General features: G+C 40.0%; 8 protein-coding genes and 3 pseudogenes across 18 annotated transcripts; 4 read left to right on the top strand and 7 right to left on the bottom strand.

Moving 5' to 3' along the window:
- The first annotated feature begins 4,494 nt into the window (after nt 1-4,494).
- Nucleotides 4,495-14,986, top strand: rec114 (REC114 meiotic recombination protein). Its single transcript, XM_078162829.1, has 6 exons — nt 4,495-4,572; nt 9,663-9,752; nt 12,787-12,870; nt 13,239-13,412; nt 14,518-14,595; nt 14,822-14,986. Exons 1-6 carry the CDS (start codon nt 4,495-4,497, stop codon nt 14,984-14,986), a joined length of 669 nt encoding a protein of 222 aa, XP_078018955.1.
- On the bottom strand, nt 13,941-45,906 carry nptnb (neuroplastin b). 3 transcript variants are annotated; one of them, XM_078161232.1, is made up of 10 exons: nt 45,281-45,906; nt 31,913-32,260; nt 27,067-27,241; nt 25,887-25,981; nt 22,508-22,641; nt 22,039-22,312; nt 20,260-20,309; nt 16,733-16,754; nt 16,548-16,621; nt 13,941-16,455 (listed from the first exon to the last, which is right to left on the bottom strand). In XM_078161232.1, coding segments are annotated over exons 1-9 (1,176 nt in total). In that variant the 5' UTR covers nt 45,357-45,906; the 3' UTR covers nt 13,941-16,455; nt 16,548-16,619. The 3 variants fall into 3 exon arrangements, with proteins under 3 accessions (XP_078017358.1, XP_033477899.1, XP_078017360.1); XM_033622008.2 differs by lacking the exon at nt 20,260-20,309 and having other exon boundaries at nt 45,281-45,904; XM_078161234.1 differs by lacking the exons at nt 20,260-20,309; nt 31,913-32,260 and having other exon boundaries at nt 45,281-45,903.
- A 1,179-nt stretch (nt 45,907-47,085) lies between these two features.
- On the top strand, nt 47,086-50,215 carry LOC117258450 (calcium homeostasis modulator protein 6). The gene is made up of 2 exons (XM_033629380.2): nt 47,086-47,645; nt 47,870-50,215. The coding sequence occupies exons 1-2, from the start codon at nt 47,181-47,183 to the stop codon at nt 48,020-48,022; spliced, it is 618 nt and encodes a 205-aa protein (XP_033485271.1). The 5' UTR covers nt 47,086-47,180; the 3' UTR covers nt 48,023-50,215.
- A 2,013-nt stretch (nt 50,216-52,228) lies between these two features.
- Nucleotides 52,229-55,222, bottom strand: LOC117269988 (UDP-glucuronosyltransferase 2A1 pseudogene; annotated as a pseudogene). Its single transcript, XR_013487980.1, has 2 exons — nt 55,079-55,222; nt 52,229-54,029 (listed from the first exon to the last, which is right to left on the bottom strand). The product of XR_013487980.1 is annotated as a UDP-glucuronosyltransferase 2A1 pseudogene (transcript).
- A 383-nt stretch (nt 55,223-55,605) lies between these two features.
- Nucleotides 55,606-59,691, bottom strand: LOC117267118 (UDP-glucuronosyltransferase 2A2 pseudogene; annotated as a pseudogene). Of its 4 annotated transcripts, none has more exons than XR_013487978.1 (2): nt 59,538-59,691; nt 55,606-57,659 (listed from the first exon to the last, which is right to left on the bottom strand). The product of XR_013487978.1 is annotated as a UDP-glucuronosyltransferase 2A2 pseudogene, transcript variant X3 (transcript). The 4 variants fall into 4 exon arrangements; XR_013487977.1 differs by lacking the exon at nt 59,538-59,691 and adding an exon at nt 58,188-58,316; XR_013487979.1 differs by lacking the exon at nt 59,538-59,691 and adding an exon at nt 58,126-58,302.
- A 106-nt stretch (nt 59,692-59,797) lies between these two features.
- On the bottom strand, nt 59,798-64,117 carry LOC117253768 (UDP-glucuronosyltransferase 2C1-like). 2 transcript variants are annotated; one of them, XM_033621452.2, is made up of 2 exons: nt 63,991-64,117; nt 59,798-61,922 (listed from the first exon to the last, which is right to left on the bottom strand). In XM_033621452.2, the coding sequence occupies exon 2, from the start codon at nt 61,920-61,922 to the stop codon at nt 60,339-60,341; it is 1,584 nt and encodes a 527-aa protein (XP_033477343.2). In that variant the 5' UTR covers nt 63,991-64,117; the 3' UTR covers nt 59,798-60,338. The 2 variants fall into 2 exon arrangements, with proteins under 2 accessions (XP_033477343.2, XP_078017325.1); XM_078161199.1 differs by lacking the exon at nt 63,991-64,117 and adding an exon at nt 63,084-63,182.
- A 1,456-nt stretch (nt 64,118-65,573) lies between these two features.
- On the top strand, nt 65,574-75,655 carry chrna5 (cholinergic receptor, nicotinic, alpha 5). Its single transcript, XM_033621473.2, has 8 exons — nt 65,574-65,805; nt 66,179-66,319; nt 69,661-69,812; nt 69,994-70,038; nt 72,399-72,508; nt 72,737-72,914; nt 72,992-73,678; nt 73,830-75,655. Exons 2-8 carry the CDS (start codon nt 66,229-66,231, stop codon nt 73,986-73,988), a joined length of 1,422 nt encoding a protein of 473 aa, XP_033477364.1. The 5' UTR covers nt 65,574-65,805; nt 66,179-66,228; the 3' UTR covers nt 73,989-75,655.
- An 810-nt stretch (nt 75,656-76,465) lies between these two features.
- On the top strand, nt 76,466-78,818 carry LOC117253776 (UDP-glucuronosyltransferase 2C1 pseudogene; annotated as a pseudogene). The gene is made up of 2 exons (XR_013487975.1): nt 76,466-77,054; nt 77,223-78,818. The product of XR_013487975.1 is annotated as a UDP-glucuronosyltransferase 2C1 pseudogene (transcript).
- An 8,533-nt stretch (nt 78,819-87,351) lies between these two features.
- Nucleotides 87,352-91,863, bottom strand: LOC144458587 (uncharacterized). 2 transcript variants are annotated; one of them, XM_078161188.1, is made up of 10 exons: nt 91,812-91,863; nt 91,660-91,695; nt 91,254-91,553; nt 90,856-91,176; nt 90,611-90,706; nt 90,339-90,366; nt 89,298-89,380; nt 88,824-88,851; nt 88,483-88,547; nt 87,352-87,915 (listed from the first exon to the last, which is right to left on the bottom strand). In XM_078161188.1, the coding sequence occupies exons 1-10, from the start codon at nt 91,834-91,836 to the stop codon at nt 87,815-87,817; spliced, it is 1,083 nt and encodes a 360-aa protein (XP_078017314.1). In that variant the 5' UTR covers nt 91,837-91,863; the 3' UTR covers nt 87,352-87,814. The 2 variants fall into 2 exon arrangements, with proteins under 2 accessions (XP_078017314.1, XP_078017317.1); XM_078161191.1 differs by having other exon boundaries at nt 90,339-90,363.
- A 1,045-nt stretch (nt 91,864-92,908) lies between these two features.
- On the bottom strand, nt 92,909-102,154 carry chrna3 (cholinergic receptor, nicotinic, alpha 3). Its single transcript, XM_033614325.2, has 6 exons — nt 102,022-102,154; nt 101,380-101,519; nt 98,715-98,759; nt 95,669-95,778; nt 94,156-95,356; nt 92,909-94,033 (listed from the first exon to the last, which is right to left on the bottom strand). The coding sequence occupies exons 1-6, from the start codon at nt 102,080-102,082 to the stop codon at nt 93,905-93,907; spliced, it is 1,686 nt and encodes a 561-aa protein (XP_033470216.1). The 5' UTR covers nt 102,083-102,154; the 3' UTR covers nt 92,909-93,904.
- A 2,718-nt stretch (nt 102,155-104,872) lies between these two features.
- chrnb4 (cholinergic receptor, nicotinic, beta 4 (neuronal)) lies at nt 104,873-116,683 on the bottom strand. The gene is given in 7 exon segments (XM_033617288.2): nt 104,873-105,967; nt 107,770-108,823; nt 110,025-110,134; nt 110,380-110,424; nt 112,852-112,997; nt 116,357-116,434; nt 116,437-116,683. Coding segments are annotated over 7 exon segments (1,719 nt in total). The 5' UTR covers nt 116,558-116,683; the 3' UTR covers nt 104,873-105,802.
- Nucleotides 116,684-124,441: the final 7,758 nt, after the last annotated feature.

The following is a 124,441-nucleotide window of genomic DNA, read 5'->3' as shown; positions in this document are numbered from 1 at the left end:
CTGGGAGAGTCTATATTGTGGCAAACAAGCTTCTACACAGAACTGTTGGTATAAGACTGGCCTCTCAAGTGGCTATTAATATAAGTAAGTATAGGTTACATGCACACATTGCAATTTTATTTTATTTTATCATAATTTTACTTTATAATTTGTTGGCACAACACATTGCCCCTGCTGTTATAATAAATAAATATACTTTAGAAATTTTAAATAATTTCTTTTTGTCAAGGCTGACAAACAAAAAGCAATGAATAGTGTCATTAGAATACTAAAATTAAGACTTATGATCATATGAGTGAACTTTTTGTGCAAATATTTTGTTTATGTGTCCTTGTTATTCCAGATAATCTCATGGCTCAATTTCACAGCTCTGTAATACCAACAGTAATGAGGTATAATGGTCATTAACGCCCCTAACATTCTCCTCATATGAAAAAGGAAACACCTTCAGGTAGTTTACCTGACAGATTGCCTTAATTCCTTGTGTTTATGACATTAAATCACAACACCCAATGCAATGGTGTATTTTTGCATAAGGTCATTTTGGCCCCCCATTAAAATGATAATGAACTGAATTGAACTGAGTCCCAGGCACAATTACTGTACATATATTGTACCCAGTGAAAGCCTTTCCAGTTGTTTAATTTCAATTAATATATATATTATAAGTACCCCCATTCCAGAGCTTGATTAAGTAACCCACTTATTAGCTAGTTGCCATTCAAGGGTGAGAGAGCAAGGTACACATAAAACTACAGCTGGATTGCAACACACAGCTTAAAGCAATTAAAACCACAGCAGGTGCCTTTTAGAAGATGTGTTCAGGTACCTTGGTAACACTGAAGACACCAAGCTGGCATAAAGAAGCTTGTGGTCAGCAAAATCAGGTTGGCTTATATTAGCTTATTCCAGAAATTTCCATGGAAATTAAATTGCAGAAATGCCAAATATGTGTAAAACTCAGGAATCACACTGTTGTGGTATCAGCCTCAAAATTCCAATGGCAGGAGATACAGTGTGAAAGTGTCAAAGTGGAACACTATGGTGTTTGATTAAGGTCATACCAACCATCCAACACTTGGTGCTCAAATACTTCATATGTACTGTATTATCTAAGAAGATTTTGAAGACACAGGATCATACAATTTTGACAGAGATGTTAAGGGATAATGCTAAGGGTACCTTGAGTGATCACTAATTCATTTTTTATTTAGTTTTTTGTGAAATTCTTTGAGGGACATCATCTCTTTTCTTACTGTCTTCTGTTTTATGTCCTACCTCTGCTGTGCCTCTCTGGTTGGACAAGTTAACAGCTGAATCTGAGAAGAAAAAAATCACATGAGGAGATCAGACAGGATGCAACAACATTGTCCAGGCGGACATATCTGCTGGTAGTAACTTGTTGGAGATATATATTTATAATAATAATACCAACAACAACAACAAGATTGTTAACAATATTAGTAAAAACAGTAATAATAGTAAGAAAGTGTATTTATACAGCTCTTTTCAAAACCAAATTACAATACTTTGGTTGAACCGGGATCAAAACTTTAATGAAATACAATCAGACAATTACAACAATGCAACAACAATAAATGGAAATCAAAAAATTTAAAATATAAGATATAGACACTGGTGTATATGTCAGATGGAAAGGTAGCAAAAATTGCAGAAATGAAATGCCAAATTGAGTTAGAGGTTAATGTAAGTGACAGTGTCACCTTCACGTAGTTTGTTCATATGATTAAACTGGACTTGTGTGCTTTTTATTAAATGTATTCATATTTGTACATTTAAGACTTTTCATTCACAACTAGCCTACATTAGAGTCGCAGAGCAACACATCTGCAGTTCTCAAACATTAAGTCACAATAAACTCTGAAAAGCTACAGGTTGTTTGACAGAACTTAACACTCAAAGTTATCTCTATCAAGTTAGAAACAAACAAACAAAAATATACAGTTGTTTACCCAAGTTCTAAAAACCACACAAAAATGGTAGCTGGTTGCTTGTTTTGTACAAACGCAAGAAAATCTTTGATGTATAATATATAAAAAAGACAAAATGAACCTGGTAGTCTACAAAAAAAAACAAAATACTAAAATAAGGTGATGCGTCATACAAGGTGATCTCTATATGTCTACTGTAAGGGGAACAAACTGGGACTAGTTACCATCGAGGTGGTATGGCCATATATGCCTGAGTCACAACAGGTCATTTTTATTTATGGAAGCAAAAGAAGAGAACCCCCCAGCGGTAACCATTGTCATCCCTATTAGTGTTGTCAAAAATATATATTGATACATATTGATTCTAAAAATTATATAAAACGTTCATTTCCACATATCAATACACCGATATCAGTGGCACTTCCTCACTCTCTCTTATTGTATAGTTATTCTGCTGTTCTGTGCTGCTAACCACAAAACTTATTGTCATATTATAGCCTTGTTTTATTTATCTTTTAATAAAATGTTTAAATGGTATGACATCCATGTCCAATTTTTCTTGTGGTATCAAAAATGGTATCAAATCAAATCTTGGTATTTTTCAAGGTATTGTATCAAAGTTAGAAATTCCAGTATGGTGACAACACGTGGTGCTGTCATGTGTTCCACAGGTAGCAGGTCACATGCTGAGACATGAGGCAGCTCTATTTTCTAAAAACTCCAATGTGATGCTGTGGAAAGCTCAAAAGCTCAAGAAACTAGTGATTAGGCCTTTTGTTACAAAGCTATGAGATGTTTCAAAACTGCTCCTGCATTACCAAATTGTCTTACCACTGTTACATATTATACTGTAAACATATATATATATATATACACTATATATTTATATAGTGAGTGCAAGTTTATGTCCGCAATAACTAGCTTGTACTGTTAAATGTATTTCAAGAGGCTGCATGTGCATTCTTTCCCACATAAAACTACTTCTGTATAAAAAGTCAAAGGGCTACATATTGAATTATGAATAGAATATGTTTTTGTTTTTGGTAGCAGTTTGTTGACAGTACTTTATTCTATTTCTTTCCGAGAGTAATTCACCCTTTGCTAAGGCCCACCCCTCTTAGTTACTGTTGCTAAGTCCGACAAACTTTCGGTTTCAGAGCTAGACTGGCATGGCGCTCCCACTGTCGCTAACTGCAATAACTGGAGAAATACTCTCACATTTTTGGTAAAACAAAAAAGCATTTGCATTTGAAGGATATATTCAGGATGTCAGACTGACACAGCAACAAAATCAAGGTAACAAAATAAAGATTGAAGCTAAAGCCTACAGATCACAATGTAAAAGTGAACCACCACATCACTGCTGATCGCCACAGAAGACAATAAATATAAAGGGAAACTTTGCTGATATTGAACCAGCTGTGTGGCATCACAGTGTGTGCAGATGAACAGTGTTTAGCTTCACCCCCATGCCGCTCCCACCACCCAGACTGGCAGCTGTACTGTCGGGGGCTGCAGAAGAAGTCAAACAATGTTCATCTGCGCACAATGCGTTGACACACAGCTGGTTCAATATCAGCAAAGTTTCCCTGCTTCCCTTCACTGGTTCCTGTACAGAAGGGTTGGGCTTTTTTTCACTGTTATAATCATTAAAAAACAAAAGCAGCATGTGCATACATTCAGTAGGCTATATCTTCGGTAGCTAGCTAGCTTAGCTAACCCTACACTTTTCTAGGTGGCATTCTCTTCTGCAAATTCTGATTTAATTCATTTCCGCTATGTCTCGTGAAATTCTTGTGGTTTTATTTCTCATATCAATGGTACCTTTGACAACAGGAACAATCCCTTTTTGTTCTGGTTACATGTTCAACACACACTTTGCTGAAGACAAACATTTAGCTGAGACTGGTTGCACTGTCATTACAGACAGTGCAACAGGTACCAGAGCTCCGCAAAGACAATTTAGAAAATGCTGAGTTAACATTAGTTAAATATTTGTTAAAAAATAAATCAGTATTCGTCAAACTGAAGGTAAATTACTTTTGAAAAGAACCAGCGTTGGCAGTTAGCCACCAAGAGTAGCCACTGGGACTAACCACAGTGTATGTAATGGGACTAACTAGCTTACTGCTATTTCCACTGTCTCGCTGGAAGTCACACACATAATCATTTCTACAGTAGTGCTCTCAGGAATAAGGTGGATATAACTTACCAAGCTATCTTCTTGTCTTTATTTAGCAAAGAAAAAAACAAATGTCAGCCCCGTGAATTATTAAATTACAGCGCACAGATATGCAGTCTCTCTGTCTGTCAATCTATCCACTGTTATATTCATAATCCATCAATCTATTGCTATATAAAGAATTTAGTATTATTATTGATTTTGTATTATTGATTTTTTATGGATTTTCTGGGTCAAACTGACGCGTGCTCGCGCCGCGCGCCAACACGTAACCAGACCCGCCCACTGACGGTGTTTGTTAGCAAGGTGCTGTTGTTACATTAGCTGGAAAAAATATCCACAGAGAACTTGTCTCCTAAAATGGACACAAGTCAGTCATGGAAATTAAAACGCTATGGACGTTACGCTCCTGGCTCTACAAGCGGAAAACCGTGGAAGGTAACGAAAGTTTACCGAAAATGTATTGAATTTATTGAACTAACTTTAGCTAGGTAAGGGCTAGTTAGCTAGTTTAACGTCGCCTAAGCTAACGTTAGCATGTTGTTGCAGAGTCTGACATTAGCTTCCCTTAGTCCCGTTTAACTATAGTTCAGCAGCTACTCTGCATTTGATTATTATAAGTTACTGTGTGCATACATATGAATTTAAGCTCATATAGCTGTCATTGTTACGGTTAAAAAGTTTTTACCAAAGAGGTAACTTACCTTCTGCAGGATACCCGCCCCAGTTTGTGTCTCAGTGACATATGGTTACACCCCAGTTTCAGAGCTGAGTTTTGTTTTATTGTTTTCCTTAAATCATGGTGTCATTACAAAGCTTAATGTGACACACCTTGTGTTCTGCAGAAGTTTACTGTTAAATGTGCATCTACGTATGTAGTTCCTGTTGATGTAATGATGATTTTTATTGATCTTGTCTTGTATTCCCTAATGCATAGACACTGTAAACGCTGCAAGCATGATATGTAAGACTTGCTGGTGAAGTCCACCAAAGACTGAAATGAATTTTATCAATAACAATCAGTAAATTTGTTTTAAACATAACCACAGTCAGACAGCATCAATTTTAAAGAAGCCTCCAATTGTAATACAATGTAGGGATGCACAATAATGTCGGTACATTATTGGTATTGGCAGATATTGGCTTTAAAGGCGCTGTATGTAAGAATGTGGCCAAAACGGTTACTGCACTCAAATTCAAAATACTGCCGCGAGTCTTGTCCACCCCCCCTACAGATTCGCGGTTGCTGGACAGCGGCACGCTGGAGACTGATTTGTTTGCCCACAGGCGGCTGCCGTGACGGGGCCGCGTCGCCGCGTCCTTGATCTTCGGTTTTCCGTGGGACCGTTCGAGCAAGTCCGGCTTCTCTGCTGCTAACGCTGCTGCCAGGATACAGCTGAGGAGGAGCTGGCTGCTAATGCTATGTACCGGGACACTGCTAACGCTGCTTGCTGTGCTGCTGTAGCTCAGTCGTAACTGTAACTGGTGCTGAGACTCTACTGACTGCGTGACTGGTAGACGGCGGTGGGTGGCGCAACAGGCCAAAACACAAATTCAAAACATAAACTTGATTTGCGGACTGTAAAAATGTCTTTTAAATGCGAATATTCTGGCTGTACTATTGTTGTCGGTGAGATCAGTATGTTATATGAACATTATTCCTTAGTCTCTGTGACATATTAGGATGATTTTACGACTGTTTGCTTTAGATTACTTACATATACGTAGCTCCTTTAAAATAAACTGTGAGAATTGTCCAACATGCTTTTTTCTTATTTTGCACAATGAATAGATATTACATTCATTAAAAAGCATTGTATTTCGTGTCTCCATCTGTTGGTGAGCCATCACAGTAAGAGTATGCATGCATAATATGATGTTAATTCCACTACAGAGGAGACTTGATGTTCACTAAAATAGGTTGGGAAAAAGTGGATATATCGATTGATATATTGGGTTTGCTACCCCAGATAATGTCTGGTTAGGTACAAAAGTGAACAACATTGACTGATGTAGGATGTTGACACATAGATGTACATGTTGCAATTTTAAATAGTCTATTAGTTAAGGAGTAACATGGGTATTTTTTAAGCCTGGACCCTGTTTACCCATGTTTTTAGGTCCAAGTTCCCAATTAAGACGTCATTTTAGAAAGCGGTCCAGTATTGAGTGAGAGCATTGCAGCTAGCAGCAGCAAAACAGGCCGCAATGTAAAAAACCCACACTTCATTCAAAGATGACTGAAAGTAAAACTAACAAAAACAGTCACAGTTCATCTTTCCTCCAACAATCACTTACTCTGGTTTGGTTGAAATAAATAAGTCACCCAGTGAGATGTGAAAATATGCTGGTTCCATACATGGTAAAATTATTATGTAAAGGAAGTCTGGTGAGTTTGCTGATAGCTAATTTGGGTCTGTTTCTGGTAAAACAAAATATCTTACCCTTTAACAAGAAGGTGTATCTGTGTAGGAATCCTTTCTATATGGTGTCAGACATTTAGAATAATCACCAGAGCATGTCAATTGCAACAACAAGCACTTTTAGTAAAGTGATGGTGCACAAATGACCTGAGTGGTTACATTACAAGCTATTTCGTGGCTGCCTGCTGCAATGGTCTCACTCAATACTGGACCAGTTTCAGAAATTGTTGTTCCCATTAGTCACCTAGACACAGAATCATGGGGAAATAGGGTCCAGGTTAAAAAATACAGATGTTAGTTAATGATTAAGTGTATAAAATAAAAAACACCACCCCCACCATATTGTTTGGGCTCAAATTGAAAATGCTTGTTCTGCCTGGGCAACAGATAAAAAACTTAAAGTAATTCAGTTAAATATGATGAAAATGAGAAAAGCAGCTTTTTCTTCATACAGCTTTCATTTGGAAAGCTGTAAAAAAAAAAAAAGATTTAGAGCCTTTCCACTTTATGTTGGAGAGAATTCATGTCGACTGATAAGACCTTTGTTTGAAGCAGTTCTGCAGTGATTCCCAGCCCTGTTTTAAATTCAGTTTTGGTACTCACATGGCGGTTGATACTATAACAAAAAACTCACATGCACTTCAAGACACAAAAACAGATCTCCAGAAATAGGCTAGATTGAAAATACAACAATAGCTTAATCAAAAATAATGTAAAAGGGATATTATCAGTAGCAGCACAGCCCTTTTTTACACAAGACATTTTTATTTGTCAAAGTAGAAAAAGCACAGGTGTAACTAACAAAGTTAAGGATCGCTCTGTTCTATTCAAGTGTCCCAATTTAGCAATGGCACTGTCACACTGTCATTGCTTAGTGTCCCATCAAGCAATGGCAGTGTGACAGTGACGCATGCACGAGGCACTAAAAAATCCAAAACAACCAAATGGAATTCAGCCATCATTGATTTTATTATTTAGGCTACATGTGCTTTTCCTGCTCTGACATGTCAAAATGTCTTACGAAAAGGCCTGCTGAAATGCTAAATGAGATACCTTCATGCCTTTTGGCTGTGGTCCAGGATAAGTGAGTAAGTTTTGATGGTCATTCTGTCATTATTTATGGTATTTTTGATGTCTAGACTTTAATAAAAAATGGTCTGGTTAATAATTTCTTGCTTGTGCAGCATCTCCTCTTGGTCAGACCACATGGAAAATTTCACGTTTCAAATAAAACTCGCTTATTGTACTGTAAGTTGCTCTGGATAAAAGCGTTAGCTTAATGAATGTAATGCAAAAGAATTTTTAGATGAACACATTCATAAATAAAATGTCACAATGAACAAACACATTGTAAATCTATGACCATGGCCTTAGGGTGCTTTCACACCTCTAATTAGGTTCATTTTGTCCAGACCAAGGGGAGAAAATAACACATTTATTGTCATATACATTGTCCGGTTCCTGTTCACACTGACTTTTTTTTTGGTTAACAAACAAAGGAGTAAACATGAAATTATATAAACTGACAGGTGACTCGTTAATAGGACACTTTTGGCAGTTGTCATTCTGCATCATCAGTGTGTCATCAAGCATATGTGAAAATGAAATCTCTGGTGACTGCCAGACATTTATGCAGCACTTTATTGCCTCTGATGTGTATATTTATGTTCTTTGGTTTCACAAAGAGCTCACAAAGAAATCATTTCATTAGTATTATTAGACTGTAAATCAGCGGTGTGTTATAAATAATGACTAACAGGTACAGACATGACAAAAAGGAGGCATCTTGTACAGTAATGATTCAAGGCTTATTACTGTGGGATCACTGTCACACGCTCTTTTAATGGACTTAATGAACTGACAAAGTACAGAGTCAGATACAAGCACGACAGATTTAACAGCTTTTGCCCTATTAATCAGGGAAAATACTCTAAAGGATGTGCTTATTTGTTACCATGGTTACAAACAATTTGCGTAAATAGATTACCAGTATATATAGCCATGGCCTTATAATACTTCTTAAACAGATTCTTAAACAGATTTCACAATCAGCAGATGGATTTATTAGTAGTTTAGCTTTTAAAATCATGCTAAAATCACATATCTGTTTGCTTTCACACCACAAACCAATCACACCAGATGTTAGCAGACAGAGACCTACCTTTTCAAATGTTGTGTGTTTGTTTGTGTGGCCCGCGTCAGGGTTTCAGCGACAGCTTTCTCACCTGCCCAAATGAACCGTACTAACCAGGCAAACAGACCTGAGTTCATTTTAACCGAGCCAAACAGGTAAGGTGTGAAAACACCTCAAGTGAGTGGTTATTGTTTTCATAGATAAAAGCAAGAGAGATAAGAGCAATAAAAAAATTTGGTGACCACTGTGTGGAAGCCTTGTGGAAGTCTGTATTGTCTGTTAATTTAACACATAATCAGTTGTCCTAATTTTTACAGCTGTCAATTTTTTCGTCACTTTGGTATTCACCTTCACTTGCCATCTATCTATGTTGTATTTCAGCCATGAGCTGGGAATATGGAAATTTGGGAATATTGTTGTGTGTTTGAACACATTTAGGAAATGTAACTTTAAGGATTGTGGTTCTGTTTTTCATTAACTGCATCTGACTCTAGAGGGCAAGCTGGAGCTGTATGTTTAGTCTGAAAACAGGAATGGATGGATGTGGAACCAAAATCTATCTACATTATACATTATTGTGTGTGATAACCTGAGAGAGAGTAGAACTGCAATAGTAGATGAGTTAGATGAGTCCAGATGAGTTTAGGTGCATTTACAGTCCGCCCATATGACTCAGCTATATTGTAGGGAGTAGTATACAGTTCAAGGCAATTTGTGAGTGTTGGATTACACATTTATCTGACTGATTTTATAATAAAACGTAGGTGTAATTATTCTAGACACTCATGATCTAATAGAACATATCAGAACAGACAGAACTGTATAGATAAATGCTCACATACTATTTCATTGGAAAATTCTATACATCCTTTTTTAACCAAATGCCTTATGAAATTTATAGATAACATGATCGGGGAATCTAATTAGTCACCATAACTTTGCACTGCCTAATATTCTCTTCTCTTCACCAGGTATTTGAGGCAAATGGCAATAAACCAGAAATCTTCCTCACCATTGTGGAATCTGGATACTTGCTGGTAGTGCAAGGACAGGAAAGCTTGGTAAGAAGACTGTGGTGAGATTTACTGTGTTTGTGTTTCATCGTTTTGGTTTCCATGCATTGTCTCTCATGATATGCACACAACACATGAAGGTAAGCCTTGTTTTCCAGGTCTTGGTACACTGTAGATTTAGATCCAGCCTTGTGAGTGTGCTTGTTGATGCTGAGAAAGCTGTTTGAAGTGTGACTCTTTCCCGTCATTGGATTCCCATATAATATGTGTTTATTAATTTAAAAGCTTGTGGCTTAAAATATCATGAGCATAGGTTATTGAAATGTTGACAAAAATGAACATATAGTCTCCTTAAAGATAAACTTAAGTCTGATGAATACAGAGAAATCCTTTTTAACTGGTGTAGCAGTTCTGTAGTGTACATCACTTCATTTTGATGTTCATATACAGACTCCTAGCTCATAAGAACTTCATATTTCATCTCTGGACTGCGGCAGGTGTCAGTGCATGAAACACTGTGTTGCAAAGGTGTTGCAGTGTACCTGTACTTGAAGCTCTGTAATTCAAAAAAACAGAAATTGTGGCCATAGGGAAAATTGGTTGAAATCATTTAAGGCTGCAGCTGCGATTGTCATGCTCTGACACTGGCAATCTGTAGAACGTCACGGTTGTTATTACTGGTTGTCCTCCCCCATATGGAGGGAACACTGCATATGAATTCTATTAATTATTAGTAATGCTGCTCCAAAATGACATTCCTGGATGGCTGCTCCGCCACTCTCTTCAAAGAGTCGGACTTTGGACATGCCTGACCTAAGCAGAAGCATTTTTCAATTACACCTTTCACAAAATGTCTAAAGAAAAACTGCACTATTCTCTTAGGAGATTTTCTGGCATCGACTGTGAATCTATACCAGAAATCTGCTTTCCAGATAAACAGCTTTTATGATACTGTAGAGCTTGACATTTCTGCTCAAATCTGATGACATTTGACCGGATAGATTTGGTTTGGTCACACCAAATGTACCTCAGAACTTTTTGGGCACAGGTTCAAAATCAGTTTAATTTTACTGTCAGAGAAATTATTAGGTTTAGCTCGCATACAGCAACACCCACTGCAGGCTTAGTTCAGATTTTGATATAAATATTTTATGTGGTAGTCAGGCTGGCTGTGAATATACATGCCTTAATTCAATTCTTATTTTGTATGCCTCACAAAACATAGACTTGACATTTACAGTCCCATTTGAACACTGGTTAGTTGCCAACCTTGGCACAGCAGAGTGACATGTACATCATAATTTCGCAAGCACTGTAGGCCAAAACCAGTTACAGACAATCAGGGTGGAAAATGTCCGCCACAGATAATGGTAAATACTGTGGGTTAAGACAACTTTTTTAACAGGTAACCCTTATTTATACTTGTGGTACTCTATAGAAGTCTGGGTAAGTATATCAAACAGTAAAAGTAGAACATACATCTGGGGCTTTCACCAGTTATTGTGGTCATTAGACATAAAAAGTTACTTCTTCCCGCAGACAACAGAAATTTGAGGGCTACTCAATGTCTCATTAATGGCGCTCTGGCAGGTAACACAGCTATCTTGCTGTGCCAGGGTGCTGAGGTGGACAGATACAGGTCATACTGCAGAGAGCTTTCACTGAGGATGATAGACTGGTCTATAAAAGACTGGTGCAGTGAATGCTCAGAAACATTCAGCACAGAGAGCTTAGGCTTAGCTAGGCTACATGATAGGGTCTGAAGGAGATTTTTGGAATTGTTAAACACAACTGAAATTTGCTGCATTTGAGAGAATCAATGGGTTCTAATAGAGCTACAGTGCTCTCTTAAAAATCTAGATACTCCTGACGCCAAAGGCATCACCCAACAAAGTAAAACAAGTCATCTGTAAATGCATATGTATCAGACATTTATTCACAAAGAGCATGCAACACATGGTGATGAAAGTGTTTCAGTGAACTGTCTGACCACTTTTAGGCACCAGAGATTCAGCAATCCTTGTCATAGTTTTTGGAACACTACTGGAGGTATGAAACACCATTCTTCCAAAAGTAATGCTCTCATTTCATGTTTTGATGGTCATGGTCATGGGCACTGTCTCATGTCCGGGTCTAAAATCTCCCATAGGTCTTGTCTGGTGACTGTGGAGGGGATTAAATGTGATTCAAATCATTTCCATACTCATGAAAGCATTTAGTGACCCCATGTGCCTTCTATGTGCAACCAGCATCTATGTGGAAACATCTACATTTTTTAGATGTCTACACACATTTATTCAGTTTTTTTCCTTTAACTAATTGCAAATTGTACAGTTATTCAGCCTAAGTTTGCATTTGAATGAAAATTCAAATCCAATAATGTGTTTCCCTAATTGGTTTGTAATAAATCATTTGAATATCCCACAGACACAACGTCTGTCTTAATTACATATTATGTTATTTACGTAATTACAATAATTTTTTCCCCAGCAATTGATTTTTTTGCACTGTAACCAGAGACACTTGAGTGAGCTTACTGTTACCAAATGGCTAAGCATGATAGTGCTATCATTTCAGAAGTGTTTATGCTGAACTTCAGATAGGGCACCTGCTCCCCAGTGCAGTGTCGTTGTTACAGGGAACCCTGGTTGATATGCCTACATTGTTTAAATGTAAGTCGAAACAAATGTATTTGTAAAGCACATTTGACATAATAGACTGATCACGGTATTAGGCTATTGTTGTATACATCTGCTTGTTTGATTCCCTGTGTGAAAAAGCTTATCATAAGCCTCAAAGCTGAAGCTCGGAGGTTATTGAGTAAATAGAGACCCCTGCAGACAGTTTAAGGTAACTATTTTTTCTCCAAAATATAAAACTTTATTTTGTCAGTTAAGTTCACCCTTTATTTATTTTTTATTTTTTTTGAGTGAACGAGTAGAAATCAGGCTGCTTTTACATGGGGTAGTACAAAAGAAGACAAATTTACGTTCTTAAAATCGATTTGGGTTAATGTAGTCTATGGATAAAACAGTTTTAGTCCTGGCTGCTGAAGACACTTTTTCTCACTTTTTTTCCTTAGGATACAGTCCCTTTGCTCTGTGGATCCAGTTCGCTGAAAGTACACCAGAAATCTGACGAACTGATGTTTCGACTTATTGTGAAGGTGAGTCTTTAGATGCATTGCAACCCCACAATGAGCAGTATTTTTTCAAGGTTTGTCCTAGTCCTTGTAAAGGACTGTAAAAATTTAAAAGGGAAAACTAAAAGTAATCTAGCTTTGAATTGAATTATTGTTATGCTGGTTATTCAGGTGCTATGATGAACGGCCTCTTGGCACTGAGATTATGACCCAGATAATTGGTGAAATCTGAGTTGCCTGAACATTAGATTTTGAAGTTTCCTTGTGTACATAACCCTTTTTAAACTTAAATGCTGATCTAACAGAAGCAACATGCAAACTACAGTGTGTGTTTTCTCTGACACAGTTTAAAGTGACAAATCCGATTTGAAAGTATTTGTGAATTTCTGCAGGGGGAGAGCCGCATGATGAGGATGCAGTTTGATGGAAGTAACAGGGCAGAGGCAATAAAGGAGTGTTCAAGAGCTGTAGAAAAACTGATGGAGCACATTCCTGTCACCGCTCAGGATGACGCCCCATTGCCCCCTAATCAGTCGCCCGCTGAGGTCCCTGCACCAGTGACACAGGTTGCTAACTTTACAATTTTGTCAATGTAATTTCTATATTGTGACCAGCACTGTCGTCCAGATCAGATGTTTGTACGTTTTTACAAATGTGTGGCCCATCGAAATCCGCCAAATAGGACTATTACATTCTGTAATGCAATTTGAAGCTGAGTTTGATTTGTGGCTGCACAGTATCAAAGAGCTTCTGCTTTTTGTTTTTGTTTGTTGATCTCCTATGTGACAGTTTATTGCACAGTATTTTGTAAATTTAAAAAAGTATTTAAAGTGCCATAATTGACTTTTTAATAGTCACTACTGATTGCTAAATCAACAGTATTGTGCTACAACGCTGTGGTCAGCTTCCTCAAACAGTTGCCGTATTATTCTCACTAGGTGGTGCTATTTACAATACCGTCTATTCTCAGAGCTACAGCAGGTGGACTGAGATAGAGAATGTACTGCACATGAAGTATCAGCCAGTCACAATACAATATATGGTGTGTAGAATACAGTATGTCCCACCCCAAACACACACGCACAGACAGGAAAGTAGAACAATAATATAATTGATTTATAAATACAAGCATCAGAGTGGCCTATCCTTTGAGCCACTGAAGAAATGCGTTCTTGATATTGCCGTTAACAGTCAAATTGTTGACCATGAAAACAAACATTTTTGTGCCAAAGCTAAAAACCACCAACAACAATAAGACATGCCATCAAAGCATTTAACCAGTTGAAGTTCACACTCTAGGAATGACATACTAGAGGAATGAAATTGATGGCGCTCTGTTACACCATTCTGCTTTATTACAGTAGTGACCTATATTTACTTCTCAGATTTAAAAACACTCAGAGCATTGGGTGTATTAGTGATCAGATTCTAAGTCAAACTTAGCTCCAGCCATCTGGCTCACAGCATTTAACATGAAGGACAGAGAAAGGAGTGGACTGTGGCATGAGTGTGACCTTTAGTGAACAGACACACTGAAGGAGTTCACAGTGAAGATGAAAGGGCTTTGAGGGGTGGGTATGTTTCAATTAGTAATGAAGCCATTGATTGGCCTCTTAACCCTGTGGAGTCGTGCTGTGCTCGTCAAATCTTTTTTCTTCTTTTGTGTGTCAGCAGACTTGGCAGGAAAAGGCTGGGAGAGCTGAGCCTGAGGTTGTCCAAGGATCATTGTCCATCGAGCACCTCGCTCAGGTAGTGATCGTTAGTTAAAAGTGAGAGCTAACAAAACTGAACATCCACCGTGCAATATATATATTGTAATTTTGTGTTAACTTTAACTGAGGAGCACTGAGGAGATTTAATGAGGTGCAGGGTGCTCAGTTTATTTACTTCCTTAAATTGTAAACACCAATATAAGCCTCTCAATTATTTGTTCTTCTTTTTAATTTCGCTTAAGTAATTATTGGCCCTTCCACAGCACTTCTTGGGAGAGACTGCTTTGACTCTGCCTCAAGTATATCGCCACAGTTTTTTGGAACAAGGGGACTTGGAGCCCATCCTGCGTGTTTGTCTGCTGGATCCCAGCTTTCCTGCATTTGTGGAGAAGGTGGAGGGGGAGCTGAGGAAACTGCTTCCAGAGTGAAGAATCTCAACAAGAGCTAAAGGCAGAAAGGTCAAGTCAGTGCAATGTGTTTTTTCATATACACTTTGTGTGGGCGGTGCCTGGTGGTGGTGGTGGTGGTGGTGGTGTTTCTTGCTGCGCTGCCGATGTTATTTGAAATGTTACACATTAGTTGTTATTGTATACGGCTTGAAGAGGATGCTCTGGATGGTGTTGGATTTAGGTGGTTAAAGGAAGAACTTGCAAAATAAAATAAAAAAATCTAGATTCATTTGTAATTTTTTTATTCAGAAAAAAAATATTGGTCTCACTCATATGTTTGATCGTGGCTATATACTCTGGTCCCTCAGTTTCCACCTTAACGCAGGCCCGTTTCCACCGCAACACACATGGATACATTGTATTGAAAGAGGAGTCATGCAGCTACAGCAGTGAATTTTGCTATGCCAGCTTCCAAGTGATCCCACAATATTAAAGCTTCACTGAGTAAAACAAACTGCCCTCCATATATCTATTTAAGAATACATATTGCATAGGATTATAGCCATGCTATACAGTTAAAGAGAGAAAAAATAAAATACAAAATAAAAATCAATCAATGAAATCGGGAAATATAAAAAAAATATTATTTTTTTTTTACAGATTTCCTATCATTTGAACACTCATACTTAAACATATACAAGACACCTAAGTTACTCTGGAAAGAAAAAAAACATAATACACTTATCATTTTTCTTTAGATAGTTAAACACACAGTAGTCATTTTCTATAATCACTCTCAGTTAAATTTGAATACTGCCAGTCACTGAAGCCCTTGCTTCACAATAAAAGTTCTGTTAAAAGTGGACTCATTGTCACAAAATCAAATATAGTTAAATGACCATGATATGCTGTACAAATTTTCAAGAATAAAACTAACTATATACTGTATATATATATATATATACATATATATATATATATATATATATGTATATATATATATATGTATATACATATACATGTATATATATATATATATATATATATATATATATATATATATATATATATTTATAATAAGGATGACTCCATAAAAAACATAGGTCATTTTAGATGCAAAAAACGCCACACGAGGGATAACAACAGAAAATGTCTATTCTGAGTATCCTATTGCGTAATTACCTTGCATGCATTGTACATGATATGTAATACAAAAAGGATCACCTCATCTGAGGATATGATAAAATGAATAAAGGAGACATCAACAGCACATTAAAAATGTGTACACCTTTGTGGTGGTTTTCGTCATTATTCGTCATCCTGAAATCTCCACGTAAGACTGAATAAGGCATGCTTAAGACAGCCATTATGTTCTTTTTGTTGCCAGTGTTATGCTGATATTGTTTCTCATAAAATGAGACAAGATATGCTTTTTTCAAAACTGCCCGGAGCTCTTTCCACCTCTGATACCTTCATGTAGTCAAAAAAATGCAGTTTAGCCATCTCATCTGTGAAGAGAAAATCAAGAGAAGGCGTGACTATGGATAATCCTCACAGTGAGTTCTATATTTAGCCCCCATCCCCTACAACAGTGTCTTACTTGAGTAAATTGCTTATTTTGTATTCCTCTGGCGAATGTTTTTGTCCTTGTGGTTGTTTGTTGAATTTGTTTTCCTGGGAAAAAAGAAGCTATGATTTAGTGACCTACAGGTAATGGCAATTCAAATTACAGCACCCAGCATTTCTGTATGAATTATATGTGCAGCAATAGGAATATTTACTTACATTTGTCCAACTGGTTCGTCATCTTTGACACAAGAAGAAAACGGGGGAAAAGAAGGGAAACAGAAGTCAAATATAATGCAAAGACAAAAGCAAAATATTCGTGCTGCATGTTTCAGCGCATTTACTGCAAATAATATGTGCTTTACTTTGCTGACATTTTTCACAGTTTTCCCTTTTTTTGTTGTGAAAATAAACTTTTAGAAACCTGAAATTTGCTAGAGATATGTTATCAAATCATTCAGTGAACATAAATATTGTGGGATGATGCAGCTGAAAGCACAGATTGCTTTGAATACTTGAATACTGGTGTGGCAGAGTCGTGCACTAGTGGGAAGCGCTGACATCACAGACATGGGAGTCAGCTGCCGAACAGCTTTGTATGCACAAGCGTCGTGTTTGATAAACAGAGTCAGAGGGAAAGCACTAAACATACACAGAATTTAGGAGCTTCTTGCATTATTATTATTTTTTTTTTCAGAGCCTAAAAGCTGTTAAAGGCTGCAGCATATTTGTAATAGAAGGGCTGAAATGTGAAAAAAACAGTGGCTGGTCTCTTAAAAAACCACATCTTTAATGCCAAACACTCTAAACTTAACCTCGCATGCTATCTCAATCTCATGGGGCTCCTGTTCATTTCAGCCTGAGCATATGTGTAGGAGGGTTACAGATGGCTCACTTAAAGCCATCTTTTAATTACACTCAGCAATTTCATAGTGATTTTTAAAGAGCCTGGTACATGGGTGTGACATTGTGACTGACTTGGCATAAAAACATGAATCCCTTCAAAGCTTTCTCTCAGCATCAATTCCCTGCAGCACACAGTGGTTAATATCTCTCTATACCGTGATAATTTCTATTCAGATTATCTACATGAAGTTAATAAAAATACACATTTTTTGAGCAGTAATTTTCTCAGAGGGACCAAGATATAAAATTGACATACTCTGTCACCATACAGCAGTGCAATGAATAGCATACATTATGATGTAACACTAGCAGAAACTGGTGAATAATAGTGAATATTGTTGCATTGAGTGACAGGTTCAAAAATCCACAGCCTTGGGGTTGACAGGGTGGTTGGTGTTTGGCATACAGATGAAAATGTGTAAACAGGTAAGTAACCAGTCATGGTGAGATATTTTCCATGCAGTTATAAGTCGGAGATAAGCAGCATTAGCAGCATTCCATGGTATTAATATGGACCGGATTATGGCAGTTATAATGTTAGACAAAAAAACATGGTTCAGTGATCACTTGGAGGAGGAACATCTGTCGGTACATCCCCCTGTTTTCACACCTTATATGTATACACCACAAAAGCTGTGTTTACTATAATGGCCTTGCAAGCACATAATGAATAACAGATTTTTGCTGTGTGAGATTGATAGTTGAGTATTGATAATAATCATTGTAGCGCATCAAGTCTGATTGCATCGGTTCTACTTTTTCTGCAGAGATACTGTAAGTTTTTTAGCTTTAAGTTTTCCTTAATACACAAAGTGATTAGCAAATCATCACCCAGCAAAATCTGTAATTTTAGCAACTGGTTTTGAAACACAGGATAGAAATGTCAGCCTTTGCCTCAGAGCCCTTGGCTCTGGAGTATAAAAGTGTTCAAACACAGCTAAGCCATCAAGAGACCAGAATTCATAATGCACACAGACAGGGGCCAAAACCTCCGGGAATACGGGATGCTAAAAGGAGATTTTAGAGAGGCTGTGCATCGTGAGCAGGGAGTCCTCATTCCTGATTTGAATGGCATAAACATGGCAAATATAATCCACCTTAATCGCTTCATTTTTCCGGTAGATGAAACCAAACTAGAGGCCATACACGGAGCTTACTTTAGCAGTGTAGTTTGTGTATGTCTGTGAGTGTGTGTGCATGTATTTTAAGCTGGTATTGTTTTTTTCTGATGATAAAGTAATTATTTTAACAGGTCACAAACAAATAATGATTTATGATTTAGTGATGTAAATCGAATAAAGATAACATGATTAGAAACACAGTTTACCAGCATAGTGTTAAATGTATAATAAATTATACATTAAATAATGTTGAGTAACTGATAACATATTTTCATCTTTAGAAATGTGCACTGATAAATATTATAAATGGGTATCTATACTACTTGTAAAACTGAAAGAAATCATTTGTATTGTCAGTCAATATGTTCATATTATGTAATTGCAACTGATGTTAATACTCATTAAATGGTTAATCACTGGATAATGACGCATCAGTAAACACTATTTTCAACCCAATTAAATGATTAATACATTTTAAGTCTGTCGCTCTAAGCCTTAGTTTGTGATTGCCTGAAGTGTGGGTAAAGTGTATATGTGGATTAAAAGGAAAGAAAATGAAAAAGAGAAACCCCCACACATTTGATGAAAACTTTAAGACAGGTTTATCTACTTAATATTCCTTACACAATTGACTGAGGAAATCTTATTTTGTTTGGACCGCGGTTGCAATTTCAGACGGCTCCCACGGTCAGTAAATGAAAAGCAGGATGTACCCTGAAGCTCTGTTTGTTTAGTCTGTATTAGAGTGTAGAGTACAACTGTTGCCCAGTTGGAGTGATTCATATTAGTGGTTGCAGTTCTGTATTGTGCTTGTGTTCATGTTTTATTCCAAAAAGAAAATAAGGCAAAGCCACATGAGTAGAGGTCAGACTGAACCTGTGGTGACTGGAGACGCCCTTGGGCTTTCTAGACATTTTCATCTTGTCACATTCTTATCGTGCAGTTTTGTCTGCCTCCTAAAGCACGGGCCATTTCTTTTGTTAAATGGAAAAGCTGGTCTTATGTAGGGGATACCAGACAAAACTTCAAATGAAAATAAGTTACAGTAAATGTATAGGTTGGTTATGTATATATGCATGAGTAAATGGATACAGAATGAATTATTCATTTCTGTTTTTTCATTCCTGTTTTTACTATTTCTCTGCCCACATTGGTGGTTTGATATTTTGGCGTAATGTTCATACCCACGCTGCAGATGCTTCAGTGTAACCTCAATTGGCCACTAAAGTAGGGGCTCTTGAAGCTTTCCTGTACTCCTAACAGTCAAGTAGCTCTGTAATGTTACAACTACGTTGGTCGTGATACGGTATGTTTTTTTATTCTTTGGATTACATTGAAAAACAGGGCTCATCCTGTGTTTGAGGACTGAACAGTGAAGTATTCATAACAGTAGATGTTTTTATTGAATGGAGAAAATACCAGTGTGTTTCAAAGTAGTCCTATTAGTAAAGGAAAGTATTACAGGTGGTTTACAGCATTAATATTGCAAGGCTGGATGGGTCTGCCTTCCTTGAGGGTGTTAACATCTTTGTTTTATATTGTATTTCAGTTAACAGAAAAAAATAGAACAGGGTATATCCACAGCTACCCAAAAATCTATAAAACTGAATCAAGGCATGCATTGGTTTGCCAGTGTGTTTGCCAATATAGTCAATGTAGATAACTTTACTCCCAAATCTTAAAGTTTGGGCGTAATTGTTTTTCACTTCTTTCACTCACATGGTTAGGTTGGGCTGTCACACTGGAACTACTAACATACTGGTACAGGTCTGCATTGAGAAACACAAAATATCTTGATTGGGCTTTTAATATCACAAATATTACGGCTCTTTGGAGATTTACGCAAATTAATCCAACTTTTCACTATTGATCATAGGGGAACATGTCCTTATGAAAAAGGAAATGAATGAAGACAAGTGCTGATTTCACCCAAACTGGTATAAACATAATTTACTGTGTTAATATCTCGGCAAAGATCAAAAGGTTTTGGATGGACTGTAGGCTCGTAAAAACATACAAATCGACATAAAGAAATAAAATCTCCGAAACCATGCAGGATTTCTCACTTACCACCCATTTAGATTATGTTGCCATTTGGAAAGAGGGGGGAAGGGGGAAAGAATAGTAACCAATTAAGTTACATAGTCGGACGGATATATTTTATAGCTACAGGCTGATAACCCCACATGTTTCTGAACACTTATTCTGCTATCAACATGGATCCAAATGTGCTGTTACCATTGCCATTAGCACAGCACACAACTCAGAAAGGTTAGCTGTAGTATATGTGACAATGTTCTTCCTTTCTCCTTTCACCACACCAGTCGAGAGGCAAGGAGGCAAGTCCCTTGACAGTCAGTTGGCCACTACAGATCTCCTCTGAGAGCAGATGCAACCTTGTGGTAGCTTAAAGGGACAGTTCACCCCAAAATAAAAAGTACATATTTTTCGTCTTTCTTGTGCTGTTTATCAACCTAGATTGTTTTGGAGTGATTTGTCAAGTGTTGGAGACATCGGCCATAGAGATGTCTATCTTATCTTGAATATAATGGAACTAGATGGCACTCGGCTTGTGGTGCTCAAAGTGCCAAAAAATACATCTGAAAAACTCAACAGCAATGTCTCTTTCCATAAATCATGTCCCAATTACTCAAGATAATCTTCAGACCTTGTTGTGAGCAGTTTCATGTTTTTCAACTGTTTCTACTGAACTACATCTAACAACGGTAACACTGCACAGAAGGAAGCATGCCTTGCTGCTAGCTCATTTAGCACCATTGAGCTAGCTAACATCACACCTTAGCTAAGGAGGAAGCCATTAATGTTTACATCTGCCATGATTCTGAGCCCTTGTCCATGAGTAGATGCATGCTTCCTTCTGTGTGAAAATAGCTCCTGTATGAAACTGCTCACTACAAGATCTGTGGGTTATTTTGAGTAAACGGATCATGATTTCTGGAAAGCGACATTGCTGTTGAATTTTTCAAATATGTATGTTTTGGTGCTTTTAGCACCACAAGCCGAGTGCCATCAAGTTTGATTATATCTGAGAGAAGGCAGACATCTCTACAGCAGATATGCCCAAAACTATGCAATATTTATTTTTGATTTTGGGGTTAACTGTCCCTTTAAGATCTGATTAATCTTCTTTTGATGACATTTGTTCCTACAGTCATTGCCGGTTTGGAAAACAGTCACTGGGTAGTTTCTGTTCATACTTAAATTTCTTATCTGACAGTTGAAAGCAAACCTCTAATGATCAACCATGTTAAAACCTTAGCCTCAGTTTCATGGCAGTGTGTACAGTACATAGTTAATATATTTGTAAACTATTACAATACATTCATAGCGGACATCAGACACCAGACAAAAGAAAACATCTCAAACCTTCCAAAGTGCAATGTTGTAATTTGAACATAAATAATATCATATCTACTTTCATAGTTTTTTAAAATGTATTCGTGCCTCCTACTAGTAACAGAGAAGAGGTTTTCTTACCATCAATAATGTCGTCTGGCCTCTTGCGTTTCTCATACACAACGATGATGACTACTAGGATTATAATTTCTGCGAGCACACCCAGGAAAGGCCAAAGCGGTGCAAGGTGGCTGCGCACTCGTAGTATAGTGGTCTGAGCAGTGTTTCCAATCACGTTACTGGCATTGCATTGGTATATTCCAGGATCTGTGCTTATATCCAGGTTTAGTATGTTCAGCTCGGTGTAGTTGTCTCTGTTAGTGATGAAGAAGCGTCCGGTGGAGTTATCAATGTCCTGGAACACAAAGTTTATTACAATGAAAACAATAACAATGCTTAATTTGGAATAGATATGCAGCATGCTTTCTAACAGGTCTACCCACTGCACCTATACAGTATAACTGTCTGTTTCTCTCTCTGTCCTTCAGTTTTTATACTTATATAAACAGTATATAGTATACAGTTTACAGTATATAATATGTACACATACAGTGTAGGATGTTCCGTCCATTTTACGCCATGTCCAGGTGGGATGTGGGTAGCCAACAGACTTGCAGTACAGCATTGCATTTTCCCCCTCGTTTTTATTTTCACTTCGCTTGTGGCCGGTGACATCAGGTTTTGCTGGAAAGGTAAAATAAATAAATAAAGCTGATCAATAGCTGAGTTGGCAGAAGTAAGACATTCAAAGGCACGTTTTAACTCCACCAGATGGCATGAATAAGGAAAGCATGATTGGCTGTTGAGGCTATGGCTAAGAGAGAGGAGTGTAATTAAGAGTCTCTATAGTGGGGTAAACACACTGAAGCGGCCCTTTTTCCTTTGAAAATTTCACAACTTCAAGCTACTGCAGTCAAGAAGAAGCACAGTTAGTGGGCTCCTGTCAGATATTTTCAAAAATCATATGCATCACGTTGCATCATTTTGTTAATTAAAGTCACGTCATTACTTCTTACTTACTTCACAGTATCTCACTCAGTGGGTACTGAATATGTGTTGTATCATATTTCCTACATTTCAAGGCTTTCCTCTTTTCCACTTGACTCCTGAATCTACTCATAGGTTTTCTTAGCATTATTTCTAAAAAATCTAGCTAAAGCTAAGCTAAGCTAAAGCTAAAGATGATATGGAGGTATTGATGGTAAAGGAGTATCTACTATTGTACTTGCTAATATAGTTTCAGCACCCTATCATTTAAACATTTACTGTAGCACTAGTAATATTCTAATTATAAATACCTCTCTCTTTGACATAGGTGTGCAGTCAAACTCTCATTAGAGCTGTATTTAAGGAGTGCTTCTAAAAGAATTTGATCATTGCTGATGTAATGAGGTTTTGTTTCTTAGTAGATTCTAATAGTTTTTAGTAGTACATCGCTTAAAATATATGGACAAAATATCCCAGTATGACTTTTCAGCATATGATAAAAATACATGAAAGAAACCCTTTTCGGAAAACCTCATTGAGTCTAGTAAAACAGAGTCTTGCCCAGGAGTACAACTCTTAATAAAAAGTACAGATTCGGGTGTGCAATTATTCTTTGAGCACATAAACCCCCACCACCGAACCCCAGCAATGGGGAATATCACTCTGGAAGAGATAAAAGCATTTCAGTGCAATTTATAATGAGGTCAGGGAAGAAGGGGATCGGTATGATATGAGAGTTTCCAGATGTTCCCATTCAAAACAGTTCTACAGTGAATTCCACAAAAGAGATATTGAGCCAAAGGAAACTGTGTGAATTGTCCCTGATTAATGAATATACTGATAATGAAAATACAACACAAAGGTTCAGGATGTAATAAATTTTGGCATATGTCATAAAGCACCACAACAGATGCCAAGTCAAAGTCATCCATCAATAGAACAGAGTCTCTCCCAAAGGTGAGACACAGACTCTCCATGTAACGCTGCACAGCATCAGGAAGATAACTGTTCCTGCTTTTCCACTAATCCTCAAAATTACAATAATTCCTTCCATGCAATTAAGCAGGATAAGGGGAGAGGCCTGGAGTGAGCATTTTTCAGCTGCGCATGGATAATGGAGCAGGAGGGGTCTGAGCTCTTTGGTGACATCACCCCACTCTAATTATGGTGCACACGTGCTCCCTGAGCAGGGGAGTGGCCAAGCTCATTTGTGCCTTGTCCTGACTGTATTATGTAGTGACAGACAGCACAGAGACAGCCCTCAGAGTGGCGCTAAAACAGGCAGAAACCTCCATTTCACACCCCTGAGTACAATTACTGTGATTATTAATCTGTGTGAGCCAGACAGAGGTAATGTGACGTAGGAGTGTGACAAGGATGTGTGAGGAGGAGCAAGGTCAAAGCTGTCAGAAAAGAAACAGAAAAAAAAGATGACAGCACAAGTTAAAGAGCCATTTAATAAAATCCTTCATTAGGTACTCCCCTTATTTTACGTTTAAGTGGTGACATGTTTTGATTTTGAGAATTTGCGTAAAATTGTATAAACTTGGACAATCAACATTTGTTTGCTTGAGGGAAATGTGAAATTATGAGTATATGTGTTCATAGAAAAATGTGCCTGACATTTACCAAAATTTGAGAAATATAAGGTACCAAATATGTATCTGTGGTAAGCTTAGTATCACAGACAATAAACTCCACTGCTGCCACAGAGATGGCTGGGACCGGATTCAGAGCCTTAATCCTACAACATCACAGAACCCTCCATCTGTTGCCTCTGAGCTGAGTCCTGCAAGGATGAGTGTGCCAAGGACACTGTAGGCGAGGGATCTCAGTGAACTGCTGCCAGAAGCGCAGTGCAAAGCTGGCTAGCATAACAGTGGGCTTGCTACCTGGGTCACAAAAGATCTCAAACACCTCTAGAAAATCACAAGAGCATTTAAGAACTGAAGAAATGCTTTGTTTAGACCCAGCAACAGTACCTACTCTTAACGTCAAAACACACGTTATTTCATTTTTTTAGACATGGAATGTAGGCCCCTTTAAAGGGCATGCATCGTCAGTTTAGTCAAAAGACTGACTTTTTCTCCAGGGGACAGATAGCAAGCCTCAACAGTCACAGGCCTGCAGTCTAGTGATGGCTAGGATACTTCAGTTTGAATGGCGACGAGTCCCATCATCTCACAATCCAGTGAAAGCAGAACACACACGGTCATCACCCATGTTATGCAATCAAGCAGCGCTTTAAGACAGCCGCGGAATAAGAGGCAGGGCATGCTCAGTATGCTCCATAGCCATGCCACAGCAAATTGGCTTAAGCACTACACACAGCCAAGCTTCTCTTGAACAGGGTTTCACTTGCCCTTTCTCAGAGAAGATTCCTTATTCAAGTTGATGGCTTTGCTGTCAGCTTGAATGAAACCAACACAGTAAGGTTATTTGCTGTTACTGTCCTAGTTAACCTTTTCTACTTAAACCATTATTAAAATATAAAATGAATGTACAATCCTCATATCATCCATTTTCTTCAGCATATAACTGCTCTTAATGATGCCTCCTAGTGGGCTTTGTGGTTGCAGGTCTTAGTGAGCCTGTGCAGTGCCTGTCCATTTTGCTAGACTGTTGTATCAGTGCAGGCCAAGAATGACAAAAGCCTCAGGATTGCCCCCTGTCATCACCACTGCACTCGATGAATTCAAACATCTTTGTCAACAAGGACCCTCTTCACACAGCTTTGGGTGGTTCACTTTTGTAGGACGGCTCTATCTCTCTATCTCTTAGTAGTAGAACAAAAAGGCTGAAACTAAAGCCAGGGCTTTCTCAGAAGCTGAATACATTATGGAGGAAATCAATTGTCAGACACTGGCATTTTTTAATAAGCTGTATTTGTGTCATGCATGCAGCAAAGGTTCAGGTGTTAATATGTCACAGAGAAATCTTACCTTTTACTTCAATAGTAGCATTTGCATTCGGTGCCATGTCAAATGTGTAAACACACATGTATTCCCCGGAGTCATCTGCCCGTGGTTTAGCGATTCTACAACAAAACACAAAGCAAACCAACTTATTCCACAACTTTAATTTGCCAGTCAAGTAAATAAAGTCAACTAATTTCAGTTTAACTCCAGTAATTAGTTTGGACTACAGCGGTGAAAGATTGAGGGGTTTATAAGGCCACAGGAGACAAAATGTTGGCATTATGCTGTTATATTACGGAGCAGCAGCTCTGGATTCTGCAGGGAAGGGCACCACGGGCATTTTAGCTGTAATCCTCAGAGTATCACTGATGTAATGTGACAAGGAAGTGACCAATTGGTCTTATCTTGTGGCTAGGGAGAGTCTGTGGTATGTCTACGGGGGCGACAGTAGCTTTGTGCTCCAATGGTTATACTGTGTGACAGCAGGAACTAACAACTAGTTGGTACTTCAGGGTATGATAGTTTTTTTGTATGTTGTTAAATTCATAGGTACAGTTCAATATTTGGCTTAAGGCAGTGATATGCTTTTTTTTGAAAATCAAATGTGTGAGAAAGTCAGGAGTTGCCTCATCTTTGATCTCAATCAATGCTGGTTTGAAGACATTTAAACCCTTGAGTAAACTACCTCCTATCAACATTTAGAAAACCTGTGTTTACTAACTGCCTCAGCCGTTGCTTGAGGTCGACTGTACAATCTAGCTTTGATGATTTCTCTGCCGTGCCGTGTCTATTCAAAACATGCACACTGACAACTTGTAGAGGACCACATGCATCAATGTGATCTGTGGTCTGACCCATTTACAAGCAACTGTTGACAGTTAGCTGTCCAAGCAGAAAACAAACCCAAGGTACCATTCCTGAAAATGTGAGCAGCACGACTATTTTGAATGTAGAGCCACTGGGTACACAGCCTTTGTCTCAGCAAGGTCCTGCTCTGTGATATTTTCAGGCAAGAATTTCTCCAGACCCCCACTGTTTGAGAGCTAGATGTGACTATGCAAAATCACCTCAGCATTGTTTTTTTTTAGCTGGCAGAGCCACATTTAGATAACTTGTAGATAAATCCGCTTTCTATTCCTAGGAGCAATTTCCTCTCTCCCAAACTTTGTCCTACTTACTACACAGAGGCAAAGCCGTTTGTCACCTGTATACTGTGTTCCTCTGCTCTGTCCGCGTGTTTGCGATTTCCTGTCCATTCTTCACCCAGAAGCTTTCCCTGTGGGGAGTGTGGGCAGTGGTGAGGTTACACTGCAGGGTAACGGGTTTGAGAGGAGTGTCCGCTGACAGGATGGTCTGATCAGAGGCATTGATCTTTGGTTCTGGAAGACAGAGACAGTCAAACCTTATCACAGAAGTGGGGCTCAACGCCGTTTTAACGCTTCCTCCCATGCTGTAGTAGCTGTAGGCTGTGTGCTGTTTTTATACGATCTGTGTAGGAGGAGGGTGTCTATGAAGCGAAAACAAAAGTGCACACAACAAACAAACAGAAGACATAATAAGTACATGAAACAGCTGTGAAGCCTTGTATCAACCATTTATCTTTAGAGTAAAAAAGTAGTACTTAAGTAGTATTTCTGCATGGATCAACATTAGGAGAATAAGAGAGATTGAGACAAACAAAATATTACTCAAATATTAATTAATGACTGATTATATCTATCTCTTCTCAGAGCACTGCATTTATCAGTGATTTTCTGAATACTTTAAGTCACAGTCTCCAGGAGGATATATGACCGATAGGCCTGGAAGATATACTGTGGCTGATAACTGCAGACATTTTAATGCTTCATTTTAACAGGGGAAACTGGATGGACTCTCAAAGATGGCCCACCCTAAAGCTTGCATGTAAATGTCATCAGAATATAGAGGTAAAAAAATATACTTGGAGATCTGGGCTGAAGATTTATACAACACTGAGCAGTCCCTTGACATTTTTACATTATAGCTGAATGACTACCTAAATTACTTCACCCTCCAAATGGCTAAGCACACTGGTTACTACACAATACCAGGGTCCATTTCTCAAGGACGTTCAGGGAAGCAGGAGGTGTCATCGGAGAGCGAGGCGTCCTTTGCTCTGCCATGAGTAGTGAGCAGGAAGCCTCCTCCGCCCTGCCCCTCCTCCTCTTCCTCCTCCTCCTCCCACTCCAGGGCGGGCCAACCATGGCAACGATGGAGCCCCCAAGGGGAGGAGCAGAGAGGAGAAGCATCATAATCCTACTACTGGCTGCTGCTGCAAGGCCACTAGCAAGGGGAAAGAAGAGCTACTAAGACCTGCAAGTGACTTCTATTAGCATGCATGACACCTTCTTCTTGCCATTCTGTATAGTCAATAGCTGAGAGGATATCTCATCCCTCCCCCCTTACAGCTCTCTCTCCCCCACCAAGCAGAACCACATGTACTATTAATAGTATCTTGGAGACATGCATACACACACATTATGAGGTACATAAATTAACATTTAGCAAACACGGCACAGTGGTCCACAGGCAGTTTAACCGGAAGGTTGTTTGTAGGACACCACGACTTAAAATGTGGTAACTGTTGGATAATGATCGCCACATCAGAATGTGACTATAGTGAAACCTGATCTCCCCCTTTCCTCTCACTGCTGCTATAATACAGAGCTGCATTTAGATTGATATTGTATCCAATTATCTGACAGATATTATATGAGGGGGTGATACCTTTTTAAATGATTACATCATCAACATGTTTTTTCGACCTCATCGGATACTTAATTAAACTACCAGTTTTGATTGAATGTCAGCTGGAGCTGTTACATTTTCCCAAGATATATTCAATCTTTTAATCTAAATAGCTTGGCAAGGTCTGTGTTTGGGGGCCGCATTATATCATTGTAAAAGGCAAGGCAGGCCTCAAATCATAACATTGTAGTACACTGCAATACAAAAAGTGCAACACCGGAGAGATGTCCAACTAACTGTACTGGCACAGGGAGAAAAGTGGGCCTCCTGAGCACATGGTTGAGCTAAATGGTTTGAACCACTCATTCTTAATAAGGATATGCAATTTTCAATACATCCTTGTGTCTATTTCAAAACAACACACATTTGTGATACTTTGTGATACAAACAGTAGATCTTCACATACCATTATGACTGTTCTAAAAAGCAAAGTCTCACAAATGTGCTTACTGTAAAATAGCTATCTTTCCACTGAGATCTGTTTTTAGTTAAAGTGATACTATATACAAAAGCTATCTGTACGTATTTTGGTATGAAACACTCACTCTTGCTGGCTTTAAAAGTGGCTGTAAAAGGTTTGAGGTTTACTTTTCCCCAGAGACACCAGCTGTGTTCAGCTTGGATTCCAAAGGTGAAAAGCTCTTCACGCAAGAAACAAAAATGGAAAATCATTTACAGAAATCTTGCAAACCACTCCTGCACCATCATCACTTCCCCTAATGTGTATTTGTATCTTCAGAGAATTCCTCCAAAATACAACTAAATAAAGTACTTTCATGGAAATTTCAGGGTTGCAAGAAGAGTGATAAAAAGGAAGTGTGACATGAAGCCATGTCTTTTGCCATATTTTGGTGTAACATCGGACGATGATGCAAGAGAAGTTTCTACAGACATTTTGAAACCTTGTCACCATTGGAATCAGATGTATTTGACATGAAGTCAAAGCTGAACCCAGCTGATGTTTCTGTCAAAGCGATAGTGCGACATTTTGGGAAATAGGCTTCGATTCAAGACTTAGATATGAGGAACGATCCTCTCATTTCTAGAGAGTGGTATTGATTTCCTCCCAAAAAAAGCAAAACTTTGGCAAAGTAGCACATTTTCCAAAATGTCCAGGTATTCCTGTGAAGGTCCAGTGTGTAAGGTTGAGGGGATTTAGTGGTATCTAGCAGCAAGGATTGCAGATTACTGCCAGCTTCTACTGGCAAGAATTTCGTCAGCATTTATAGTTCAGGAGGTTTTTAGCGGGAGGCAAATTATCCACAAAATAAAACTAATTATATATTAAACAAATGGACCCAGTGATTGCCCACCCTCATTGCAAAGGGGCTGCCAACTACAGTGGCCAGTGTGAAACCACGAATGGCCCTATCTAGAGCCAGCCATTTAGAAACATGACAGTGCAATGTAGCATAGACAAGGACCTGCTCCCTATGTGGATTTAAACGGCTCATTCAAAGGTAATGAAAACACAGTGATTCCTTTTTCAGGTTATTATACACAAAAGAAAACAGATTATATTATATTATATTCTATTTCTGCCAATATATACCCCTAAATCCTACACACTTGACCTTTAATAGGAAAAATACAATTTCTTTAAGAGTTTCATACTCAAAAGATAGATTTGGGGAGAGTATCACTTTAAACACATGTAGAAAGTACATGTTAAAAGATGTATCTTCAGTCGATATTATCCACGCATGCATATTTTTGTTTTGTTTTGTTTTTTAATTGAATATTAAACAGTCTAGTAATGGTAATCAATTACTCCGTAAATATCATGGTTCTGAGTATAGTGATTTAGAGTGATTCACATTCACAAGCTAAATTAAACAAAAGGCCAAAACAAGACAGTAAGACTTTGGCATGTTTCCCCAACTACAGACAATACATCCATATTAGTGGGCTATTATGTATAGCCTGTTATATACATGTAATAACTTGGATATTACATGTATATATGAAGAACATTTACTCCTCAGTAATGACAGAATATATTTAGCGAGGGCTTGAATTGCAGGTCAGACAAGTTACACTGTGGCAGGAATGTAGCAAACGAGTAAATGTGAACAGCTTCTGTCCTTTGCACTTCTTTTAACAGTTTAAATTGCCTCAGCCCTACAGCTAATCAAATAGTGCTCACACAGAAATCAAAATTTGTCAGTCCAATCAGAAGAGCCAGCAAGGATCAAACTCCTCTAAGCTTCTCAGAGAGCTTCACTATGACTAACAACATTCCACATCTCCGTGTGCTCCAGTGGGCAGAGCACTGAAGCATGTACAGATTAGGAGGGTCCAGTTGAAATTCAGTTTGTTTGAATGTTTGTGTGCATAGCGCAGAGGGTTAAAGGATATAATGTCATTACTGATTCACAGTCACACGCTTAATGGCTGAGAAGGCACAAGGTTACACAGTGCACAGGCGAGTCCAGAGAGACTGTTTAGTAAAAGTGAAATCTCTGCCTCATCTGAACGAGAAACGAGACACTCAAGGCCCTCGTGTGGTCGTATCCTTTATTGGATTACCACACATGAATTTGAAAGCAGAAAATGTTTGCTTTTATCAGGGAAAGAGTTGACAACAGGAATCACTCTTTTACACCTTAACGGATCCCTCCTTGTGTCTTCTTACAGTCCCATTTACACTGTGCCCAGAGTGAGAAAGCCAAATCAAAAGCACCATTACTTCAAAGCACCACTAGGTTTCTGCTACATTTAGCAGGCAGGGCTTTGAAGTAAATAAAACAATCCACATAACGCAAGAGACACAACATAATGTTAAGGGAATAAGTATCACAAATAAGTCCAGGAATAGGAAATGGGTGAAATTAGGATACAGAGAAAAAGATAATGATCAGAATATTGTAAAAGGACACATGAGACAGTAAGAACGAAGGTCTGGTGTGGGAGGAAAGAAGGAAATGTAGATAGAGACTGGGTAAAGTTCCTGGGTTTGTGGTCATTTACAACAAGATGCTCAAGGGATTTGGGGAGAGGCTGGGAGTTTACTGAGTTCAGTAACTAAATTGAGGAACAAAATTGAATATTTATGAAAACAAAACTCAAAGGCAACCATTGGCATTAACATTACTATTAATACTTGTGGGAAAAAACCTTTAAAAATGAATAAATAACATGATTAGTGATTGTTTTATTTCTGTCTGGCCAGTGAACGCTGTGGTGGGGTAGGCTCTTGAGAGGTTTTTACGGGCTGGAGTGGTTAGGACAGGGGAATAGTTCGTTCATCATCTAGGTACTACAGCACATAGACCACTCACTCTGTAGCACCGAAATGGTGGCCTGGGCGCGGATCCAGGTGATGGCAGGGTTTTGTCGGAGGTCATTGCGCTTGGGGTCGTTGCTGGCCCGGCACTCATAGGTCCCAGAGTCCTCCAGTGTGAGACGCGTGATGCCAAGCACACTGACCCCATTGGTGCCGTAGGCCGTGTTGATGGATACCCGACGCTTGCGGGCTCCGTCCCACAGCTGCTTGAAGGAGTCAGCTCGGTTGATCTCAGCATACCACCACTGGATCTCCGGAGTTGGGTTACCAACCACGTCGCAGTACAGCTCAAAGGTGTCCCCCGTAAGCTTAGTCTCAGACATTGGCGACTTCACAAACCCAGCTGGAGAGGAAAAGTGTATCAGGATGGCAGGGAAGGAAAGGGTAGAAGAGGGTTAGAGCAGTAGGAAGGTGTGATAAGGTTAAGGGATGGAGAAGGAAATTAAATAGGATCAGAGTACATACAAACAAAAGAGCGGATGATTAAAGGCAAATGATAACGAAGCAAGGCTCAAATCATCGATAGGTGGAAAAAGAAAAGGCTAATGATTCACCTAAATCCAGTCCATTCAACGTCAGGGTTCCTTGGCCCACTAAGGCCATTAAACTGTCAGACAGAGTCATAGTCAACCAGTCTCAAGTCCATGCCAGCAAGTAGTGCTGGTATAATTTCTCACTCTGTTTTCTTTTTCCTTTCTCCATGTCTTTTTCTCTGTCACATTTAACCGTATAAAGATGAGTGCAACAAGACTGAAGGGTAGAACTATTTCTGCATTCTCACTGAGTTTAATCAGTCTCCTTAAAGGTTTGCTTGTCAGAGAGCCTTGACAAGTAGGTGAACAATCACTCAAGGCTTTTCTACACTCACTCTGTGGCAACAATCAGTGGTACCACTCCTACTTGACCCCACTGACATGAAAACTTCTCATAAGAGTGCCACACATTTGTCAGTGCTGGAAAAAAACATTGCGCAGACAATCACATGATTTGTCAAAATCATTGGCTTGGAAATGTTCCCCTTGAGATTAAGCCTTGCTGACACCACTCTGTCACAGGAATTAATGTCACTTAAGAGTTATATGACCTGCTGGAATGAAAGGTTATTGCATCCATTAAATGTGTTAGTAAGTTTGTTAGTTAGAATACCTCATCAATAAGAACTTGAAAGTTTGGCAAAGTAACACATTTTTCGCACTGAGGCACAGAGGCACCCTTTAGCGTTGTTATAAGACGCACAGGGTGGCTGCATTTTTCGACATTCCAAGCAACTGCCATAGTATAGAAAGTGAGAAAGTCCACATAAGTCCGGTGGGTGGAAAGGGAGAAGGGGAGGTGGACTTTCACCTGGGAGACAGCTGTTCATTTCCTGTGTGAAACCAAAAGAAATTTTTATAACAGTGTAGTGTGCTAGTATGTGTAGCATGCTATGGTAGTGACAGATGTTACGTGACGTTATATCATGTTTTTAACAAACACAGTTATTCAAATGGCATTATCTCGCTTATACCATGGTCACTTGTCAAACAAACAAACAAAAAAACTTCCTTTACATTTTCATGTGTTTTGCAATCAAAATCTTGTTTTTTTACAAGCCTGAGTGTTTGACCTATACCTGGGACAATCATTACCATGAGTGCAATGGGAACATTGTTCAGTCCGCCAGTAAATAGGCCAAACCTCAGATATGACTCCACACAGCTCACAGAACCCTTTGGCTCAGCTATGAGCCAGAAAGCTAACGTTATGCTAGCAAGATTCAAAGTCAATACCATTGCATATGGTTGACGAACAGTTAATATAATTTGACAGTATATTTTACTACAAGACTAATAATACGTTGTTAGCTTGTTAACTTGTTGCAATAAATTGTAAACAGAGGCACTGACTACGTCCCAGTTACTCAATTTCGATGCCTGTGTTGTTATTTAGACAATGAACAGACAATTTTACTGGGACTACTGGGAATTATCAGAAATGAATGAACACCCTGCTGCCAATTAAAATCAAGTATTCACCCAGACTATGGTATAACATACTGTATATAAACTTGTATGATTTTTTCACTAATTTGTTGATACCCTTCACCAGTTTCCTATAATCCATTAATCCATTTTCTACATCCACCTGTTCTGTTCAGGGTCACAGGGTGCTGGAGTCTATCCCAGCTCATACGGGTAGGTAGGGTACACCCTGGACATGTCGCCAGTCTGTCACAAGGCTAACACATACAGCCGGACAAACACATTCACAGTTGTATTCACACCTTTAGGCAATTTACAGTCATTGGTTCACATAACATGCATGTCACTGGACTGTGGGAGGAAACTGGAGATCCTGAGGGAAGCCCATGCAATTCTTGCACATGATATTGTAGAAGGTTAAATGGGTCTGTTTTTGTTTTGTTGTTTTTTGTGATTTTTTAACACACTGAAAGAAAATCTTCACATTGATTTTAAAAGGATGCATTCTGTGATGTCATACAGATATTTTGCCTACTCAATAATTAATACGTTCATACACTGATGCCAATTCTCATGGCTTATCTTTTTTCTCAGAGCTTGAAAAGCCTTTTAAAAACAATTCACAGAATCTTCACAAATAGATGTTACTGTATGTATGTATGTAAACCTAATCTCTTCATCCATATCAGCTCTTGCTAGTAACACCAGAAATTAGGTCAGCCAGCTTTCATTTTGGATAAGATGGACTTTAAGAGCAGGTTCTCAAAATTCACATATGGTCACAGTGGAATAGGATCGTTAGATGGAATCACACACAGTTGATGTGTGCTTTTAAAGCAAAATTAACTTTATTTAAGAAACACGTGGAACCTGAATATGCAGTCATGTCCCCAATACATCTCGCTGCTGGCATTTAATCTGAGGGAGCTGTACAAACAACCCCTATTTTTTCTCCCCACCTTACCTCCATGTGATGAAACACAGTGAAATTTATAGGATCTATAAGCATTATTACCACGACTGTGAGTGCACCATGCTGTGTCTGCGCCTGATTCATGACCCGGTTTCACATCAGTAGTTAGCCCAACAATGCACTGCCAGCCTTAATGAAGCTCATCTAATGACAAATCACCTGGACCACAGACACTGTTCTCTGCCGCCCCTGCAGCCTGTCAGCTGTAAACCACATGTGCTTAAATAAATCAGAAAAAAAACATTGCCTTAACTCTGCCCTGGATTGTTGTAGAGGAAATGGGAACAAAGAGCCTGTGGTCTCTTGAGTGTTAGACTGTGTGCTGTGTCTAAATACAACAGCTTACAGGCCCTCCCAGATCTGTCTGCCCTGCTCAAAGTAATGTCTCATAAGCACATGAACAGATAAGCCCATGGAAGCCTGAGGAGGGAGTGTAAACAGCTACATTCAGCTCATCCCCACAATGAAGCCATTTCATTTAAATAATTTTATTGAAAGTTTAACTGCCAGGTGAAAATAAATACCATTCACAAGGCTTACAGTACATTATTCTCTGCACAGTGGACTCAAAAAAGGCTGTCAAAGTACAGCCAAAATATTTCACATACCTAACAATACATGGATTTTTGTTAGTACAATGGTAACGTGTCTGTTGCTTAACACTAGTTTGTGACTCACAGCCATATGAAAATTAATTAGATGATAGGAATGAGAAAAAGTGAGGAGAATTTAGCAAATTAATAAAATAATATTTGAGGTATTCATGTGTGAGGATATTTGGTGCTTACAACTTGTGTTGCTATGTGCAATTCCTAGAGATATGCCGAGTAATTAGCATTTGTTTCTTTTCTCTGGAAACATCTGGGCCCATCAAGCTCACCACATAATCCCAGAGGGTAAATCCAAGCCTAGCCGCCTACACTGCTAAAGCAATATTTCAATTTGACAGAACATTCACTATGGCGTTCTTTACTGTGATTATGGGTATGACAGTAAATTGGCTCAGCACATGGCACAGATAACCGTTGTCAGCCATGCGTAAGTGCTCATAATCACAGTATAGTATCTTCTTAAAATAAAAAAAGAAAATAATGCCCTCCAAGGTGATGGCAAATTAAATCAGAAAAAGGAACAGATGACTTAATTTAAATTCAGGCTCAGGGAGGCTCTGCGGAGAAATACCCACAGAACAAACTACAGACAGCACTCGGCCAATGAGCAGGCCAATTTTTGTGTTGTTTAAACAAGGAGCTTATACTGGCAGTGAAAACAAAACACAAAGTAGCCAGCCGGTACTCATTCATTTCAAAGGCGTGCGGGGAGACAAGAAGTGACAATGAATGGTGGTCAGATCTCAGCTACTTGGTGACAGAGGAAAGATGAACGCAGACGATGATAACACTTTTATTGTTGGATTGTTTTTCTATAAGCATAGTAGGCTCCTCCTGCTGTTTATCGTACATGGACATCAATGGACATGGACATGTTTTTGCTGCAACCTACATAAAGTTTCAAATAGAAAGTCATCTGATGATTATTGTTCCAATAATCAATATATTATTTCATACAGTAAACTTTATAATATGCCCTACCATTTCACAAAGCCTAAGATGATAACTTAAAATTGATATTTCTGTCCAACCAACAACTGTCTAAAGTCAAAGATATTCAACTTAAACAATATATACTGTAACAGCAGCAATACTTGGTGAACTTCGCAACTTTAACAATCTCTTATCAAAATAATTGCCAATTAATTTCCTAAACTTATCAACTCATAATAAATTGACTAATTGCATGGCAAAAAATGCATGGTTAAAAATATTAATATAAATTCATGTTTCAATGCATGTTTTTTTTTTAACAGTAGTGTATCTGTGTTTTGTGTTATTCTTCAAAATCCACAGTATGGACAATGCCTGCAAGCAAGAGACTTGGTGGACTTGCAGCACATCACAAAGCCACTGTTGATGTTAGTGCACAGTTAGTGTACATTTGTAAGGGCAAATAAAAACAGTACACAACAAGCTCTCTAACACATGAATTGTTGACCAATAAAACAATAAAGTAAGTGAGTCAAACAAGAAATAGACTTGTCTAGTATACCTGGGGGCCTAAATGAAACTATAATCATAAAGCTCTGTAGAGCCTTAACAATGTAGGTCAGACTTTACCGTCACCTAACGTCAATCAAATCAAATACTTGCTCTCTGTAGACTTTAAAGGTTAGCTCTAAAAAGTTATACTTAGTGATGTAGAGGAGGTAATATGGAGTTATACAGGGTTTACCCACTGCTTTTTCTGGCAGTTTATGGTGTACCAACCTATCAACTAAAATGCCACTGACATATATAGAGGTGTATACCCACTTCCTTCTCTGTAACCTACCCATCTATCTAGAAGTACACCCACCTCATCAGCTACCACTACACCCCAGGTATTCCCCTTTGTTTAGCTGCTAAAGGTGGCTAATTGCTAATGCCTGTGGAGCTAACATGGGGATGTTCTGTTTCTAATCCTCCCCAGTGGATGCTCTACTTGTATATTGTGATGCTACATGTTGTCTTTGCACATTTGCCAGACCAACATATTGTACTGACACAAATTAATACAAACCAAAATATTAGCCAAACACACTGAGCTGTGGTGGGTTGGTTTTCTCTGGTCAGTGTCACAGTAAATTGGGGGGTGTCGCAACACTAAATGTAGCATTCTCAAAAGAATATTATAGGTTAGTTGTAACAAATGAGAGCTTCAGCGCAAGAGGAGGCATGGTGTTTTTTTTCTGTAGCTGAATGCACAATAAGACAAACATCTACGACTGAATGTGTGCAGAAGTGTGGTTGCTATGGTGGCTTGTTTGTAATCTAACTAAAATAAGGTCAAACATTTATATGAGTAGATGATTCAAGAGAAATTAGGCTGTTGAACACAAAATAATGATGTCCCTCACAGTGCCATGTCTGACTTGCATGCTTTAGCTCACTTCATTCCCTTATGACATGTGCACAATAGGACCACAAAATAACCTGTAGTTTTCTGTGACAAGCTCTGTCTCAGGCTGTGTGAAAATCACAGTCATTACAGCCTACATACTCCACTGATGTAGGTAGAGAAGAGAGCTCCCCCGAGGACTGACAGCAAGCCACACACCACCACCATGCAGCATGAGAGTGAGTCAGCTGCCGTCCTACAACCAGAGAAAGCAGCGAGTAGAAAACCCCCCAGGGCTGCTGAACTGGTGATGTGCTAGGCAGTGTGTGTGTGTGTGTTTGAGTTTGTGGTTGTGGGTGCATCTTTGTTGTACCTGCATGGTACTCTGACATATGTATGCCTTTACAGGTCATTTGTATGACACAGTGAACCATGGTTGTGACGATGGTTTGCAGTTTGATATCTTTCACTCACTGTTGTTAGATGAGGACACAGGTAGCAGTTGCGGTATATGTTAGAATATTACCCACAGCACTGTAAGTCGCATAGTAAAAAGTCAAACTCATGTTTGTCCCAGTTATGTTTCCTTTCTTGTTGTTTTTACTCAAATAAAATCAAGCAATTTAGATCTAACCTAGTGGCAGATTTTAGTGATTCACTCAAGTGTTTTCAGTTATTTTAAATGATTTAGATCTACTTTTGGGGTGAAGTTAGGCAAAGCTATCCCAGGAGTGTTCAAGGTCACCTATCTCCAAAAACCCAAAAGAATCAGAAAGCTGTAACTTGTCCTGCCTTAAAGAGTCAGTGTGTAGGATACAGGGGAATAAATTTGGAGTAATGTAAAACAATATAAAATGATTACGTTTCTTTACCTGTGTTTTTGTTACCTTAGAATGAACTGTTTATATCTACATAGGGAACAGGTCCTTACTCATGGAGATCACCATGTTGCACTGCCATGTTTCTACAGTAGCCCAGGACAGACAAACCAAACACTGGCTCTAGATAGGGCCTTTCACATTTTCACATTGGCCATCGTAGTTAGCAGCCCCATAGTGATAAGTTGCATTTAAAAAACAGAGATTTTTTTAAAACACGAAACAGCTTTATTCAGTGCTTTTACTGGTTCAAATAACCAGGGGCATTTGTTTTGGAGAGCAAGAGACCAATTCGGCTCCTGGTAAAAACCTCCTGAATGTTTGGATCTTAAGTTATCAGGAAAAAAAGGTGAGCAGGGGCCACAAAACAAATATGGTGTCAGCCAAGAACAGTTTTGAGCTGGTATTAAGCATAAGTGAAAACACCTGTGTGAGTTTACAATGGGTAACCAGATCAGCCATAGTTTCATAATACAGATATTGTGGTCTGCCTTATTTTGTTTTTCTTTTCTTTTCCCTCAACACTTTCTCTACTTTTTATCTACCTAAGGGTAGTTAACACTTTTTGAAACTGCCTTAAGGTTAATTACACCTTTATATCCTCCTCATACCCTGCTCGCAAGTGAATTAGGACAACCACTTTGTCATAAATTAATAAATAAATAATGTAACGTCTGCAGTAATGTGCAGTAAATGTCATAGTCTTTGTTAAAAAGCTAATACCTGCAACACACCCAGTGTAAGTCCTAGAAGGCCATTTCTGCTCCTGCAAATGCAGTGATATTTAGATTGCCATATTACACAGGAGCAATTCGATGTGTAGAAGTCATGTCATATGATGTTTAAAGCTTCATTTAGGTTAAATACTGATCTGCCTTTATAAGAATCATTTGAAAAGATTTGGTAAGAACTTGTACTATACTTGGAATACACTTTGTTGATGTGATATTTAGTGTGCAGGTAAATTTGTGTCACACTTCAGAAAGAGTGGTTTAAGTTTTCAGTGCTGCCCTTGTCACAGCACTGATACCTTATTTTAAACTACTGTGATGGAGCAATGTGACAAAATACTGCCATTATTTGCAAAGCTGAATTTCCAGAGAAAGCAGCCGTTGGGCCGACCATTTCCATTTTGCTGGTAATACTTGAGTCTGTCATTCAGATCACAGAAGAGAGGCAACAGTTTAATGAGATTTAAATCCCAATAACCCCTGTGCTGGGTTGAAATGCTCTAATCCCATCCCGTAATCACAACCAGTGAGCACTTCTATTTCTCTTTCAGAGGTCAAAACAAGGGAATTCAAATGATTTGGTGTAAAATCCCAAGAAGCACGGCGACAGATGCGTCATGCGACACTGAATCTCATCATCAAAACAGCACAAAATAATCTAAAATTTAAAGAACCACACCTTCAGAGGAGTATGTTTTACTGCTTATTGTTCTCTGACAGGGTGTCAAATGCTATTCCTTAACCTCCTCCACACTTCCAAGTATTATTATTTGTCAACTTCAATAACCCTGGTATGCTAAATATCAGCAGGCATGAGCCTCTTGGTAGAAAATCAACCTTGTATCTGCTAGATCACTAGTTAAAATGCCCAGGCTGTGATGAAAATCTGGCCAGGTATAAATGAAAGTAACCTCTTTGAGTATCCTGTCTGTGAGCTGCCCTTGTGCAGCACACTTAACCTGAGCTGTTCCGGTAGAACAGCCAGTAGTACAGGGCTGTGGCTAAATTGGGGAACTTCCAGCTGTGAATGTGTGTAACTGTGTGAATGCGAAGCAGGGTGGTGCTGAAAGAAACAGCATGCATGCTCAGCAAAAACCTTCCCTGGACAAATCACTATTAAAAAAAAACCATTGCTCATCTTACAGTTGTGCATCAGTATATAACTACAGTGTGTTTTAGACTGTGTGATGCTGCTCCCAATCAGTGCAGTCCATATCAGATTTCACAGTGGGCAAGCGTGACTCAGTGTAAGAGCTGGCTTGAGTCCTACAGCATATTTTCCAGACTTACAAATGCCTTTGTCCAGAGCTTGGACAGAAACATGATAATGGACAAAGCTGCTGCATTATATAGTAGGGTCTATTGATTTAATGGCATGTAGCTGTAAGATGCTCATCTTAAAGGCACAGTTCAAAAATACATATTTTTCCTCTTCTCTTGTTGTGAGCAGTTTAATGAAGAAACTATTTTCTTTCTACTTAACAACTGCAAACTGTATCGCAGCATAGAAAGAAGCATGCATCTACTGCTAGCTTACTTAGCATAACACTAGGCCCGTTTCCACCGCAGGAACTTCGGGGTAATTTTACGGGGCCTGGGCCGTTGGCGTGTGTCTCCACCGCAGGAACCACCCCCGAAGGACAGAGTTCCGGAACTTTTACAGGGGCTAAACAAGTCCCTGCCTCGGAGTAGGTACTCAGAACAGCCCCAAGAGACTCCTGGCTGGGGCTTGGGGATTACTTGGTGCTGATTGGATATACTCAAGGTGGGATGTGACGTTTTGTAATTACTATGGTTATCGTAGATTAGCTGGGCTAACCGTTAGTTGTTAGCCGTTAGCGGTGTCTGTAATAACTCAGTAACTCAATATACAGTCCGTGAAAATAATCTTTTTCCAGCAGATATCTTAGTTACAATATGATTGAGCTAGCAAAGCAGTTTTGTGTTGCTATGTGTGGTATTTATTCAGTTTTGGGAAATCACAATGTCTAGAAAGCATCAGTGGCTGCAGCTGACAGGGACAGCTAACAGCAGCAGCAAAGCTAACATCAGGACGTCATCTGTTAAAAGCCTCCCGTTGTCGGATACCACATGAAACTACTCCAGTTAGGTCAGTCATGTTGTAAGTAAGACATCCGCTGGGAAAAAAAAATTTCACAGCCGTTTATTGAGTTATTGAGTTAATACAGACACCGCTAACGGCTAACAGCTAACTACGTCCCTACGTTGCCCCGGTCAAAATGGTCGCGCAACGATTACGTCACATCCAGAGCCCCGTAACTTTACAGAAACCTTCCTCCTACTCTGCTCTCTCAGTGGAGACACGGCGGTTGAGAGGGCCGAGCGAGAGGATGTTCATGTAGTAGTTCCTGCCCCCCAAATAGTACCAGGAACTTCTTCAGTGGAAACGGGCCTATTGAGCTAGCTAATGTTACACCTCAGCCAAGGAGGACACCATTAATCTTTACATCTCACGCTGTCACAAGCGTGAGCCTCTCGTCAATGAGTAGATGCATGCTTCCTTCTCGTAGTGTTGCAGTTGGCAGGCGTGGAAAGAAAATGGTTCCTACATGAAATTGCTCACAACAACATCTGTGGATTACCTTGAGTAACTGGGTCGTGATTTCTGGAAAGAGACAATGCTGTTGAGTTTTTCAAATGTATTTTTTGGCACATTGAGCTCCACAAGCAGAGTGCCATCTAGTTCCATTATGTTCAGTAGAAGGCAGATAGCTGATAGGCTGATAGCTCCAGTGCTCTGCAACTCACACCAAAACAATCCAGACTGACAAATAGCACCAAAGGTAAGAGGAAAAATATGTGTTTTTTGATTTGAGGAGAACTGTCCCTTTAAATTGCAACTATGGCCTCTGTGGATGATAATGTACAAGTAACACAGAGAAGAATTAGAGGGCCACATACTGACCACAAAAAATAATGGCAGTACATATTGTAATACATGTCGAATTATCTTTCTCTCGTCATATACTCTAATAGTTTAACCTTAACAAGAAGCAGTATTTATTGTTGTGCTCGCTCAGTCTAAAGCAACTGGCCATCAAACAGTTAAAGGAGAGAAAGCAATTATAAATAGTTAATGTTTATCATGGAGGTAATAATACCAGCTCGTTATTCTAAAGGTTGTCTTGACGTGATCTGCATGTTTGGAATCACGCAGGCAGCGATAACACAACAACAAAGTTGGCAGCAGGAACAGGCTACATGCTTCGTAGGGGGAAATTATATAAGACACCGAAGCACTTCCTCAGGTCAGCCCCAGCCACCTTCTCAACAGCTTTTATTTTCTTTGCATAAAGATCACATCATCTCTCAGCTTAAGTCGTTCACAGCCACCTAGCGAGCCTTTAGAAGGCTTTGCAGCTGTGCACAAGGAGGCCGTCCATTAAGAGTTAATGAATTCACTTTCACAAAAGGACCTTAAAGCCACAGTTCTCAGTGCTGTGTCTCGGAGATAAAAATAGAAACGAGGCAGAATGGACGGGATGCTATTTACAGTCCTCCAAATATCTGTCGCAGAAACTGTCCACCTATAGTAGTAGGCCTACTTTCCCCTGAGCATGAGGAAATAATGACATGAATTCCCTCTGCTTCCCAGAGACAGTGATTACATCTCATGCACTTATAATTATTATCACCCACACCCCCACCCCCTCCCCCACACCACTGCCTGAACTCTGCAATATCACAGGAAAATCTAGGATTGCATAAGAAGCCATGCACCTATTGCCCTTAATCTGAACTGTGAGAGAGAAATGAAATGGCTTCTGGATGCATGCGATGAGAGCAAATATCTGAATATTTCCAACACACTAACTGTAGCTTATTACAGCTGTGATCGCACCTGTGATGAACGTAGGTCTGTTTACTATAAATGAAATGTGTCATGACTGCAGGATTTCTACATTAAACAGACAAAGCATCCACACATTCGGTGACATGGTTTGCACCAGTCTGTCTCCCACTGACCCCTGGCTGTAAGTGCATGTGTGTCTGTGGTGTGAACTGGGGCCTCAGTGAGTGGGCACTAGCACAGAGCAAAGACCACAGGAAGTGTTTGGAATGCCTTTGCTTGAGCTTTATCAAACAATGGAGGGCTTATTGGGTATTTGATTTTCCAGATAGCAAGATCAGAGAACAACTGACTGTGCATGCACACACTTCAAGCACCTCAGAGAAATTAACAAAGAAGAAAGAAAGGAATTCAGGAGATAATATTTAGTTACGTAACGGCTGTGGTATTTAAGTTTTTTTCTCCGTGCAAGCTAAAGATGTAGGTTGCGTCTGTGCTTTCTTGTAAAACGAGCTAGATTTTACTTGTGCTTCTTTCATTTCTGCATATTGTGTTTTGCTAGTATCACAAAAAAACAGTGACAACCTTTCAGTGTATAAGACTTTGTTATGAATAATCTTAAACAATTTGCATTTCAAGTATTTGCAAACACAAGTTCTTGAGAGGTAGGAGAGAGCTGGATTGAGGTTTTACACAACCTCCTCATCAGAATACATCTTATTAAGTCTTGCATAGTGGGTGTCCGATTATCCCACAGAAGAGACGAGGTGGACATTAAGCACTAACATTTTAAGTATGCAGAGTAATTTCCTGCCTCAAGGACCAGATCATGTCAGTGATATTGATTTGAACACACAGATGTCTTGACATGTGGGCACAGATGCTTCTCAAATGATATGAATACAGACAGTGATTATTCAATTTGTATTTTAAAGTGCCAACATCTTCACAATCATGCCAGGGTCGCTCAGGGGAGCCACTGAGGTTATTTTAAAAACTGAGAGAATACAGATTCCACTTTCATCACATGAATTGCCGCTGATTTGTGCGCCCCTCTGGGTGATGTGATTCAACAGAATTTGAAGTCAGGACATGCTGTATCAGAGGAGGGCAGCCTGGAACACCCAACAGCATGTCACTGACATTTACTTAGACCAAATCATGTCAGTTTTATTATGATTAATGCACGGTGAACTTTTGAAAGTAATGTCACAAACGAACGTCCTCTATTAACCAAAGCTCTTACTGAATATTTGGGAAGAGATAAACATGGTGCTTAAACATCATAAAAGTAGATGAGGGTGTGATTTGTGCATGCATGTAGTTTTGCAGTACATACAGACTGTACCAGCTGGGCAGGAGCGAAAGATCCACTTAAGCTGGCATGATGGGAAATGTATGATAGGGAAGTAGTTTAGTCAAGTCAAACAGATGCACAGGCCCAGTAACAGTGATCCAGAAGGGCTTGGTATTTACAGTAGGCCTATTTACAACACACACTGGGCGAGTCTTAAGCCGGTGTTGGGTGTTGATAATATATGACTGGATCAGCATCCATAGCAGGTTAGTCTTGCTTGACACAGTGCTACCCAACCCCCTGTGACTGAACAAACTACACACTGGCAGCATAAGGAAACCCATAGGCTACTGCTGTGTAAATATCCAGAAAACTATTTCTGTGAAGGTACAAAGCTCTTATCTTATTATGAAACAAATTATGTAGAACATATTTGACTTGCCTGAAAGTGGCACTTAACACCTCTCATAGACACACCTTCAGTACACTCAGCTGACAGTAAATAACCTCGCAAAAATGTCACAGCAACGTCAGTTTTCTCTCTGGTTTATTACTTAAGAGTTCCGTTTCGTGGTCAGTTCTTGGATCATATTTGTTGGCTCCTAACTCTGGCCTTGTTGTCGAGATGCGTGAAACTATAGTAGTGGCTTTAACGCAGTCATTCTCAAAATCCTCTTTAGAAACATTTCGCTGCTCGAGCGTCCTCCTCACACAAGTCAGGTCACTTTCCCTCAACGCGATGTTTACAGTTATGCCATGGTCACATCTGCTTGCTTACCGTTTTGAGCCGAGATGAAAGGCAGCATCAAGTTCCCCAAAAGGACCACCGCCAGCATCACTGCGTTAGGATGCATTGCTGGGGCTCGATGAGAGTACCAGGGTCTCGGTCGGACGAATGTGGGAGGAGAGATCGTGTATTAAACCACAAGATCTAGAGAGATGGGCCCAGCATAGCACCGGGTTCTTTAAAAATAGTCAGCCGATGAGGATTTAAAAAAAAATAAATCTGTAGAAATGTCTCCCTGATTCAAAGACCTTTTGAGGACAGCGATGGGTGAAAGGTCCGGGACGAGGCCAGCGGCTCAGGGATGCCGATATGCGGCCATAGGCGGTGAAGAAGCCTCGTCGGATTGCGGAGGAGAGGTCTCTGGGTGTCAGGGAGATTGTCCACAGTGTAGTTCTGAAGATTCAAAGATGCGCAGAGCGATGCGCATTTGCGCTCTCGCGGTCACGGTTCGGTGATTAAAATGAAAGTAGCGCAGAAATTATTCCCGACGGGAAGTGATGTAGCCTAAACATAAGTCTGCTCCAAAAAGAGGAACAGATGCTGGTAGGACACCGACGGCAGCAACGACAAGCTGCGCGTGCCCTATGCGCTCATGACCGTGGATAAATACACGCGGGCGCACACACGCATATAACACGTATGTGATGTTGTTTGTGAACTCAGGCAGTTATTATGTGCCTCCCTCATTTCCTTGTTCGCGCATAAGCTTCAATTGTTATTCACATTTTCATCATGTGCCATTTAGAGGCTGTTGTTCTTGCTCATACAGTATTTAATGAAGTGTAAACGACTACAGTTATAGCCTCCCCCTTATGTGATTTCCTTACTCTTTTCAGCATCTCTTGCAATATTCATGCAATCACAAACTGTCAGCTCCTTCATCACCACCAGTCAAGTCAGATTTCTCACAGACTTTGCAGAACAAATGACAGATTTTTCTGTGGGCGAGATTTCAGTATTTACATTTCAAAACTTGCAGTGGCTGTGCAGACGTTACTGAAGGCAATCCAGTCACAGTTTGCACCAGGCACATTTTTCCCAAGCCTAATTCACAGTGCCTAAATACTTTCTCTTGTCAGGTTTTAATGTGAGGAGATTATGGTGATGCTCTTGAGCCCACTGAGGTCATTTATAAATTATGTCATCACATCAGTGGCCTGGGTGTTCTCAAGCTGTATGTACCACATCCCCTTGAAAGTTCAACATGGCCTCCTGTAATCCTCTCTATCCTTAATCTGTGCTGCTCCATGGGCGACCTCATGTGGCCAGTGGAGGTAAACTGGAAAGCCCTCAGCATGCACTCCATTTTTTAAATCATAGACAATTGCAACAAATGAACCACAAACACTTGAGCACATGCACACACTTCTATAACTAGGCTTAAAGATTAGTTAGATAAATCCAGTAACCTTTCAGTTGGAAAATACCTTTTTCAATTGTGCCATTTCTTTGTTTTGTTCCATTATAGTGAAATTCTGGGCCTGTAACTTGACACCTCAATGTAAAGGCTTGCCCTTTGACATAAGCCTATGCCTCCATGTATGTGTTTTTGCTGGACTACTGCAATGGGCCATTCTGTGCTCAACTGCAGAACAAACTTCCCTCCACTTTACAGCCCTCCCTCCAGTTTGTCCATGGGAGACCACATTTAAAATGTAACCCCACCTGAAACCTCGCACAGGCCAATCAGCTAGAGAAATGTCAGAGCAGTCGGCACACCCTCCTTTGTTCAAAACCAATCAGAGTGGAAGTGTGGCATTTTGCCCGAGGGGAAAACTTACCCCTGGATGCGTTAATTACGCATCACTTAGCTGTTGCCAATGTGTTCACAACGGTGGACCCTCTTTTGGGCTTTTTACAGCGTTTGTCTTCATTTTTCGGTCAATCTAGTATGGAAAGTAGACAACAATGGCTTACCAGGCTGAAAAATGAACTTAGCAACAGTCCTCTGGTATCAAATGTGGCTTTTGGCTTTATCCTCATGGGACTAGAGAAGTTGGTGGAGCTGGAGTTTGAGTGTCCTTGCAACCCTACATGGAACGGAGTGTTTTCATCAGCATTCTTCATCATTCCTGCCGTCATGGCCTTCACCTTGATGCTGATCATTCAAGGATGCAGATGTGATACGTGGTGCAGGAAAACTGTTTCCCTCTCCAGTTTCGTTCCTGCTATCGTGTGGCTCATTTTGTTGTTCCTCGATGGCCAATACTTTGCTTGTGCTATGACAGACTGGGAGGGTAGATTTGTACTAGTTGACAAGGCAGCTCCGCAGAAGTGGTGTGAGCCAATTAGTGAGGGAGATGTCACCCCACAAGAACTAATGCTCCGCTCACAGCAGCTGTTTGTTTTTTCTCAGGTGAGTTGAATATTTTCTAGTTTACAGGAGATAATGTGGGATGAGCGGAGTGAGAACACGTCCCCTCAGAGAATGCACTGCAGAGAATATATCTCCATAATGTGATGCCACTAGCCTTTGGAAACTGTTATTATAGCTCTGTTAATACACTTTGTTGACCAACAATACACATTTTCTATTGATGTTTACTAAACAAAGTGTCGCTTCACTCTTTTGTACCCCAGGTTATAGGCATAGTCCTCCTCATTTTCATCTGTGTGGGTCTCGTAGTGTATGTAATCAGAGAAAGCTGCCAACAAGAGGTGGAGATGCAGGATTCAGATGTAGCCGAGCTCACCGTCCTCAGGATGAGCTCTCTACGGACCAGGACATCATGAGAGGATTTACACCGCCCACCACACCTGCCCTGCTGGCATGGACACTTTGTAAATACCCCGAACGGACTTTACTATGACTTTTCATAGCTGTTGTCAGTAAGTGCTGTTTGAAAGTATTTCCCCTGAAACAAATTGGACATAGGTCTTGAATGGTTAGCGATGTGGCCTTATGAAGTTGCCGTAAATATGGATGTTATTGAAAACAGTGTTTTTGTATTAACAGTGAATATGTAACCAGTCTTGTGCCTGTGTGTATCTCACACTTCAGGGCAGCAATGTAATCGTTTTTACTTATCTTTAAAGCAGTGGTTCTCAAACTGTGGGGCAGACCCCCTTGAGAGGGCATAGAGCCTATGCAGATGGGACGTGGATGACCAGGGAAAAAATATAGAGTAAAACCAAATTAAATGAATATGATTTTTGTAGGGAAAACAAACAAGAGTTTGCTTATGCTAACATGCTGACCTTTACTTAGCTAAAATACAACATTGCTTCCCCACTAGAGCAGGAATGAGTCCTAAACCCGTACATGGGTTAGCATTTTAGCATTCCCGGTTCCCTCATCTCAAAGTAAAGTTATTTTCAAACTTTTTCTTTTCATTTTAACTCAGAGGTAATTTTGTTGTGGTTAACACAAGCTTAGACTTTAGCATTTTGTTCTATAACGTAAAATACATCAGTAAATTCTCCACCTGTAAATTTTGAAGGCCTTATGCGTCTTAAAAAAGGCGATTGCTAACAAGTGACTAAATGAGACTACCGAGTGTCATCATGCAGAACATGACTTTACAGCGTCCTTTTGAAGGCAACGTTTAAGTCATGTAACTGTAGTGTAGTTCCTTAAAAGCCTAACGTTAAGCTTTTTACCTCTGGCGATTGAATTTATGCTCCAGAAAATCATAAAAGTGGTGTTCGCTTGTCAAGATTGTCTTGCTGAACATAAAGTGTAAATATTACAATGTTTGTCTGCCAAAATCTAATGGAAAAATCACATTTGCTTTTAGTTGAGGGAACCAGAGTCCATCCTTGCAACACTCTATTATTATTAATAATTGATTTTTTTTTTTTTTTTTAAAAAGGTAGGTGTGGGGCTTTAACTTTTTTCCCAACTTCTAAAGGGGGGCATGAAAAAAAGATTGAGAACCACAACTTTAAAGGAATAGTATGATATTTTATTTATAAATATGAAGCTACAGTCAGCAGGCAGTTAGCTTAGCATGAAGACTAGAAGTAGAGGGAAACAGCTAGCCTGGCCCTGTCCAAAGGTAACAACATGCTTACCAGCACATCTAAAAGTTCCAAATTCATCAGTTATATCTCAAGAGTTTGATCTGTACGAGTGTAAAAACAATAATTTGTTGTTTTAAAGGTATGTGCTGAACTATTGCTTGTATGGAAGCAGTTGCCAGGCAACCAGTGGAGACTCCAGGAAATTACTGCAAGAAATAGTCCAGCACAAAACCCCTCATAAAACAGTGAATTATCCCATTCCACCCTTTTTTCCAGTCTTTATGTGAAGTTCAGATACCGAGGCTGCTGACTGTAGCTTCATATTTACCAGACAGACACTAGAGTGGTTATCGATCTGCCCATCTAACTCTCAGCAAAAAGGCAAATAAGCATATTCCCCAAAATGTTAAACTATTCATTCAAAGTGATATTTCACTTTGACACATTTTGTGTGTTTTACTGTCAGTTGAGTGTACTGAAGGTTTGTTGTGTTTTTGAGCCAGCAGCTCTGAGAATCTCAGCCAGCACTGCTCTCATCTTTAACTCTGTACCTTGAAAATAGCATTTCATATTTTTAACCTGGACGTTTTTTCGTGCCTTTTGTATTAGCTATATTGACACAAGTAGAATCCACCTGGCAGCTGATATTGATCCGACTAATATTAGTTGACTTGTACTGTTTGTATGAGGTGTTTGTGCCAAAAATGAAAATGTTCCATCAAGGTGAAATTTCACTTGAAATACTTTTGTTCTCCCTCCTGGGTAGCAAATGTCTCTAGACTTATGTAGGGTCATGACCTCCGGCATGTCTGATCCTACCAAACCGTGATGATTCAGACTGAACAGATATTCCTAATGATTTACCTGTTTGACAGCTAGAGATGTAAAACCATGTACATGATGATTTGTATCATGGCTGCAACCAGCCAATAGTAGGATGTAGACACAAATTCTGTAACAGTATTTTCAGTATGATTTTTTTTATTGTTTTGTAATAAAAGAATTTATTTATTTAAGAAAAACCCTCAGGGATTTTGTACAGTCATGTCATTATGATATTTAGTTAAGAAATAGATACAATCCTCACAAGCCTGCAGTCTTGGGAATTTGAGTTTGTCTTAAAGTGTGATCAATTCTGTTGTGAAACTAGGTTTACTGTAGCATCAAATACTAACACGCTGTAGAACAGAAACTAATCTTTTGTATTACAGACACTGCAGTTTTGTCATTCAAAGCAACAGAGTGGAAATACTGGGAATATCCTTTCAATTTTGGGCTTATAATAAATGCCAGACATTAAGTTAATCAGGACCCTTCAGTAAAAAAAAAATTCGAAATGATCAGTGTGACACTTGCTACAATAGCGGTAGGTATCTACAGAGGAAACAAAGACTGTCTGTAGATTCTCAGGTGAGCAACACCTTTGTATCCTAGGACAGCCTTTATCCAGAAGAGACTCACTCGGAGACTTTATTGGCTGATCTCTGCAGCCTGGAGATTCAACTCAAGTCTGACGAAACTGACACATACAGCAGTTGTGTAGCTCTGACTCATATTTCTTGTTACTTACAACATTGCCCAAGTGCCAGTTAAGCCCATTAAGTGTAGAAATTGGGGCAGACCCTGCATGTTCATCCTGTGGGAGGGCTTATTCAGGACTTCCTGTATGGCCCTGAGGAAGTTGTTGTCTTTATCCACTCCGCTCCCCTCACTTTTAGACACAGCAGGGTGTCACATTCATCAGCAAAAAACAAATGAAAAGCTAAAACTGGGACTCAATGGAGTCTTGAACTACTTTCCTTTCTTCTATGAATAATGAACTGTTTGCATGACCTTGACGGTAAACTATTCTTGCCCCGAGGAGCCAGCCTATAACTCTTAAGGCTTTCAGAGGTAATTTGGCAAATGCTGCAGCTTACTGACTTTTTGTTACAGGGATTTCACCTACAAAAGTCTCCAGAGACATACCCCAGTCCAAATGTTACGGGACAGCTTTAGGGGCAATGGGAGACTTGAACAAAATAGCAACTCATCCTAAGCTACAGATATTATATTACAAGGTTCCAGGTCCAAAGTCATAAATAACATGCAACTGTTATTTGGCAAAGAACTCACTCTCAGCTTTTACATACAATATTATTTATAATACCAGTCGTGGGCCAGTTGTTCTTTTGTTATGTTAAGGTGGAGATGGCTGCACCATATTATTATGAGCTAATATTACACCTACACCCCATACTGGTTTGGTAAAGAGAAGCGAGCTAACAGTACCTTACACTATTAATGACCCTAATTTGTTTCTGACGATGACATACATGCTCACCTTTCCCTCATGAGGGATCAGTCAAAGAGCCATGAGAAAAAAAATCCTGTATCAGTGATTAGAATTCAAAATCACTTGAACATCGTTATTTCTAAAATGTGCAGCTCCATGTGTAAATAATAATTCCTAGAATTTCAGCATCCATTATTTCAACACATTTACTTGAATGAAATCTCAAAACCAGACGATCAGACTAAAGTGAGAAATGTTCCTCATCAGCACTGGAATTAATGTAATCTTATATGTTGTATAAATAACTAAGATCGAGGTATCAAAAATAGTCCATATTACAAAATTGTTCAGGTAAATAACACACCTCAAGATTTATTTAAAGAAAGGATTTAAGCATTTAAGGGTCCAGAATAGCCCCGGTGTGTCACTCTAATCTTTGTGTGTGAAATAGGATATGTTTAAATCCATACAAGCCTACACTTGTAGCTCAGAACATGAATCCCCAATACTGTGCAACATCAAGGAAAAAATGTAGTCATTTTAAAATGGGAAATCTAAGTATGCTGTGCTACAGTGTGAGACTAAAGCTGAAAAGTCTTGAATATCAGTGGAGCTAAGAGAGAAAAAAGCTACAAACATATGCAAAGGCTATTTCCATTGTGTGCTAATTAAAGAGGACAAACTCATGACCGGTTCACACATATCTTTGTAAATGCTTTTATTATGTTCCCCCTGAAGTGGCCAAGTCACTGTACATTGGTTATTTTTTCAAAATAATGTACTTGCCAACCTGCCAAGAAAAACTGCATGCCGAAGATGAAACATGTTTGTTTATCCAGATTACCAGGTTGGTGAAATAGCAACACCATTTATGGTTTAGATTTAATTGCAATTGCTACTTTGATTTTTTTTTTTTTTTTTTAGTCACGTTTACCTTTTCTTCTCAGACACAGGGAGCATAAACACCTTATTAAGGCAGCAAAGGTGCCCAGAATAATCAGTACAACTCCAGCTAAGAACAGCATCACATCAACAGAGTGGTAGGAGTACCGGGGCAGTCTGTAGGACTCAGTTCTCAGGTGAGCTGCACCTTTGTGTCTCATGACAAACTCTATCCAGAAGATGGCGGTATCTAGCGGCTTCATTGGCAGATCTCTGTGCAGCCTGGAGAGTCTCTCCATGTTCATCCTGTGGGAGGGCTCATTCAGGACTTCCTGAACACCCTGAAAGAATATGTCTTCATTCATACTAAAAATATCAATTATCTTCCCTGCTCCTCTCACTTCAATTCTTAATAGATTATCACGCTGATCAAAAATCAAAGGAAGTCCCAAGATAGGAACTCCGTGGTAGATTGCTTCTTGAACACCGTTTGTTCCTCCATGAGCCACGAATAGTTTTGTCTTGGCATGTCCTAGGAGATCGTTCTGTGGCATCCAGTCGACTAGTAAAGTGTTGTTGCCCAGAGTGGCCGGCCTGTCACCTTTATGTCTCCAGATGACTTTCTGTGGTAATTTAGCAAAAGCTGCAGCGATCTCATCAGCTAGGTCACGGGGAAGCTCTCCAATTAGTGTCCCCAGAGACATGATGATGACTCCATGCTCTCCAGAACTCTGCACAAACTCCTCGAAGTGTTCAGGGAGAGGTTTTGCAGGTTTACACTGAAACCCTCCCATATAGACGACATTAGGCATGGTGGGACGAGGGAACTCAAACACAAAGTCCACTCTCATCAGCCAAATGTCTGCTGCTGCAAAGAGGGTTAAAAAGTCTGTGTCTGGACCTAAATATTTATCAATTATGCCAGCATAATATGGTAAAACATACTGTGCTATCTGATACTCTCCAAAGCCAAAAGCAATTACGTTGAGAACTCTCTGAAGAAAGCTCATTTTATCTGGGAGCTCAGTCCCTACAATAGGGATGTAAGACAGAGGAGAAGGTGCGATTGAAAAATGACCTTCACCTTGACTGGTCCATCTCACATTGTAAACAAGAGGCAATCTTAGGTAGCGGGCAAATACAACACCTATTGGTGTAACAGGGTCTGTAAGGACAAGATCATATTTGGCATCCCGTAGAGACTGCATCAGATCTTTGTTCTCAAAAAGCAGCTCAAGCATTTTGCTTGTTTTCACATGCATCTCAGAAGACTTTTGTGCCATTTCCATCTCCAGTTTGAAACGTGTCCAGGCAGACTTCCCTCCCCTCTGGATTTCCAGCAACTGGGTCACAAATGCAGTTAAAAATTCTTCATCAAATCCAGATTCTGTATCGAGTGTAATTGAAGTATAGGATGGGGAGGTTTCCTTGATGTACCAGCTGTCTGATGATCGCACAACAGAAACGTGGTGGCCCCTTGAGTGTAGTTCCTCAATAATGATTTTCATGTTCACCCAGTGGCTCCCATCCACTGGAAAAACGAGAACCTTCCCACCATAAATCACAGTTGGACAGAGCAAGAAGAGAGTGATCCCAATCCAGGTGGAATGCATTTTTATTCTAAAGTTGGAAAGGAAGCATATTTTATCTTAGCAAATGCATACTTTTTTAGCAAAACACTACATTTTCTTAAATATACAGAATGAGGTTTCTATCACTGATTTGTCAATGAAAATTCTGCTGTTTACCCTCAGTCTTTTCAGTTTTATAATCCTTTACAATACCTCAACCACAAAAGTGCCATTTGTACATCACTCACTGCATTTTGCATTGAATTTGTAAAGAAAATACTGTTTTTCTCTCGTGCCTCCACAGTGAACGAAGAATCCAAAAACAAAGAAAATCCTTGATGAACTAAAGTCATAGGGGGTGGCTGGTGCAGTAGGAGTTCACCAGTTGAGTTGAGGTGATATAATTAAGGTTTACTGTGTCACTGGTAGTAGTTTGGGTGTTTTTCTGTTGGAAAATGGGTTTATTTTGTGTGTATTTTTGGTTATCTACATACAGTATACTTCAAGTGCACCGGCCTATAGACTGGCGCACCTCACCCCCCTGCAGCAACACTAACTTTTAATTGCTTTTATAATAAATGCTTGTTAGGGCATTTTGACCTGCACTGACTATTGGCTTCATTATTGATTAACCTGTAGTTATATGAACGAGGACTTTGGTGTTACAAGAGAGAAAAAACTTTTTTTTTTTTTATGAATTCAAGGTAACGTGTGGTGAGTAATACATTGCCAAATTGTCATTTTGTGGGTGAAGATTCCTTCTCACATTGTTTTGCTTTTAATAGTTTTGCTGTAGTATGTAAAGCCTGCTGATTTAACCTAATTATTGATGTATGATGCTATATAGCGTACAGTAACTCAATTTTTGTTCATATGCAAGCCTTTTTAAACACTTTTACTTGCAGTAAGGACTAACAAGTGAGTAACCTGTACAGCTGAGAGAATCTAAAGCACTGGAGAAATATATTGAATGCTAAAAATAAAATGAAAAATAAAAAATTAAATGTTAAAAATGAACTTTTGGTTAAACCCAGTAGCTCAAATTGACAGCTATCAGTCTTTTCTACTGGCAAAAGATGAAAGAAATTCCAGTATTACCTTTTTGGCACACAGTGTGTTTTTCAATATTCTCCTTTGCCAGAGGGTAAAACACGTCGTAGTCCTTCAAGGTTCTAATCTTAGCATGACTTTGGTACCGCAGTAGCAGTTGCTTAAATGCCCAGGTGATAAGGAAAGGGGAGTAAAAGTCATTGTGTGACTCTTACATATAGCCGTAATAAAACTCAATATCTTAAAAAAAAGATTAAGATTGTGATAATAATTCAGGTCATTTTATTGCAATTACATAATTCCCTTTAAAAATGCTACAGCAACATGCCTTTATGATAGCTTTGTTATGTGGCTCACAATGCTCCCATTGTCATCTGAAAAATGTCAAATTATAAAATAGCTGGTGTTTAACAGTCAAGGGAAATACTGTAAATGGCTCAACAACATCACATGCTGGCTGGTAATGGTACCAACAAATCCTCATGTAGATCAGGTTGTTTTTAATTCATCTATTTCAACAAACCTGTCAGCAGGGCAAATCCATGCTGGTTGGGAAAAAAAGAAATAAAAGTGTATTATTTTTCTTCACTCTTATGGTTCACATTGTTTATTTTTATTGCCAATATAAGCCTTTTTATTATTTTAGAATCCTCCCTTCAACAGTGTGATTTTAGCATAATGTAGTATACAGCAAAAACCATACAGAGTATAGAGAGTTGAAACTTGTATCTTGTCATCATATTTATCTGCTAGTATGGTAGTTTCCATTCACAGTGAGTTCTCAGACTTTGATTCAGTTAGAAACAAAAGGTACATTGTTACACTGATGCATACAGACAGATCATTTAAAATGACCCTGCTTTCAACAAAGTAATGATTGTGCTTTTGCACACTGGTGGTCAAAGGTGGGAGTTACATTTCATTTTTTACAGTACACATTTTTCTAGAAAACTTTAGGCACCTTGCAGACACATTTCAAAGGTAAAACATGTACTCCTTTCAACTGATCACAGCCGGATTACTGGTTAGTCAGATTTCACTTTTCTTTTGGAACACAATCTACAGCATGACCGTACTAACCCAGCAAATAATAACAAAATCAGTAGCACAACTGTTATTAAAAATAGCATCACATCAACAGAGTGGTAGGAGTACCAGGGCAGTCTGTAGGACTCAGTTCTTAGGTGAGCTGCACCTTTGTGTCTCATGACAAACTCTATCCAGAAAATGGCGCGGTCCAGTGGCTTCACTGGTTGATCTCTGTGCAGCCTGGAGAGTCTCTGCATGTTCACTGTATAGGAGGGCTCATTCAGGACTTCCTGTATGACAGTCTGAAATGTTTTCCGATCCAATTCAGAAATATCCATGACTTCTGCAACACCCTTTGCTCTCAGTCTGGAGAGGTTGTCGGCTTGATCGAAGACAATGGGAATGCCTACGATTGGAACTCCGTGATATATAGCCTCATATATTCCGTTAGTTCCTCCATGACTTACAAAAAGTTTTACATTTGGATGTCCTAGGAGGTCATTCTGTGGCATCCAGTCGACTAGTAAAGTGTTGTTGCCCAGAGTGGCTGGTTTGTCTCCTTTATATCTCCAGATGACTTTCTGAGGTAATTCAGCAAAAGCTGCAGCGATCTCATCAGCTAGGTTACGGGGAAGCTCTCCAATTAGTGTCCCCAGAGACATGATGATGACTCCATGCTCTCCAGAACTCTGCACAAACTCCTCAAGGTGTTCAGGGAGAGGTTTTGCAGGTTTACACTGAAACCCTCCCATATGGATGATATTCGGCATGATGGGACGAGGGAACTCAAACACAAAGTCCACTCTCATCAGCCAAATGTCTGCAGCCTGAAACAGGGAGAAGTAATCTACATCTGGGCCAAAGTAGCGCCTGGACAGTGCAGAATAATGTGGCCCAACTACCTGCTTGTACAGATGCATCCTCATGGTATAGAAAACTACATTTTTGATTCTCTCATAGAAAGTCATCTGATCTGTTAACTCTGAAGGAGGAAGCGGGACATAGGAAAGCGGAGAGGGTGCAATAGCAAAATGGGCTTCACCATGAACAGTCCATCTTGCGTTAAACACTAATGGCAATCCCAGATAGTGAGCCAGCATTACTCCTCCTCCGTTAGCAGGGTCAGTCAAAACCACATCATACTTCGCATCTTGCAAGGATTTCATCAGCGCTGTGTTTTCAAATATGTGCACAACCACTTCACAGATTTTCTTGTGCAATTCAAAGAACTTGTCTTTTAGCTCCATGTCTAAGGCAAAACGGGCCCACACAGACCCCTTGCTTTGTTTGATTTTAATAACTTCAGAGACAAAGAGACGAAAAAAATCCTCATCTCCACCACCGGCAATGTCCACTGTGAGAGTATTGTAATGTGGAGACGTTTCACTGATGTACCAGCTATCTGCAGCCCGAATGACAGTCACAGTGTGTCCCCTTGAATGCAGCTCCTCAACAAGTACTCTCATGTTCACCCAGTGGCTTCCGTCATGTGGAAATACCAAAACTTTCCCACAGTGGGTTGCTGGAATAATGACAGCCAAAAGAGAGATGATGGAAGCCAACGACAAAAACATCTTTAATTCCTCTCAAATGGTGCAGTCTGAAATACAAGTACAACAGGGGGGGGAAGAAGCTGTTACTTACGCAATCCAGGAAATGTGTGCACAAAGACAACTGATATACCAGGCTGCCCACAAAAGGGAGCTACAATGAGGCTCCTTTCAATTGTCTTTCTATTTGAGTGGAAAAATGCATTCTGACAGCTGTCACGTGGATGTGGCACATGGGGCCTCTCTGAGGAAATTAGAGTGCTGTTTGGTGCCAACAGCTCCGCATGCATGTTTTTTTTAACCCCAATCTCTCTTAGCAGCAGTGTTTTTACAACTGGAAACGTGTTCAGGTTGAAAGAAGTATTCAAGAGCTTCCATCTAAGAAAACACATAATCCCGCATGCATTAAATCCTATGCACCTATTTCTAATCTTTTAACAATGGACATGGTTCAATAACATCAGCTGGTTAAAACTAGAAACAGATGTATCCCTTACTGTGCTGAACACCGCTTACAATCCTCTTCACATGGATCTCTGTCTTCTCTTAAAAAATAAATATTTAAATGTCAAGCTTACAGTGAAAACTCCTCCGGCACTCATGTAACAATCTCTCTCGCCAGACAGCTGAACCCAAACAAAACTAAACAGACCACTGAAGAGCTTTATGTCAAACCAGTGTGGCAAAGAGACACTTCCTGGTTTTTGTCACACCCTCAGAGTCAGTTGGAAAAGATTGTTGTCTCTCGCTAGGGCAGCTTCTAGCTGCAGGGTTATGAACAGGAAAGCATTACTATAATGGATATACATACGTCTTTCACACAATTGGTGCACCAAAGTCAAATGCAGGGGGACTTTATATATTAGAACTGATGTCTTAAAATACAAAGACAACAAATAGTGGAAAACTTTCTTTTTATTTATGTCAATGGATTTTAAACAGTATCTGCACCACATATAGTATAGTGTCATTTGGATGGTACATAATACCACCTGATTGAGCAGTCCAAAAAAGAACACTGGTTTAACACCTTAACCACATTTGCTATGACACATTAAGTGTGACATTCGTGCAGAAACATTTATACAAACACCTCACAAGCAGTGAATGCCAGTAGTTCAATGTAAAATAACAACTCACATAAATATACTGCATGTTATATATCAAACAGCAGTAATACAGAAAAATCTAACATTAAATTTCTTATATATGTCTTCTTGTGCACATAATGCTCAAAAGTATGGACCTGATTTAGAAAGATTCTGAACTTTATTGATGTGAAACGTGACTAACACGTCACTAACATGAGAGAAACAAGTCTATTAATAGCAAATTTACATTAAATCCCTTTCAACCTCACTTGACTCTTACTTCATGTTGTGTTGAGTGTCGACAAACAAGTGAGGCTGATAAAACCACTTCCTTTTTTTCCCCCCCTAATGTAACATATCTACCTGGCCTTTGCCTCACAGCAGTCCTGCTGAGCTTAACTACACTTAAGTATTAACTCTTTAAGGAACTCATTGTAGTGCAGTGAGGCAAAGCTTCACAGCAATCTACAGGAAAGTGTTTTCTTTACCACAGTCACACTGACATAAGATATTATATTAGAACTGAAGAAATCTGAAACAACACTTTGACTTAAGATTACTCTAAAATGAGCTTTGGATTTGTAATAAAAGGCAGGCAGTGATCACGCCTATATAATCATAGTTCCCACACAGTCCTGTGCACACCCTTAAGGTGAACTCCACCTCTTCGCAAACATGTTTATTGGACAAAGTAAAACATGCTTTTACAACAGGTATAATAGAGTGCAGTAGTTGTTATCTACGCTACTGTGAGACTTGGTAGTGACATGTGCCTACAGTAAATACCCAATCTGAAGATAAACAAACAGATCTTTTGTGTATTTCCTCACAGTTTACCATTTGCAGGTCCAGTAGTTTCAAATATTTTCTTCTCAAATGTACAAACCACAAACTTGGGATTTAAAAAAAAAGCTGTGACTAAGTGTGGCAGGAGCACATTCAAAAACTGTAGCTTTCTCACTCCACACAAAGCAGCAACACCTGAGGCTGATTGCAATGACCTTCTTAAGGACATCTACACCAGTTATGTCAAGGGAAAGATGCACCACCTAGTGGCTGGAGGTGTAAAACTGAAAATGACTCACAACAGGCAGAAATGTGTCAGAAAACATTTTTTATCTTCTCCAGGATAAATCAGACCTAAACAATCAACGTCTGTTAAATCTCTTTCAGTGATTGGTTTTACACAGAGTTACATTTAGCTACATGAAATGACAACTTAGATAAAAGGCAGGTTTTAACCTCAAACGTGGGCTCTTTTTTATGACTGTGAGCCCCTGCTATCTCATAATACCTAAAGACATTAGGTATTAGGGACAGTCCTGCCATTGCCCCTGAACAAAAGTCAAATACAGGTCACAAATATTCCCACTGAGACAAATATAACTCAATTTACATTCATATTTACATTCATTTCTAGTACTTGTAGTCTTGGTTAAAAAAAGGTCTTAACATCAGTTCAGTACATGCAAATACTTACGATAAAACAAATTAAAATAGCATACAATGTCACTGCTGCGCATCTGCCAAAATGTTGCATATGGGCAAACCTTACATTGATCTCTTATACTACACTCCCTATCAGTTTGGATATTGATGCTTTTAGAAAAAAATACAAAATGTATTTCCCTTGAATGATTAGTCACGTTTCACTTTACGTTTACACATTGTAGTATATAAACACCTGATGAAAATGACAGTGGTGAAAAGCACAAGCAGCACAGCTCCAGCCAGGAACAAAAACACATCAACAGAGTGGTAGGAGTACCAGGGCATTCTGTAGGACGCTGCTTTCAGGTGAGCTGCTCCTTTGTGTCTGATGACAAACTCTATCCAGAAGAGGGCGTTCTCCAGTGGTGTTATTGGCTGATCTCTGTGCAGCCTGGAGAGTCTCTGCATGTTCACTGTGTAGGAGGGCTCATTCAGGACTTCCTGTATGACCCTCAGGAAGTTGTCGTCTTGGTCCACTGTTTTGATGGAGAGAATCTTAGCGGCTCCTCTCTCTTGAAGACGCAGCAGGTTGTCGTATTGGTCGAAAAACAAGGGCAGACCCACAACTGGGACTCCGTGATAAATAGCTTCTTGAACTCCATTAGTTCCTCCATGAGCCACAAATAGTTTCATCTTGGGATGTCCTAAAAGGTCATTCTGTGGCATCCAGTCTACTATTAAAGTGTTGTTGCCCACACTGGCTGGTCTGTCACCTTTATGTCTCCAGATGACTTTCTGTGGTAATTTAGCAAAAGCTGCAGCGATGTAGTCTGTTAGGTCAGCAGGAAGGTCACTCACAAATGTCCCCAGAGACATCAGGATAACTCCATGCTCTCCAGAACTCTGCATGAACTCCTCCAGGTGTTCAGGGAGAGATTTTGCAGGTTTACACTGGAACCCCCCCATATAGACAACGTTAGGCATGGTGGGGCGAGGGAACTCAAACACAAAGTCCACTCTCATCAGCCAAATGTCTGCATCAAGCATTAACTCATTAAATTCATTATCAGGCCCAAGATATTTGTCACACAGTTCCTGGTATACTAACTTAATCACCATTTGACTTTGTGTTTGGGTAATTACATGCAAGATGACATTTTTAACCCTTTGAAAAAAGGTCATCTTATCAGTGAATCCAGTTCCTGTTATAGGAATGTATGATAAAGGTGAAGGAGCAATGGCAAAATGACCCTCTCCAGCTATTAGCCACCGCACATTATAAACCAAAGGAAGGTTCAAATATTTGGCCAAAATGACTCCACCGCCCCAGCAGGGGTCGGTGAGTACCAGGTCAAACTTGCTGTCTTTCAGGATGCTCATCAACTCTTGGTCATCTAGCATTGCTGATACATATTCAGCTATGGCCCTGTGAGCTTCAACAAACGTGCCCAACATTCCTACAGTAATGTGGAGAAAACTCATCAAGGGAAGAGCCCCCCTGTCAAATTTAATGACCTTGGATACGAGTTCTGTAATGAACTTCTGATCTAAGCTCCGCTCCACCTGAACTGTATAAGTACTGTAAAAAGAGGCTTTATCCTTGATGTACCAGCTTTTGCTGGAACGCAGAAGAGTTATATTGTGTCCTCTTGCGTGCAAAGCTTGAAGTAGGATATCCATGTTTATCCAGTGGCTGCCCTCAATGGGAAAGACCAAGATGTTGCCACCTTGACAGGCTCTGGGAATGAGGACAAGCAGCAGCAAAGCAGTGCAGCAATGGATCAGTCTCATCTGAAACAAAGACAGTGGACAATCAATTGACTATGGTGGAAATATATTGTGTCCATTTCAAAATAACTTTAAAAATAAAAACTTTCTTAAAGGGGAACACCACCTAAATTAAGAATTCCAATGTGTTATTTCCATGGCCCAGGAAAGTTCGATCAATATTTGTGAACATGGGCTACTCTCTTTGAAAGCCAGAAACCACAGAAGTAAGTTTTAAACTTGTGATGTCATAGGGTATCAAGTCTGTAGCTGCTCCTTAGACAATGAATGGGAGCCTGATTTCATGGATCCATAGTATGTTTTTTTTATACCCAGATGACCTAATTCTGTGGCAGTGATCTCAGTTCTGAAACAGAAAATGTACCCATATACTCTAAACATTCCCCTGGATGCTCTCAGTGTCATGTATAGCATGTTTCCTAAATCACTGGCAATGGAGCAGCTCCAGACTTTACACCCTATATGATAAAAAAAATAGTTTTAGCTCTCAAGCTTTTGAATTGAAGAGAGAGTTGTTCATTTTGACTATGTTTATGGACTGTCTAATACAGGGGTCTGCAACCTTTGCCATTAAAAGAGCCAGTTTTGACCAAAAATAATTTGAAAAAATCTGTGTGGAGCCACAAAACATGTTTGAGCCTTATAATCAAGGTAAATAGCCTATTCAGTCTAAATCAGCGTATACTTATGGTCTAAATAAGCATTTGTTAAGATGTTTTACCACAAGGTGGACACTGTGCAGGGCACTATTTATGATTATTTGGTACTTAAATTTTGCAGAGCTGGCAGTGAGAGCAAACAAATCTGTCCACGCACTACTACATTCTCTATTTTATTCAATTTACTTTTTTGGATTTGGTATCCATAGCTAACCAGCCACTGCTATCGAGGTTCAGCAACATTTAGATTCATAGAATGAATTTCCATAGACTTCTTTTCTCAAAGGCTCAAGGAGCCACTGGACAGGGGCTAAAGAGCCACATGTGGCTCCGGAGCCACAGGTTGCCTACCCCTGGTCTAATACTATAGCAGGGGTAGCCAATTTGCGACCCCTCTCCAGTGGCTCCCTGTGGCTTTGACAAAAAAATATGTCAATAAATAACGATATTTTTTTACCATTTTAATTTTCATTTATCATCATTGTAAACCTTAAGAAGTACTTACATTCTCCAACTGTAAAAATGCGCAGCCTATACACCAAATAAGAAAAATGTTAAAACATTTCATCCGCTAAAATGTGTGTCGAACATCTATGGCCTTGTACTTTTTCCTCTAAATTTTGCCAAACCTCGATAGCAGTAGCTCGTCGCACAGATTCCAATTCCAAAACAGGAAGTCTTGAAGGAAAACAGAGTATTTATTAGGGTGTGGACAGGTTTTTTGCTTTTAGCGCCAACGCTGCAAAAAAAAAAACCAAATGATCATAGAGCCTACTGCAGAGTCGCCACCTTGTGGTAAAACATACTAATGAATGCACATCTAGACCTATTATTTAGGCTTAATTGGCTGTGCTATCTTTATATAAAGCTCTAATATGTTTTGCAGCTATAGACAGATTTTTTTTCTAATCATTTTGGTCAAAAATGGCTCTTTTGAAAGTAAAGGTTGCTAACTCCTGGACTATAGTAATAACACATGAATTTTGACAGTGAGTGGAGTTCCCCTTTAACACTCGTGATGCTGCTCATGCTGCAGGAAACATAGGAGTCTGTTATAAGACATGAAGCCTATTGTGTCTCACTGTGTCATTTAGTTTTTACAGTACACCTCCATCATTTTCCATTGCAACCTCATTTTTACTGTATTTCCCAGTCAGCTCAAGGTTTATAGTCTGCTGTCATGACCGGCAGCTGGCATATTCAACGCTTACTTGTATAAGATCGTTACTTTTTTGCAAGTTTCTACAGCAAGATACCAAACTGCAGCGGGATTTTGACCACCCTGACCCACCACCACCCTCCTCCTCCTCTCCACAGACTGAGCAGCAACATATCATCCTATATGCCGTTAACATGCAGTAAACTCTCATTTCTATTCTCAAACATTGTTAACACGATGCATTAGTACTCACTGTGGACTGTGTTGTTCCTCCGCACAGATAAAGTAACGGTGTGGGGGAACTGCTTTGCACGGTGCCAATACATCTAACGACTTCAACAACCCGGAAAGGAGAAGTTCCGGATTGTGCAGGGAATGTTGCGTACAACTACCGTGATAAGGAAGTTAATGATTGACAGGATCAGTGTCATATCATCCAGAATTATTGGCATGTGTTAAAATAACTAGGATCATGGTTCATCATTCATGGATCATTTTCGGTTTATTGAATTTAAAGTCTGTGCTTCAATAAGCGCTCGTGACTCTGTGACTACAGTCGTTCATCATCATTAAGGTGATCTGTCTGTTTATTTAATCCCAGTCCTGACCTCATTAGACCAGCCCAACACAAGATGGCGATCTTACTATCACTTTGTCTCTTGGCAGTGATTAAAGGATTACACAACAGGCTGCACATTAATGTCATTTAAATTGTGCTAATATCAACCTGCTCTGGCTTTGTTCCAGTCTTTATTCTGACTTCTGTGATCTCAGAGAACAACCTAAATGTTCACCCTGAGGTGGCAGCCTTAGTGTCCGGATGTTAAATCTTGTCTTCGGTCTACTGTAGGCTGTTTTTAGCTTTCATTGAGTGATGACACAAAAATGACACAGTATACTTTCTCAATATGTCTATGTGTCTGAATAGGTTTGATTGGTTTGTATAGTGTATTTGTATGTAACAGGACATGTATAGTTTGGCTTGGATTTCACAGTGTATCCCATTTTCACATTTTATAAAACATACAGTAGGTAAAATTGAACTTGGTCGCATGCATGCAATATTGAAAAGGGATCTTGTCATACTGATGCATATTATATATATATTATTTTTTAATAGTGGCAATCTGAAGAATCCTTCAAGGCTTTTTAGACTAATTATACAGCATGAAAAATTCAGTTGTAGCCTTGCTGGCCATTCTTAGTCATTAGTTTAACACGGCGTGTCACATAAGTCATTGAACAATGTGTTGAGATGAGAAGAAATGTTTCCCAGACAGATGACCATAAGGTGAGATGGAGTTACCCTTTTTCTCAGGGCTGAAAACATATTGTGTAGCATGACTCAGTGTGACTCATGAAAGATAAAAGAAACTAAATTAAAAAATTTTAAAAAATTACTCGAACAAAAAGGCGAAGATCAGATTTTCCTTTGTTACAAATAACAAATAAAAAGTGAAAAGTGAGATCAGACTCAAAACTAAGTATTCAGAGGTGATGGTGCTAATTAATTTTTTAACACAGGCTAGATATTGTCCCCCCCACCCCCCCACCCCCCCACGTCATACAGCCTCTCTGGGTCCCACAATATGCTGTCACCATGGAAGCACACACATTCACACATACAGAGAGACCGAGAAGAGCCGAGAGAGGTACAAAATGTAATATCACATCACAAACAGAATCAGTGGCAGAGCTGTGCTTGCCATTCTCTGATGCTGCTGTGAAGAGGCAGTGAGGTGGCTGCATGGAGGGGGCGACTATCCCCGTCTGTGATTAGTGACCACGAGAATCCTAGGAGGAGGGGAAGGGTGGGGGTGGAGGGTTATGAGGCGGGCTCTTGGTAGGATGAGGAGAAGGAGGAGGAGGAGGAGGAGGAGATGAGGATGCGTTCCTGTGCACAATTGGAAGCAGCAGGGAGTGAAGCAGCATCTGTATGAGGCGAGAGAAACAACCTGCATGGAATGGAGGAGCGCTAAAGCAGCACTGTCGCTGTCGTCAAGACTCCCACCGCCTCCACCACTGCTGCCACTCTGGATTCAGTATTGATGGAAGATGCTCAGAGCAGGTATGTATGCAGCATTTGTACGCTTACTGTGTGAGGTGAAATAATTACCCAGGAGAGGGTCAGGTTGGCAAGGTGAGAGCAGAGTGCGTTCTTGGCTTGTGTAGGATGCTGAATATTAAAGGTGTGATGAATGCAGTTTGTTATTTAGAATGCTTGACATCAGGATTTTAGGCTTTACACAGCCTATTCACTGAAATGAGCAGCTGTGTTTGCATGGAGCTTCACCAAAGGGGAGCAGGGGTGGCTGCCTTGGGATTTGAACCCTTAACCCAAGGCATGATTAAAGCCATACTCTTAACAGCACAGATGTTGGCTCATTGTACACAAAACCTACTGTATGTCATTACAGCTGTTTTTAATTTTTATTTTGCAGCTCTGTGATGCCCAAGGAACCAGCTGTGTGGATCCAGTGCCACCTCTGATATGATGCTGAGAGCCGGAGGAGCAGCCACCTCTCTCGCGCTGCTGCTGCTGCTGCCGTTGCTGTGCTGCTGCCACCTGTGCCACTCACTGCGTAAGTTTCTCAAGGACCGGGAATGCCTCATCAGATTACCATGGTGGAATGTCACAGTCGAGTACGACAGATGGCACAGTCGAAGATAAGTTGGACTCTAGTGGTTATGTAGAAACAGAGAAAATAGATGTAGATATTGGCAGATGGTCAGTAAAGAGTGAAGAGAGCTTGCCAAGTTGAAAAAATAAGGAATGGTGTTAGTTTGACCACTTACCTTCTCATATCAAATTCACTGTTCAGGCCGAAAGCAAACTACCCACCTACTGAACGAGCAGCACATTTCTAATGACTAAAAGACCGAAACCCAAAAACCAGATAGTGTGCACTAACAACACAACACAATATCTACTAAATGTGGGTTTGACTTAATTAAATGAGTCGTTTTGGCTGACATGAGCATTTACTGAACAGGCCTACTGAGCAAAGTGTCAGCCCCTGCCTCCCCTGGCCTTCACCTGCAAAATGTCACTCAAATTAAAATGTTCCAAACAGGAAAAGACACAAAAAGACAACAATGAGATGCAAAGGAACTACAAAGACACACAAAACGACAACAAAAAGACACAAAATTACCCCAAAGACACACAAAACAACTAGAAACAGACACAAAATAACTCCAAAAAGGGGTAAAACAACCAAAAAGAGAGACAGACCAACTATGACACAAGATGACTACAACACAAAAAAGGAAAATCAGTACAAAGTCAGTGTGTTTGTTTCCAGTCCTTTGTAGGAGAGGCCTTTTAAAAGTCTGTACGGGGGCCCATTGTCTCACAATACACCCATGGACGCATGGAGTTCTTGTTTGTTTGGTTTTCAGGCACTCCCAGGTCTTGTATATACAGTCCAATGCTACGAGGCTCGCACAGTCATCAAAAGGCCGACAAATGCGAATCAAAGCAGGGACAATAACAGGAACAAACAACAGGGAAAAAAATGTTCGGCTCAAGTAACGAGGAAATTGAAAGCTGTCTTTTACTCTGTATATCCTGAGGTGAATTAAACGTAGCTGGGTGGGCAGATGATAGGGTCAGGTGATGAGCTCAGGCATTAAACTCTGGAGACACAGCTTGTGGGTAAGTGAGGAACAGCAGGTGAGGAATGATGGGAGAAGTTATTACAGTATGCACAACACAGAGGCTAATCATATGTAGCAGCAGGAGAGGAGGGAGGAGAGGAACTGTTGTTGCCATGACAGCGTGTATATATAGCGTGTAAATATTTGTGTGCGTGTATGCATCAACTGCACAGTGACCTTGTATTCATGTATACAGAATGTTTATGCATATGTTGGTACATTTATGAACCTAATGGGTTTCTTTGCCTTCTGCTAAACATTTTATTGCTTTCTCCTTTCCTCTTTCCGCTATCGATGTTTTGCATATTTGGTTGGTATTAACGCATTAGTTTGACCTCGCTGTAATCCTCACAATCTCTATGATGGCACACAGACATTAAATATTCTGTGTTTAATTTGTATTGATTTGATTTGACTTTTTTGTGATGCCGCCGCCTGCACAGAGCAGATAGCATTGACCCAGGACTCTCAAATATTTATTTTCACCCAGCATGCAGTGCAAATGAGCATTTCCTTTATATATTTCTGACTCTATATATTCCATTCATCACACACTAAAACAGAGCAATGGTGAAACCAGCAGACTGTGCGGCTGCTTTCCAGTCGAGCAGGACGCTGGTGATGGTGGGGGAGCGGCTCAAGAGATGATGAATTTGCTTATTACGAGGTCATTGATTGAGGGTGTTGCAGCCTTGTCTTTATTGATCCGCACACGCTGAGAGGGGGGACTCCATACATTTGTGGTCAGTCTTGTGGTATATTTCTAGCCACATTCTCCGTCCATAAATCGAGTTTATAACTGCGCTGGCGAAAGATTTAAAGAGTGGGATGAAAGTAATGGCGTGTAATTCAAAATGCAATCGATATTTTCAACACCGTAGAGGAGCTCTGCTTCAGCAAAACAATGCGGCAGTTTGACTGTGATCCAAACAGTGTCACTGCAATGTAAAACAGGTCAGTTACTCATCTTGTAACTGCACCTAACTTTTTTGCATGCATGGATAGGTTAGACAAGCTTAAACTGGATCAGAAAAATAACACCATAAAGTTTTTGTGGGCTTTCTGTCTTTTCTTGGCAGTGTTAGTCAGATTGAGTCAGTTAAGACTAATGGCTGGTTTTGAACATGTTTCTTGTCAGTCCAAAAACTATTTTCACATTCTGGGGTCAATATACAACAATTCCTCTATCACCACCATAAGTCCAAAGTTCAAGTCATGTTTTGACCTGTAGCTCTTGATCATATTGACACATCACCACACATCACTGTCCCATTTACAGTATCCGCTGTTTACCTTTTATTACAGTACATTTACATCTACTCACCCAAGACTCGCTGGAAAGAGGTGGTTTTTTTTAAGTATGCCCTTTGAATTGAGAGTGTTTGCCTTATTTACAATCACCGACGCATATGAGTCACAGCACAAAACAGGTAAATAGGCATATTAATTTCCTATTTTGGTGAAAGGCATGCAATAAATAGGAAGCAGGCCAAATCTCTGTTCAAAACTGTTTAGCTGACATAACATTCCTCAGTAAGCCTGTGTGCAATTCATTGTTTGCAACATGCTTTTTTTTATGGAATAACGGCTTGCAGCCAAACTCTGGAATAATATCAAGTCAGAACATAAACATAAGACTGGGAATCCTTTGAGAGTCACGCTGCATATTAGCTGGACGGAGTACTGAGCACTGAGAGAAAACAGAATTCTGTTGAAACGTGTCAGCTCCAGTTGACAGGCAAGCAGCCAAATGATGCAAAAACACCAGGCTACCACTGAACACGCTCCACTCATGACTGCGGCATTGAATATCATCCGTCTTTTTCATAATGGCTCCATTACAGACACTTAACTGAGTAAAGGACACCTGCATCCTCTGCTGCTGTTGAATAACAAACAGGGGTCAAAGCTAGTTATTTTGGCATTGATTTTGAGGTTTTCATACATTATATGTCATAAGGATTCTTAACGCCATTTTATGGTCAGTGTGTGTCTGGGTCAAAGCTTTATTTTCTCTGTGTCTTGAAACCAGAGCTTTACCTGGAGGTCATATCCAGAAACTCTAGATGACATAAACACTGTAGTAAGGTCAGAGAGGTGAGTGCAGTGCTGTTTGAGAGCAATGATAAAAACAGAGCTGGAAATGGATTCATTATCAAGCACAGGACTACTGAATAAATCAAAGCTACTTTCTACATTTATGTACAAGTGAGTATAAACTTAGAATTTTTCTGTTTAACCTTATTTTTTCTCACCTGTTTAGGGGTTCCAAAACTCTCCTCCTTTGCAAAAGCAGAGGACAAACTGTTCAAATACCTCTTTGGAAACTACCAGAAATGGGTGCGTCCAGTGGAATACCTAAACCAGACGATCCGTGTGAAGTTTGGACTGGCCATCTCCCAGCTAGTTGATGTGGTGAGGATGGAAAAGCACTGATTATCGGTATTGTTTATGGGTTGTGTCACTGAGGTGTTAAGTCAACACATGAATGTAGCAGGGTTAAAAAGAAAGCATGCTATTCTAATTGTTTCTGTGTAGAAATGTTGCAGCTGTTTTTTAAATTAATACTTTACCGCTAATTGTCTCACCATTTTAGGATGAGAAAAATCAGCGAATGACAACCAATGTGTGGATGAAACAGGTAAGCAGAGCTACACATCTTACCTTAACATCGCATTTCACCATCATTGCTAAACACACAGGTGAAGTTGTTCAGGTACGGCCGTTAGTGTTTACTTTATGGTTGAGGAAATACCCTGAAACAACCTCTGGCATTGCATGGCATTTCGAGGCAAACAGTCACCCCTTTTTAATCTGGTCTGCTGGCATTTCACTGACAGTACTCATCTATATGAGTCCTTTTGGCCCTGTGCCCACACACCTGCCTCTGCAAGCTGCCTTCTCCCCACTCCCGCTCCTGTCAGCCTTATTCATGGTCTTGGGTGTCCTGTCTGTCAAGCATCTTTTGAGTTATCCCCACAGACCAGGCTCTGCCATTCGGGTCAGTTGCTCCCTTTCACAATGATGGATTACATCATGCAAAAAGGGTGATGGAAGGGCACTGGCTCCAGTGGTGCTGCCTATCTATCATACATGTCATTTGCAAAGTATGACAGATTTAATAATTGTATCTCCTTCATTTGGCGGTCACCTTTTCCATTTAGAAAATGAATACCTGCAGATTATTCTGTTGCAATGTACCTATCATGTATGGCATATCTATATTTCAAATCAAACAGATTTGCTAGTTTTTAATCCTATATGAGTGAATTTTGCTATTTTTGTTTATTTATGTACACTATTGTGTGGGCTGGGCTGGGCAAAGTATATGCTTACTGGACAATCTCACATCTGTACAGTAAATATGAAGCTACTGCCGACAGCCTTTTAGCACAGTTTCGCACAATGACTGGTAACAGGAGGAAACAGCTAGACTGGCTCTGTCCAAACCAAACCAAACAGAAATCTACCTACCAGCACCTCTAAAGCTCACAAGTAAACACACTGTATCTTGCTTATTAAACTGGCACATAAACCCTTGTAAAACAGCAATTTGTCATTTTTATACTGTGGTTTTTGTATGGATTTAAAAAATGAGATCTGTGTTGATTAGGTAGCTTTAGAGGTGCTGTTGGGCAGATTTTGTAACCAAAGAGCCAGGTTAGCTGTTTTCCACTATTTTCAGACCTTGTGCTGAGCTAAATTAGCCGGCTGCTGGCTGTAGCTTCTTAGCATACAGGTAGATGAGTGTTGTAAATATTCTCATCTCACCCTTGGCAAGCATAGATATATAAAGAGAACTGGTTACAGTGTTGGAGGTGGGGCCCCGTTCATTCTTATGAAAGTTGCAAAAAGGTTCGACCACCGCGTATAAAATTACCTGGGTGATCGGCACTGCTTCTGCACTGTGTGGTCCATAGAGCAGGTGTATTACAGACTTCGGCAGAACAGGCTAATTTAGGTTTAGCGCTCCGCTAACTTATTTATTGGACCAAATGGATCTAATCTCTTAAGTGAAACAAGTCATTGTTTCACTTGAGAGATTCAAGTCTAAAAAAAAAAGCACTGATTTACAGACATTGGACCACAGGGCATTACATGAAGCTGTAATTAGACTGTTTGACCACCACAAAAGTTGGCTTCAAAGCCTGGCGCACTTCCTGGGGGCCTGTTGCCAAGACAGCAAATAAGTGTATTTCCCAAAATGGCAGACCTTTACTTCAAAGAGACAGTTCACCCCAGATCAAAAATGCATATTTTCCTCTTACTTTTAGCACTATTTATCACTCTGGATTGATTTGGTGTGAGTAGGCGAGTGTTGGAGATAGAAGCTGTAGAGATGTCTGTCTTCTCTCTCGAATATCAAGGCACCAGATGGCACTCAGGTTGTGGTGTTTAAAGCACCAAAAAAAAAACCTCAACAGTAATGCTGCTTTGCAGACATCGTGAACCAGTTACTGAACATAGTCCATAGACTTTGTTGTGAGCAGTTTCACGTAGGAACTTTTTTTTTATATAAACACTACACTTGCCAGCTGTATCACCATGCAGAAAGAAATGTGCATCTTCTGCTAGCTCACCTAGCACTGCTGAGCTAGCTCACATTACAGCTCAGCTGAGGAGGACACCTTTAAAGTTTGTATCTTGTGATGTCACAAGCACGAGCCTCTTGTTCAAGTGTAGACACATGCTTCCATCTGTGCCATGATATGGTTGACAGGTGTAGTTCGGAAGAAAGAAAATAGTTCCTACATGTAACTGCTCACAACAAGGTCCGTGGATTATCTTGAGTAGCCACATCATGATTTATGGAAAGAGACATTGCTGTTGAGTTTTTCAGATGTAATTGTTGGGTGATTTGAATACCACAAGCCGATTGCCATCTAGTTCCATTATCATCAAGAGAGGGCAGACATCTCTACGGCTGATATCTCCAACACAAAGCCCCTTAAATGTGCACATTTGTTTGATAGGTTATTACAACATGTTCTCTTCATGTAGGAGTGGACTGACAGGAAACTCAGGTGGAACCCTGATGACTATCTGGGCATCACAATTATCCGAGTCCCTTCTGACAGGATCTGGCTTCCTGATGTTGTCCTATATGATAAGTATGTGCCAATATATATGGAAGTAAATGACAGGGAAGACATTTTATATTTTCCAAAATGTATGACCATACTGACAAGCATGCAGATCACAGCACTGTATCATAAACAGTCTCTGAAGGATTTAAAAGGACCTATACAGAAAAGTCTAAAACTAAAAAATGTAGGAAATCATTTGAACCGAGCTATCAGTTAACCTTTTAAATGAATAAATATTATTTCTTTTAACAGTTCAGATGGGCGTTTTGAGGGTACTGTCACCAAGGCTGTCGTTAAGTATGATGGAACCATATCATGGACGCCACCAGCCAATTACAAGTCAGCCTGTACCATTGACGTCACCTTCTTCCCTTTTGACCTTCAGAACTGTTCAATGAAGTTTGGCTCCTGGACATATGATGGCTCCCAGGTGAGTGTCTGCTCCACAGCACAGTATTGTTAGTCATGACCAGAGGTTGACATGAGATTTCACTCTGTATTTGACAGGTGGACATAATTCTGGAGGACTTTCATGTCGACAAGAAGGACTATTTTGACAACGGTGAATGGGAGATAGTGAAGGCCACAGGCAGCCGTGGTGTGAGGACAGACGGCAGCGCTTCCTATCCCACCATCACCTACTTCTTCATCATTCGCAGGTTGCCTCTTTTCTACACCCTCTTCCTCATCATCCCCTGCATTGGCCTTTCCTTCCTCACCATCCTTGTCTTCTATCTGCCCTCCAACGGCGGCGAGAAGATCTCTCTCTGCACCTCAGTCCTGGTGTCACTCACGGTTTTCCTCCTGGTCATCGAGGAAATCATTCCTTCCTCTTCGAAGGCTATCCCGCTCATCGGGGAGTACCTGGTCTTCACCATGATCTTCGTCACGCTCTCCATCATCATCACTGTCTTTGCCATCAACATCCACCATCGCTCCTCTTCTACACATCATGGCATGGCACCCTGGGTGAGGAGGATCTTCCTGCATCGACTGCCTAAGCTGCTGTGCATGCGCAGCCATGCGGACCGTTACGCCCCAGCCGGAGTAAAAAGAGCAGGAGGACAGTTTATGAATAAGGACCTGAAACCTGAACTGACACCTCTGCTCTACACCAGACACAACCTACAAGCAGCTTTGGATTCTATTCGCTACATAACCATGCATGTGGTTAAAGAAAATGAGGTCAGAGAGGTGAGTATGTTGGATTATGTTTATTTGCATATCTATCATTAACAATAAAAATGGTAAAGGTCATAAAAATTATCATTTTGGCCCCATACTTGACTATTCACTTTCACTACTGAGCTATATGCGAGACTGACATGCTTCCTTTTCGTTCCAGGTGGTTCAAGACTGGAAATTTGTAGCCCAGGTCCTGGATCGAATGTTTCTTTGGGCCTTCCTGCTGGTGTCCATCCTGGGCTCTGCTCTCCTCTTCATCCCGGTTATTTACAAATGGGCCAGCATCATCGTCCCTGACCACAGTGGCAGTATCCTCTAAGAGCCACAGTTCAACTAGACACAAATGGAGGCAAAGCACATTAACAGCTCATTATGGGTCTTATTTGAGATTTGGAAGACTGAGATGCTGTGATTACCACTCAGATGCAGTCCTGCTCTGCTTATCCACAGTCATTCTGTATGCCACAGCGGTGCCAGAGATCAAGCTGCAGATTTGGGGGCCTTGTTTGCTGAGTGTATTACAGACTTTTTTTCCTCTGCTTGTTTGTTTTAGAGAGATTTTGAATTCTGTATTTCTGAGTTTAAAGATGAATTATTAAAAGACTCAATATATGTATTACATATGATATGAAAATCGACATTCAGCCATGTGCCATACATTTTTGTGTACATCTCACTCATCAATACATTTCAATACATTATTTTCTCCAACTATACTTGCTGCATCCAAATGTGGGTGTAAATCACATGTGCAAGTTTAAAGCAAGTTACAAGTTACTGTGGTGAGAATCAAGCTAGTCAAGTCCCTGCCATACGTCAAGCATGTCACAAGTCAAGTCATATGAAATTCTGATTATCTGGTCAAATGTTAGCTTTCTAGATGACAGCTGACCAGCCAGTAAGCTAATAGGTTAGCTAAAATATACATTCACATATCTTTCTTTGTGAGATTTGTAGTGATGGATTAAGTTGGAAGTTGTGGTTGTGTCACTGATTTTTGAGCTGCAGTATTTACATACTGCTGTCCTCTTCTTACCACCTACACTGACTACATAATCTTTGAATCCAAAGTGTATTATTTTTGGACTAGCCCTCTCCATGATAGCTAATTCATATGTTGCCCTCTGCTGGTCCACCATGTCCAAGTAGGTTGCCAGGTTTGCACGCATGGCACTAGAAATTATCCAGTCATGTTTCAAAAAGAAAACATAACTTCTCATTATCTGGACAAATGCAAGTGCATAATAAAAAGTCGAGTCCTTTTGAGTTATCTGTATCAAGTCTAAGTCAAGTCATCCAGTCATGAATACCAATCAAGTCAAGTCTTTTATTTTTTTTTAGTCTCTTTATTGGGTTTTTAAGGACGGATAATGTGCATATTATAAAGACAGCAATCTAAATGCCACACAAAGGCAACATTAAGTAATGTCCTATATATAGATATATATATAAAGAGGAAGAGGAAAAAACAAAACAAAACAAAAAAACACAGTCTTTTATCATTTTAAGTTAAGCAAGTCCCAAATCCTCAAATCTGCAACTAAGTCTGACTTGAGTCAAGTCATGGGACTCGAGTCCCCTGCCTCTGCTCACATCATAGAGTGGAGATTTATTTTTGGTTGTGATAGAAATTTGTAGACACAAAATGACAAGACAACATGTTCTCACAGGGTAATCTTGGATAAATGTCCCACTAATGGCTCTTGTGCTTAAGGGTGCAGGATGCAGTGATGAATATCAATTGCTTTCTATTCATTTCAATACCTCTTTATGTACCCCCAAGTATGTGGCAGCTCGCCACCCAGATTGACACACACACACACACACACACACACACACACACACACACACACAGGATAGATAGGAGAAGACCTCCATTTGCATTTTACATACTTCCCTATTTCTGCATATCCCCTATGTACCCTATGTTTGAAAAGATGACCATTTTATCTGTGGGGCATAATTCAAATAAAAGTGATGGTTTAATTTTGCGTTTCTGTAATTCTAATTTCATAAATGTGATACAGAGCGAGAACAGGGAACAGAGAACAGTATCACATATTCCTTCTACTCTAATAAAAGATGTGATTTCTCCTTCTGTGTATGCGCCACACACATCAGGCACTCCTCCTTAGGGATGCACATGGTTTAATAGTTTTACTCTGCTTGACTGTGCGTGGAAAGGGGAACTTTCTTGCCCAGACTTGAGCGTCCCTGGCAGCCCTTCCTTTCAGCTAAGGACAAATCCGGCATTCTTTGCAGGGACTGTAATACGATCCTTAGCAACAGATCAGTGCAGAGGTCCTGAGTGTTCAGGATGTTTTTAGCCTACTGTAGCTTAGTGCAGAACTGAATCTAAAGTGAAAAATAGGTCTTATAACAACTCAGTATCTGTCTCATTGTGGTAGGTGATGCATGCAGATACCTTGTGTAATATAGTTTAGAGAAATGTACCAAAGGGTCTTGGGCATGCAACACAACAATCAACACCTCCAAGCACCAGGAAGACTCTCTGTGCCCCAGCAGCTGAGCAGCTAAGACTTTGGGTGAGCCTGCAGTGCCTCTGCATGGCCATGTCTTCACATTACAGCTACAAAAAAAACAGAAAGGCACCACCAACATGAACATATTGGTGGTTGTCATGATGAAATCTCTGACGTTCCAGTTGCAGTTCCTGCTACACTTAATAGAGACTATAAATAAAGATGATAAACAAAAATAAGCACAGATAAAGGAATGAATTCATAATTTTTTGTCTTTTTATTTAAACCAAACAGACAGATGAGACGAATAAAAGTAGAAGAGACCTAGAAGAGTCCAGCAAAAAGTGAGGGCTCCTAAAGTGAGTGTAACAGATTAACATTAGGATGCCCTTCATCTGTTTCTCGGCCCTATAAATTTGATTTGTTTTCCCATCTTCTCCCTACCTGTCTCCTTTTTTTGTAATAGGTAAACGATTTTGCATGAAAATTACAATGGTGAAAAAATCTTTGCTTTTTTTCCAAGGGATCAAAGGCTTTACATTTTACTGGTGATTTGTATGAGCATACCTTTGAACATCTTCCAATAAGAAGAGCATGTTATTGACTATAAATATAAAACACTGAAGGCGCCTGTGGTGTGCTATTTAGAATAAAGAAAAAAAATCAGAACAGAATTCACACAAGGAGGTACAAGTAAGGAGCTGTAACACATTTCTGCCCACAGCTTCAACAAAGAGACCACATTGTTGTCCATTCCTGAAGAAAAGCCCAATGAAAAGATTACCCATAATCCACTTATGTAAGCCTTCCTGGAATTTGTAGTTATACATTCAGTGGTACCTTTGCTGTTTCACACCAACATCTACGCACATGCATGCCTGCAGTTACTTCGTGTGAAACAGGTATGTTACAGATCAGTCTTGAATGATATTTAATATCACTGAATTTGCCTTTGTTAAGGGGAAACTGTGATGTAAAACTGACTTAATTTCAGTGTAAATTTTATGTCATTAAAACTGAGTTTTTTTCCCAGAGCAATTAACAATGTTGTCTCATATTTTTCCTTACAGGTTAAAGATGACCCCTGGAGGAAATGCTGCTTTTCTTCGCTTATTATCTATCGTGTTGTTGTCGTGGAGAATCTGTCATGGAGGGAAGATTTTGATCGTTCCTTTGGAGGGAAGCCACTGGGTGAACATGGACATCATGATCAAAGCTCTCCACTCTCGAGGACACTCTGTCGATGTGGTACGGACCAATAAAAGCTGGTACATCAAGGATGACTCTCCGCACTACAAAACAATCACAATTCCTGTCACTGAAGCCTTCAATCATGACTTCATTAACCCAATCCTGAAAAAAATCATTGTCATAGAGAGAGGAGAGAGCTCAGTTTTGAGTTTTGCAAGTTTGCAGGCTGAGATGTTTAGTGCCATGTTTAACATGCATAGAATAATGTGCAAAATGGCTGCTAACATGTTTGAAGATAAAGATTTAATGAATAGTTTAAAGGAGAGGAAGTATGACCTGGTCCTGACTGACCCAGCATGGGGTGCAGGTATAATGTTGGCTCATGCTCTTAAGCTGCCTCTGGTCTATAATGTGCGGTGGACAACTAGCGGAGAGGGACATATGGCCATTGCACCTTCTCCTTCATCTTATATCCCTGTGACCGGCTCAGGACTGTCAGACAAAATGACTTTCATACAAAGAGTGAAAAATGTAATTTTCTCTGTCATTTGGCGAGCTCAGAATGAATTTTTAATCCGCCCACAGTATCAAGCTGTGTGTGATCGGTTCTTTGGCCCAGAAGTCAGATATAGTGACTTATTACAGGGAGCAGACATTTGGCTGATGAGAGTGGACTTTGTGTTTGAGTTCCCTCGCCCCACCATGCCTAACGTCGTCTATATAGGGGGGTTCCAGTGTAAACCTGCAAAACCTCTTCCTGAACACCTGGAGGAGTTCATGCAGAGTTCTGGAGAGCATGGAGTTATCCTGATGTCTCTGGGGACTTTTGTGAGTGAACTTCCTGCTGACTTAACAAACTTCATTGCTGCAGCTTTTGCTGAATTACCACAGAAAGTCATCTGGAGACATAAAGGTGACAGACCGGCCAGTGTGGGCAACAACACTTTCATAGTAGACTGGATGCCACAGAATGACCTTTTAGGACATCCCAAGATGAAACTATTTGTGGCTCATGGAGGAACAAATGGCCTTCAAGAAGCTATTTATCACGGCGTCCCAGTTGTGGGTCTACCTGTGTTTTTTGACCAATACGACAACCTGCTGCGTCTTCAAGAGAGAGGAGCTGCTAAGATTCTTACATTATCCATGGTGGACAAAGACAACAACTTCCTGAGGGTCATACAGGAAGTCCTGAATGAGCCCTCCTACACAGTGAGCATGCAGAGACTCTCCAGGCTGCACAGAGATCAGCCAATAACACCACTGGAGAACGCCCTCTTCTGGATAGAGTTTGTCATGAGACACAAAGGAGCAGCTCACCTGAGAACTGAGTCCTACAGACTGCCCTGGTACTCCTACCACTCTGTTGATGTGATTCTGTCTTTTGTGGCGATTACTTTTCTCCCTCTTGTATTTTTCAGATTTGCATGTCTTGAGAAATGCTTGAAAAGAAAAATAAAAAATGACTAAACTCAGTCCCACTCATTCTACAAAAATGTTATGTGAAATTATATTACATGGGATTTTTTATTAACTAAAAAGAAATGCATATACGTACAAGAAAAATACAACCATAAACCAGCTATCCCCATGTCCACTGGCTAAAGTTCCCTTTGAGGTGCAGCAGGGAAATTATGGTGGGCTGTTGAGCTTTCCCTGAAGAACAGGGATTTGTTCCTTCATTTTTCCTTTCTTTTTCCCATGCAGGATAAAGGTTCGCTAACAATCAGGTAACAGGCAGGCTTAATACCAGTGTGACACAATCCAGATTCAGGTTTACATCACAGCAAGCACTTAGAAATACTGAGAAGTTAACTGAGACCTTTGCCATCTGATAGGACGTTTGTTTTCAGTGCTTCATTACACTCTAAAGAAACATTTTCCTTATATTTTCAAGCTGAATGGCAGCCAAAATATAGGATACTTTTTCTTTCAAAGGAAATGCTCTGGTGTTTAAGGTGACCTCACATACTCAAATCCTAACTCCACTCTTTCCATCAGCTCCCCCACTGTATTTCCCAGCAGCAGCAGTAATGAGAGAGGAGAGGAAAGCAATAACAACAGATATAGCCTATTGGATGCTCCTTGATGGCCACTGGGGGTGGGGTGGGGATGGGGTGGGGGGGGGGGGGTGGGGGGGTGGGGGGGGCAAGGGGGAAAAGGTCAATGGTTGACCTTTAAATTGGACACAAATTACTTACTGACGATGCAAAGTGCGATCACAAGCTAAACATGTGATGCGGACTGCAGCCTGATTAGCCAAGTCAGGGGGCCAAATAACCCTTGTTGAAGGAAAAAGGAACATTGCCCATTTCCAAATGGTGTATTGACATATTTCTGCATACTGGGGTCCCTAAACTGTCTTGGAATTACATAATGTGGGTATAACTGGAAAAGTGAGAGTTGACAGCCATATACTCCTCACACTATTTCAGTTCTGCACACAATTTGACCAATTTATGATTAAAATAGCCCTTAAGATTTAATTAATATGAAGGAAAAAAATTGTTCACTCCTGATTTGATCTTATGATTTAATACCTTACAGTAGTTTCCTCAATTTTCTCTAATCATTCACTGGCGGGCTTTTTCTTCTGCACAGGACAAATATGTGACTACCTCTGCTTTTCAAAGTAACAAAACAAGGTCTTAACAACAAGTAGGCTACAAGCTGATACAAAATACATGTGGAAATATGATTAATTTGACTATAATAGCAGGAAGAATGAAAATGTATCGGAAAAACCCCCACCCATATTTCCTAAAGGCTGGTCTGCTCGTTATGCAGCACAGCTTAAATACAAAGACAGGACCCACAAATTCTCACAAGCAGTGAGCAGACCTTCTGCACAGACCCATTCACATATTACACACCATCAACAGGTGACTGACAGCTGATTAAACAAACAAATAATGCAAAACTACATAACAATATTGCAGATAGCAGCAAAAACACAACAGCTTCAGACAAACAGCATACAGCGCTATATATAACCTTAATGACATTAACATGTACACTGCAAGGAGTTAAAGACAGACAGACAGATCGATCGATAGATAGTGTATCTGACTCACATTTGTTGCTGAAGTTCTTTAACCCTTCTGTCATGGAGATGAAGTAGATACTGATGTCCAACTGCACTTGATGCTTTGACAGCCTTTTTATTTGTTTGCTTGTTGACATAGTCTGCTTCCTCTTTGAAAGTCATTTCGTTTGTTTGTTGACCGTCTTTGTTTCCTCTCTCTGTCTCTGCTACATGTAGCTAGCTTAGCATGTTTGCCGATGTCATTAGCAACACTGGAAAACGAGCTAACGTTTCTGCTACTTGGAAGCTAACTGTTGTTTCATTTAAAGTAACTTTCGTTGTTAACTTTCTGCTGTTTGTTTTGTGACGGGCTTCACAATATAATGAAGAGTTTCTTTACCTGCGACGTGTCCGTCAACAGTGTCGGAGTGTCTTTAAAGAGGGCGCCTTGAATTGTTTGACACTTCACTGTATTTTAATTAACAGATGCAACTTTCACCTGGCGTTGAGTTCAGACAGGGTGTAATATCCCGTTTGACCACTGACACATGGGGGCGCTGTTTGACTCATTCATCATGAAAGATGGGGAAAGTATAAAAATACCATAAAAGAAAAGTATTAAATCAAAGACAGTTTTACATAGGCCTATTGTGGGACACTACAATTTAATTTAACTATATTTAAAATACTATGTTAACTCCTTAGGAATTCACAACTGTTTCTGCACAATAGCTGAGTTGGATAAGCTTGTCACCATGGTGATTTTCACCTCATCTATAGTTTCATCCAATCAGCCTGCAAAACACCTGAGATCAAGTCCATATCAAACTATGTATAAATGTAGCCTACACACCTGACTGTGTCCTCACTCATATTGTCAGCAAGAGGTTTGCTTTCAGTCTTATGAACAGTCTTATGAACGTCACTTTCACTTAGCTCTATTACATTTTAAAATGCCCATTAAAATTAATCTGATTCTGTACCTTTTACCATCCCTGAGTGTTATGTGTCGCTTCACTGTGACTGTTTGTATTTAGCTGATTTTTCCTTTCTTTTTGAGTTTATTAAATATTTGTGGTCATCACACAGCAGTCCAGGTTGATTGAGTGAGAATATGTGGAAAACAGCAGCTGTCCTCAGGATGAGTCCAGCTCCATTAGAGCTGGTGGGACATTTTTATTATGACTAAAAAGAAAAAACAAATACAACTCCATTTTCCCAAAATAAATATATGTCTATTTTCCTGTTCTGTCCAGGTTATTATTATTATATCAAGTTTTTACTGATGTTGCTAAATGCAAATTCATTGTGTGCAAGTAGCCTTCTTTCACACAGCGTCTGGAAATACCTGTGAGAAGAAGATGATGATATAAACAGATAGTAAACAGAAAGGTGGGTTTAATTTATCAGACCACACGTGCTGTTATGATAAAGCTTTGTTCTTTCATTTTATCTGAAAAGTTATATTTACATGTATTTCTTGGTCCCTGTTGTTCCACTGAGGTCTTCACAGGGCAACAGGACAGGAGTCAGCGGTGCAGGATGCTGGAGGAGGCTGTTGATGGAGGTTGACCACAGCTGTCTACTAGAACCTGCAGGTCGAGGCACAAACTGCAGGTTGCTGGCAGAGGCTGTAGGTGGAGGTTTGGCAGCAGCTGTTTACCAGAATCTGCAGGTGGAGGCGGCAGCTGCAGGTTGCTGGCAGAGGCTGTAGGTGGAGGTGTGGCCACAGCTGTCTGCCAGAATCTGCAGGTGGAGGTGGAAACTGCAGGTTGCTGGAAGAGGCTGTAGGTGGAGGTGTGACCACAGCTGTCTGCTGGAATCTGCAGGTGGAGGCGGAAACTGCAGGTTGCTGGAGGAGGCTGTGAAAAGAGGTGTGGCCACAGTTGTCTGTCAGAACCTGCAGGTGGAGGTGGCGGCTGCAGGTTGCTGACAGAGGCTGTAGGTGGATCACTGGATGGAGCTGTCTATGAGAATCTGCAGATGGAGGCACTGGTGCAGGTTATTGGCAGAGGCAGTGGGTGGAGGCTGACAAAGATTTCTGATGGAATACGGTTCTTTAGCATTTAAGGTGATGGAGCTGGTGGAAGGTTGTAGTTTCAGCATTTGTCTGTAGCTCTTTGCAGGTGGAGACTCGGGCAGCAGACAATGGCTGTAGTATAACAACAGTTTAAACCTGAGCGTGTCTGTGAGAGGCTGTAGGTGTAGGATGAGCAGGACACTTTAGAGGCGAGAGCTGGAGGTTTGGCTGCAGCTGTCTGCCAGAATCTGCAGGTGGAGGCGGCAGCTGCAGGTTGCTGGCAGAGGCTGTAGTTGGAGGTGTGACCACAGCTGTGTGCCAGAATCTGCAGGTGGAGGCAGTGGCTGCAGGTCACTGGCAGAGGCTGTACATGGTGGAGTTTAAACCTGACAGTGGCAGTGAGATGCTATTGGTGGAGGCTGATAAAGGATACTTCGGAGGCTGCTGGTGGAGCTGTTTCTATAACTGTCCATCAGAATTTGCAGGAGGAGCATGGGGGAGCAGATGGGAGGTAAAACCTGTTGGTAGAGGCTGGAGGCAGCACATGGCTACAGCAGGCTGGAGGCAGAGGTTGTATCTGCAGCAGAGTGACAGAGGTGGAGAGAGATTTGCTCTGTTGCAGCACAAAGCTACAATACTTCACTTAAAACTATGATACTTAACTTAAAACTACAAAACTTAACCTTAAAACTACAAAAGTAAAACTTAACCTTAAACTACAAAACTTAACTTAAACTACAAACTATTTACATATTTGAGCTAACATGAGTAATATTCAGTGCTTGAATGCAGCACTGAATGATATGAATTTCATGGCACAATTTTTGGCAAAAAATTCAGCCTCCCTTTAGAAAATGACATTATTCTTCATGAGCATGTGGGCCTGTTAGTCCTTTCAACACATTTAGTTTTTGTTTCCTAAATTTTCCCCATGAAATATCAGATCAACTGACCAGGGTGCTCAGGAAAATAATGTGCTGGTGGGTCCATTAACCCTGGGTCTGAACACACTCTGAGTGTGTGTGTGTGTGTGTGTGTGTGTGTGTACAGTTTTTCTGTGCTAAAATATTACCAGACATCACATTTTCTGTGGTAACCTGAATAAATATTTTCATTTGGGAATAATAACCAGGGTCTTAAATTGTTTATGCAGTGGCCTTCTTCAGGACAGGACACAAAAACATCTATTAAATGACCACAAATCATTAAGTTCACATATGTGCTGGGAATTATACTCTAAGTTCATGTACTTTAGAGTTGTACTCTTGGCTACACTTAAACTCACAGTATAACTTTGTCTCCCAGCTGGAAGCTGGCTGATATACATTATTTAATGGGACACATGAAAAGATTAAATGATTTTCATCAGTGAGGCGGCCATTTTGATTGTTTATGTGCAGCTTTGTTATTTTTCAAACCAACAGATGAAGTGATCTGTTACAGTCTTCCCTACAATTAATAAATATTAATATAATATACATTATGATTTCCACGTCAATATATTTTGTGTACCATGTGACACCTGGAGTTGGGGGGAGTATGAAAGCAGATGAGAGACAAAAAAGTTGGCCAATTTAATTTTAACAGCCATTGAATGCTCAGTATTTAAATGTAAACACCTCTGAATTCATAGCATTGAAATATTTGACTTTGAAAACCATGTATCTGAATTCATTTGCTCTGAGTTCAACTTTTTTAGGATTAAAAGGAGAAATTTCTTGATTTACAATTTCAAAGGCTGAATCTGAATATATTTTCCACTTATGTCTCTTATTTGTGTCTATATGATGATCATGCTAAGCCTGTTAATAATGTATTAGTGAACTTAAAGTCTCATAGATAAAACACACACACAAAAACAAAAACAGTCAAAAGTGTTGAAATCTTACAGTTTCCATGATGGAAGTCAGTTGAATGGCTTTCAGTGAGTCTCTGTGAGTCTTTAGTCCTTGTCAGGATGCAGCAAGTCCTCAGGAGAAGCGTTTAGTTTGAAGAAATCGTGGAGTGATAAACTTTTCTGGACTGCTCTCTGTGTTGTCTGTGTTAAAATGATGATCTTGTGTATAAATGATGCACCTGGAGACAAACCATAGCAACCGTGGAATCCTTCACCTCCATTTTGTGCATGTGTGTTGTCACAGTCACATCTCCCCTCTCTGTGTGTGTGTGTGTGTGTGTGTGCAATCTTCTTCAATAAAATATTTTCACTTTGCTATCAATGTTACCATTATTGTTAAATATAAATATAAATAAACAATACAAAAAAAACCTGTCCAATCAGTCACACATAAGAAAAGTCATCAAACTTTACAAACTCTGCAGAAACAGTTCCTCTACAGAAGAGCTATAGATTAGGCATTTCACATTTTTGCGGGAGGCTCTGCAGAGGCTCACACGTCTGTACGTAATTCCCTTTTGTCTTCACTTACAACTCACTAGAAATGTGTTTTAAGATAATTAGAAATGTATTATTTATTTTGGAAGGTCATTGTGTGCTGTACAGCAATCATCAGATAAATAAACAGACAACTCTAATGTTGCAGTGTTTTTATATGCAAAGACTCTGCCCTCTGCCTGTATTATTTTATTTTATTTCCATGCTGCTGTGTTCAGGACATTTCTGGACATATAGCCCCCAGCCAATGAACAGGCTGCAGGTGAGGTCTGAGCTTTATATAACTGCAGTGGCCAAACCATGAGCAGCACATATCTCAATCTACTGTGTTGGTTTGAATGCTGGATTTTATTTTAATGTAGCTACCAGTGATGGTGGCTTTGCAGTCATTTTGCTGCTGTTTTGTTTTGACTTCTGTCAATTATTTAGTCCAGCTGATGATATTGTAGCTGTTGTTTATTATTGATATTGAAGTTCTGGATATCTTACACTGCTACTGTAGGCCCCTACTGTCGTCAGGGGGGTCAAAGGGCACAGATGACCCCGACCCAAGGCCAAGGAGGGGCCCATGAAAAGGTCTATGGTTGACCTTTAACTTGGATCCACTACAACAACTTACATACTGACTTAAATCAATGACAGTACAATACAGTACAGCACCCATAGGTAGTCCATGGTGCAGTCCATTTGACATGGGTCAGGTGCACAGAAATCACAAGCTTGTGAAGCATGTGAGGCAGACTGCAGCCTGATAAGCAAAGTCAGAATCCCTCACCAAAAATCAGGGACTCCTAAAGGAAAAGCCAGGGTACAGAGAGAACAAGAAGACGAGAGGAGCAGAGAGGCAGTGGCCACATGTCTGGCAAAACAATGTGAAGAAGCAGCAGGTACGACAGGCAGAGCTGAAGGTGAGGCGTGAGGTAGAGTCATTTTTAGCAAATAAACCCTGCTGTATTGGGCTCAGTTTAAAGCTACAGTGAAGACACAGGTATCATATTAAACTAGAGGACCTAAGGCATCCCTTGGTACCAACCATGTTAAGCTATCTTGTTGGAAAGGGGGCCAAATAATGCTCCAAAGTTACACTACATTTTGTCGAAGGAAAAAGGAACATTGCCCATTTTCAAAATGGTGTATTGAAATATTTCTGCATACTGGGGTCCCTAAACTGTCTTGGAATTACATAATTTGGGTATAACTGGTGAGAGTGAGAGTTGACAGCCATAAACTCCTCACACTATTTCAGTTCTGCACACAATTTGCCCAACTTATGATTAAAATAGCCTTTAAGATTGAATGAATAAATTAAGAATAATTGTTCAAACTCTGATCTTATGACTTAATACCTTTCTGGCAACAATTAAATCGTAGGCAACTGGACTTTGATTTTGTCTAGAAGACGTTTCGCCTCTTATCCAAGTGGCTTCATCAGTTCTCAATGCATCAGTCTGACTAGTCCTCACTAGTCTGACAAACAGTGGAGTAAGACTCAGGTTTTTAACCTCTGTGGTACCTCCACCTGAGTCTTACTCCACTGTTTTTCCAGTTGCCTACGATTTAATTGTTGCCAGAATGGAATTGACCTGGATAAATGAGAATATCCACAGACTTAATACCTTGCAGTAGTTTCCTCAATCAGTGTTTGATTTGATTGTTCTCCAATCTTTCATTGGACGGCATTTTTTTTCAGCACAGAACATACATATGACTACTCTGCTTTTCAAAATCATAATGGCTGGCATGAGAACAAGGTGAGTCATTGTTACAGTCACTGCTGCTGATGTAGTGCCTTTCCTATCAGATAAGGTCACTGAACTCTTCAACTGAACTTACATGTGGGGACACTCAGTGGATGCAGGTACTTACTACGGTATGTAGCGTGTATGCACAGTGCAGTGCGAGAGTGCAAGAGTGAAACACTGAATTTCCCCTCAGGGGGATTAATAAAGTAAATAAACTTAAACTTCAGCTTAAGGAAAATGAGTCACCTAACACACATAGGACTTACACATTTAAACAGAAATGTTGTGGAACTAAAAATGTATTGGTATTAGTGCATATACAATGTTAACTATAGCTACAATAAGAAACCAAATCAGGACTATATTAAGCAATTACTTAATTCTCATGTTGACAAATAGATTTAAACTAGCCTATATACTACACCAGCATAACAGTATTCCTGAAATTCAGTTATGGCTTTTGGTTTCATTGTGCCACCCCAAGATTGTCAGTGGACCCATCTGGCCACCACTATGAAAACATCACATCACACATGGCTAACTTTAGCATTAGAAAACATCGCAGGGTTTCAGCCACACATGTTTGAACCTCAGTCTGACCCAGACTCAGATGAGGAGTCTGTTGTGAACCAAAATAAGTGACTAGCAGATACATCAGAACTATAAATGTGGTTAGCATCTTTTATCTTTTATCTGAGGCAAACTCTTGCTGTCTGTACTGACAAGTCTGCCACGACAAACTTTGCACAGATACAAGTCAATATGGTCAAAGTCATTCATTTTAGGGGACATAAACATAAGCAAATCATATTTTTTTGAGTGGAAGATGACTTTAATGTGATTCTATTAGCATACGCTTTACATGACTGGACAATGGAGACAACAAAATGTCTGATTAAATGTGACAAGAGGAAAGATTTGCTTTCTACACAGTTTAATACAAAAAATAATCAATGCAATTTACAACACCTGCAGTATTTATTATTGAAAACAGACCATAGGATATTTTATAAAGCGCTGATTGTACAAACTGGCAGGAACACCAAATCTTTAAAATAAATCAGAGGGTAATCTAAGCCTTACTGCAACAAAAATGGATCCATGTAAGAATTTAATGTATGAGGATGTTTTTTTCATCCTCCCCCTATTATGTTGCTGTTCAGGTTGACTGTTGCACAGCCACTGCACTTTCAGAAAACATCTTCATTTAACCATTCTTACTGTCATAAAGTGTGACACAGACTGAACAACACAGGGGTCCATCAAAGGCAGGTGTTCCAGTTATGCATTTAAGTGAAATTAAAATCAGAGGAGCCCTGGATCCGGTGTTTTTTCTGTCGGAAGGACTTGGCGTACACACATGTTGAATCCAGTCCCGCAGGTGGGTCGACTGTAATTGAGAAGTTCAGAGTTAAAATGACGGACCCTGTGGTAGATGTTTTTAGGTGCTTGTACATTTATTCTTGGTCTCTTTACGTGTCATTACAGAGTTAGCTCTCGTGAGTCAGAGAGCGTGCTGGGAAATGCTATTCACATCTCTGCTGCTGTTACAAATGAAGGTGTGGTTTTCCTGTACGGTGCACAGAGCTCACTAACAGAAAAACCTGCTCATCTGAAATGGCAAGACAGCATTGTATTGTGTAATGCATTATAAGCTTACGGTTTTATTATTGTCATTGTCCATGTTGCCGTATTGTTGAGCAGTGTAAGCAAAAAATGGTGCATTTGTACTTCACACATCACACACTGCCAGCTGTACTTTACTGACTATGTATGAGAATATTACACTATAACTGACATTTGACAGGACCTTAAGCACTCAACAGTTTTTAGTTGGCATACATCATTATCATCATACTCATCACTTTTATCTGCATATTTAAAATCGAAGTCTTTATGACCTTCAATATAAAAGAAAAACTACTGTAACAGCACACAGATGGTTATTATCACTTACCAGCAAAACTGTACGTGTGATCGTCAGAGTAAGTGAAGTCCTCACCAGCTGCAGCATTCTGATATCTGAAAAAATGTCAATGAAAAACAATAATAATAATAAAAAAAATAAGTCTTAATATTAAGAATTGTAGACACCATAAAACATTTATTCAGATAAAATTCAAGATTATGTATTTTTTCAATAACAGACAGTCAGTTTCTTTTGCAAATGATGATTTCTTGTGTGGTTTCAAATATTACACCTTTATAATATGGCAAAATAAAGCATATTTTACTTGCTACATTCGTAAAAGTGACACTGAAATAAACATTTGTATTAAAATGAATTTATATTCTTACTCTTCTTCCTCCTCGCTGAAAGAGTCTCCTGATAATTAAAAAAAAGAAGATGGTAAAATGTATAAAAGAGAGAAACAAATGACTTTATTGTTTTCTATTTTTCTCTTTGTACATATCATGCTAATCAACAATTAACTATAGTAGTTTTATACAGCACTTTTCTCATGAAAGTCACAAAGTGCTTTGACAATGACCACAAGACATGTTGTAATAAAAAATTATTTGAACAAAACAGAAATAGCAAACTATAAGTAGCTCCTGCTCTTCTTCAGGATATCTATCTTTCAGCCCTCAGAAAAACATGTGAAAACAAATATAGAGATGCCCCTAATGTTTTGTACACCCTCGGATAAGAGGCCTGTTGTTTTTAAACAGACCAGAATGAAGCTGGATTATGTTTTCTAAGTCATCCGAGATAATGCCATTACAAACTCCCCGGAGTATGCCTTTACTATAATTCTATTTTCAACATACCATATTGTGCTTCCAGATCCTCTCCCTCTGTCTGCACCTGCTGTTCCTCCACCATGTCTTCATTTGTCTGCTCACTGGATGCACTGTAAAAATACACATATCAAGCCCTTAAATCAACTCAGTATTGGCAGATCAGTTGTGTGTCCAGTGTATTTAAATTCACTGTAAATATCCTGCATCTAAAACATGACTTTGAGCACATATCACTGAACTGACTCTCTGTTTATCTGCTCATAAGTTTGGGAATGCTCTTAATGGTCCAGTGTGAAGGGTTTAGGGGCATATATTGGCAGAAATGAAAAAAAGAAAGAAAAGATAATACTAATAGTAATGTTTTCTTTAGTTCATAATCACCTGAAAATAATAACTGTAGGGTTTTCATTACTTTAGAATGAGCCGCTAATAGCTGCACAGGGAGTGGGTCCTTATCCACCAAGATCGCCATTTTGAACCATCATATTTCTACAGTAGCCCAGGATGGACAAACCAGACACTAGCTTTAGTTGGACAGTCTGTGTATTCATTTTGACCACTGTAGCTCACAGCCTCTCCATGACAAGAGCACTGTGAAACTGCTTTAGTTAGTGACTTTACTGGTTTGGGTTCATTTGTTCTGGAGAGGAAGAGACCTCTGCTCATAATTATGCTCCTGGTGAAAACCTCCTGAAAGTTATTTTATGTTAGCACATTAGCAGGTGTTGGGCTCTTGGCCTGTCTGTTACACATTTGTGACTTGAAAACTTGAAACTAGGTGAACACTGGCTGAGCTGCCAATTTTTGACGTGCCAATCAGCGTTGGAGAAACACTGATTTCTTATGCGACAGCGCTTTATTCAGTATTTTTCCCAGTTTCCCCTAGTTTGGCCTGTTTTAGAGAGGAAGAGACCTCTGTGGATAATAAGGCTCCTGGTAAAAACCTCCTGAACACTGGAGAGGTTTCAGCTGATTGCAATCTGCAATGTTCACCACTAGATGCCACTAAATCCCCCTAAATTTTACACACTGGACCTGTAAATTCATCATAGTACCAATGAGACTCACCATGGATCGCATGAAGCTGAGTAGCCTGCTGAAACAGAAAAAAACCAACAACATAATTCAAAGTAAAACAAATCATGCTTACTTAGTTGTTTAAGTTAATGATGTGCTTGGCATGACAAGCCAGTGTCATAAAGAATAGAGGTTACATCCACATAATACTTAGAGATTTTTTTTTTTCGTTTGTCGTCAGTGATAGTACAACTTTACTACAAGATGTGAACTAAAACTAAAATTGAGAAATGTGCCTTTCGATTCCCCTTCAATAAGCTGACCTTGTTTATTGATCCACCACAGACACAGACTCAGTAATACCGTCAGGATCAGGATTATCGCTCCACAAGAGACAATCACTAGGAGGATCAATCTTGCTAAAAAGCAAAAACACACATGATTAACATCACTATGTCCAAAAGATTACCATTTAAAAGGAGAAAAAATCTTACAGAAAATGGAAACTATCTGAAGCTCTGATGTTTCTTTATTGCATTTTGTAACAATGAGCAGCTGACACCCTCACCTTTGACCTTGAGTAATACTGCGTTATTTCCATAGAGGCTTTTCTCATGCTCTTGGATGCATTTGGATGGCAGCACCACGCAGCTGTAATGACCCGAATCCTTCATGACGGCACCTTTGATGGTGAAAGTCGCCTCCATCTGGGTGACATTAAAAGCTTGCACTTGGAGGATGGTCTCATTCCTCCTCAGGTAAGAGTGGATGAGTTGACATTCACCGAGTGTTTCCAGGGTGTCAGAAACAGTACATCTGAAGGTAACGTCATCCCCCTCGCTGACAGTGGACGGCCCAACAACTGAAATATCTGCAGGGAGGAAATTGGCTGTGCAGCAGGAAGGACAGAATGAGTAGGGAGAAATAAAAGTGACATAATGCTTTCACAGGAATTAAAATCCTTACATATAACCAGTATCTGAATGACGTTGTGTCCTCTCTCGACTACTCTGGAAAGCAAATCATTCTTTGTGGAGTAAACGCAGCTGTAATTTCCACTGTGATGAGGTCCAACTCTTTGTATGGTGAAGGTGGAATCATATTGATCTTCCTTCTGCAACTTTTTATCGGTCAAGAGACCATTCTTACATAAATACACATAAACTATGCTTTGTTTCTTGAATGTATATGTGCTGCAGGTTACATAAAGGTCACTGGTCTCGCTTATAGTTTTCTGTTGGGCCAGGATCCTTGCAGGGAAAACATCTGTAACATTGAGTAGACAGAGACAGAAATTGAATTGACAAATGATACAGTGCAAAACATATTGAGAATACAACATATAGATGTCTTCTCCTAGACCAAAGCTCACCTTTAGTTTGGCTTGTAACCTGATTTGCGAGAACACCTTGAAGAGAAGAAAGGGGTCATATAAATCCTTTCTCTGAATACAACGTACTTGCCTTACTTCATTATGAGAACAAACAATTAAATAGTTAAACATATAACTTGCAATGTACTTACACAGTAAGATGGTGATTAAATTCATGACTGTAAGCAAGGTGACACCCGTCGACTCCACAGCACTTAGTGAAACTCTGTATAGGCATCTTTTAGGTTTTTGTCTACACCCCACACCCACAGACAGCTCAAAAAATAAACATGCAGAAACAATAGCGAACAACTTCCTGTGCATTCTGTGGTGTCCTGTGACATTTGAACACGTTTATTCCCAAATGTAACATCATCAGTTAAAAATATGTTAATGCATGCTTTTACTGAGGCAGGTAAAACTTCTCAAAAGGACACATCAAAAATTATTCACAGATACCTTTAAAAAGCTCCTTCACTTTGTACATCATACAGTATCTGTTGGGCAGATCTCCCGCTCTCCTGCAGATCAGCCATACACGAGTTCTGAGTGAGCTTTAATTAAATTCATTAGCCAGGGGTTTCTTATCAGATGTGACAGAGAGCTAATACAGTATCAGTCTGCGCTTCCCTGCCAGCATTCAATTAAATACGAGCTGGATTTCTTGTAATCACATAGCTTGCCATCTGCTCTGATTTTTAGTTGATTTTTAGTTAGTAGTTGAATAATAATAGGAATCACACAGTGACATATTGAGAGTCAGACCCCATGCAGGACGCTTAGACTCTTTCAGAACTGATAGGAGACTCTGTGTTTTTGGTTGCTTGTACCTAACATAGTGAAAGTGATTTAAGTGTTAATATCCATCAACTCATTTCATCCATAACTGCAGCATATATCTTAAAGTACATGTAAGTAATCTGACCCTAAACCCCTGACAGTATCAGACCTGTGGTGTAAGCACTGAGCTCCTATGAGGCAGTGTAGTTAAGTAAGAGCAGAAAATTGTATTTTGGCCAGGAAGGACGGTTAGATGAAGAAAAGAGAGCAATCCAATAAGGTCCTTTATCACTTGCACTTGATATTGATTGTGATCCAATAAGCTGAGTTAGCACAGAGGATGTGGAACAGAGTAATAAACAGAGCCTCTGTAGCCCTCTTGAAATTACATCTACATCCCACAGCTTTTGTTTCCAGTCTCACAAATGCTGGTAGTCAGAGAAACCACAGGTACAACAGAGGTCCATCGTACACCTTTATATAACAATTTATTTACAGATATATGCGAGTAAAACAGAACTAAAATGTGTATGTTTATAAGAGATTTTTTCTCTTTGTACATGGAATACTTGTAAATTGTAAATATCAAATTCAAATGATCAAAAAATTCTAGATGACATTGTCTCCTATCAGCCGTTCCAGGAGGACAGGCGATCCAGATCAAGCAGCATTTTATGCCTTATAGTGCTAACCTTTCATGAATGTTACAAGTGAGATTATGTTACAACAGAGATTATGACAATATGTGTGACATATCCCCTTTAACAATCAGAAAGCCTTGTTATTGTTTGTAGTAGCAAAAAGTTACCACATGATGTCACCCTTTGAGCACAGTCAACATCCCTGCTTGGTTCTCAGAAACATACACCTCCATGTTTCTGAAATCTTTTTTATTTTTTCTCTGCTATCTCCATAAACACACACACACACATATATGTTTGGCATGGCACTCAATGTGAACTTAACATTTAGAGAAGAAAATGTTCAAGATTTACATGTTATAGAACATAGTGGTGATTAAAATATTGAGCTTTCTAGTGTGGCATAATGGTTGCATTTGTGAATGTATGTACATACTTGCTCACTGTGAAATTGGATACCTCAAGTTCAGTAAATGTAATCATTCTTCCCATGTATTACTCATCAAAACAACTGATTCTGCAAAAGTTTTGCCTTGGTATTATAGATTATATTGACATTTACTGCAGAACTATTTTCTACAAAATGAAACAACTAACCAGCATGGTCTTTACCATTGTTTGTTAGCCATGTTCTCAGCATGTGAGAGTCCTTATACCACTTCCCCACGCAAAAATCATCTAATTCTTCTGTGAAAACACAGTCACTAAACCAGTCATCTTTTCTTCTTGGCCTTGGATCCTTTGTCTGAGCCATGGTGAGATTGTATTTGTAACGAATGCTGTGCAGTTCAGCAGCATTGAAGTATTTGTTTGATCAAACTGATTCAAATGTCATCCCCAAGTAATAGAGGCTGGAGGAAGAGGCCAGCTGTTCCCAGGATGCACACAAGGACAAAAACCCAAAGAAAGATCCTGTCAATAACCATGGCAACGTACTTCCAGTCATCCTGAACCTGTTGGAGAATAAAAGTGAAAACATTTTCATTAGTTTGGTGACACTGTCATACTCTCCTTGACAGCAAATATCCTATAAAGCTCTAAAATCTAAAATGATTTTATGATTATGAGTACTCACCTCCTTCGCTTCATTCTGTAGTCTCATGTTCTCTGCTATGTATTTGACACTCTCAATAGCCTCTCTGACCTCAGGTGAGAGCGGCAACAGGGACATTATTCCTCCATCCAGAGATTCTGAGCTGGAGCACTGACTTTCCCCTCCGACCCCAACAGCACTGCCTCCAGTCAGTGCCCCCAAGCTGCCCAGCCCTCCACTCCCTCCCCCAGAGTCCGCAGGCAGTTTGCTGGATCTCTGGTGCCAGCAGCAGTTGCAACGGCCCTCGCAGCACAAGAAGGTGGAGCCTGCACCTTTGGCCGGGTCTCCACTTAAGTTATTGAGATTGGAGAGCTCTGTGTTGTTGAAAAGCCGTTGGCGGTTGGTCAGGCTGGACACCACGCTGGAGGCCAGGGCCTGAGGTTTGTGCTGCTTCTGCAAAGTACCTGATGAATGAATGGCACAGGGCCTTGAATGCACCGTCTGAACATTGCTGGCCGCTGCCACCATCTCAGGGTCCCTCTCTGGCCTAGTCATGAACATCACCCTGGGCAGCAGCCCCAGGAATACAGTTCGCACCCAGCAGGGCATAGTGTGGGTCTTTGGTGTGCGGTAGTGTACGTTCAGCACAAAGACAGTGATGACAATAGAGAGGGTGACAAAGATCATGGTGAAGAGGAGGTACTCACCAATCAGGGGGATGACTAGTGAGGTGGAGGGGATGGTCTCTGTGATGACGAGGAGGAAGACAGTTAAAGACAGCAGGACGGAGATACACAGAGTGACTTTCTCGCCGCAATCAGACGGCAGGTAAAAGACGAGCACGGTGAGGAAGGAGATGAGAAGGCAGGGGATGATCATGTTTATGGTGTAGAAAAGTGGCAGGCGGCGGATGTACAATGAGTAAGTGATATCCGTGTAGATTTCCTCACAGCAGTTGTACTTAATGTCATGTTTGTAACCAGGGGCATCGATGATCGTCCACTCGCCGGTCTCCCAGAAATCCTTGAGGTTAATAGTTGAGCCAATTAGCACCAGATCGATCTTGGCCTTGTCGTACGTCCAGGAGCCAAACTTCATGGTGCAGTTTTGGTAGTCGAAGGGGAAGTAGGTGACGTCAATCTTGCAGGAGCTCTTGAATATGGCTGGAGGGATCCAGGTGACATCACCATTGTACCGAAGCAGGGCCTTTGTTTTGTCATCAACCTGGAAATCTCCGACTGCACTGTAGAGAGTGAAGGAGTAGGAGAATAAAGCAGAAAGACAGAGTCACTGAAGATAAACTGAAGAATTTAATCAATTGACTATTGTGCCATGAAGGTATTAATCAAGACAGATGCCTTGTGGTTTCAGTAAATTGTACCCTTCAATGGTCCATACACCCTCCCTTAAGAATATGCAGAACAAAAAATGACCCATGCAAAAGGAGCAATGGAAAGCGATATAGCTTGTCATTGCTCGGCAATCCTTTATCGTAAACGCACCCAACAATCAATAAAGATGTTGAGCCAGGCTTTTAATTTGTTGTTACGCTCACTTGTTGTAGAGCACAATGTCTGGCTTCCATATCCTGTTGGACGGCACCCGGATAAACTCGACACCTCCAAAATCCTTTGGATTCCATCTGAGTTTGTAGTCATTCCAGATCTGAAAAACAAAACAGAATGATTAATTTACAATGAAAACAAGTCAGAAAAATTACAGGCAAATATTGGACAAATTAAAAATCAAATAAAAGAACCAGGGAACATGAATCCCTGAACCAAATTTCACAATTTCATGATTCCATCCTATAGTTGTTCAGACATTTCACTCAAAACCACAAATATCCATCTTTTGGCACTAGAGGAAATGTCAGGGGATCACCAAAGCCGTTATGATGTTTCCTTTAGGGACTATGAATGTCTTTATAAAATTTCATGGCAATCCAAACAGGCGGACCATCCAACAGACTGATCAAACATTACTAAAGCGAAATATCCCCTCAAAACCATCCCAGTCGCAAATGCCAGGACTCCACTTCAGCAAGCATAACTGTGGCGAGTGCATGCTTTCCATTCAGACAGTTTAAGCATAACAAGTTTGTTGTGAACAGTTTTATAAAGCTACAAAACTGATATAAAAGCAAGTCATATCCTCCTAGTAATTATTTTTTACTATGCAAATCTACTCTGGCTGATTTTAAACGCATTCTCTTGTAAAATGTCCCTCATAAAAACAAAGAGAAGTCGTCATCTCCAACTGTGCCATATAAACAGAGCTTACACAGTGTGTACTCTGAGAGGAGATATAACGAACCATAGTTTACTGTGTGTTTTATGGACCTTTTGGCTACTGATTTTGACCCTCTCTTGAGGACAGCCAGTGATCCTCGTGAGAGTCATAAAGCAAAAATAGTAAAGTAAACTCAGTGTGCTGTAATCATTTCACTTGAAGAGGATGTTCATGTTTATACATGTATTTTGGGTTTCTACTAGAACATTTTAACAGGCTTTATCAGTCAAACACACTTTATTTTCTTTATTCTGTCTTTGCTGTAACAACTGTATTCACCCTCCCTATTATGTTTTAGCGCCATTCTCTTTAGGCCAGCCTATCAAAAGCAATAGTGTACTCTGGTAGACTGGTAAGCATTTCCAGGTCTTCTGTATCTCTACATCTCTGCACTGACACTGTAGCCAGGAAATCACTAACAGAGAATAGCGGTACTTTCTACTGCTATGAAAAATCACCAATAAAAGCAGGAATATGATCCAAAATTGGAAGAAATTAACATCAGCCACCAAGATCACGCTTCCCTGATGTTAGCATGTGACTACATGTGGCAGTGTACTTGCAGCCAGGGAATGTCTGTGTACAGCAACACTTTCTCCTGTCATTACTATTAAAGCCTCTTAACACAACCAGACATGTTCCAGCAGGAATATGATCCAAAAGTTGATAGAAATTAACAATGCTGGCAACCAAGATTACATATTTCCTTGATGTTAGCATGTGGCTACATGTAGCAGTGTACTTGCAGCCACAGAATTACTGTGTATAGCAGCACTTTTTCCTGTAAGAATCACCAATAAAAGATTCTCAACCCAATCGGACATGTTCCAGCAGGAATATGATCTAAAGTTGGGAGAAATTAACATCAGCCACCAAGATCACATTTCCCTGATGTTAGTATATGGCTACATGTAGCAGTGTACTTGCACCCAGGGAATGACTGTATATAGCAGCACTTTCTCCTGTCAGAATCACCAATAAAAAATTTTCAACCCAATCTGACATTTTCCAGCAGGAATATAAACTAGTATAGGGAGAGAAATTAACGTCAGCCACCAAGATCACATGTTTCCCTGATGTTAGCATGTAGCTACATGTAGCAGTGTACTTGCGGCCAGGGAATGACTGTGTATAGCAGCACTTTCTCCTGTCATCACCATTAAAGCTTCTTAACACAACCAGACATGTTGCAGCAGGAATATGATCCCAAATTCGGGAGAAATTAACAATGCTGGCAACCAAGAGACAGGTTTCCCTGAAGTTAGCTTGGAGCTTCATGTGGCAGGGTAGGCTACATAAACCTCTGCAGTCGTGTGCCTGAAGCAGATGGCCATATAAAGAAATTTGTCATCAGCTTGTTTGGAAGTAGAATAAAATGTTGGAAAGCATAGTATTCAGCGAGGTCTGAAGCCTGAGATTTTTGCTCACAGGGATTATTTTACATACTATACCTTGGTAGTGAAAACTTTGGCCACATTTAATACAAACATGTGACATTGTAACAGAAATTATGTGAAATACATAACAGATAAAAGCATAATAGGTCCCCTTTACCTGATAAACACTATGTATCTAGAGTGTATCGTGAAATTTGGATGACCGGCAGGAGAAATGTGCACTCTGTTGTTTGTTCATTGTTTAGAGAGACTCCAAATGATCAGACATTAAAATAAGTGAAACAGTGCTTCAACTCTCAGCACCAAAGAGCAATTGCAGTTCAACCCTTTCACATGAACATGGCTCCACCACAGATGTGTATTCACTCAGCACTTGTAACGTGGGACCTGGAGACCTGCCCTGCCTCATTTGGTACAAAATTGGGTCACTGCACTATACATCATAGCAGCAGAAACACTGTGTGGGACTAAGTAGATGACAAAACCATCAAGCCATACAGCATGTATGGACATTGCTTTATTTTAGATCAGACTTGTTCTATGTGATTAAGAAATACAATTGAGGTTAAATCAAGTTTGAGCTTTCAGGTTCAGTGTGCTGCAGATGCTCGGAAGTTTCTGTCACTCTGGCAAAAGTAATATTATGTGTTTTGGCAACTATAATACATTTCTGACACTGTCTGATTATTTCTAAAAAATCATAAATTTGGCCATGAAATCTCAGTGCATTTGGTTCATAAGATTTTTTTTAAAAAACAGGACAAGAAGGATCAATGTGTTTAAAAAGCTTCCAAACATGAATAATTCAACTTGTCAGTCTAGTCCTGAAGAATCATGTATGACAGAAGGCTGGATCCATACTTGATGTCCTTGCTCAAGGTCCATTTGCACAGTCATGCACCAGAAACTTACATGTCTCAGCCACAGATTTGTCTCCATGATCTGATTGACTTCATCCTGAAAACAGAGCACAATTAATAATGAAGACATTTCAGCAAAGGAAAAAAAAACAACAACATCTTAACATCTTTAAGTTAAGACAGGAAGAACACTGTCACAGGCGATCATCCAATTCACCACTGAAGATTGTTTTTGTGCTTTCCGCAGGGTCAGACCTCTGCATATTCCGGACAAGGGGATTAAGAGACGCACACCTGGGTCCTCCATGCCTGGAACACAACCCACGTGATAGCTGGAGCCAGGGGGTCGCAGCACAGCCTTTACTTTTATTTTAACAACTCGGTGGCAAAGGTGGAGCAGAGGGACTAAAGTGTGTCTGTGTCTGTGTGAGTTGGACCGTGAATGAACCAATCTCATGACCCACTGCATAACATTAACCATTCATGTTATTATTTAGTATCAAGAAGAGGTTTTACATGGCTGGTAACTACAGGTGGACAGAGGGCCGCGGGACAATCTTCATTGGATTATCTTTGGAAGAATGGTGATATTACAGCTCTGTGACAGCCAACGCACACGTCCTGTACCTCATCATCAAGTGCGGCGACACAAAGAAAAATACCGTTATGTGATGGTGCAGATCAGCTGAACATTTACATAGAATTTAGAGTGGGTTTTTTCGTCAAGATGTACATTAAAAGCTTGGATATTTTCCCTCTGGCTGCAAGATTTTTGGAAGGGTTGAAATGTCAGAGGAGCATCTTTTCACCACGTTCTGTATCTTGGGAATATCATTTTAGGCCTACACCCGAAACATGATTGACCATGTGATCTGATGTAGTGATCAGACCTAAGATTTAAAGGAAAAGTGTAAAACTGTGGAAGATACGCTTATTTGCGTTGCCAGGAGTTGGATGAATACCACACATATCTGTGCATTATATGGGCTATGAAGCTACAGCCAGCACACAGCGAGCCTGTTATTTCTTGGTCAAGTTGTGTATACACTTAGGTTTTTGTACAGAATAAACAAATCAGAAATAACAAGTGCATTAGTGAGCTTTAGCAATGCTGGTAGACAGATTTTGTGACCTTTAGAAAGAGCCAGGCTATAGCTGTTTGCCCCTGTTAAGCTAAGGTAACTGATTCCTGTATATGGCTTCATATCTGATGGACAGACATGAACGTGGTGTGGATGTTCTCCTCTAACTCTTGCATTAACCAGACTAAGTACATTTACCAAAATGTCAATCTATTTCTTTAAAGAAAACTCTCTGTAACCACACTGCCACCTTCTCTGACACCCTCAGGCATGGAACCTGTGATATGATCCCTGATTGCAGGATGATGACTGAGCCACCCCAGGCGATGAGCTATTGATGATCTAAATGAGCTCATTTAGCCCTGCTGTAATTGGTGTAGGCTGACCAAGACCAATTGCATCTGGGTTGGGAGCACCAGGTGTGGGGAGGAAATAATAGTCATCCATCAGTACAGGGAAAGCAGCAGCAGCCTGCTACATCAACTGAGTTAAGGAGAACATAGCAAAATACACTTTATCTCTTTGGCATCTCTAGATCCAGACAGGTCCTCAATACTTATCTTGCTCCTCAGAGAAAGAAAAAACAAGATTGCCTGCAGGCAAAAGGCAAAGGAGAACAGATTGAGATGGGCTCCAGTGTGTCAGACCCCACATTATAAATTCAGATGGTCTTGAACAGAGCTTGTGTGTAGGCTGCATACATAGTGACATACTTTAATTACATTGGCTGATACTTTTTAAACTGAATATTACAATTTAAAGAAATAGTTCAACATTTTAGGAAACATTTTCAGTCTTAATGCTAAGCTAAGCTAACGAGTCTCCTTGCTGTAGCTTTGTATGTACTGTACACTCAAGGGCTGTATCAATCTTCTCATTTAAATCTTAAATAATAATAAAATAAGTGGGTTTCCCAAAATTTCTGACCATTTCTTTTCATGTGAAACAATTTGATGGAGCCTACAGTATATCTAAAGACTGTTTTCTTCTCAATAACAAATAGATGGTTTCAGTAAAATGTCTCAAATAAAAGAGCCGATCAGCATCTCCTCTTGTCATTCAACACAAGCAGAGTGACTAATGTGACAGAGACCAATATGTCCAAGGCCGTTAATGTTGTGAATGAAGCTGTCCTCCCTGTCCAACGCCAGCCTCTTTATGTAATCATCAACATCTGCTCTAGACCTGTCTGAGTATTTGTCTGCCCCGTCAGTCTGAAGTCCACGAGCTCCAGCGAAACCTGCTGTTAAATCCAGAGGTGCTCATCTGAAGTGGCAGTGACTGAGTGATAGAGGCTGCCTAAACTGAGAGGTGCTCAGACAGCTGACATTCCCCATCTTGTCTCGGCCGGCGAAACAGCCACACAGCCCCCTCTTTCATCTAGTAGTTCCCCTCTCAGGATTAGAAACCAGGGTCGGTACTGTGCACTGGCAGGGAGTGTCTCAGATGTCTCAAATGGCATCTCAATCATCCCCTTCTTTAAAACTTTGTTGCCAAAAGTCCACAAATCAACACACACAATCTTTTTATATTTGGTTCTGTCTATGTTATTCCTTGATTTTTCTCACAGGTCATGAATGGTCATTAAGCTACAGACACCAGCCAACAGTGCAAAAATTAAACATTTTTACTCACCACTTTGACCAGCTGTGACATGGACACCTCGAACTGTACAATGACTGGGTCGGTCACATTTTCCACGGGTCGTATGTACTGGTTGTAGTTGGAGAATATCCCAGAGAAGAGCCTGTGCTCTGCATCTGAACAGGAGCCTCCTGGATAAGAGCAGAGGGTCAGACATGGATCTGTCACTGCGATGTGTTTCACAATACAGCTGGGTTACAAGGTGACAAACAGCCAGATGACTGTTTGTTAGTCATCAGTACAGGGGAGCAGTGTACGCCTTCATATCAAACCTATATCAGTACAATGATTACAATTATAACCACTTTTGTTAAGTCAGAGTGTTGCCTTCAATCTGGCTGTGTTGATGTAATTTATTTGCAATGTGCCCCTCAGTGTAAAGAATATTAATAAATGCATTATTTTAAAGGAATAACAACAACAGCCTAAAGTCATCATTTATTATGTTGACTTCCCAGTATGTTTGCCTTGCATAGGATTTTAATGTGAGCATGTGGTGATTTCAAAATGCCTTTTTTTATATAGGTAATCTACCACTAAAAAGTGCATTATGAATAGTGCCAGACAGTATGTTGAACACATGCATTTAAGCAACAAGTAAGTAACAAGACGTTATAGAAGCTCATCACTCACCTGGCAGAAGAAACAGGAGGAAGGAACATGGGGGCAAAACGAAGCAAAAATTGGCTTTCATCCCGTTTGAAATGACAGATTTAAATAGTATGCAGGGTCAGCAGCGGCGGCGGCGGCGGCGCTCCGCGGAGCAGACAGGAGGAGAAAGTAGGGAGAGTGAAAGCGCGTCTGCAGCTTCAGAGAGCCAGGGAGCAGAGGGAGGGAGGCTGAGCCACACTGAGGCACAGTCATTGAGAGGAGGCACTCTGCACTGCAAAAAATGCGCAACCTACAGCGGCCTGATCTGATAAAACAGGGACAAAAACTGGTCTGTGGTGCGAAATCTCCACTTGAGGATCACAACAGGCTTGTGCTGGTTACAGCTGGATCCTTTGGTTTCTCATGACAGGATGTGTCTACTTTGTTTTTACAGTCTACTCAGAGGCCACAGTTTTGTCTTTAAGTCTTGGAATCAACGAAAACGCCAACTGACTGAAATTATATTATTTGTTTGAACACACTATACAGAAAACTTCTTTCTGTATATATAAAGTGGGAGGTTTGGGGGACAGAAAACTGTCCTTTCAAAGACATGTACAATGCTTTTTCCCAGTAAGCTTCTTACTGTGAGTTGTAGGATGCTGCATGAAAAATATGTTTTCCATCAAAGTTGATTGTTTGTTAGTTTTTTGACATGAGATAATGGTCTGAAGTGGGCGGTACTCCCTCTGGAAAAGGGTGATGTGGCTCATTTCAGTGTGCCAGTCGGGATTTGGCAGCATTTGAATCTGATGACAGTTTATGGGCAGCTACCATAGGCGCAGATTTTGGGGGGACGCAGGGGACACATCCTCCTCAATATTTAGGATATGAATTTGCACTTCCCAATAAAAACATGAAAGATTAATTTTATTTTGACAAAATGAAATACTGTAGGGACGCCCACATTCCCCAGCTTGCTTTTTGTCACTGTTTGTGGTGTGTCTGTTCAGAACATGGGGGTTTATGCTTGTTATTGTCACTTGTATGTTAATTTAAAGATTGTACCATTAATGAGTTGGCTATTCCACTTCATGACACCAGCTGTATTTTTCCACTGAATGTTTGAATCTGATATAAATCTGTGACATATAACAAACATACATAGTACATGAACATTTTACTTGTTCTCTGTGAAAACATTGTCACAATACATTTACACCATTTGCCTTAGGGCCAAAAAGACACATATTGATGCATAAAAATTTAAGAGAATGCAGGAAATTAAGTAATTGATGCCCATAATTATCTGGTGGAGGAACCCTGATCCCCTTGTTTCACACATCTCTCCAAATGTTTAAACCAAAGCTGTGCCCTTTGCAGTTACTATAAAAAGAAAACATATATAAGATCCGCACACCAAGTAAAGCTCCCGTCAAAATGACATTTATTATAGCAGTGACGTTTTGAGGCCTCAGGCTCTTCTTCAGACTTTGCAGTTACTGACAATCAGATTGTAGTGAAACAGATTAGCCGAGGTTTTGAGTGCTACACTCTTAACAAACAATGCTTATGTTCTGAGATGTTTTTAACTTTGTTGTTTAGTTAGATATAAATAAATGATGTTACAAATAAAGTTTCAGGGCAGTGAACATGGACAGTAGATGTCCATATTAGATTACCAAACAGCCACCAGTTAAGATCAATAGTCTCTGCATATGTGCTACTGGGTTGGTGTGTCCTCAGTGACAGCTTGTGAGTATAACAGAATTAATGCTGATTGACCGATTGATTCTTTATTGATTTTGATTTTCATCTAGCATCCGGTGTTTTTCTTTTTTTCATGTACATATCAATATGGAAAGCCCACTTCTCATAGGGGTATAGCTCTGTCTTTGACTCTGGCTGTCCTTCTGTCTGTCTTCACTGTCAGTTCAGAGGAGCATATTTCTTTCCTTCAGTCAGCGGGGTGGCTCAAAGGTTTGACAGTTCTGTCCTTCAGCTGGATGAAGGAGAGGTCCAAGTGCTTTTCAGCAAACATCCACTGGGTTGAAGTGCCCTCAGATGATAGATAAATCCCACCAGCACCAGAGATGCTGTTTGGTGTCTGACCCTGTGCTCCCAACTCCTTTAAGTGGGGCAAGTGAAAAGAGAATTGCCCCCATGGGAGATTAATATAGGAATACATTACACATGGAAGTAGAAATAAATGTTAATTTGACCTTCATTCTCCCAGACAGTGCAGAGTTTAAATGAGGTTGTTTGTTCACCAACCCATTGAGGACTTCAGCTGAGGCTCGGGTCATTTAACAAAACTACCTTTAGTGACAAACAGCTTCCAAACTTCTCATGCTGCAAAGGCTATCCTGCACATTTAAAAAGACTTGGAGTGGAACATGTCATTTTGACTGAACCCCCACATTTGCAAGGACTATATTATGGTAGATCTTTGTCGGAAACTCATAAACGCTTGCTTATCCGGCAGGACAGTTGTCAAGGACAATGCTTCCATGCATATCTTATTAGAGACTAATGACAAAAGGCTGCTGACATAAGGCTCGTGATTTATGGGACCTTCCATCGAGTGTTGAATGACGACTCCTCCCGCTTTGTTTAGACTGGAACAGATGATAAATTGTTGATTGAAATGCTGCTGCACTGTGTGTCTTCACTAATGACAGGCAGCTAACAGGTAAATAGAGACAGCCATGAATGATCTTGAGAACTGTGAACAGAGATTAAAGTTTGGCATCAACATAGAGACTGATTACTGTTTCTTGATTTCAGTGAAGGTCTCACAAAAGAACCAACAGTCGGCAGAATCTCTGACGAGCCCACTCAGCACTGTTTATTGAGCAGTAAACATGTCCTGGTGTGTGTGTGTGTGTGTGTGTGTGTGTGTGTGTGTGTGTGTCTGTGTGTGGCAGTGTGTGAGGGTTCAGTTCAGCATGGGTTTTGTGAAGCATCATTTATGTGTCTGTACAAATAAGCACTTAACAGAGATCAGCTCAAGGTACAAATGAGCGGCCAAAAGATTCCAGTGTCTGAAACACTGCTTCAGGATATGTGTCAGGACTGTAATAAGGCTATAATTATGGCAAAAGTCCTATGCCTCAAGACATTGTAGTCCAGATCAGCTCCATCTCCGACAGTTTTGTTGTATCAACATTATTTTTTGCCTGCTCACACACTCTCACATTTCAAGCGAACAGCTGTCTTATCTATGTGATGAAATGTTCCAACTGGCACATCTTCAGCGAGCGTATTGGCGCCGAGGACAAACTTTATCACCGGCAACATAGATTAACTAACCACTTTGGCAAGACCCTGACAATTTTAAGACTTTATTGGGGGTTTCATATATTTAATCAAACTGAGAGCTGACATTATCCATTCTTTAATCACACATCACATTTCAATGACATGGTCATTTAACTTAGACACAAATAAGGAGTCGAACAACATCTGACAGCAGACGGATGTTCTTCATATTTCAGACATATGGTATATTTCTGCAACATTTCAGTATACTTTAGTGCAGTGAAAGCTACATTCTGTCCAGTTCTGCAGCTTTCCTTTGAAGACATGAAGAGGAATGACCCCAGTGCAATGATGCTATATTAGGCCCCTTGTAGATGTATCTTTTCCTCAAAAACTGGGTGCTGTAGATGGTTGTGGAACATGTAGTTTTGATTATTAGGAGATACTACAGGCTACAGGCCTGCATCTGCTTATAAGAATACTTATCCTACCAGCTTGATTGCTGCAAAAAACAACAACAAAAAAACAAAACTAAAACTCGCCCTGTCTTCTTTGTTGCTCATCATATGCGAGGAGTGTCTGAGCTGGGCTGCTGGCTGTGAACAATGTGACTTTGGAAGACAGGCTGGAGAAATAAGCCCAGGGTGCCCACCACACACACGATCACAAAGATCCACAGGAACATACGATCCACCACCATAGCCACATACTTCCAGTCCTCTATGACCTGCAAATATACAGAAATGAAATTAGAATTAGTCAGTGTTTATGTTTCTCACCACAGCAGACTTTACACAGGCATTTATTGTGAGAAACCAGCAGCATGCAATGTGCTAAGACTAAATAATCCTGCTTCAGTGTGTCGGCTCTGGATGCTGCCATGCCTCTGTGCAACCACTCGGGGGCAGAGAGTGTAACTGACTGAATGAATGAGTGAAGAGGTGTGAATCTAGGCACTTCACATCCAAAAGACTGTAACCCTGTTGGCACATGATGTCAGTATGTCTTCTAATCTATTGTATTTGCTTGCAATTGAATTGTATTGTATTGGACCATAAGGTGTTCTGGGGTTTACTTTTTCATATATGTGTTACATTCATTCATACCAATAATATTGCTTAGTATAAGTAAGCTTATTCTTAGGATGCTGACTGCTGACATAGTGAAGATATATATCTGTAAGGACCTGCTGAAACCAACGCTGAAATAACTTTTGACCCTTTCACCTCATTTTCAGGGCCGACCTTGATAGTTTTTGAAACGAGTCATACCTCATTCCTGGTTCCCTCCTTATTTTATTGATTTATCAGGCAAACAGATTGATTACTATAAGTCTACCTTCAATTTTCCAGGTCACAGCCACTACTTAAGGTTAGTGGTGCTCCTTACCACTGGTCAGGGGTCACAGAATGTACATCAAATGTAACCACACCGGTCCAAACACCTTTGATCCAGTTTATTGGGATCAGGATAAATGGAGGAGCAGGGTGCTGACAGTGGAGAGTATTTGTGAAAAATTTTCAAAATAGCTAATTCAGCTATACTGTTGGCAAAGCATAACAACTCTATGCAAAGTTATTTTAGCTACTAACCTTTAACCGTATCACAAGATAATATAATGTCCAGTTATATTGACTCATAATTATACTGATGCCAGAAAATAAGGGTAATATTCACAAATAAAGACATTTTTGTTTGTGGTGAAAATATTCATTATTCATTAGACAAAACATCTATCTTTCTTAAAGGAACAATGTGTAGGATTTAGGGGGATTTAGTGGCACCTAGTGGTGAGGACTGATGATTATAAACAGCTGTAACTTCTTCCAATTAGAAGAAGTGTTTTTTGTTGAGGAGGTTTTTACGACGAGCCGAATTCTTCGCAGAGGTCTCTTCCTCTCCATCAGAAAAGGTGATTTAAACTGGTAAAAACACTGAACAAAGCAGTTCACTACATATCAGTTTTTCTCTGACAGTTTGGCATGTTGAAGATTGGGCGCTAATGCCTTCTAATGTGCACTCACTTCTTTTCTCTGATAACTTATGATCCAGACGTTAAGGAGGTTTTTACGTTACCTAAAAAAATGTCTTCTGTTTAAATTCCAAGGCTCTCGTCACAGAGGGAATGCTAACTGTGGTGGCTAATGCAGTAATGTGAATGTCCTTATCTAGAGCCAGTGTTTAGTTTGTCTGTTCTCAGATACTCTAGAAACATGGTGATGCGATATGGTGATCTCCATAGACGAGGGCCCATTCCATATTTAGACATAAATGGCTCATTGTAAGGTAATGAAAAGCACAACAATTCTTATTTTCAGTTAACTGTACACTAGAAAAGGCATACGTATTATATCATATTCTATTTCTGCCAATGTATCCCCCTAAATCCCACATAATGTACTTTTAAATCCTTGAATTTCAGGAGTGAAATTATTTACTGACACAACAAATTTAGCAAAAAACTTGGCTTCAGCACCATTTAGATGCAATAAAACATTGGTTTTAAATGTTTTAAATGTTAATACATACACTCTGATCATCATCATCTCCCATCATGTGCTCGGCCACAAAGCGCACCCCGTTCACCGCCTCTTGGACATCGGCAGCCCAATCTGAGCTGCTTCTCTGCTGGAGGTCCTGGGTAGAAGTGAAACCACTGGGAAGGTAATCAGTGGAGCGTAAGTCTGCCTTCCTGTTAGAATAAGTGTAGCCCAGCGGAGGAGGCACATTTTTGTGTCCTGGGGTGGAGAAAGCAGAGTCGGAGGACAGCAGGGCAGAAGACGACATGGTGATACCTGCTTTGGATGCGACTGGGTAACCCAAGCCCAAAATAGCTCTCCTCGCCCGTAGACATCGCTGCTGGCGAAGTCTCTGGCGTGCAGAGTTATTCTGAGGGCGCTTCATGAAGAGTAAGGCAGGCAGTTTGACAAGAAATATCAGCTTGACCCAGGCAGGCATGGTGTGGGTGCTGGGAGAGCGGTGGTGCACATTGAGCACGCACACACTGGTGATGATGGAGAAGGTCACAAGCACCATGGTGAACATCAGGTACTTGCCTATCAGGGGCACATCCAGTGAGGTGGGAGGAACAATCTTTGAGATCAAAAGCAAGAACACAGTGAGAGCCAATAGGACGGAGATGCAGAGAGTCATCTTCTCCCCACAGTCTGAAGGTAAGTAAAAGACCAGGATGGCCAGAGACGTGATCAAAACACAGGGAATAATGAGATTTATGGTGTAAAAAAGGGGCTTCCTCTTGATGATGAAGTCGTATGTGAGGTCCACATAGGTAGGATCCAGAGGGTTGACAGTCCGTCTGCCTGGCAGCGCCAAGATATCCCACTCCCCACTGGGAGTAAAATCATCCATACTAGCCACCTCAGACTTCAAGATCAGATCAATCTCTGTGTGGTCATACGTCCAAGAGCGGAACTTGAGGGTACAGTTCTGCTGGTCAAAGGGAAAATGCTTGACCTCGATCTTACAGGCGCTTTTGTAGATGGCTGGAGGAAGCCAGTTAATGCTGCCATTGAAAAGGACAATGGCATTGGTGAAGACTGTTACCTCATAGGTACCATCGGCGCTATAATAAGAGGAAGAAAGAGAAAGAAAACTTTAGAGAGCCTGTGAATCAATGTCTGGGGCTTGTGTTATCAACCCTTAAGTGAAGTGGAGATAAGAGGAAAGCTGCTCATACTGAAAATTTGTATTGGTCATTTCCTGCAGCCAGTGACAGTCAAATCAATATCAAAACCAAAATCCTCAGAGGAAAGACTAAAACCTTTCATCATATATAAACTCTATTGAGGCTACAGAGAATTGGCAGAAATATGTTGATCATGAACAGAAAGCATCTTAATCATCTTAAATGTCTGGCTATAGGAGAAAGTTTTCCACTCCAATCCAGAAAGCATAGAATAAACCTTAGTAAACATATAAGCCATTTGAAGGAGTCTTTCAGTTACTAAGAAATGACATTTCACTTAGAGTTCTGGTCCAGCACCTACTGCATGAAAACAGCAAACTGAAGACTCCAAGACTGAAATACACACTGTGGGAAAAGTAAGGTATTTTTAGGATATTGCTGTTTAGTGTTAGGTTGTTCCCTTTGACAAGGTATAAACTTGATGTCAGAAAAAACAGTCTACTGCCAGCGCTAAGCATGGACTGCAGCATTCAAACAAAAGAACTGGACACCGTCAGGAAACTTCAGGAACTGTATCATGTATTTCACTACAGGTAACTTAGCTTGCTCAGCTAACGGTTCACCCGCTAACTAAGCTTCGACTAAGGGGGAGAGGAGCATTTGTGTTAGTGTGAACCATGTGTCTGTCTTGTCATTTTCATTCTCCAGAAAATTGTGAAACTTTCTGGTAATGAAATGAGCACTACAGAGCCTGGAGTTTCCCGACGGTGTCCAGTTCTTTTGTCTTAAAGCTGCAATCCAAGCTTTGCACTAGTTCATTTCTTAAGCAAAGCAGTAGACTTGTATTTCTGACATCATGTACCTTGTTGAAGGGAACAACATTCCATTAAGCAGCAAGGTCCTAAAACTAATTTTGCCATTTCCTTCAGTGTGTATTTCAGTTCAGGAGGTCTAACTTTAACCAACTTTTTTTGGGCAGTAGTAGCTGGAAGACTGGAACGATTTGGTTTCCTACTAACCGAAAGACGCCTTGAAAAAAGTCTGTACAGATTCTCCTATATATTTATCATCTGTTCTTGCACATAAGCACGTAAAATCCATTTGTAACCTCACACTATGACATGCCAGTGATGCTTACTTGTTGTATAGGACAATATCTGGGAGCCAGATGTGTCTGGAGGGAATGCGCAGCTTGTCGATACCTTCATACTCTGCAGGGTCCCATGACAACCTGTAATCCACCCAGTGCTGGAAAGACAGAGAGACCTGGCCATCAAGTCCGCCTTCCACACACTTTCTCAAGACCAGCTTATATCTAATTACATGCTTCATTATCAGGAAAGCATATGTGGAGCACAATTACAGAAGCAGTTTGTTCCACATTGAGAGACAGGAAGAATGGATATGGTTTAATTCAAGTTCAGGGGGAAGGACATTTACCAAGACCTAGGCTGATTGAGAGTATACGTGACTCTGGGATTCATCACACTTACCTGAGTGAGCCAGACATTTGTGGTCATGATCTGCTCTCTTTCATTCTGGAAATGTACAAGTGAGGTGGAAATTACTTTCAGAGCAGTTTTCATGCACAAATACAGCTGTAATTGTATATTGAAAGATAACTACATGTTTGCTGACCCTGAACACTGATTAAAGCTATGGCTTGTTCAGGACACTTTCATAGTGATTCTCAGTCAGAGGCACTTGTACCCCTGGGGGCTCAACTGTAAATATCATGGAATAGCTCAAATGAAAATTACGACTGAATCAGAAAATATGTATATACACACACATATTTGTGTGAAGGATGAAAATAAAAAGCCACATATGATTACAAATGGATGTGATGCTGAGCTTTAATATATCCATGAGAATGTGAAGGTACAACGCTATGTGGACGCTGTGTGAGATGGCTGGGGACACCATTTTGTGAGGTATGCACTCTGTTACCTCTATCACCAAAGTGTATGCAAAATGAGATAGTCTGGGTATGTGAGCTAGTGCATCAGGATCAGTAATCCAGCCTCGGACTGGCAAGTCATATGGATCTATGTTGTTTATCGTGATTACTTTGTCAGAATACCCTGGCTTTATCACCGTAGCAGGCACAGGTAACAGAGCATGGTCCTCATCAGATGGCGTCCCTGTCCAAAAAAATGACTAATGGACAAATGGCTGAAACATTTAGCTGAAATTTATGGATGACTTGTAAGAATAGCTAAATGGATAAAAAAGAAAGATTTAATGATATCCTCTTTTCTGTGGGCAAATCTATAGTGTTCAATAACATCCCGTTTAAAAGTCAATTCCAAACTACAACTATCGCCTCATGATTGTATGCCTCCACAAACCAGTCAAGTTACTTTTACAGTTCATGTCCATTACTGTCAAGACTCATACAGTATGTAGCCACTTCAGTTGACAGTGCTTCAAATATGGATGTTGCTGCAAAGAAGCTACATATTCTAAATCATGCATGCTTCACACACATCTTCAACCCTACAGCACAGAAGATCACAACAGTTTCAAGATGGACACCCAGGATAAGTGTCACCAATTGAGTATGTGACTAAATGTCTCCCCATCTGTTCCAGAGAACAGAAACAGGAAAATCTTTGTCAAGCCATTTTTGAGATATTGCAATCATGAGAATGGGACAGACGCAAGGTCACAATAACCTTGACTTTTGACCACCAAAATCTTATCAGTTCATTATTTGTGTCAGAGTTGAAGAAATTTCTTCAAGGCATTGTTGAGATATCACATTCATGATAATGAGATGGACGAGGTCAAAGCAGCTTTGACTTTTGACCTTTGATAACCAAAATGTAATATGTTTGAGTCCAAGTGGATGTTCGTGCAAAAATTTAAGAAATTCCCTCAAAGCATTTTTGAGTGCCAGACAAACAAAAAAGCTTTGGAATCACTGCTGGCAAAACATGACTGTTATTGCCAACTGGAGAACACTTTCACTAAATATTACTGCTGCTTCCACAATGATAAAGTAACTGAAAATAGGCCGTCGGTAGTGTAGTGGATAGTGCCAGCGCCCCATCTACAGAGGCACTGCCTCGCTGCGGCGGTTGCGGGTTTGGTTCCGGCTTGCAGCCCTTTGCTGCATGTCACTCCCCACTTTCTCTCTGTCTCCCCATTTCACTCACTGTCCTGTCCATTAAAGGCAAAAAGCCCACAAAAATAATCTTAAAAAGTAGTCTAGCAACAAATACATAACAACAATGAATTACCATCTTGACTGGACAGTGCCAGCATCTAAACAGCTACATTCTGGCTCTTGCTACTTTCATTGCAAAGCCATACATGTCAAGATTTTAGGACAGAGTTATTGTAACACTAATTATCTTCAGATGAACCCCTGTGCTTACTGTCATACTCTATTCCTCCAGTTTTACGTGAGGTAAAAAAACTGCATTTAAATCCTCCCCTCTTCTTAGATTGGTTGTTAACATGTTTGTTGATGGCATTGTCATCACCCTCCCATGACATACTCATCCAATAAAGTGATACCAAATGTCAATTACTCCAAGGGGTACAATGCAAACTCATAAAGTGAGGCTATGAATGAGCCTTGTTGCCTGGGTCTGCAGCTGGGAGGAGCCTCTGCTGTAAATCAGAGGAGAACCTCTGTCACTGTGGCTAAAACAGCTTTATGGCCCCTTTTAATCCAATGTGCTGAAGTTTCAATCTGGACATGACAGAGGCAGAGATCACAGCTGACCACATCTATCCTCCACTTCATCCATCCATTTAGAGCTACGGCCTCTCCGCACAGGCCGGTTGGTAACTGACTGCTTTCTCAAAGCAGCTCTTTCTTTCAGTCTGTCTTTCTTTTTTTGTCTCCCTCTTTGTCTCCCCAACACATATTCTCTCCCTCACACACACAGATACATACACATAAATAAATACACACACATCCTCATGGTGGGCAGTAGTAATTGGTGCCTTACCACGCTGATGAGCTGGGCTAGAGACACTTGTAGCTTGACCGGGACTCTCTCGGTCCTGTTGACAGCCGGGCGGATGAGCGGATTGTATCGATCCTTTCCCAGCAACCAGTTCATGAGACGCTCCTCTGAGTCAGCACAGCTGCTGCCTGGTGACATGATTTTGTTCAGTGATTTTTTAATGCAAAGGTAGTGTCCAAAACACCCAGACTACCAGTATCAAGACAAAACCTTATGAGGAAACAGACAGGGTGTTCCACAGACAGAGACGACATGCTCTGATCCCTTAAAGGAATAATCTCAAGTTACTTTTGTGCATCTCTGACATACTTTTGTGTATTTCTTCACAGTCCATGCCACTTGTTTTCATACAATACTGTATGCTGCTATATTTTCCACTGATTTCCAAGCCATTCAATCCATTAGGACCATCTCAATTACAGATTGGCTCCATGTACTCCACTGCTGAGTTGGTTGTTTAAAGCCACTACATTCAGCTGTCACTTTGAACTATATTTGAAATTAAGAATGGAGCTGTCTGGAAATCATAAGTGGCTAATGTACTACAGAGGTTTCCCATTATGGTCCAAACAATCCAAGTTTCTGCTGTTTTGCTTTCCTGCCATTCTGGGGATCCAGAGATGAGACAGCAGGCCTTTATGACAATTTAAAAACAAAATTTAAGTGTGCCATAAAAAGATTATTTTAATGTACCAACACAATTACTAGACACAATGTTGATATTGTACAATTTAGCAAAAACCCGCATTACTCTCAGTGCTGATATGTGGCAACTACAATATTATGAGAGTGAGTTTAAGTCACGGTGAAACTTAAGTCTGAGCGTCTTAAGCTTCGGTAATGTGATTTATTTCCACCTGATGTGAAATATGTGGACGGGGAATTGAAAGCTGAATGTAAATCAGGGTCTTCATATTTGATTGGATAACTCAAACTGGGCATGGCTTAGCAAATATGATAAATACAGTTATCTCCAAATCACATTTGATAGCATACATTTCTGTGTATGCCCATTTTTCTCTCTTGTATGTTTTTAATCATTATTTCATTGCATCTTTAAGGTAAGGGAAAGATTGTGTTTACATTATTTAAAGGCTAACATTTACACTAGGTCCATGACAGCACACAAACTGATGGTCTACATGAAAGCTGGAAGCCACATGATTATCCATCACTTCCCACCTCATTCTCTCCCTCTTTACATTTGGGTCCACTACTTCCTGCTTTGCCCCTGAATGACGGCATCATACGATACTGGTCCAATACCAATGTAATTCACAGTGATACATGAGCTACATGTAGACAGGTGTACCCTCTCTCCCTGCCGCTGTGCTAAAATACTGAAAAACTCTGAAATGTAAGTGAACATATGTTATGCAAAATACTGTTCCTCCTCTATCCATTAACCCGAATGTGTCAGACTGCTTCATACAAACTGTACGTATAGCTTTCCAAGTCTTAAGGGAAACAGCAGCTGTCAATTGAGAAAGCCAGGGATGGCTGTGTCGTGGAAATTACACCAGAATGTAATGAAGGCCCTAAAGTCATTTCCAAATAAGTAATTACATTTGGGATGAGGGCAAATATTTTCACAGCATGTTAATAATTCTGCTTGTGCCTAAAGCCAAAGCACTGGATGTATCTTTTCAAGTGAGAATAAGTTGTGAATACCAACACTTAAACTCAGCCTCCATCCCTCCTCGCTGATAAATGACGCCTGTGTCAGGGGTGAAGACAAGCCTGATTGAAACTGATGACCTGTGCTTCTCATCAGGAGCAGAATGAATATATGTAGCACTACCTCTTCCATTTTCTTTACATGCAGCTGGTTATTAATGCCCCCACATGGTCTGGAGTCGCTGAGTCGACTGACTCGTGAGAAACACTCCAATGAGGTGAGACTCTTACTGATGGGCCTGTTGAAGAAGAATTGCTACTGTTGTCAATATTCAGCAGAGTGATATTCATGGCTCCACAACTTCACAGAATCAGCACATGTGGCTAATGTGAAAAACCTGTGATGGTGCAGTGTACTAAAAGTAACAACAATGTCAGACTTCCAACTTTAATGCTCCTCCTCGTGCTCAGTATCAAACTGTGTATGCTATTATCAGCCCACAGCCTCCTGGAGCTTTGCAGGGCGTGGCATGCTAACAGTCTAGCCCCACGGGTCAGCACATGCTGCCACGACTGTGCCTTTGTCACTTGGCTGAAGTCCCATCTAACACAGTCGGGCCTCCACAGCACTCTATAACAGATGGTGTGTTGTCAAAGCCCTCGGAGACCTGAGTCAAACAAGCTCTGCCTTCCCCAGAGGTGAAGGCCACTGGCAATCCACCCAAACTTGTGATTAACTGCTGTGAACTGGCACTGGTGGGTGTAAGTGTGTGTGTAGGTTTAATGTGTAAAATGTACAGCGCCTCATAAGTGTTGGTCTGACATTACGTTGATTGAGAGTGAGGTCAGGCGTGTTAATACAGTGCTAGAGTCAGCCGTTACGGAGTTGATAAGGTCACTCTGCACAGCACACTGAAAAACATTATTTTGCAAAAATGCAATATGGCTGGAGACCAGAGAGAATAATGACGTGTGAGAATGAACCAAAACATGGGGCAAAGGTCAAGTGAGGAGTTACAAAGCCACCTATTTTCTTCTTTTTCTTTGTGTCCCACCTCCTATTTGATATTCAGTATTAATAAGGCCAAATATTCTTCTTTGTCTTTAATATGGAGTGAAAACAAGTACAAAGCTTTGTCTGTGTGACACACATGAGGATTCATCACTTAAATGGCAGAATACTTACAGGAAGTGTGACAGTATGAGGTACTCTTTTCATTTACTAAATATCCTGTGAGACACAGTATAAACTTTGAGACCCACTGATCTCACCAAGTAAACCCACTTTGGTCATGTGAAATAGGGATGTGGAAGAAGGTAAGAAAAGGAAGGAAAGCACAAAAGTTTCCTGAAACTGTTCCTTGTACAAGTTCAGGAAGCTGTTTCTGGTACTGTGTACACTTCTCTGGTGTATACCGTTATATTGGTTGTGACCCTGCACTAAAAATCTCAAACCTTTCTATGAGTACTGATTGCTGATTTGGTGACCACAGGCCACATTTGATGGCAGGACTGAGTCATCAAATAGCTCCTGAGACTCTGTTGAAACACAGAAGTATCATTTTTCAGCTAAACCTGCAAAAAATGTTTTTTATGCTATCCGCCATGCATATTAAAATACCAAAATGTTTCACATTAATTAAAGCATCTTTTTGGATCATCTGCATCTTTTGTTACAGTTAAAGCTGATGAAAACTTAAACTCAATATTAAAAAGTCCGACTTTGGGACCCTAAAGAAAGACAGTTCTCACCAGACAGAAGCACTTTCACCCAAATACATTTTGGAGGAGACACACAGATAAACGCACATGCCAGAAAAAGCCCAAATTGCTAAGTTAAGTTGCTGAGCGTAAAGAAAGACACACTTACAGTGGATCACAGAGAAAAAGTAAGCAAGGATGGAGAGAGCCCGAGTCATTTTTTCGGCACCATCTGATCCGCGGGAGCTGTCACTGATGAAGCGTCAAAGCTGCGGGGTTCAGAGCTCTTCCTCTCGGACATGCCGGAATCCACGCGCTCGCGGTTTGGACACTCAACCAGCACTGTGCTGATGCCTGAAGAAGAGATCATTGACCGCAGAGCGCGATCTGTTGCTCCGTGGTGGGGTTATCCGCCCCATGAAATGCACCGAGTCTCCTCTAGGCAAACGGGTCTTTGCGCTCTGCCAACTCGCAGCAGCCTGTCCTGACGCGCTGCGCTCTCCGTACCGAGCAAGTCCTGCAGGTCCTGTACCCGGTCTGTGATCGGCTGCTGTAAGTTTACACCAGCGCAACAGCTGTTTTAGTTGGGAGGTATGTACCACTGGACATATACGCTGCATTCTGCGAATTGAAAGGTCATTTATAAACATATATTTCGCTCTTGGATTTGGTGATGTTAGGGAAGTATGCAGTCAGTGCACTTGTATGACCCATATTTATCTCTCTGACCTCCGTTGCCCCAGTAGCCTCACAAATGATGTATGTTGATGTGTATGAATACAGTATTTTCCCACAAAAAGACACATTATTAAAACAAGACTTTAAAAGGAGGATGATTTTCTACAGACTGAAAGTTGAAGTTCTGTGCTGTTTCCTGTAACTGTCTTGACTTGAACTCTGCATCACATGTCAGCACAAGGCTCCTGTCAAACAGCATCCTCAGTGAGACAACCCAGAGTACAGATGCTGATATACACATAGGCCTTGCTGCCAGTATACATTAGTTGACAATACTAGTGGCTTGCGATCATTTGCTGACTTCACACTGCTTTGGCGAGTGTGCTCAGGAGAGGACAATAAATTATTCTCTGGTCCTGGATGTGAGATTTAGTGAGGTGAGGTCCAGTCAGACCAGGAGCAGTGCAATCTTAGTGAGGCAGATTTACAGTGGCCACACTGCTTAAAGCCTCATTATAATGGCCAGTAAACGAACTGTATCCGGCATGAGGAGCAGCCCCAAGGACTCCTCTGGGGTTATAAATTTTTAATTCCAAAGGCTTGTATTCTGGATTATTGAAAGCAGATCAATGGGGGCTGATTAGGTTTTGACCCTTTACTTGTTTTGTTTTTCATCAGGTGGGAGGTGACAAAGCCATGGACTGGACAGTTTGTTTGCCAAATCCATATGTGTCAGACATATTGTTTAAACAGAAAACAGATGCTTTCATAAACATCACCCACTCAAAGCAACATAGTATGTTAAAATCCAGTGGCCAATTGGGCAACATTTTTCTTCAACATATAAAATACATTACATAATTTACATACATTACAACATTAAAATATTCATTCTGATCAGAAATCACTTTATTTCATAAGTGTAGCATCCAGATTATAAATAAAGATCCCCTCTAAATATTCTAAGACACAGACAAATACTCTGTTTGGAAAAATGACGTGTGCCTGATATGTTTTTTCCACAAAAAGCACAATTACTTTAACACTTAAGACATAGCATCTACTTCTTTTCCCTACTGAAGAATATCCTGAGACCCTGCGTCCTCATATGAGGACATTATGTTTTGGTTTTCCTGCACCTTATACTTAATTCTGTTTAACTTTTGGACACTTAATGCTCAGTCGACAGCTGATCCCGACACAACAGTGGACAAGGTACAAAACCTGATAAGATTTTATGGTAGAAACTTGTTTATTTGTACTAAATTACATCTCTAGTTTGATATGGCAGCCAAATTTGACCATTTGGGACACTGGGACTATATTATCATCTGGTTTGAGAACACTAGGACTTTATTGTTGTATTATCCCAGGATTTCACAGTGTACAGAGCAGGGAATTTTAATACAAAGTTGCAAAATGAATAAATCACAAGTCTTGTGGATATGTTGCATTATTTCCAATTTTGTTTTTGCACAGCCATGTCAGGCATTGAACTGAACAGTTTTGAACAGTTTTAGACTTGAACAGTGACCTCTGACCCATAGGGTCAAACAAAGCAGTAAATAATTGTTGCTTTGTTTGTAATTTTGTTTTGCACAACGATGTTCAGGCATTGAAATAAACAATTTTATAATTTATTACATACCTGTGACTATTAAAAATAAACCCATCGTCCCCATATGAGGACATTTTTTCCCCCCAAAAAACTACTTAGTGTTCAAAGACAGTGCTTAGTTTTTTATACTTATCAGGTCCTACACTCCCAAAAAAGCAAAAAAAATCCCCAAAAAATCAAAAATGCATGCCAAACAAAAGCTGGGGTCTCAGGAGAATATACATTTTAAAACAGGACATTTTTAGGTCGTTCACCTATTGGCTTGTGTCCTGATTGCATATTTCCTAAACTTTTTAAGGAGAGCACAGAGGAACTTTCCTCCTTTTAAATATGAAAACAGCCTTCTAACTCTGCATATACATCAGTCTGCACAGTAAAGCTCCAACATCCATGTTAAGTGAGAGGGAGAACACCTTTATGAGCAGTGGGGGACTTTAAGGTATGTGGCCTGACTTCACCTGAGTAAATGTTGTCTTTCTGCCAGAAATCTTCATAGAAAAAAGTGTGTCTCCCTATAGCGCACTTTTTTCATAATGAAATAAGAGAAATGTAATGAGAAAATGGTGATCATTTGAGAAGCTTGAAGAAAACGCCTAAAATTGAATAAGTGACACCCTACACCTAAGTGTTTCATGAGTCATAACTTCTATTACACTCTCTTTTTATAATTACAAACCAAAATGTGGCAAATGTGCAAAAATGCCTGAAATACGAGCACTAAAAATAGTCAGCTATAACAGCAAAATATGGCATTTCATCAGCACTGTGCTGGAGGGGTTGTGGCCACCAAGGGGACCTCTCACATACAGTATAATGTGGGCCTGTCCAAAATTGCAGGAGTACTGGGACGATGTTAAAAGGATAATAGAGCAAATTTTGGATATAAAAATAAAACTTGACCCAAAGTTATTTATTTTGGGCATCCCTTCTGGATTCAAAAAGGGGAAAAAGAAAACATATTTACTGAGGACCCTGATTTTAATAGCCAAAAAACTATTATGGTATTATGGTTGCAGCCACAACATAAAACAATGGCAACAAAAGGTGAATGAGGTCTATATTATGGAAAAGATTACAGTTAAAATTCAGCTGAAAACTGACTTTTTTATGGAAATATGGTCACCTTGGATGTCAATGCAGAGCTCAAGATTCTCACTAATTTGATGGCATTTGCCACCAAAACTCTGTTCACTGCCAATAATAGGAAAGAAAAGGAGGAAAAGGATGAAAGAGAAAAGAGAAAAAAATATATATAATATGTGGTGTTGAGCCAATTCGTTTTTGTGTTGTTTTTTTCTCTGTTTTTCTTTTTTGCACAACTAAGTGATGTGCTATGCTACTAATTTAAAAATTTTCTGGCAGTAATGCTATCAGTGTAAAATATTACTTTTTTACCCTGTAACTAAAGTAAGGGAAGAAAAAAAAAATAAAAAAAAAATAAAATGAAATTGTACTAAAAACACATAAAATGGTTATACAGTATCTTTATCGCTTGCACATTTACTGTATATTTAGTTTTTTTTTTTGCCTTTTGTTTGTGTGGGGTTTTTCTTTAGTACTGGGTATTTGATTTGTTGTATCTTTTTTTTTTAATTAAATTCATACAAAGTTAAAGAGAAATGCAAAATGTTTATTTTTGAAAAGACGAATGTATGAAGTGCACAGCATAAATAAAAAGTTCAAAAAAAAAAGTCAGCTTTAATGTTTTCATTAGAACTTTGATCGTCTGAGCACCAACCTTGACAGTATACTTTGAATATGCAATGAACTGCAGTGCAGTCATGAGTGGTGAAACATGACCGCTCAAAAATGAACCATGGGCCAGTTCATTTCGTAAATGGCCGCCCACTTCATCATATTACAAAGTGATGACAATTTACAGGGACACATTCTGTGAAATACTTAATATCTACAGTATGATTTCTGATTAGAGAGCAAGAAGGTTGTTTGGACTTTGGATTAAAGCCAAGGATCCCATCACTAATAGGATTCAATCCCTAATTTCTCAACGGATAGATGTATGAATGCTTGACCTGTTACAGGTCTCTGGCATCACTCTGGTTTCTTCTTCTTAACTTCCTGATTGACACAGAAACAAATGTTGGTGAATCATTCTAACTGCTGCCTGTTGTGCTTGAGTTCAGTCGTCTTTGGTCAAACATCCCAGGAAAAATTTACTTTTGGTAATTTTATTATGTGTGATGCAAAGAGACTTTTATGTTTGATTCACCCAATCCCAATCTCCTCCCCTGTCAAATGGTGTATTCTTAATGGTTGTATATATTCACACACATTACATTTTAATGGTAAGCAGGAACACAAACTACTTGAGAGAAACAAGTGAGATGGTGGCGGCTCTCGTTTATTAACCCCAGTAACGAGGCCCTGGGGAAAAATTCTCTCTGGCCCTTCTTAATCATGAAGTGCAAGCTTTTCTTTTTTATCAGGAAGGTGCAGCATTTTAAGGATTTAAGTGCCACAAAGTGACAGCCCAGCCACCAAAGGAAGAGCTGTGTCACCACACAATTCACTGCCTTAGCGGTTTAACAGCTTTAATACAAAAATATATAAGTCACATCTTCTTTTTTTGTGTCACTGGCATGGCTCAGTCTGTTGGTTGGCTAGCCCAACACACTGACATGTCTCAACAACCGCTGGATGGATTGCGATGAAATTCATGTTCATCTAAGGACAAATCACAATCTATTTGGAGATTTTTGCACCAACATCAGGTCAAAGTTTTAGTTTGTGCAGCACTTTGGGTCATTACCAAAATTGTGAAAGTAATGACATTCCCATAATCTTCAACTGCATTTTGTATTCAGCACTAATTTACACGTTAGCATGCTAACACACTAAATCAGGGGTGTCAAATCGGCCTGTCAAAAGGTCAAATCTAGCCCACAAGGTAACTTTGCACACAGCTAATAAGTGTCAGGTTTTAGGAGCAAGTTAAACAGTGAGTGGACTATGTCATATAAAATGCTGCTACAGAGGTGTTTCACCCTGACCAGAATACAGTTCTCTAAAAAGTCAATGAATACTTATCGTATCACATTTAAAGAGATTGAACATAGTGCAAGACGTTGTCAATCAGCAGTTATATCAGACTTCGTTTGTAAGGCAGGGAATAACTGCACTTGGTTTATCAATAGCTTCCACTTAAGTTTGTTGTGGTGATGCCAACATTATTACACAGGAGTAGAAATGAATGGAAAAATGCACATGCAATGACAGTGAATAGTAGACTGACTGAATGTGGAAAAAAATGAGACATATTGTTGAAACTGCACTTTTTTCCCAGGCATCTCAGGCTGTTCATCATCTGTTTTGTAAATGGACGAGCGTGTTCAGAATGTGCTTGTACATCTTTACACTAAAACAAAGGGAAAAATTTGGAGGTGTTGTTGGCCCCGACATAAAAAGTTGTTAAGCTGTTAGTTGTTGGAAAAACATCATTTGAACTCTGTTTTTAGCCTCATTGTAGCCTGTAGCTCTAACTGCCTCTCTGGGCACCGCGTTCACATCAGGGCGCTTGTGTGAGACCGTGAGACATGGGCACCGCATTCGTGTGTGTGTGCTTGCGTTCACTGGTCTCATGCTGGCTGGTTGGTACAGCCTGTACCCAAATGTTTTTGTTGCCATTTGCGGAGCCTGGGCTGCCTACAGAGACCGGACTTTTTCACAGCATATTCAGAGGACATGTAGCTAGCAGATCGTGAGGAGATGTTTGCTGTATGTGACATATGACTTGACTTGTGACTTGCTTGACCTGAGCAATGACTCGACTTGACTTGCTTGACTTATAGCAGGGACTTGACTTGACTTGCTTGATTCTCACCACAGCTAACTTGGGACTTGCTTGAGATTTAAAGGTAAAGACTTGAGACTTGCTTGTGACTTGCACATGTGTGACTTTCCCCCATGTCTGGTTTACAGGTTGTAATGGAATGGTTTTAATGGTGTGACCCACTTGTGATCAATTTGGGCTGAATGTGGCCTATTAACTAAAATGAGTTTGGCACACCTGCTCTAAATTAATATGGCGAACATGGTAAGCAGCTGTTGCTAAACATGTTAGCCTTATCATGTATGTTAGCATTCTGATGTTAGCATTTATCTCAAAGAGCCACTATGATTAAGTACAGCCACACAGAGGCCCTAACAAGAGAGTAGACCTCAGCCAAGGCCAAATGTCCCATCTTATGTTAACAAAAGTGAAAAATAAGTGGTACATCACCCCCAAAATCCACTCCAAAATTTAATGAGTTCTTACTTGGCCCATGCTTCACCCTTCCCTCAAGTTTTATAAAATGAGGGCCAGTGAACCAAAAACATAACCTTCTGGGCGGAGGTAATTATCTCATATATTATGTAATTGAGGAAGATGTGCATAAAGCTTATAACAGTATAACAATGAAAAGTTAATGTACAATACATACAATGGAACTTTAAAACCTCCCTCCATTCAAAAATGTTTTCTACTTTTTGTTACTTCACTTGGATGTTTGACCTTCACACGAAGAATGACGTATATGCAGTTTTCACATTTATCTGTTGACAGAGTTGCTTTATGCCTTCCTTAAATCAGAGTTTGAAAAATGTAGCCTATGCACAAGATGATCTTATGACATCACAACTAGTTTGTCAGCACTGGACACATTCTTAAGTGAAATAGGAGACGCCTTGTGTACAGTAGTTAAAGTTTTGAAACAAGAACTATTTGCATATTCATAGATTCTGGCTTTTTCAGTGAGGATGAAGAGCAGTTATAATTTTAAAAGTATGTAACTAGGAAATAAAACTTTTTTGTGAAAACTTTATCAGACACAACTCATCATTTCAAACAGTATTTTTAAATGTCTTAAAACATGTTGGAGGGATAACAGTTGATACACTGGGTCAGTGCAGCACCAAAACATAATATGTTTAAACCATGAAAAATAAAATACCAATTATGTAACACAACATATCAGGGTCAAATTATGTATTATATATATATATAATATATTTATCTTTTGCGTTAACTTAGGTAATTGGTGAATCTCCCTGTCTATAGTTACACAGTGAGTGCAAGAAATGTCAGTTGATTTTAGCAGTAACTGTCAAATAAGTCCTAAGATTAAATTCAGTGTAAAATTCAGAGTAAAATTCAGCAGTATATGTTATGTCCAGTCATCTGGCAAGCAGCCAGTAAGAAGTTCAAGGGTCACAGCATATGTAATCTGACGGGTATGTGGCAGAGGCCCTGTTGTTTTGTTGTGGATGTGGAAGTGTTATCAGCTTATGCAGCCTCATGCTCACGTCTCTAAATCATCTTAATCAAGTTCACTCTAGCAGGAAGCCTGTCTGGATTCTCAGTGGACTCAATAAAAACAGGAAACAGCTCCGAAAATGATTGAGGATCCAAACATATCTGGCACACTGACAACCTCACAGTGCTTCAGTGCAGTTAAATAGAGTTTAGAAAAGACTGCTAAGTGAATTTCACTGCTCATTGCTTATCCACTGATGATTACAACAGTTAAACAGTATCACACCAGGCTAATGGTAATTGGTTACAAATTATCTGCAGTGCTTGGCTCCTCATACATAGTCACATGACAGTTTGAAAGTGGACATGTTGACATGTCGATAGACACTTTAGGCTGCGTGTGAGGGATTTCTCTCCATGCCAGGGAAGCGTGATGGAAGATAAATGGCTCTTCAAAGAATTGCTGCTGTTGCAGTACCATGTTGCACCGCTGCAATCCCGCCCTGTGAGGGATATATATCAAGTAGGCAGTTCATTACCTGGAGTGCTTGGCTCCTGTACCAGAGACTCGCAGCCTCATGTGAAGATATCGATTGCCCACCATCCGCTGCCTGCAGGGGGATCAGCCCATCTCACTGGTTCATGCAAAATGTTTTAGTGTTGTGATGACTATCTATGGATACAACTGAGATTTTCTTTTTCGT

This window comes from Epinephelus lanceolatus, chromosome 2 (assembly GCF_041903045.1).
Source record: "Epinephelus lanceolatus isolate andai-2023 chromosome 2, ASM4190304v1, whole genome shotgun sequence".
NCBI lineage: Eukaryota > Metazoa > Chordata > Actinopteri > Perciformes > Serranidae > Epinephelus > Epinephelus lanceolatus.
This window is presented reverse-complemented; position numbering and strand designations above follow the sequence as displayed.

Coding starts and splice junctions, on each gene's coding strand:
- LOC144458587 (XM_078161188.1), bottom strand. CDS start 91,836: ATGAATTTAATCACCATCTTACTGT. Junction 91,554..91,659: donor GGTTACAAGCCAAACTAAAG/GTGAGCTTTGGT, acceptor TCAATGTTACAG/ATGTTTTCCCTGCAAGGATC. Junction 90,367..90,610: donor GTGGTGGATCAATAAACAAG/GTCAGCTTATTG, acceptor TTTCTGTTTCAG/CAGGCTACTCAGCTTCATGC.
- rec114 (XM_078162829.1), top strand. CDS start 4,495: ATGGACACAAGTCAGTCATGGAAATTAAAACGCTATGGACGTTACGCT. Junction 4,573..9,662: donor CAAGCGGAAAACCGTGGAAG/GTAACGAAAGTT, acceptor TCTCTTCACCAG/GTATTTGAGGCAAATGGCAA. Junction 9,753..12,786: donor TGCAAGGACAGGAAAGCTTG/GTAAGAAGACTG, acceptor TTTTTTCCTTAG/GATACAGTCCCTTTGCTCTG.
- chrna5 (XM_033621473.2), top strand. CDS start 66,229: ATGATGCTGAGAGCCGGAGGAGCAGCCACCTCTCTCGCGCTGCTGCTG. Junction 72,509..72,736: donor GATGTTGTCCTATATGATAA/GTATGTGCCAAT, acceptor TTCTTTTAACAG/TTCAGATGGGCGTTTTGAGG. Junction 73,679..73,829: donor AAGAAAATGAGGTCAGAGAG/GTGAGTATGTTG, acceptor TTTTCGTTCCAG/GTGGTTCAAGACTGGAAATT.
- LOC117253768 (XM_078161199.1), bottom strand. CDS start 63,146: ATGAAATGTTTTAACATTTTTCTTATTTGGTGTATAGGCTGCGCATTT. Junction 61,923..63,083: donor CATTTTTACAGTTGGAGAAT/GTAAGTACTTCT, acceptor TCTTTGTTTCAG/ATGAGACTGATCCATTGCTG.
- chrna3 (XM_033614325.2), bottom strand. CDS start 102,082: ATGAAAGCCAATTTTTGCTTCGTTTTGCCCCCATGTTCCTTCCTCCTG. Junction 98,760..101,379: donor TGTCACAGCTGGTCAAAGTG/GTGAGTAAAAAT, acceptor CTCTGTTTTCAG/GATGAAGTCAATCAGATCAT. Junction 95,357..95,668: donor GACATTGTGCTCTACAACAA/GTGAGCGTAACA, acceptor CACTCTCTACAG/TGCAGTCGGAGATTTCCAGG.
- LOC117258450 (XM_033629380.2), top strand. CDS start 47,181: ATGGAAAGTAGACAACAATGGCTTACCAGGCTGAAAAATGAACTTAGC. Junction 47,646..47,869: donor AGCTGTTTGTTTTTTCTCAG/GTGAGTTGAATA, acceptor TTTGTACCCCAG/GTTATAGGCATAGTCCTCCT.
- nptnb (XM_033622008.2), bottom strand. CDS start 45,356: ATGCATCCTAACGCAGTGATGCTGGCGGTGGTCCTTTTGGGGAACTTG. Junction 32,261..45,280: donor TTTCATCTCGGCTCAAAACG/GTAAGCAAGCAG, acceptor TTTCCTCTCCAG/CTGGGTTTGTGAAGTCGCCA. Junction 22,642..25,886: donor TGCTACTATTGAAGTAAAAG/GTAAGATTTCTC, acceptor TTACCTTTCCAG/CAAAACCTGATGTCACCGGC.